At 37.5% G+C, this 130873-nt stretch overlaps 1 protein-coding gene and 1 pseudogene across 1 annotated transcript; both read left to right on the top strand.

Annotated features, from left to right (window-relative positions):
• Positions 1 to 3420: 3420 nt before the first annotated feature.
• LOC145089475 (phenylalanine ammonia-lyase-like) lies at positions 3421 to 74918 on the top strand. The gene is given in 5 exon segments (XM_079027910.1): positions 3421 to 3764; positions 21966 to 22127; positions 22704 to 22776; positions 22778 to 22933; positions 74721 to 74918. Coding segments are annotated over 5 exon segments (933 nt in total).
• A 1391-nt stretch (positions 74919 to 76309) lies between these two features.
• On the top strand, positions 76310 to 81156 carry LOC145089476 (putative aldo-keto reductase 5 pseudogene; annotated as a pseudogene).
• The last annotated feature ends 49717 nt before the right edge of the window (positions 81157 to 130873 follow it).

The raw sequence follows: 130873 nt of genomic DNA on the forward strand, positions 1-130873 counted from the left end.
CTCTCTAACGGGGGGATAATGTAACAACAGCAAAATTCAGGTCAAAATTTAAACTTTTATAAAACCGTAATTGAGTATACTAAGTGGTAAATATCGTAACAAGGTTTTCATACATATAAAGAACACAAAAATCCGAGTTATAACGAGGAAGTTATAACCATTCTAAAATTCCCGACAAAACCGACAACACCGATTAAACGAAAAACGCGAAGTTTCAATACAATATTTAAAAGCCTTAAGTATCTACATAAAAGTTATAGATAACATCAAACCGTGAGCGTAAATAAAAAGAACGTCCAAATCTGACTTCGTATGAGGAGGTTATGATTTTTCCAAGGTTCGGGTATAGCAGTAGACAGCTAAAAACTCGAAATAGAGCTCGAGATACTTTTGACCAAAACAACCTAAATGAGAATCGAAGGTCACAACATTAGTAGCGCAACGGCGAAAAGTCTGACGAAAACGAACATCGGATGAAGAAGTTATGAAATTTTAACGGACTTTTCGTGTCCCGACCCATTAAAAATAAATAATTAAAAATAAAGTCAAAATTTGCCGATGAAGTGTAAACGAGAGTTGTAGATCATATTTTTAGCTACGCGTGCATATAAAGAACGTCAAAAACGAAGCTCGTATGCGAAAGTTATGGATTTTACAAGTTCGGGGTCCAAAATCCGAGGCTGTCAGGCCCCACGACGTGGCACAAGCTTGCCGCGACCCGACAAGTGACTGAGGGCGTCCAATCAATGGAAGAGGATAGGTTTGACTCCCCACGACGTGCCCATCACTTGCCACGACGTGGCACACCCCAAAAATGCCCCTATAAATAGATTTCAAGGGCTCCGAGTTCCATTGCTCAGACCCTTTCTTTCTCGCGCCGAAACACTGCGTTTAAGCCCCCGAGACCCTCCCAAAGCCGCGGTTTTCACCTTCAAGTCCCGAAGGAAGGTTTTGTGTTCTCGAGATTCCCAAGATTCCCAAGAATCCCGATATTTTCCCGCGTTTTCAACTCTTCCTGTCGAAGTTCTGCTCGATTCTTCTCTCGACTACTTCAAATCAACCACTTCAATCAACTGAGTTCATACCCCTACAACCACACTTTAAATGCTTTTTAAATGCTTTTGAAACACTTTTAAGGGGGGGGGGATACAAGTAAACACACAACTAAAATCGTGTGAAACATCGATCTTTTTATATACTTTTCATACTGTTGTTTTAAACTATCTTATGAAGTTATTATCATGCAAAACACCTCACAACACAACTTCACCCTCTTGGGATACAATATGTTTTATAAATAGAAATAGGTTTTATTTATACGTTTGCATACTACATCATATCAAGAGTAACCATTTCAAATATAACATGATGCTTTTACAAGAAAACTCAACTCATCATCACGTTTTTGTAACACGGTAGAAAACGAAATCATTTCATACAAACGATTTTCATCATATTACTCGTGAACTTGTTGTTAGCAATCATGTGATGGCATATGGCTTTGTTTGTACCAAACAAAAGTCCTCACCTATAACCAGAGTCTCCTGGAGAAGAGCGTGACAAGTGTGTATAGATCTATACGGGGCTGACAACTCCGCACCCTGACTGTTAGCTACAGTCCGTCATTTGGGGTGACAAACGTCAACATTAGGTACTGCGTCTAGTATGGTTATGAGGAACTCACAACACGCGGAAACAATGACTCATGCACGTAGTAATACATAACTCAATCATGCTTGGGGGGTAATAACTATATTCTAGGGTATTAACAACATGATCAAAACTCAGGTTAAAACACTTCAACAACTAGTTTTACTTAACAATAAGACTGCACCTCACTTTTAGGAAAATAAGGGATTTTCCTGGTTCAAATACATTCATTTTGTACAATAACGATTTACAACATCATTCTTTTGAGCATGTCATAGTTTCTTATAGCTTACAGTCTTGGTCATTTGAGACTGCATTTCACATTTAGGAAAATAAGGGATTTTCCTGGTTCAAATACATTCATTTTGTACAATAACGATTTACAACATCATTCTTTTGAGCATGTCATAGTTTCTTATAGCTTACAGTCTTGGTCATTTGAGACTGCATTTCACTTTTAGGAAAATAAGGGATTTTCCTGGTTCAAATACATATAGTACATACAACAATCTTTCAAACTCATTTCATACATCTAATAGAAAATAAGGGATTTTCTGGAAAACATACAAGCACTTTCGAATGGCATACATTTTCTCAAAACACCATTTATGAACTCACCAACTTAATTGTTGACACTTTTTCTTTGAAATAACTTGTATTCTCAGGGAACCGCTAAGCAGGTTTGGAAATCAACTTTTGAGGATTAACGTGCTGACGTTAATTACTTCGTTTGAAAAATGTTTATGTATTTATCTTTTGAACATGTAACGAATACAATTATGTAAACATTTTGGAAAACTTAATTTGTATGGTGGTGTGTACTTTCCTTTCTATGAACTGTTATGATACTGAATATGACGTCCTCCGCCCCCGAACGTTTCCGCCGTTCTGGTTTGGGGGTGTGACAGATTGGTATCAGAGCATTGTTTATAGTGAACTAAGTATATCAAAACCATTTTTGATATACAACTATAAACACAACTGGGCAAAAACACTCTGAGTAAGAGTCATACTTTTAAAATTAAATTTATTTAGTTTTTGTAAAGTAGGCATGCATTCATTTCATATTAATAACAGGGTCAAAGTCATAATTTAATCAATATAGAAGTATTATAGATGAGTTGTGCAATATAGGAATGCCTTGGGATATGTAATCGGGACTGGGATAAATATAGCCTGATCAACTATATTTGTCCGAGAGCCAAACTGTGTATGCCAGGGGATAGCTACAATGGACAACGAGTCTAAAACTTACCAAACTTATAAACTTTAGAATCAAACATAACATTTAGAATACTATAGGAGTATTTTATGAATACGATAGTTTAACGTTGATGTCAACCTTATGTGCCTTAGTTCTAGACAATCCTTATCTCCCTATTCTCGTACAAACACAATGGCTGGATTTCCACCTAGCAGGAGACCCCTACTACCCAAACCATACAATCATTAAAAGACTTATTGTCTTCATTGTTATTTCTTTGGCAGCGATGCCGCCTCGTAGATCTGCGCGTCGCATCAACAACGCAACACCTACGCCGCCGCCACCACCCCCACAATATGATCCTGTCATGGTTCAGGCTGCTATCACTGCAGCTGTAGCAGCTGCTCTTACGCAGATAAAACACTAACGGAGCTGGTGGAACTGGAAGCAGTACAAACCACTTGAATCATGGCACTGGCCATGGTTATATCAGAGAATGCACATACAAGGAATTTTCTAATGCAAAGCCAAAAACTTTCAACGGGGAAGGAGGAGTCATTGCACTTATGCAATGGTTCAAGAAGACCAAAACAGTCTTCGAGATATGTGCATGCCCAGAGACCAGCAAAGTAAGGTTCGCCGCTTGCACTTTCTCTGATCGAGCCCTCACCTGGTGGAAGGGACATGTGGAAGCCCTATCTCTCCCAGTTGCTAATGCCATGAGCTGGGAAGATCTCAAAATCTTGATGCTGGAAGAATACTGCCCGAGGGGCGAAATCCAAAAATTAGAGCATGAGCTATGGAACCTAAGGATGACCGGATCGGACGTAATCGCTTACATGGCTAGGTTCAGTGATTTGTCAGCCTTGTGCCCAAGTATGGTAAACCCGGAATCGAAGAAGGTGGAGAGGTACATTTGCGGATTATCACCCCAGATCCAAGGGCATGTCCTGGCCTCTAACCCAATCACGTTTGACAGCGCGAAGCGCTTGGCTCAATGATTGATTGATCACGGTGTTAAACAGGGTACTATTACCGCTGTCTCGGAGCCACCGAAGGATATAGAGGACCGAAGGAAACCCTGGGATAAGAGGAAGGGGGAAACCATGCAAGAGAACCCCAAGAGGCAACAGTTAGTGACAGCTCATTCTGTTACTATCCCTACCACCCCTACACCCACAAGGTCGTACAACGGCAACCAGCCTAAGTGCAACCGATGCAACTTTCATCATCACGGACCCTGTCGTGAAATGCATTGCATTAGGTGCAATAGTAAGGGACACACCGTCCGCTACTGCAGGGAAATAGCCCAACCAACCGCTCCAGCCGCAAATGTGGGAGTAGACCGTACTTGTTATGAGTGCGGAGCAACGGGACACTTCCGACGGAACTGCCCGAAGGCAAACAACAAGAATGCTAATGGAGAAGGCCGAGTATTCGCAATGGTCCAAGAGGAGGCTATTGCAGACCCCACGGTTATTCTGGGTACATTTCTCCTCGATAACTTATTTACATACATTCCATTTGATAGTAGGGACACAAAGGAGTTCCGTGAGTCACAAGTTTAAAAATCTACTCGAATAAACACCCCAATCATTAAACAAAACATTCATAGTAGTACTAATAGAGATAGACTAAAAAGCACTGAGAACACATACGTAGAATGCACTATCCCACTAACGAACGTCTTACAATGAGAAGTACCGACGTCGGCATTCGACGTGGATTGGTGTGGCCCTACCCATACCAGTAGACCCTTTCACTTTAACCATCGACTAACGAAACTCGATCGATTTATCATGACAAACCCGACACTAACCCCAATTGGTTTCAAGTTTCAAAACCCCAAGGTACTCATGTGAGGAATACTACATCTTTACAACCTTCCCGTAGTATCCCCCAACAGATCATTTAGAAATACCACACATACAACGAGTCAAATCCAAGCTCAGAAACTAGGAGTGAATTCAACCATGAACTTCAAAACGTAGCTGCCCTAATGCATCGAGTGAATATTCTAACATTTAGAATAACATAAGTAAGTAAACCCAAAACCACACGATCCCGATCGGTTAAAGTGATAGGCGGAGTAATGAAGGTCCGCTGAAACACGCACATTAGGATCTAGATTCATAAAGGAACAAGAGGAACAAATCGACCAGAAGCACTCTCGCCTGCCCGCAAGAATTGGAGTCCCAGTCAAAATGCGAATTTCGGGACGAAATTCTCTCTAACGGGGGGATAATGTAACAACAGCAAAATTCAGGTCAAAATTTAAACTTTTATAAAACCGTAATTGAGTATACTAAGTGGTAAATATCGTAACAAGGTTTTCATACATATAAAGAACACAAAAATCCGAGTTATAACGAGGAAGTTATAACCATTCTAAAATTCCCGACAAAACCGGCAACACCGATTAAACGAAAAACGCGAAGTTTCAATACAATATTTAAAAGCCTTAAGTATCTACATAAAAGTTATAGATAACATCAAACCGTGAGCGTAAATAAAAAGAACGTCCAAATCTGACTTCGTATGAGGAGGTTATGATTTTTCCAAGGTTCGGGTATAGCAGTAGACAGCTAAAAACTCGAAATAGAGCTCGAGATACTTTTGACCAAAACAACCTAAATGAGAATCGAAGGTCACAACATTAGTAGCGCAACGGCGAAAAGTCTGACGAAAACGAACATCGGATGAAGAAGTTATGAAATTTTAACGGACTTTTCGTGTCCCGACCCATTAAAAATAAATAATTAAAAATAAAGTCAAAATTTGCCGATGAAGTGTAAACGAGAGTTGTAGATCATATTTTTAGCTACGCGTGCATATAAAGAACGTCAAAAACGAAGCTCGTATGCGAAAGTTATGGATTTTACAAGTTCGGGGTCCAAAATCCGAGGCTGTCAGGCCCCACGACGTGGCACAAGCTTGCCGCGACCCGGCAAGTGACTGAGGGCGTCCAATCAATGGAAGAGGATAGGTTTGACTCCCCACGATGTGCCCATCACTTGCCACGACGTGGCACACCCCAAAAATGCCCCTATAAATAGATTTCAAGGGCTCCGAGTTCCATTGCTCAGACCCTTTCTTTCTCGCGCCGAAACACTGCGTTTAAGCCCCCGAGACCCTCCCAAAGCCCCGGTTTTCACCTTCAAGTCCCGAAGGAAGGTTTTGTGTTCTCGAGATTCCCAAGATTCCCAAGAATCCCGATATTTTCCCGCGTTTTCAACTCTTCCTGTCGAAGTTCTGCTCGATTCTTCTCTCGACTACTTCAAATCAACCACTTCAATCAACTGAGTTCATACCCCTACAACCACACTTTAAATGCTTTTTAAATGCTTTTGAAACACTTTTAAGGGGGGGGGGATACAAGTAAACACACAACTAAAATCGTGTGAAACATCGATCTTTTTATATACTTTTCATACTGTTGTTTTAAACTATCTTATGAAGTTATTATCATGCAAAACACCTCACAACACAACTTCACCCTCTTGGGATACAATATGTTTTATAAATAGAAATAGGTTTTATTTATACGTTTTCATACTACATCATATCAAGAGTAACCATTTCAAATATAACATGATGCTTTTACAAGAAAACTCAACTCATCATCACGTTTTTGTAACACGGTAGAAAACGAAATCATTTCATACAAACGATTTTCATCATATTACTCGTGAACTTGTTGTTAGCAATCATGTGATGGCATATGGCTTTGTTTGTACCAAACAAAAGTCCTCACCTATAACCAGAGTCTCCTGGAGAAGAGCGTGACAAGTGTGTATAGATCTATACGGGGCTGACAACTCCGCACCATGACTGTTAGCTACAGTCCGTCATTTGGGGTGACAAACGTCAACATTAGGTACTGCGTCTAGTATGGTTATGAGGAACTCACAACACGCGGAAACAATGACTCATGCACGTAGTAATACATAACTCAATCATGCTTGGGGGGCAATAACTATATTCTAGGGTATTATCGACATGATCAAAACTCAGGTTAAAACACTTCAACAACTAGTTTTACTTAACAATAAGACTGCACCTCACTTTTAGGAAAATAAGGGATTTTCCTGGTTCAAATACATTCATTTTGTACAATAACGATTTACAACATCATTCTTTTGAGCATGTCATAGTTTCTTATAGCTTACAGTCTTGGTCATTTGAGACTGCATTTCACTTTTAGGAAAATAAGGGATTTTCCTGGTTCAAATACATTCATTTTGTACAATAACGATTTACAACATCACTCTTTTGAGCATGTCATAGTTTCTTATAGCTTACAGTCTTGGTCATTTGAGACTGCATTTCACTTTTAGGAAAATAAGGGATTTTCCTGGTTCAAATACATATAGTACATACAACAATCTTTCAAACTCATTTCATACATCTAATAGAAAATAAGGGATTTTCTGGAAAACATACAAGCACTTTCGAATGGCATACATTTTCTCAAAACACCATTTATGAACTCACCAACTTAATTGTTGACACTTTTTCTTTGAAATAACTTGTATTCTCAGGGAACCGCTAAGCAGGTTTGGAAATCAACTTTTGAGGATTAACGTGCTGACGTTAATTACTTCGTTTGAAAAATGTTTATGTATTTATCTTTTGAACATGTAACGAATACAATTATGTAAACATTTTAGAAAACTTAATTTGTATGGTGGTGTGTACTTTCCTTTCTATGAACTGTTATGATACTGAATATGACGTCCTCCGCCCCCGAACGTTTCCGCCGTTCTGGTTTGGGGGTGTGACACTTATCTATTCATAATAATGTCGATATGGTCCATCCAATACCATACTTCCAACTACTCACAAGCGACCAATCCTCAGCGAACTTCGAATCGTCCTTTGATAGTTGTTTAATTATTTTAGTCAAAACCAATTCTAGTCCTTTTCCCCCTTAATGCGCTAGACATTTGGAAAATTTTAGAATGGTAAAATATTATAGCATTTGCAATTGATCCTAAACCCGAAGCGTATGGGACACAATGCATAATGTCTTATATAAAGATATGATACTTTACCAATCTTTTGCCATAATATTTTATGTGTCATGATCTCATAATTCGAACTATGAAGAGGGATGCCGTAATCATAATCGAAATTTGAGAACACACAATGTATCCATTGACTGAAAATATTAAAATTTCTCAATCTAAGATTTAGATTTTGAAACGAAGTATAATATTCTCTCCCTTAATTATAGCAAAACAACTTTTCAACCCATGCAACTTTGCAAATGGAATCTTTGTTTTTCTATAATTAATATTGCTAACTTGCAATACTCGCCATAATAATCATACAAGCATAACACTTATGCTCCCACTATCATGATGATTATCATATAAGCATAACATTTATGCTCCCACTAGCTTTGACATGTATTCAGAAAACAATTGAACTTCCAGAAAACAATGCCTATTGAATTTCTGAAATTCATATTTCTAATACCAGACGCTTCGATAGGCCTTTATCTCAGCTTCTTAAACATATACACCTTTGCCTTAGATAGCTCATATGTGTGTTTAAGTAATCTAGAACTTATGTTACTAAGTTCCAAATATTCAAACTAATTGCCAAATCTCACAATTCGAACTATGGAAAGGGATGTCGTAACCATAATCGAATTTGAGAATACAATTTTCACAATTGCTATCTTCTTAAGATCTCTCTTAGTGAAAGCATTTCCTCACTGTCATTTTCATGAAGTAGGGAATCTTATGACACTTAGATTTTATGGTTTATGAGTTCCTATCCATGTGAATTTGCCAAAACCAAGGTTTGCGACAAATCCAAACTCATATGGACTGAACTTTCTTAATCTTGATTTCTTGCCCTATGGTAACACGAGTGCCCACCATGTCTTCCAAGTAGTTTAGTAACTTGTCCTTACATATCAATGTACTTTCCATCGACTAAGGCTTTAGTATGCATTCAAATGAGAACTCATAGAACTCGCATACACAGTTAATTCAATTGGAATGGAACAGAACCAAAATAATGTCAGCACGATAGGTTGTAAACCTCAAGTCATGAGCTAGTGATGATTGATAAGTTTTATTCTTGATTTGTTCTTGAAACCTTTCAAGACCATTAAGAATCCCACTGACTCCTTGACATATAAGATTCTCTTATCAAGAAACATTTCTTGACAAACAAATATTCAAGAGTTAGTGAAGAATTTATCAAGACAAAACACTTCACAAATTGGTCTTAGTTGTTCTTTGTCTTATCCAAGACATCACAACTTACCAATTTCAAATGTGTAAGAATAAGAAAACTTTTCCAAATTCCACATTTGATGAGCATTATAAACCTACTCAAAACTTTTCACTCAATGTCACAATCTTGACTCTAAGACTTGATATTGGAACGATGTATGATTGACTTATTGATTTAACCATTTCTACAACACTTGATTCCTCTTCTTAGACATGCAATTGCACTAAGACTCACTTAGAGGATCTATTGAGACATGGTTCTTAATCATTAAGACCTATCATAAACACAATAAAAGGTACTCTCCCTTCTTCTTAGAAATGAGAAACTTTTTATCTTTCTGCCTACTTGATTCTTCTTATTCGTTCTGCTATTCATTGAAACATTTTTCAATCAACTCAGAATTACACTTAATCTTATAAGTATAATCATATTTACTAAACTTTAGTAAATCATGACGAATATCTTTGTCACTCTTGTGGTGGACTTGATCAACTCATAACCTAGTGTACTTGATCTCCTAGTCCTTCAATTGACATTTTGTCAAAGAATTAGTCTAAGTTTCCCAAATGTGAAAGTTTTTCATTCATCATACAATACACATTGCATGATTCCAAGTTTTTGTCCAATTGAAACTTGGGCGATGAGAAACTCTCCCTATTTGGTACACTTTTGACATTTCCACAAATAACATAATTAAGAATCAAATCCATTTTGCTAATAATAGAAGTACACTAACATCAATTTTTCAGATATTTCATTGTAAGGATAAATAAATAAGACAAAATCAAATTTTATTTTATTGCGGAAAGAAACTTGTCCTTACAATGCAATTCAACTGAAAAACTATGTTATTACATATTTCTTAACAATTTATTCTGACTCCAAGTAGTAGCTCAAGAGTCTAATCTTCAAGCAATGCGATCGAAATCCATTTCTTTACGATTAGATTCAGCTCACTTTTTCCCTTAAGCTTCCTCTCTTTTCTTCGATCCTACAAAACATCAAAATGTAATATTATCACATGATGTATTAAGAATCTAGAATAGGAACTTAAAAGAGTTAGCTAATGGATTTTACCTGAAGTAGAGACATACGTCTTGACTCTCCCATCTCTTAGATCTTTCAGGTAGTTAGGGCAGCTTTGTCTCCAATGCCCCTTCTCTTGGCAATAAAAGCAAATGGACTCCTTTGGCACAATACATCGGACAATCACAGACTTAGTTCTTTCTGGACTTCTAATGTTGCCAGTGTCCATTGAAGTTTGGGAGTTTGATTCACTAGACAAATTTGCTTGACCATCACGCCAAATCATTGTTGATTCAGCAGCTATAAGCAAATAGGTGAGATCAATTAGGGTCGCGTCATGGTCCATCATATAGTACTCTCTTACGAACTCACTACATGATTCAGGAAGTGACTGAAGAACCCAGTCAACAGCCAACTCGCTTGAAATCTCGACACCCACCATGCTTAACCTATCAATGTGTGACTTCATCTCTAAGACGTGCGCACACACAGGTTTCCCATCTTCGTGATTACTATCCAAAAGGGCTTGAGTGAGCTTGAACTTTTCAAGCCTTTGAACTTGTGGGTCAGGGAGAATAACTGGAGGAGGTGGAGGAAGTGAAGCATGACTCTCATTTCCTTGATCGTATCTCGGAACGTTATCTTCATTTGGAAAGCTTGTTCCAAAGGATTTGGGAAGACCATTGTAAGATTCAGACATCTACAAAACGGGAGAAAATTCAAGTTAAGTTTATTAGAACTCTTGATGCAACACCCAAATGAAACATGAAGCTAGGATCCAACACAATACTCTACAACCTAGAAGAGGGATGCCGTAATCTAGTTGCAGAATATTTGAAGGTAGGTAAATGACGATTTACCAATTTCCACCATGAAAAACGAAAAAGAAGATTAGCTTTTAAATGAATTGAAATTCCTAGATCTTTTGAGATTCATTGAACTTTTCAATGGCATGTTTAATCTCGATTATGCCCTACCATTTGTGACTGGGATGCCGAGGATCACAAACAAGGTGTGAATAACCATACGAATCATGTGGTGCACTCAATGCTACTATCACCTAATCAATGTGCCGGTTAGCCACACACGCTCCATTGATCTATGATAAGCATCGAGCCACCCTTCGCCACCAATGTCATCCCCAAATTAGTGTGCCAGTTAACCACACACGCTCCACTAACATTTGACAAGGGTACGAAGTGTAATTCCATGGGTTAGCATACAATTTCACATTTTGCCTAAAGTAACTATGATTTGGGAATTTGAAAAACATTTAGTTACTTTGTACTTCATTATACTTATAATGGAAGGTCTCTGTCCTATCCTACCCGTTCGGCTAACGACCCTCCACTAGTCAAGAGTGCGGTGGGTAAGAGTGGATACCCATTCAATCGTCATTTTATAGGCAATTTCCTTAAACACCCCTTATAGACCAGCTTCGTGAATGGGGCCTACTAACGATAAGACTGACTGTTTACTCATACATATATAATATTAGACTTTTAATGTTATATATAGTATAGGGTGTATTTTACACTTTTAAAATACTAGGTGGTTCAATTTAGTAGATTATACTTTTAATTTAATTAAATGTAAACCAAAACTTTATGGGTTTATTAAATCTATTTTAATTATACACTTTAATTAAATAATAAAACCATAAGGGTGTGATTTGACCTTTTCAAATTACTAGGGTTTTAGAATTTAACATTTCAAAATTAAACTTTTAATCAACTTTTAAATTCCAAAACTTGAGGGCAAGTTTTGAAACATTTCAAAACATTAGGGATCAAACAACAAATAATTCAAATTAAACAATTAATTTCATAATTATCTATATTTGACCTAATCTTATTTTAGTCATTATATAATTACCAAATAACTTTAAATAATCCATATTTATCACATAAACATCCAATATTTAAAAGATTTGAAATTATCTATTGTTTTGGCAAGGATAAACATATAATTAAGATAAAATTCGGATTTTAACTTCATAAAACAATTTAAGCATCAAATCCAAGTCAAAACAGCAGCTAAATCCCGAAATACCCTTTGCCTGACGCACTGACTCACCAAGTCAGACCTGGACTAGCCGAGTAGGGCCAACTCGCCGAGTCCAGATACTGACTCGCCGAGTTGAGTCAGCCAGAGGCAAAAAAAAAACTCGTTTTTTCAGCAAACAAAATAGTTAAGCATCACATACAACTGAAACCAATCAAGGCTCTGATACCACTGATGGGTTTTAGGCATAAGAACAATCCTATGTGCTCATACAAACCCTAATGCTTGGATCTAGGTTTCTCTATTGTACATGCTTTGAATCCAAGACTAATATACTTAGATCTAACATATTATAAACTAAATTAGGGTTAATAGAATTACCTTTGATTTTTATATAGCAATAACAATCAATTCCTTGCTTGGATTGGCTTCAAAAGCTTAGTGCCTCAAATGTTGCACCTCTAATGGAGTCACAAACACCACTAAGCAACTTGGATGAAGAGGGAAGAGAGGGGAGGCACCAAAAACGGCTGGAAACCCTAATGGAAGTGTTGTCCATGTTTTTGGGGCTTAAGGGTCCTTTATATACATGTAGGCTATTAGGGTTTACAACTAGGAAACCCTAATCTGACTGCTTAGGCCCTAAGCAGCCCATGGACTCCTTAAACATATCCCTTGGACGATTTCTAATGGGCTTTCCATTGAATTCGTCCAACCTATATATTATTAGGTGATCCATAGACCAATTATAATTATCTTATAATTACAACTTCGGTCCCCTAAGTTTAATTAATCTCTTTTAGCCACAAAATTAATTCTTAATTAATTCTTAACCAATATTAATTAAACAATATGATTTCTCCATTAATATATTATTCTCATAATATATTAATAAATCATATTTAAACCTTTCTCTCCTTAAATCATCCTACATATTGCTATGGTGAAGGCAACCCAAAAGGACCATGCTCATAATCGGGTCAAGTACATACCAAAATAGTTATGGACTTAGACACTAATCCAACAGTGATGAGTTTTTAGATAGAATAGTGTAAATACTTGCATGGGTGGGTTTAACCTTCCCATCCTTAACATCTTGCAAGTACTTGGGGCAGTTTCGCTTCCAGTTCCCCTTTTCATGACAATAGAAGCACTCTACTTCCTTTGGGGTTTGGGGTTGTTAAGGGAGTAGCAGAACCACCTTTGGTTCCGCTTGAAGTGGATCCATCAAGAGACTTTCCTTTATGACCCTTCCATTTGCCATGCCCAATTGCCAGAACAGGGGCAGTAGTAGGAGTAGTAACAATTGATTTACCTTTGAGACTACTTCCAGCAGTCCTCAAAAGCCCTTGATGTTTTCTAAGAGTGACCTCCTCCTTGTTCATATTATAGATTATGCGGAACTTATCTTAAGATGGAGGTAAGGAGTGTAGAATGATATCTATAGCCAACTACGCATCGAATTTCACATTCAACTTTAGAAAAAGGTCCACAAACCTTTGCATATTCAGCAAGTGGGTTGTGATGGACTCTCCATCCTTAATCTTAGTTGTTATCATGGGAGAGATAATTTCTTACCTCTCTTGATGATCACTTTGATGGTATCTTTCCATCAAGTCTTAGTGCATCACAAGAGGGTAGAAGTCCTCATAGGAGTTTTAGAGTTCATCTGCCATAGTAGCCAACATGATATAAGACACCGTGGTGGCATCCTTCTCATGAGTCCTAAGCTCAGTGATCTCTTCAGGAGTAGCATAAGACTCATTGATTTCCTTAAGTTCCTTGTCTTGGACATATTCCTTGTCCTCATAGCGAGTGACCATCCTGATGTTCCTAATCCAGTCATTGAAGTTAGTGCCATCAAAGTTGAATCTCTGACACAAGTTCAGGAGAGAGAAGGAGCTAGTATGTTTTGAGCCAGAAGTAGTGTTGGAAGACATCTAAAAAAGAATGACAAAGTTTAGATTAGATAAGAATCCTTAATATAACACCCAAATGAAATACTAAGGCTAGGACCCAACACGATATGTTACAATTTGGAAGACGGATGTCATAATTCAACTTGCAAAATATTTGATGGTAGTTAAATGATGATTTACCAATTTCCACTATGAAAAACGAAATTGATTATTAAGTTTTAAATGAATTAAAATTCCTAGATTCTTTTGAGATTCATTGAACTTTTCAATAGCATGTTTGAATCTCGATTATACCCTTCAAGTTTGTGACTGGGATACCCAGGATCACAAACAATGTGTGAATAACCATGCAAATTTACTTGGTACACTTGATGTCATTTATCACCTAGTTGATGTGCCGGTTAACCATAAACGCTCCGCCGATCTATGAAAAACATCAAGCTACCGTTTGCCATCCTGACTAGTACAAGTTAATGTGTCGGTTAACCACACCTGCTCCATTAACAACTTGGCAAGGTGCATAGTGCAATTTCATGGATTAGCATTAAATTCACATTTTCCTAAAGTAACAAACATTGCAAATTTAATAAAACATTTAGTTACTTTATAATTATCATTATAATTTTAATCAGAATTAATGTCCTATGCTACCCGTTCAGCTAACGACCCTCCACCAGTCAAGGAAGCGGTGTGTGAGAGTGGACCCCCCATTAAACAACTATTTTATAGGCAGTAACCTTATACCCCCTATAAACCTACTTCGTGAGTGAGGCATACTAACAGTACGACTGACTTGTCTTATATATATATATATATATAATCATTAAACTTTTAATTTTATAATAGTATAAGGGTTGAATTTTAAACTTTTAAAATTCTAGGGTTTGGAATTAAAGTATTTATAAGTGTGATTTACAAAATCCAAAACTTGAGGACAAGTTTTGAAACTCTTCAAAACTTTTCGTTTCCATAACTTATGAGTTTATTGACCTTTTAAAGAAAAAAAATTTCATTTTCCATAACTTGAGGACAAGTTATGGAGTCCATTAAAGGCATTTAGATCATTATTTTAATTAACACAATGATCAAATAATTCATCCATGATCTAATTAAACTCATAAGAATAAGATAATTCATATCAACAATCTTGAATTTATGACAATTATCTTTTAATTGGATAGGCATGGTCATTACCATATCAAAAACATATTTTATGGTTCAAAAAACAGTTTGGGGGTAATGATCCAAATCCAATTCTGGCAAAAAAAACTTGAAATTCTGCACACAGGAGACCAACACGACAAGTATATGAACTGAACTCGTCGAGTTGGTTTGTTTCTGAGTGGACTCATCGAGTCAACCAGTGGACTCGGTGAGTTCACCAGTCAGAAGGCAGAAAATAGATTTTTTGAACATTGAAAACCAATAAGCATTAAGTATAATAGAAGACAATCATAGGCTCTAATATCACTGATGGGTTTTTAGCACTCTAACAACCTTAAGGTGCACATAAAACCCTAGATTCATTGGATCTAAATTTTCTCTAATTATACATGAATTTTTTTTCCAAAGCATTCATCCTAACTAGCATACAAAACATAGGTAATTGAACAAAACAACCTAGTTATATTTCTTACCTTTTGTTGTAACTTGATAACTTAAGCCTTTAAGAGCCTAGCACCCCAGATGTGATGCCTCATATGCTTCACAAAACACAACCAAAAATGGTGGACTTGAAAGAGAGCGACTTGCACACAAAATCGACTCTTATGATCTTCTTAAACAACTAGTGCATATTTTAGGAGCCAAGGGGCTTCTTTTATAGTGTGAAAAAAGCCTAATGTACCATGACCTTTCATATTACTTAGGATCCATGGGTTAGACCTCGATGGACTATCCATGGACTACCATTTTTGTTTCGCCCATCCTAAATAACCATAGGCCCACACTATAAGAATCATTGATTTACCAAATCAATCTCGTACATTTAATTAGTCTCTTTTGATCACTAAATTAATTCCAAATTAATTACTGATCAATACTAATTAAATAATATAATTTCATATTACTATATTAGAACTTATAATATATTAATAAATCATAAATAACCTCTTCTCAAAAGTCCATACTTTCAAATTGTTCCGGCAAAATGCAACCCAAATGGACCATGTTATATTCGGGTCAAGTGCATACCAATATAGCTATGGACTTAGACACCTTATCCCACACTAGGGTCCCACACTTCTCTGCCATCAACTGCTGAAGAACTCCTCACAATGTCAATTAGCCATTCCATGAATACAATCACATGTGATAAAGCTTAGATAATCCTTCGAGTAACAGACTCATCCCTACAACGGTTGGACTCATATAAGAGCTACGTAGTAGGGTCAAATCCATCACTCTGAGATTATCCAACCTTTTCCACATGTGACTTGACATATTCACATAATGGCTAACTCATACCCCTCATGAGTTCCAAAAATCACAAAGCAAGCAACATTCTTGCAAAGGAGCCGACTGGCATTAAATGTAATAAAATCTGACAGATTCTCCTATGGAACCCTCAAGTTCAAACTTCCAAAACCACGGATGCACCTTTGCCCTTCTTCAATCTCGCCGAGTGGCTAATCATTCTTTGCACTGACCCACTATGAACCGCGCCAAAACCAGGGAAACCACCGCTACCTCATCCAATAACATGACTGGCCAGCTAACCACTACACCCACTCATGAAACTTCCAACAACCCTGCATCACTCGTGTATGTTAGCCATACGTAAAATTGGACCCTATAAACAGTCGAATGTCTGATCCTACCCTAAGCGCTTCATCAAACAAGAACAGGAAATAAGGCCAAACCAAATATTCGCAGGCTATAGAATCTTAGTTATGTACAGCTATGATGCATACACTAAACAACTACAGTAATGATGTTAATTTCATATACAGAAGAACCCTAGGCTATCAGGCATCATATAATAAGGCAAATCTATCATGTAATTCTTGAGGATCGTTAGCCTATCACTAGCATGCTATTCTAACATATCACAATATCAAATAACAGTTTGGTATTTTCGGGTCTAGTTACTGGCTCTGGCTGATCACACACATCGCATCCTTCTTAAGTACTTTTGAAAACTATTTAAAAATTATTTGAAAATCTTTTTCCTTAGTTTAAGACCAGATTCACATGAGTGTTCCTCCAATTTACTCAAACCAAGGCTCTGATACCAACTTGTAACATCCAAAAAATTTCAATAAAATTTAAACTTTTCAAAAAAAAAACCCATTTATTAAAGAGGTGTTTACAAAACCGTTATTTCCAAAACCTTTATTTAAAACCGGAATCATTTACACATAGTTCCAAAAACACGAGCATATGTAAGGTCACGTCTTCACCTTGCCACGATCCACTGAAGTACCTGAAACCATAAATCAAAACTGTTAGCACGAAGCTTAGTGAGTTCCCCTAAAATACCAATACACAAACAATAGCACATATACCGAATAATAGTATGCAATGGGTCGATAGGTAATAGACCGGATTACCCCTGAGCTCACAACATAAGTCAGGCTTCCCCCTAGGCCCACAACTTATGTGTGGCTTGCTCCCCGACCCTCAATACGAGTCTGGAATGCCCTACTTGGACCTCAGCTCATAACTGGAATGCCCATGAGCCCTCAGTATGAGTCTAGCATGCCCTTCATGTCCCTTAGCTAATATCTAGATTGCTCCAACACCCTCAAGCCCTCAGTACAAGTCTGGCATACCAACTGGGTCCTCAGCTCATATCTGGAATGCTATTGAGCCCCCAGTATGAGTCTGACATGCCCTACCTAGCCCTCAGCTCATATCTGGATTGCTATTGAGCCCGCAGTATGAGTCCGCCATGCCCTACCTAGCCCTCAGCTCATATTTGTAATGCTCTAGGGTTTGTTGGCTACAGCATGAAGCAGTACAACCTCAAACCTACATACTATGCCGACAGATAACAACATATACAAATAATCATGTAGACAGGATTACAGGTAGTCCTGACGATCTACAAGACTAGCATACTAATACTAGCATGCACAACATTTATCATACTCATCATATCAGTAATATCATATTATCCAAGCAATGGGCCACCCTTGGTGACTTCGACCCTAAAGTATAAACGATGAAGACTCACCTCGCAAAGTCGAATCATACTGAAAACCTCCGATTGTTGGTTCACGAACAACCTGAAATATCACAACAAAACAAACATTCAACTAACAATTGTATTACCATTCTTGACTAATGATCCATATTTAGGGTAAATATCCATTTGACCCTTTTTTCATAACTGCGCCAAGGCCCAAGTCCCAATCTTTGATCCAAAGAGGCCCAAATTACCTCGAGGTCCATAATTGGCCCAATTTTCCAAATTGGGCCCAATCCCCTTATTGGGCCTTTTCCTATGGTCCAATCCTCCAATTAGTCCAGAACACACCACTCAAACAACCCATTAGGGCCCAAGAATCAAATCCTAAACAGATGGCCCAAACCCGATGTCCAAAGCCTAAAACCCAAACAGAGGCGTACGCGGGGCATACCCCTTCAATATGTTGGGCGTACCTCGCCTTGCATTGACCACCATCAGGGTGGTTGACTCAGTATGCGGGGCGTACATCAACTTACGCAAGGGCGGACCCTCACATGCCTTAAAATCCTTATAAGTTCTTTTTGGATTAAGGACCTAAGCTCAAACTCCAGATCAATGACTCAAAAGTACTCCCAAATCATAAAGTCTCAAACTTAAACACTTTAGACGTATAAAAAGGGCTTAATACAAGGTCTTAATCCATTAAGACCTCCTATTAGACACATGAAGCCAAACCAGCCAAAGGGGCCTCATTTTTATAACTTAGAACCCTTCCTAGGGTTTGAAGGGATAGCTCAAAACGTCCAAAACAAAGCATGCATAACAATGTGACTTTTGAGATAAGAAGAACACCAAAACGTTACCAACATAAGATCTAAACAATCCAAGAATATATAAATGTAGAAGCTTTACACCTCCTGAAGCTACCAAAGAATATGATAATCCTAGATCTACAAGCTTGCTTCTTTCCTTGACTCCTTTAATGAACTAACTTCTCATTCAACCATACAAGAAACTCACTCTTAACTCATACACACACACACACATTAGAGGAGTTAGGGTTTTCCAAAAACGATCCTAGAACATGGAGGCTAAAAAGATGGGGGGAGGGGGAGCATAATGATGCTTAAATACTCAACGAACCCAAAAAGTTAGGTTTTCACTCAGACACTAATACGTACTGCGTACATATGCATACGCAGAGTGTACTAGGCGCACCCTAGTACACTTAGTGTACTCACATGTACACCTAACGTACTACTCCTGCTCCAAAAATTATCATTTTGCCACTAGGAATTCCTGTGGCCACTCTTTTCCAATCCAAGGACTAAAATGACATAATTGCAACCCAAGGGATGAATTTAAAATTACTTGAAGATTGGTGTGTTACATTGTGAGTATGTAAACATTGACAATATTCACGATATAATATTAAACATAATAAGAGAAATAACATGCTAGTATAGATTAGTTTTAGTGACGTCTTAAAATTTTATTTGTTAGTGTATGTATCCAATACTAATAATAAACCAGGAAAGATAACTTATCCATACAAGTTAATTACATTTGTGTCTCAAAAAGTCAACAATGGTCACGTTATTATTTATAAACGGTCACCGTAAGTGAACATTAATAAGTCTATATGAAAAACCACATCACTATATGTATTTTATGCTCACCGTTTAATTGCTTGTGAGTGAGTACACTATCACAATATTCATGATATAATACGAAACATGTCACTAAAAATGATCAATAATCATAATAAGAGAAATAACATGTTAGTATAGATCATTTTGATGACCTAAAAACTTTTCTTTGTCTTTATATATAAAAACAGTAATGATAAACCATTAAACATTTTAGGAAAGATAACTTATCTTTACAACATAATTGCATTTTAGTCTCCAAAAGTTATGACAATTGGCGGGATAATAGTTTTAAACGGTCACCGTAAGTAACATTTATCACTCTATATGGAAAAACACATCGGTATTGGTGTATTAGTAATGAAGGTTCAAAATAAGATAAATATATCTAAAAAACACTCTTATCATATAATGAGAGGTTTGACCTATAATAACAAGTTTTCATAGGTTCTATTCACAATAATTGAACAACATAATGTATCTTCAATGGCGCGACATTTCCTCTCATGTTCTTCAAAAAAATATAAAAAATAAAATGAAATAAAATAAAAACGATACAAAATATCTATAATGACGGGTTTTTTACATGGATATAGCCGAGTTTCGTACTAGTTGAAGTGACATAAATCCATTAGTGGTGACACAAATGAATTAGCAGCGACGAGCTATGGAGGGATCAGCCTGCATACTTTTTTTTCAAGCATCAACGACAATAGCCGTCATCAATATTTTGATGTCTACGTGTATCGTCGGCAGTTAGATTAGGAACAATATCAACGATTGTGGTTTAATATAAGGATCGGGGTCAATGAGTATTAGCGGCGACAGCGACAGCCACCTTTAGCAGCGACATATAATGCAAAAGTTGTATGTCGTCGCTACATGCTATCGTCGCCAAAGGCGTCAGCATAATGATTATTATTCTTGTAGCCAAATCTAAGACATAAAAAAGACCCTTTTTATAAAAGACCCTTTTTATAAGGAAATTATTTTTTAGACTTTATCTAAGTAAATCTATAAATCACCGTGACCAGCTCTACTGCATTATCAATATATACAATCTTAATTCTAAAACGTCTATTTTAATACGTACATCTCAAAGTGCTAAATGTACCCCGTATGAGTGGAATAGTTTGTGTCGCACCTTATAAAAAAAACACATCAATATTTGTGTCTCCAAAAATATTCAACAATTGGCACGATAATATTTTTAAACGGTCACCATAAATAACATTTCTCACTCCATATGAAAAAACATCAGTATTGGTGTATTTGTAAGCACTTTGAGTGGAGTAGCTTGTGATACAACAATATTTTATTTTTGTTAAAGATAATATGCTTGGGATGTATTTATTTTTGATTTTATATATATTTGTCGTGTAGAAAAATATGGGTTTTATTTCATTACTTTTCATAATTACTTATAAGAAAACTTGAGTAATTTATGCAATAAATTTAAAGTATTAAATATAATACTAAATAATAAATAAATACAATAATCTATTAATTTATTTATATATTTTTCTATAAGTCCTCATTCGACCTTTTATATATATATATATATATATATATATATATATATATATATATATATATATATATATATATATATATATAAAAGTTTCTTTTATTATTATTATTTTTAGTTGTTTTCTTTAGAATTTATAACGTTTTAAACTTTTGCTTATTTTTTTATGTTTAACATATTTATTTACATGTTTACTTTATAATATATAACATTTTTAAATGTGTAAATTTAATAAAAACAATAATAAATACTAATATGATTTTAGATAATGAAATAATTGATTTTTAAAAAATTAAAATAGTTTTATAAATAATATATATTAGCTTTATTAAAATAAAGAAAAAAGATTAAATTACCCGAATTGTCCTTTAAGTTTGCAGTTTTTCCCTGAAGACCCTACGAAAGTTTTCACTCAGATTGTACCTACATACGTAAACTTGAACACAAATAGTCCATCGATTGAATGTCAGTCTAAAGCAACCTTAGCATGCCCCCATGTGCCTTGCACATCAGGGTATTTTTGTCATTTCACCTAAAGAAGGGCCCACCTCCCCCAATGTTCTTTTTTTGTTGACAGAAGTTATGTCCGTCATTTTTGCAGATGTTATGCAAGGGAAGTCGGAGTTCACAGACCACTTGAGACACAAATTGAAGTATCCCCCTGGCAAGTTAAATTTGCAGCGATAATGGAGTACATATTGGATGGATCTGATTATGTTAAAGTTGCACAGAAGGTCCATTTCATGGACTCTTTAAAAGAAACTTAAAAGCATCTCCAACCCACTCTCATTTTTCATTTTTCCCTCTTTTTTTCTCTCATTTCTCTCTAACCCTTCCCTATTCATTTCCCCCAAAATGAAGATAAACTTTGAATTGTCGGTTTTAGTCCCTAATTGTCGGTTTTTTTATCTAGTAATTATTATTTAAATGAAATATTTAATACATATAATATTATGTAATATATTAAATTATATTAATTAATTATAAATATAAAGTTTGTTTTTTTTTATCAAATTCATATTAAAATTTAAATACATATTGAAATTTTAAAACACAATAACGTATTTTACAAAAGCTTATATTTACGTATTATAAATATAATCTTATTTACTTAATATTATTGTAATGAAAAAAATATAAATTATATATTTCTTAAAAGCAAATTAATAGAAGGGGTGTGCTTGACAATTTATATAAATTATAAGAATGCAATATACTTTTTGGGGGTAAAAATGGGGTAAAAATTGGATTACGGTTGGAGATGAAACACTATTTACCGCATTTTTTACTCTATTTTTGGAGGAAAAAATGGGAGTGGGTTGGAGATGTTCTAAACAATGTCTGAAGGTCAATATGCTTTGAGAACATCGCCTCAATGGCTAGGCCCATAAATCAAGGTCATTTGATCATCAATTAAAAATGATCGAAAGAGAATTCAACTCCGTCAACGACAACCCTCTTATCGATATTTCCCAGAACAAGGTTTTACATGATGGTAACTTCCAAGGAACCCTAATCGGAGTTTCCATGGACAACACTCGTTTGGCCATTGTTGTTGTAGTGAAACTCATGTTTTCCATGTAAGGTCCTGAAACGGATCTTACCAATGATCAAACAGTAAACACAATCGATAACAATCAGGAACAAAGTAGAAACAAGAATATAAACAAGCTTGCACATGCTTCTATTAGCAAAAACGTCTCGTACAACTTGTGGAATAGCAATCGAGACTCTGAGGCATCAACAACCATTAAACGACCTAGCACACCCCTATTTATAACAGACCTGGGCCGGCCTTTGGGTTTACGGCCGTAAACAGGCTTACGACCATAAACTCTACTAGGGTCGTAAACTAATACATAAACAACCAAAAATGCATATTTAACCAAAAGACCCTATTACAGTGAAAGCCTAGACCAAACCATTGATTAGACCCTTCAATCTCCCCCTTGGTTTTGTGCTAGCTTGAAGTTAATCTTTGTCTACAATCATCACATCTTCTTGCCCCATCGCTCCATTCCACATTCTCTTGATTATAATCTCAGCAACCATAGCAGTGTATTCTTTTGCGGCTGACTCAAATATCTCCTCAGCAACTCTGATCTGAAAATAGCTTAGATGATGGATGTCCCATTTCCTAAACTGGAACAAATCCCTTCTGTCATACAAACGAATTCATCCCTCCTTTAGCTTGATGACAACAGATGTTGTGGTTTCATCAAATACCCAATTATAAAGCACAGAACTTAAGGATCCATCCGAGTAACTCTGAAGCATGGGAATTTGTTTGACCTGATTTGTAGCAGGCCACATCACCACCTGGAAGGGATGACCAGTTTTGGGATCAATGATGTCAGGATAGTGATTTATCATGGATTCAGTAGTCTTCATAGATGGAAAGCCCTTCTTCACTTGATATTCCAGGAAGTGTTTGAAATTAGTTGCTTGTTGATTATTTGTCGGGTTTGAGAAAGGAGATTGAGACAGCTCTGACAGATCCACCCTGGTCCAAGAGATAAACTCATGACAGTCTTTATAGAGCTTCGTATTACCGCTCTTTCTCCGTACAATCCACATATTCAAGGGATCATGATAACCACAAGATAAAATTCCCGACCTATCACCATATGTGTCTCTAAACCTTACGGCCTCGAGATCCGTAACAGTGATTGTGGATTTGTTCCCAGGTGCGTTTTTTGTCAGAACTCCTCTTGAATAAGAGTTGTCCCTTCTCAGTGGCTTTAGCTTGTCTGTCTCTGATAATCTCTGCAACATGTGGAGCATGGGCAAGCTCTTCTTCAAAGCGGTTCACGACCCGTGAGGTCTCAGCAATGGGCACAACAATAGGGTGAGCCTAAGAATGAAGATTAATTCTATACTCATCAGCAGATGTCTTATACTTAGCAACGAGATCTTCTTCAAGCCTCTTCTTGAGATCAAAATAGCTAGAGGTCAAAAGATTGAAATGAGCTTAGAGCTCAGAGATCTGTTAGGTCTTTGTCGCTCTATCTTCTTGGAGATCAGAAACTTGAAGCTGCAAATTAGTATTCTCAATCAAAAGATCTTCAACTCGAATGTTGAGCTCAATATTTTTCTGATCCAGCACATTTACTCTCTTCTGAAGTTCATCAATCATAGAATCTTCTTCTCTTGCTTGACCTTATTAAAGGCAATTCCTTTGGCCTTATAAGAAAGTGCAGCAGTTTGTTCTTGAGCCAGATGTTGGGCCAAATGCACGGAAGCCTCTTCGAGATCTGCCCTTGGGGGAGAAAACCCTGGTGGAATAGAGGAGCCACCGGTTTCAAAAATGGTACTAGGGCCTTCACTTAACAGTTCTGCAGTTACAATAGCAGGAGTGGTAGTTGGAGTAATAAGCATTCCTTGAGATAAGCTAGAATCTAGAAGCCCGAACCTAGGATCTCGCCGCCTTCTTTTGGATAGGGGTTGCATGGTCTGGTCTGTTGATTGATCATCCTGAAGTGGTTCAGATGTAGGCAAAGCACTGTCAAGGGGAGGAATCCCTGACACTGTCACCGTAGGATTCATAGAACCAACCCCTTGCTCTTTAGAAATGGGGGTTAAGTAAAAAACGTCTTCATTTTCCCTTGTCTCCGTTTCTGGGATAGCAGAATCACTGACATTATCCAGCAAAGTGTTGAGATTTATGTTTGTTAAGAAATAATCATTGCTTCCGAAATTTGTAGGAATGTCATCTTGATCAAAACCAGTTAGATCAAGGTCTTCAAATAGCTCAGCCTCAGTCGCATTAACAGAAGACCCCTCATTGTAGTCGCTTTCAATATGCACTGATCTTAGAACATGCTCCTCGGCTACAGCCACATTAGGAGCGACTGTCTCCTCCCCTTCTTGATCCGAGACAGTAATCATGTCTCCTTCCAAGATTATCTTTTCAGTCGAGGTGTATTCTGAAGATACTTTGTCAGAGGAATTATGAGACTCGGACGCCTCATTCGGTTCAGCGAAACGTCGAAATTTGACCAATGGGTAAAGTCCTTGAAAAGTGACCTTTCCTTTATGATTCTGCTTAATTAGCCCAATGGTGTGTGGGCCCAAGGACTTCATGTCGAGCGTATCACCCTCCTTAACCATGTTTAGGAACTGTTTGTTTATGAAGAGCTGAATGAACCTGGGATACATGAAGAAGGTATCCCAAGTAGTGGCATTGATGCTAACCACAAATTCATCCAATATAAACCTTGAGAAATTGAAACCGATTGCCGCAGCGAGAGAAACTATAGCACCGGTGTCTCTCAATGAGATTTCATCTGCACCAGATCTCCTACTGGAGATACAGCTCACAAACACACGAGTTAAAAATCTCCAGTAGGGCGGCAGAAGCTTCTTCATCGTAGGTGGGGAGACGCCCTCATACCCCATCTTCCTTAAAATCTTCTTAGCATATTGAATGCCGATCTCGGTAGGAAATCTTGGAAGGTCATTGTGATGGGTTTTTGGCCATAAGAACATCGTATGTGCTCAGGCAAACCCTAATGTTTGGATCTAGGTTTCTCTATTATACATGCAATTCATCCAAGACTTTAAACCGTAATTTAGCATGTGATAATCAATATTAACATAAGAATGGGGTTTAGATCTTACCTTTATTGTTATGTAGCGATAACAATCTCAAATCCTCCTTGTAATGGCTTTAGAAAGCTTAGAGTCACAAGTGTCACTCCTCTAATGGCTCACAAACACCAAGAGCAAGAGGATGAAGAATGAGAAGAGAGAAGGCACCCAAAAAGGTGTTGAAAACCCTAAAGAAACTCTTAGCCACGTTTTGGTGCCCTAGGGATCCTTAAATAGTGAGGCTATTAGGGTTATCTAACAAGGAAACCCTAATTTGACTACTTAGGCCCTAAGTAGCCCATGGACTCCCTCCTTAGAGGCCTTGGACGATTTCTAATGGGTTTCCCCAAAGAATTTGTCCATTCCATCCTCTATGGAGTCCATTAGCCCAATATTCAGCTATCACACAATTGACAGTTCTAGTCCCTTAAGTTTAATTAATATCTTTTAGCCACAAAATTAATTCTTAATTAATTATTGACTAATATTAATTAAACAATATGATTTCTCCTTTAATATATTATTCTCATAATATATTAATAAATCATAATTAATCCTCTCTCTCCATAATTCATCATATCAAGTTGCTTTAGTGAAGGCAACCCAAAAGGACCATGCACCATCGGGTCAAGTACATACCAAAATAGTTATGGACTTAGACCCTAATCCAACGGTCTCCCACTTGGATAAGTCTAATAACTATTATGCGTATGACTTTAGATCCTGATCCGCAATCGTAGCTTTCAAAATCCGCTGTCAACTCTGATCTTATCAGATACGCGTCCTTTAGATAAGGGATCATATATTCCTCCATTCTAGATATCGTATAGACTGAGACATGGATTTAAATCATTCTCTCTATCTGTGTGTTTTTTTTCCTGATTTCCAATTGATGACGACTGACAACAGACTACAATTGAATACACCAACTTAGTCTCGGCTTGGCCAAGCACTTAGGTGTCATCACTAAATCATCGAGGGGCCCACAGATATCATTTTTATCCAATTTGGATAAAAGTAACGGATAAACTACGATTCAGTGCTTGCTTGCACTCACTCACCGAATCACACACAATAATATGTTTTATAACACCAAGTTACTGGTATGTTTACATATTATCAATGTGTAACCGACTCGCAAGATACAACTCACACATCTCTGTTTCAAGAATATAAGATGTTATCGTCTCAACAATCACTCGTGATAAAATCAATGAAGTGATCCAAGTGAGCGTGGGTTTAATCCACTGCCCAAATCATATTCATAAGCACTCATAAACGTTGCAGCAAACATTTGCTTATGTCTAATACACTTTAGACAATCCACACACCAATTCACGACAATCTTCATTCATACCTACTTCCTACATATGAACGACTGTGGACCGTTCGAATAATTTGATTATTCTGAATAATTAAATTATTCAGGAAGTCAAAACATGCAAAGTGAAACACAAGAATAATACTAATCCCATATGGCCCCAAACTCCGGGTATAAATAAAACATTTTATTTAATCGCCATATTGATTACTCATTATTTGTTGTTTCGTGTAATCAACTTCTTACTTGAATTATAACAACAATTGTCCCATGCTCTTAGCATGCACACTATCTTTACCTATAGTCCTTACTTTGTGAAACAGTATAACTGAATAACATTTTCAATCACAATCATTTCACAATTCCTAATCCATTAGTGTAAGAATACAAAATTCTCGCCACTACTAGAATATGTTAGATTCTAACATTTTATGCAACGGTCATTTCGTAATGTCACGGCACAAAAGTCACCAAGACTCGGCCAACGAAGTTACAAAATGCTCTATTGGAGATTGTTACAAGACAATTTCATTGTCATGAAGTCTCGTATTCAAAGTACATTCCTTTGAATATCCTTCTTGCATATTTTCATTGTCATGAAGTCTCGTATTCAAAGTACAATTTCATTGTCATGAAGTTTCTAATGTAGACATTAATTCTCGATGTCCAACTCCCAATATGGAAACATTTCCATATTTTCCATATGATAACTCATTCTAAATAGAATCTTATCTATTCATAATAATGTCAATATGGTCCATCCATGGCTATACTTTCAACAGTCCACAAGCGACCAATCCTTGGCGAACCTTAGATTGTCCTTGGCAGTTGTTTAATTATTTTAGTCAAAACCGGTTCTATTTCCTTTTTCCCTCTAAATGCCCCAGACATTTGGAAAATTTTAGAACGGTCGAATATTATAGCATATGCAATTGATCCTATACCTGAAGCGTATGGGATGCAATTCATAATAAAAACTTGATACTTTACCAATTTTTTACTATAATATTGTCATAATATTTCTATTTTTCGTGTTCTCAAAAATTCGAACTATGAAGAGGGATGTCGCAATCATAATTGTATTTTGAGAATGCAAATAATAAATATACACTTGACTAAATACAATTAAATTTCTCGATCTAAGCTTCTAGATTGAAGACGAAGTATAAGATTTTCTCCCCTAACTATAGCAAAATCATCTCTTCAACCCTTGCAACCTTGCAAAGTGAAACTTTTGTTTTTCTATAATTAATATTGCCAACTTGCAATACTTAAATAATAATCATGCTCCCACTAACATGATGATTATATTCATTCCAGCATAACCCTTATGCTCCCACTAGCTTTGACACATATTTAGGAACCAGCTAAACTTCTAGGAATCAATACTTATTGACTTGCAAAGTTCATTGTTTCGAATACGATATGCTTCGATAAGCCTTTATCTAAGCTTATCAAAATCACAGACCTTTCCTTTGATAGCTCATATGTGTGTTTAAACTAATTCAGAACTTATCTTACTAATAACTAAATGTTCAGACTAATCGCCAAATCTCACAATTCGAACTATGTAAAGGGATGTCGTAATCATAATCGAATTTGAGAATGTAATTTACATAGTTGCTATCTCCTTAAAATCTCTCTTAGTGAAAGCGTTTCCTCAATATCATTTTCATGAATGAGAGAAACCTTATGACACTTAGATTTTATGGTGTATGTGTTCCTATCCATGTGAATTTTCCATAACCATAATCGAAAGATAATGTTTGTGACAAATTCAAACTCTTATGCATAGAACTTGTTCATTCTTAATTTCTTGCCATCAAGGGTCCCACCATTGCATCCAAGTTATCTAGCAGTCACCTGTACCAGTCAATGTACTATCATTGAATAAGGTGCTTTCCTTATGCATTCTATTGAGAACTCATAGCACTCATATGCATAATCACTTAACAGGATTGGCACAGAAATAGAATTTGGTCAACACGATAGGTTACAAACCTCAAGTCGTGTGCTAGTGTTTAATAGGTTTACTCTTGATTAGTTCTTGAATCTTTTTAAGATCTTCAGACTCCCACTGACCTCTTGACATATTAGATTCTCTTATAAAAAAACATTTCCTGATAAACAAATATCCAAGAGTTAGTGTGTGTCTATATCAAGAGAAAACATTACACATGTTTGGTCTTAGTTGGTCTTTGTCACAACTTACCAATTTCAAACGTGCAAGAGTAAGAAAAAAAATTTCTACTTCGCATATGATGAGTTGTGTCACTCAATTCACAATCTTGGAGTATGATTCTAAGACTTGATTTTGGAACGAAGTATGACTCATCCTTTTGATTTAACCATTTCAACAATTTCTTATTCCTCTTCTTAGCCATACTAGTGCACTATGATGTCCTTAGAGGATCAATTGTGATATGGTTCTAAATCATTAAGATGATCATAAAACCGATACAAAAGTACTATCCCTTCTTCTTAGATTAGAGAAACTTTTATCTTTCTTCCTTGTTGATTCTTCTTATTCATTCTGCCATTCATTGAAACCTTTTCAATGATTCAGAATTCTACTTAATCTTGTAAGCATAACCACATTTACTAGACTTTTAGTAAATTATGACGAACAGTTTTATTGTTATTTGTGGTGGACTTGACTAGTGCACAACATTGTTTTCTATTCCTTTAGTCCTTTACTTGACTCACATACTTGTTTGATCAAGGAATTAGTCTTAATTTCCTATGTACCAAGATTTCCATACATCACATGATTCAAATCATATGATTCCAAGTTTCTGTCCAATTGAAACTTGGGTGATGGGAATCTTTCCTTACTTAGAAAATTTTGACACTACCATAAATAACATAACTAAGAATCACATCCATTTATAGAAATACACAAACATCAATTTTTTCACAACGATTTCATTGCAAGGATATACATAAATAAGATAAATCAAAATTTATTTTATTCATAAAAGCAGCAGAAAACAAGTCCTTACAATGAAAATCAACTGAAAAACTATGTAATCAAATATTCCTAAAAACTCTATCATAACTTTCTAAGCTCAAAATCTGATCTTCGAATCCATGCGATCATGATCCATTTTTTCGTGATCAGACTCATCTTGCTCTTCCATCAAGCTTCGTCTTTTGTCTCTGATCTTGCAAAACATTCAAATGCAATCTTATCATATTATGTATTAAGAATTCATGAATAGGAACTCAATGGAGTTAGATAGTGGATTTTTACCTGAAGTAGAGCCATACGTCTTGACTCTCCCATGTCTTAGATCTCTCAGGTAGACAGTGCAACTTTGTCTCCAATGTCCCTTCTCTTGGCAATAAAAGCAAATTGACTCTTTTGGAACATCACAAGGATCTACTTCAGACTTTGCCTTTCTATTATGATCAAACATTTCGACCATGGCATGCCTTTTGTTGCCATTTCCTATGTCCATAGAGGTCTGGAAGGTAGATTCACCAATCAACTTTGCCTTTACAGTGCGCCAAATCATCGTTGATTTAGCAGCAACAAGCAAATAGGTGAGATCGATGAGGGTCACGTCGTGGTCTATCATATAGTACTCTCTTAAGAACTCACTATACGAGTCAGGAAGCGACTGAAGAACCCAGTCAACAGCCAGCTCCTCACAGACAACGACTCCCAACATTCGTAACCTATCAATGTGTGACATCATTGTTGGATTAATGTCTAAGTCCATAACTATAATTGGTAAGACTTGACCCGACCCGACATGGTCCATTTGGGTTGCATGGCATCATGCACTTGGATAGACTAAATGAGAGAAATAAGACACTTATGGTTATTAATATATTATAAGTTCTAGTATATTACTAATAGGAATAATAGTTTTTAATTAGTATTGATCAAGAATTAATCTAGGATTAATTAAGTGATCAAAAGAGGACTAATTAAATATATGGGTTGATGGTGCAAATCGTCCACAACTTATATAGTGGGCCAAAGCTCCATGGATAATCAAGTTGGGTTAAACCCATAGGATGCTCCATGGATGCTCCATGGAGGTTACATAACCCATGGGTCATGGAAATGAAAGGTAATGAAAAATAGGGTTTACATGGTGTAACCCTAATTTTAACACACTATATAAGCATCATATTATTCACCAAAATCGGCCACTAGTGTGTGTAAAAGAAGGGCTAGCCGATTTTCATGAAGTGTTGAATTCTCTGAAGTTATTCCAAGTGTATTTGGTGTTGTGTGAACCATTTGAGGTGTCACACTTGAGGCACTTGGCACTCAAGCTTCATGAAGATTTTCTACACCAAAGAGGTATGTATTCTATCTTGTTATATTCATTGTTTTGTATGCTAGATTAGGATAATACCTTGGATGTTCACATTTGTATGTATAATAGAGAAAACATAGATCCAAGGTATTTAGGGTTGCATGTACACTTAGGAGTGTTAGAATGCTCAAAACCCAATAGTGGTATCAGAGCATTGGCTTGTTTTCTTGTTATACTTGCAAAAGTAGCTAAAAAATCGAGTTTTGTTGCTGTCTGCCCAGCAGACTCGTCGAGTCCTCGAATGGACTCGCCGAGTCCAAGGCAAAATGCATCCAACTCGCCGAGTTGGTTCATGGACTCGACAAGTTGGACCCCCAGACAACATATATTCGACATTTTTGGCTGGAATTGGACTAGGAACATTGCCCTAAGATATTTTTGGACTTATAAACCTGTTTTTGATATAGTAATGTTCATGCTAATCCAATTTCAAAGATAATTGTCAATAGATTCATGTTTTTTATTAGTTTAAGGTTTAGACTAATTACATGGAAAAGTTTGATTTGAATTATCTTGTTCTTATGATTTGCTTAGATTAATAGAAAAGTTGAGTGAAATAGTTGTTTTCATTCCAAACTAATCTAAGAGTTGATTCTAAAATGTGTTTTTGTAACTTGTACTCAAGTTATATGAAAAGTCACATTTAAGTTTCATAAAACTCATAAAAGTTGGCAAAGGTTACAAAAATGAAGAGTCTAGTTCTAATTAAATAGTTTTATGACTCCATAACTTGTCCTCAAGTTATGGAGGACCAAGAGTCTCTTCATTAAATAAATAAATAAATAAAAAGTCTAACCTTAATTAATTCCATAAGTTATAAAATAAAGTAAAGTTAATTCTTTTATTAGTTTAAAGTCTTCCATAACTTGTCCTCAAGTTATGGAACTTGAAGAGTTTTTGGATTAAAACTACTTTAAACACATAAGTTACAGAATTAATTAGTTTTGAATAGTTTGAAAATTTTCTTCATGTTTTGGAATTTGAAAAGTTTTCACTTATGAATACTTTAATTCCAAGTTAGCCCTTAGAATTTTAAAAGTTAAAACTCAACCCTTACACTTTATAATATTATAAGTTAATAATATTTATATATATATGTATAGGAGTAAAGTCAGTCTTACCGTTAGTAGACCTCATTCACGAAGCCGGTCTATAAGGGGGGGTATAAGGTTACTGCTTATAAAATGGCAGTTTAATGGGTGTCCACTCTCACCCACCGCTTCCTTGACTAGTGGAGGGTCATTAGCCGAACGGGTTTGACAGGACTTAATTCTCCCTTCATTAAAAGTATTAATGATAAATACTAAGTAACTAAACTGTTAATAATACCCAATCTTAGTTACTTAGGAAAATGTGAATAAGGTGCTAATCCATGAAATTACACTTTGCACTTTGTTTAAGTCGGTTAGTGGAGCGTGTGTGGTTAATCGGCACACTAACTCGTATTTAACAAGGTAGGAAAATGGTAACTTAATGTTTATCATAGTATCGATGGAGCGTGTGTGGTTAACCGGCACATCGATTGAGGGGTAAACACTTAAGGGTACCAAGTAATTTGCATGGTTACTTCACACCTTGTTTTGTGATCCTCGGCATCCCAGTCACAAAACCTGAAGGGCACACTCGAGATTGAAACATGCCATTGGAAAGTTCAATGAATCTCAAAAGATCTAGGAGTTTCAAATCCAATTAAAACCTAATAATACATTTCGTTTATTTTGGTGGAAACTGGTGAATCGTCATTCACCTACCTTCAAATATTTTATAGCTTGGATTACGGCATCCCTCTTCTAAGTTATAAAATAGTTATTTGGGTCCTAGCCTTAATATTTCATATTGAGTGTTATATTAAGGACTTTAAATCAGCTATCTTGAATATCTCCCAAAAAGATGTCTGGTTTAGACATTTATGATCTTCCTAAATCTCTTGAAACAAGCTTTCCTAAATGAAGATGATGTCCCATGGAAATCATACTTCTTTCACCTACTCTAATTATTCTCCCTAACCCACAAGTTCTTGAAAATTTTAAGGTCACTTAAGCCATATTGGCAAGCAAAGGTCTATGTGTGATCACATCTTGGAGATGTAGTCACATATTGACAAGCCGGGAGAGTTGGGTGTCAAAGTGTTGAGAAAGTTGGTGTCTCAACTACTTTCTAAGTCACATAGTGAGTTCCTTTGGGACTCCTATGAAACAGACTATGACAAGACCCTTAATGATCTTATCTATTTGCTAAGATCAACTTCCTAAAACTTATGGACATTGACAATAATGACATTGGATATCCAGTAAAGCTCTCTCTTTCCAAAGGAAAGGGATCAGCCATAGTCAACTCAGTTGACCAAATGGTAAATAGAAAGGCTAAGTCTGAGATAGTCCCATTATCAAGGGTCCATAGGTAACTATTGCCAAAGGAAGGGGCATTGGTTGCAAAGCTGCCAAATTTACCTAAGGATGTTAAAGTCAATAAGTTTGGCTCTACTTCAGGTAAAGTCCATTGTCTAACTCTATTAAGTGCATGCTGATTCTGATCGCGAAGATGGATTTCAATAGCATTGTTCGGTGATCAGAATTTTGGGCTATTACTTAAGAGTTATGATATTTATATTGCTTAGGAATAGATAACAACAAGGTTTTCATATGGATTGTAAGGATAAGTTTTCCGCAAAGTTTTAAAATAAAAGAAAAAGGTTTTGATTTTATTTATTAAGAGTAACTACTTGTTCACATGGATGTGTGAGTCAAGTGAAGGACTAAGGGATCGAGTACACATTCTTGTGCACTGGTCAAGTCCACCACAAAAGATCGATAAGACTATTCGTCATGGTTTATTAAAGCTCAGTAAATATGATTATACTTACAAGCTTAAGTGTAACTCTTAGACATTGGAAAAGGTTCCAATGTATGGCAGAGCGAATAAGAAGAATCAAATTAGGCAGAAGGACAAAAGTTTCTCAAATATGAAAAGATGGGAGAGTACTTTAGTATTAGTTTTGTGATCATCTTAATGATTAAGAAACCATAGCACAATTAGTTCTCTAAGGAAATCTTAGTGCATTCTTATGACTAAGACGAGGAATCTTGAATTATTGAAATGGTTAAATCAAGAAGATGAGTCATACTTCGTTCCAATACAAGTCTTAGAGTCATACTCCAAGATTATAATTTGAGTGACATATCTTAAAGAAGGTTTAAAACACTTGTCAAATGTAAGAGTAAAAGTTTCCTACTCTTGTACATTTGAAATTGGTAAGTTGTGATGTTTTGGATAAAACAAAGACCAACTAAGGCCAATTATGTGAAGTGTTTGTCTTGATTAGAATCCGCACTATCTCTTGGATGTTTGACAAGGGAGTCTTATAGGTCAAGAGGACAGTGGGAGTCTTAAAGGTCTTGAAAGGCTCAAGAACTAATCAAGAATAAAACCTGAAGTTCTTCACTAGCACACGACTTGAGGTTTATAACCTATCATGTTGACATATTTTGTGCCCATTCCAGTTAAAGTTGTCTTTGCATATGAGTTTTTAGAGTTCTCAATTGGTTGCACAACAACTTGGAAGCAATGGCACGCCCTTGAGCTGCCAGGTGGAAGGAAATTAAGATTGAGTTCAATCCATATGAGTTTGGATTTGTCATTATCCTTGTCTTGTAATTATGGTTTTGACAAATTCATATGGGTAGGAACTCATACACCATAAAAATCTAAGTGTCATAAGGTTTCTCTCCGATTCATGAAAATGATGGCGAGGAAACACTTTCACTAAATAGATTTTAGCTAGATAGCAATTGCGATATTTGCATTCTCGAAGTCGTTAGTGGAGCGTGTGTGGTTAACTGACACACTAACCTGGACTTGTGAGAAGTGGAAAAAAGGTCTAACCATTATGATTACGGCATCCCTCTTCATAATTGTTTAGACACACCTATGAGCTATCTAAGGGAAGGTGTATGATTTTGATAAAGTTTTATCAAAACAATCTAGTATCAGAAATTTGAACTTTGGTAAGAAAGTCAGCTGAATTCTAAGTACATGTCAAAGCTAGTGGGAGCATAAGTGTCATGCTAATAATCATCATGTTAGTGGGAGCATGATAATTATGATAAGTGTTGCAAGTTAGCAATGTTAATTATAGAAAACAAAAGTTTCAATTGGGAAAGAGTTGTTTTGCTATAATTAAGGGAGAGGAAATTATACTTCATCTCAAATCTAAAAGCTTAGATTGAGGTTTTAATTGTATTTAGTCAAGGATATATATATATATATATATATATATATATATATATATATATATATATGAATTTCATGTTAGAATGGCTCAACATAAGAAAATTCTGTATATGAGTCCATTATTTGCGTTCTAAAATTCAATTATGATTACGGCATCCCTTTTCATAATCTGAATTATATGAACTTGGCAAATTGAAATGGAAATATTATAGCAAAAGACTGGTTTAGTCTTTATGTGAGACATCATGAATCGTGTCCCATATGCTTCGGATATAGGATCGATTACATGTGCTATGTATTCATACTTTCTAAAATTTTCCAAATGCCTGGGGTATTAAGAAGGGAAAAGGTCTAGAATTGGATATGACTAAAAGGATTAAACAAATGTTGAGGACAATCTAACATTTACCAAAGATTGGTTGCTCAAGGACAGTTGGAAGTATAGTGATAATTTTGGAAGGACCATATTGACATAATCTGTAAGGGGGCAACTCTTGTTCAGAAGTGATAGTCAAAATGGAATATGGAAATGTTTCAAAGTTAGAAATTATTCAATATGTGTAAGATTAGGAAACTTAATGCAAGAAGGATGTTTCCAAGGAGCTGATCTTCTTTGGAATACTTTGTAATGATTGTTGTCAAGTCTTTCTGACTTTGTGCATAATCATTACAAGAGGATCAATGCATGTAAGTTTAGAATCTAACTGATTTCAGTAAATGGCATGAATTTGGAATTCTTGCATTTGCAGTAAGGATTTGGGACTGTGAAAAGAGGATCATTGGAGCTATGGTCAATTGATCTATTTCACAAAGTAAAGATCATAGACAAACATAGTATGCATACTTGGTGTATGACATGACTAGTGTTTAGAAAACATAGTGTACATGCTTGGAGCATGGGACAACTATTGTTTTAAATTCAAGAATAAAGTTGATGCTTGAAACAGTATACAATGAATAATGTGTAATCATATGGTGATAAATAAAAGGTGTTTTATTTATATTCATAAGTTCTGAGACCATATTAGATTCCATTATTATTGTGTTTCATTTTGCATGTTTTGACTTCCAGAATAAACTAGGTCATTGTTCTGGATGACTAAGTTATTCAAACCATCCACAGTCGGTCATATGCTGGAAGTAGATATAAATTAAGATTGTCATGGGTTGGCTTGTAGAGGTCTAAGATGTTGCACAAAAGGCTACAACACTCATGAGTGCTCATAATTTCTGAGTATTGGATTCAACCCGGGCTCATTGGAATCACTTAATGGATTTTATCACGAGTGATCATGAGACGATAATATCTTATATTCTTCAAACCTAGAGATATGAGTTGTTACTATGAGTTGGTTGTACATTGATTGCACGAAAACGCATTCGGTAACTCGATGTTATAAAACATGCCTTTTTGTATGATTCAACAAGTAGTAGAACAAGCCATATGAGTCAAAGTTTATCCATTCCTTTTACCTTCGGGATAAAAGCGATATCTGTGGGCCCCTCGATGATTTGATGATGACAAATGGAAGTGCTCGGCCGGGCCAAGACTGATTTGATTTGTTCAATTAGTTAGTCGTCATAAATCGGAAATCGGGAAACAAAAAATGGACAGAGAGAATGATTATAATCCATGTCTCAGTCCATATGATATCTAGAATGGAGGAATATATGATCCCTTATCTAATGGACAAGTCATTGACAAAGGTCAGAGTTCATCTACAAGGTCAGAGTTCGACAGAAGCTTTTGAGAGCTACGATTGCCAGTCGGTTCTTGAAGTCATACGCAATAATAGTTTTACACTTATCCAAGTGGGAGACTATTGGATTAATGTCTAAGTCCATAACTATAATTGGTAAGACTTGACCCGACCCGGCATGGTCCATTTGGGTTGCATGGCATCGTGCACTTGGATAGACTAAATGAGAGAAATAAGACACTTATGGTTATTAATATATTATAAGTTCTAGTATATTAATAATGAGAATAATAGTATTTAATTAGTATTGATCAAGAATTAATTAAGTGATCAAAAAAGACAAATTAAATATATGGGTTGATTGTGCAAATCATCCATAAGTTATATAGTGGGCCAAAGCTCCATGGATAATCAAGTTGGGTTAAACCTATAGGATGCTCCATGGATGCTCCATGGAGGTTACATAACCCATGGGTCATGGAAAGGAAGGGTCATGACAATTAGGGTTTACATGGTGTAACCCTAATTGTAACACACTATATAAGCATCATATTATTCACCAAAATCGGCCACTAGTGTGTGTAAAAGAAGGGCTAGCCGATTTTCATGAAGTGTTGAATTCTCTCAAGTTATTCCAAGTGTATTTGGTGTTGTGTGAACCATATGAGGTGTCACACTTGAGGCACTTGGCACTCAAGCTTCATGAAGATTTTCTACATCAAGGAGGTATGTATTCTATCTTGTTATATTCATTGTTTTGTATGCTAGATTAGGATAACACCTTGGATGTTCACATTTGTATGTATAATAGAGAAAACATAGATCCAAGGTATTTAGGGTTGCATGTACACTTAGGAGTGTTAGAATGCTCAAAACCCAACATTCATCCCAAAGACGTGTGCACACACTGACTTTCCTTCTTCATGTTTACTTGCCGAAAGGGCTTGAGTGAGCTTGAACTTTTCAAGCCTTTGAACTTGTGGGTTAGGAAGAACAATAGGAGGAGATGGAGGAAGTGAAGCATGATCTCGTGTTCCTCAATCGAATCGTGGAATATCAACTTCATGTGCAAAGCTTGTTCAATGGGATTTGGGAAGACCATAGTTGTCATACTTTGACATCTACAAAATGGGAGAAAATGCAAGTTAGTGGATTGATTGAGTCCTTAATAAAACACCCAAATGAGATATTAGGGCTAGGATGCAACACAATATTCCACAACTTGGGAGAGGGATGCCGTAACCCAAATTATAGAATATTTGAAGGTAAGTGAATGACGATTCACTAATTTTCCACCATGAAAAACGAAACACATATTAGGTTTTAAATGTATTGAAAAACTCCTAGATCCTTTGAGATTCATTGAACTTCTCGATGGCATGTTTAAATCTCGATATTCCCCTCGATTTGTGACTAGGATGCCGAGGATCACAAAACAGGGTGTGAGTAACCATGCAAACTTACATGGTGCCCCCAATGTTACAGTCACCTATTCGATGTGTCGGTTAACCACACACGTTCCACCGAACTATGACAAACATTAAGTCACCCTTTGCTACCTTTGCTTAGAACCATTTAGTGTGTCGGTTAACGACACACGCTCCTCTAAGGTCTTCGCAAGGGTATAAAGTGTAATTTCACTGAATTGCATCAAATTCACTTTTGCCTAAAGTAACTAAGATTGGGAATTTTGTATAAAACATTTAGTTACTTTATACTTCATTATACTTTTAATGGAAAGGGTTTGCCCTATCATACCCGTTCGGCTAACGACCTTCCACCAATAAAGGAAGCGGTGGGTGAGAGTGGACACCCATTAAACGGCCATTTTATAGGCCATAACTTTATACCCCCCTTATAGATCGGCTTCGTGAATGAGGCCTACTAACGGTAAGACTAGCAGTTTAAGTTATACATATATAATATTAGACTTTTAATGTTATATATAGTATAAGGGTGTATTTTACACTTTTAAAATACTAGGTGGTCTAATTTAATAAATTATACCTTTAATTTAATTAAATGTAAACCATATCACTATGGATTTATTAACTCTCTTTTAATTATACACTTAATTAATTTAATAAAACCATAAGGGTACAATTTGAACTTTTTCAAAACTTAGGGTTTTAGAATTTAACATTTTAAAAATTGAACTTTCAAATTAAAGTTTAAATTCCAAAAATTGAGGACAAGTTTTGAAACATTTCAAATCATTAGGGTTTAGAATTTAAATATTTCAAAATCAAACCTTTTAATCAAAAATTTAAATTCAAAAACTTGAGGGCAAGTTTTGAAACTTTTCAAAACTATCTAGATAAAAAAAAAATAATAAGCCAATTAAACAATTAATTGGTGATTATCTAGTTTTGACCTAATCCAATTCCATACAAGATAATTGACCAAATAATTCAAATAGTTTAACATTTATCAAATAAGGTAACAATTATCTAATTAGATGACAAATTTTTTTATTTTGAGAAGGATAATCATAAGGAATCAATAAAAATCGTATTTTATTAATTTGAAACAATTATCGCAATTATCGTAAGTCGAAATATGCAGAAATCCCAAAAATTCGTCTGTCTGACAGCTAAACTCATCAAGTCCACTTTGGAACTCATCGAGTTCATCCAACTCGTCGAGTTCCTGATGGAACTCGTCAAGTTCAACAGGCAGAAAGCATAAAAATCGATTTTAAAGCTTGAACTAATAAACAAGGCATCAATACAATAGAAACCAGTCAAGGATCTGATACCACTGATGGGTTTTTGGCCATAAGAACATCCTATGTGCTCATGCAAACCCTAAAGCTTGTATCTAGGTTTCTCTATTGTATATGCAATTCATCCAAGACTTTAAACCATAATTTAAACCATAATGGCTTTAGAAAGCTTAGAGTCACAAGTGTCACTCCTCTAATGGCTCACAAACACCAAGAGCAAGATGATGAAGAATGACAAGAGAGTACGCACCCAAAAACGTGTTGAAAATCCTAAGGAAACTCTTAGCCACGTTTTTGGTGCCCTAGGGATCTTAAATAGTGAGGCTATTAGGGTTATCTGACAAGGAAACCCTAATTTGACTACTTAGGCCCTAAGCAGCCCATGGACTCCCTCCTTAGAGGCCTTGGATGATTTCTAATGGGTTTCCCAATAGAATTCGTCCACTCCATCCTCTATGGAGTCCATTAGCCCAATATTCAACTATCAAACAATTGACAGTTCTAGTCCCTTAAGTTTAATTAATATCTTTTAGCCACAAAATTAATTCTTAATTAATTATTGACTAATATTAATTAAACAATATGATTTCTACTTTTATATATTATTCTCATAATATATTAATAAATCATAATTAATCCTCTCTCTCCATAATTCATCCTATCATGTTGCTTTGGTAAAGGCAACCCAAAAGGACCATACACAATCGGGTCAAGTACATACCAAAATAGTTATGGACTTAGACACTAATCTAACACATTGATCTGTAATGTTTCTTTGATGAACTACTAATATAATTTTGCATCCTTGAGCGACAGCAGCCACAGTCACGGCACCATCATCATCTCTCGTCATCTTGGCAGTTTGTCAGAACTCGCGTATGATTTTCTGATAGACAACAGTGTTCATAGTAATGACAGAGACCAAGCAGCATTCTCGTAATCCGTGAATCACTGATTTGAAGTCTAGATGAGCCACTGGAGGATCAGCAAGAACCATCGCCATGTTGTGCATATCTGCAACTTTTAGTTCTGCCATTTTATCTACACTAAAACATACCAAGTAAGACAAGAGAGAAAAATGAGCAATTAATATTTTAAATGATTTAATTTTGAGCCCAAAAGTGAACTAATAATTTTTAAAATTAAATTTTACGTCAAAATGGGAGTTTGCGGTCAACGGGGGTTTACGACCTTAAACCCGTGACCGTAAGCTTATGGCCGCAAACAGAGTTTACGGTCGTAAACTCTTCACGGCCGTATGCTTGGGCCGTAAACTCCGACAATCTGTTTTTCATCAATTTCAGGCTCAAAAATCATCAAGTCACTGAAACAAGCCCATATTCCTGGGAAAAAACGTGATACCTTCAAAGCTATCGGAGTAATTTCACAAAAATCGAGAAAAAAAATTCCAAGGAGAGAGAGAGAGAGAGAAAGAGAGAGAGAGAGAGAGAGAGAGCGGAGGTGAGTTTGTGGCCGGAATCAGAGAAATAAGGAGGATTCCGGCTATAAACTCCTTAAAAACCTTGAATCCTTTTACCTGTTGACCACACAGTGCAAAACACAGTCAAATACAATCCAATATTTTCAAAAATTTCAAAAAACAAAACTTCTTGAGGATTAAAATTAAAAATAAAATAAAATAAAATAAAATAAAATAAACTTAATCTGCAAAATTTAAAAATAAAAAATAACCGTTAAATTTTAACACTTAATTAAATAAAAAAATAAAAAAAATTAAAACTAAAACTTAAAAATAAAATTAAATAAACTATACAACTTAAAAATTGAATTACTGGGAATAAATTTGTGACACTGGGATCAATGTTGTTGGACAGTCCTATTCCACTTGTCGGTACTCTTATTTTCACGTCTTCGTCTGATTGATCGCCAATATTGTGGTCCACTTAAGCACGAAACATTTGTGACAGAATTTGGACAATTTACCAATGACATGACATTTTTAGCCCTTATTCTTAAATAATTTCCTTGTGGCCATTTAACTGACAACAACTAGGGATATTGTTTGTCCACCTAAACTGAGCAGCGACATCTACAGACAATTTGTATGTGTTCATTTTTAATTGTACTAGAACGTGTTTCCCGCTACTTGATATTCCCCAACCATCAAGGACTTCCAAAATACTCCTTACACCGGGTGAGCAGACAATTATTATGAGAGAAGATAGATTTAGAATGCATATGTTGTACATCCAGGTCGGATCTCTTCCAATCACGCAAAGAATGAAACATATAACAAACTGAAGTTTTAGAGGGATTGAGAAGAGAACGTTGCATATACTGTGTACCAGGTCGGATTATGAGTCACGCAAAGGAGACAGATGTGGCTAACAGATAGAAAGAATTGCATAGAGAGAAGATGCAGAGAGATAAAATTGCATACGTTACAGTCCAGGTCGGATTTCTCGATTACGCAGAGGAGGCAACATATGACTAACAGACAGAAAGCAAGAAAATAACCTTCTACATACCTAGTTCATCGGAATACCCCAGTCACCCCATCAAAACCAGAATTAAGGACAGAATCCGAACATCGAGGAAAAGTTAATCCACAGTTCTAGATACAAGTTATTTTAATGTGACCGGTAGATTCTCATATATATCTCCCTGCTCAACCTATCTGAGCGTTGTAATGTCAGGCTAAACGGATCTAACTAGGTTAATGTTTGTCAAGTCCTTGAATTCCTTAAGTTCAACTCTCCCTAGTCAAGTCCATTTAAAATCTTTTGTGCCTACCAGCGCATTGAGCACAGAGCATAAGCGATTCAATTTAGGTACATTAGGCAGATTCAGATTGCCCATTATCACTTGCTAATATCATTTCTCGTCACAACACCTACAAGCAAAACTGTCAGCAATCATTTTTTTTTTGATTATTTTCTGGATTTTTATTGTTTTTGGATTTTTGGATTTTTTGTTGTTTTTTGATTTTTTTGATTATTTCTCCCCTTAAATTTGTGCATGGTTGAGAATGAAAAATAAAAGGAAATAAAATGCGCAAATTTAAACTAGCCTACCTACAAAAACAAGAATAAATTTTAAAATTTAAGAAGAATTAAGAAAAAAAAATATAATAGAAAACCTTAATCTTCAAAAGGAATCATTTTCAAAAATCCCACAAGCACATCGAAGCGAGCTTTGTTAAAGGGCTTAGTGAACAGATCCGCCACATTATTAGCAGTGGGAACCTGTTCCAGCCGGATAAGTGAACGTTCATAACAATCTCCGATGAAATGAATTTTAATGTCGATGTGCTTGGTTTTAGAATGTTGGACATGATTTTTGGCAATTTGAATTGCGGCCTCATTATCACAGTAGATGGGGTTTCTAAGTAATTCAAACCGTAGTCCAACAGCTGATGTTGGATCCAAATAACTTGAGAACAATAGGAAGATGCAACAACGTATTCCGCCTCCGCTGTTGAGGTTGAGATAGTGTGCTGCTTCTTGCACTGCCATGACACTAGCCTGTCACCAAGATATTGACACCCTCTTGAAGTAGATTTCCTGTCAAGCTCACAGCCTCCATAATTACTGTTAAGTAAAGCATATAAATCAAATTTAGAATTCTTCGGATACCAAAGACCCAATTTTGGGCTGCCTTTGATATACCGAAAAATTCTTTTGACAACAATAAGATGTGAAAGTTTAGGATTAGCCTTATAACGTGCGTAGTGACAAACTGCAAACATGATGTCTGGATGGCTTGTAGTAAGATACATCAACGATCCGACCATTGATCTGTAGAGAGTCTGATCTATGGAATCGCCATCAATATCTAGAGTCAAAAGAGGTCTTTCAGCCATTGGTGTCGATGCAGATTTAGCGTCGTGAAACCCGAACTTCTCAAGAATATCTTCCACATACTTGGCTTGATGTAGCAGGATTCCGTTTGAAGTTTGTTTGACCTGAAGCCCCAGAAACATGGTCATTTCCCCCAACAAGCTCATCTCGAACTGCTTTTTCATAACACCTTCGAATTCCTTGCAAAGCTGTGGACTGGTCGACACAATAATAATGTCGTTAACATAGATTTGAACCAGAATCTGATCATTACCGACATGCTTGATAAACAAAGTTTGATCGATAGTGCCACGAGAGTATCCATGCTCGAGAAAGTGCTTTGTTAGAGTCGCATACCACGCTCGAGGAGCTTGATGTAACCCATACAATGCCTTGTCCAACTTGTAGACATGATTAGGAAACATCGAGTCAACAAACCCAGGGGGCTGATCAACTTAGATTTCTTCCTTCACCTTGCCATACAAGAAGGCTGTCTTGACGTCCATTTGGTAAACAGTGAAGTTCATGTAAGAGGCATATGCAAGGAAGATACGAATAGCCTCCAAGCGAGCTACTAGAGCATAAACCTCAGTGTAATCAAGAACCTCGACTTGTCGAAACCCGCAATCCACCAATCTACCTTTATTTCTCATAATAACCCCTGAATTATCTTGCTTGTTGTGATAGACCCATCGTGTGTCAAGAGACTTTTTACCCTTTCGCAACTCGACCAACTTCCAAACCCTGAGTTTTTCAAATTAATGTAGTTCTTCATGCATTGCATCTACCCAGCTGGGCTCATTCAGAGCCATTTCAACATTCTTGGGCTCTATTTGAGAGATAAAGCAAGAGTAAAGATAAGTATTGACATCTCCACTCTGACTTCTGGTTTTAACACTATTGCCCAGCTGACTAATGATGTTTTCAATCGGATGATCGCGTTGAATCCTTGAAGGTATCTCTTGGCTGATATCATTAAGCGAGACAGGAAGATTTTGAATATTGACACCTCCTTCATTTGCTGATTAAGCCGCTCCACACGACTCTGCTACAAACTCATTTGAAATGTTTTCAGGAAAGAGTAGTTCCATAAAGGTTGAAGAGATAGCGGAAGCATCTTTAGACATGAACTCTCTTTCTATAGGAGTGAGTGGCGTAGTTTCAGCATTAAGAGTATCTTTTTGAGATGGAGATTTTGGACTATTAGGTTGTACAGATGACTCCCCCTCAGGCGTAGTAGAAGACTCCCCCTCAGATGGTGAAACGGATACCGTTGGAGGTCTGTAGACAACTTCTTCATCTTCGTCTTCAGAAACACTCTTCAAACCGGAGACAAATCCAGATGAGCTACCCGAAGACACATTTATTGATTTGAAAACCCGATGTGTAATCAAACAACCAATCTGGACCCACTCTAGCATCCGTCTCATTTTCTTCCAACCAAAGCACGTCATAAGATTCCACAATCTGCGTTGTCTTCTTATTGTAGATCCTATAAGCGGTGTGAGCAGCATACCCTACGAAGTAACAATCATCGACTTTGGCATTAAACTTCGGGTTGGTCTCTAGGTGGAGAAGGGTGCAAGGGCATCCAAATACATGGAAATGACTGACTGAAGGCTTGTGACCATATAAAATCTCATACGGGGTCTTCATCTGAGCTTTGTTGATCAACACGTGATTCAAAACATAGCAAGCAATGTTTATTGCCTCGGCCCAAAAGGAAACTGGTAGTTTGGAGTCACACAACATCGTCCATGTAGCGTATTTTAAAGTTCTATTTCTCCTCTCAGCAACACCATTTTGTTGAGGGGTGTGAGCGGAGCTATATTGACGCATAATACCCTTTTCTGCGCAAAAATGATCGAGAATAGAATTCTTGAACTATTTTCCGTTGTCGGTACGAAGCGCCTTCACCCGGTTGTTAGTTTGGTTCTCAATTAACACAATGAATTTCTTAATTAGATCAGCAACTCCAGCTTTGTTGGATAGAAAGAAAACCCACGTAAAACGAGAGAGAGATCATCAATCACAACCAGACAATATGAATTTTTGTTTATACTGAGAACGTTAACTGGTCCAAACAGATCCATGTGTAGCAATTGAAGCACTGACTGATTGAGTTGACCTGTTTTGGCAGGTGTGGTTTTCTGTGATGCTTACCTTGGGCACATGACACACACTTTTCAAAAGTTATAAAGTCTTTGACATGCAAACCATGGACCATCTCATTCTTTTCAAGACGATTCAAGTTCTTGGCGTTAACATGGCCGAGTCTTCAGTGCCACAGCATTGCATTTTGTTCTGAGATCTTTGAAAAGAGGCACATAACTTGTTCTGGAAGATTGCTATTCATATCAATGATGTAAGCATTCCCTGTTAGATATAGTATCTAAGTCCATAACTTTATTTGGTATGTACTTGACCCGACCTGGCATGGTCTATTTGGGTTACATGGCATTGCAATACTTGGATAAACTAAATGAGAGAAAGGACACTTGTGATTATTAATATATTATAAGTTCTAATATATTAATAATAGTGTGACACCCCAAAACCAAGGACGGCGGAAACGTTCTGGGGCGGAGGACGTCATGTAAAGTATCACAACACAGTGTAACAGTAAATAAGCAAACAACATCATCCATTGCATTAAATATATAATTTTAATAAAAGCGTGTTCTGTACAGTTATAGACACCAAAAAGTAAATCAAAATAATAATATGAGCCTTGGATGTGCTCCATCTTCTCAAAAGTTGGCCTCGGTACCTGTCTACTGTCGACCTAAGAATACAAGTTATTTTGAAAGAGTTTATCAGCATTAGGCTGGTGAGTTCATAAGTATTTTAGTGTCGGTGTTTGTATCAAAACGTTTGAACATGGTTTTAAGTATGAGTTTGTAATCATTGGTGATAAAAGTATGTGAATGTTTGTAAGTGTTTGTAAAAGTTTGAATCTATCAGAAAAACCTATATTTTCTATTAAAAGTAGCCTTCTACCAAGGCGTAACTGTTCTATATGTTAGTTTATTGTAAAAGTGTGTAATTTCCAAAGTGTAACTATCATTAAAAAAATATAGTTTGTACATAAATGGTTAAGTGAAATAATCACTAAATATATGTAAAGGGTAAATTATTATAGTACTTCAGTGTTGTATTATAGGAACTACTGCTATACTAACTACCTTAAACCGGATTTATTTTAAGGTATCATGTGATTAATTGTACCATACTATCGACTAGGTAACAACGACAAATGTAGGTCGTAAAAAGATATGACGTTTGGCACCCGCAGACCTGCAGGTCTAGCTGTAGCTAGCAGCAAGGTGTAGGATAGTCAATCCAGTATAGATCTATACACAAACTCACGCTCTCCCTCCAAGAGACTATGGCTACAACACGGGCCATGACATTGAAGGCATGCTCTGATACAGTGGATCACAATTTGTTAACGTATTCATGTATATGTAATGTATTGTTACTCGTTCTAGTATTGTTGTATATGTTCTCTTTCTAGTATATTTGTATATGTTCTTCTCCTAGTATAGTTGTATATGTTCTCCTTCTAGTATACTTGTATATGTTCTTCTTCTAGTATAGTTGTATATGTTCTTCTTCTAGTATAGTTGTATATGTTCTCATAGTAATAAGTATTGACTCATGAATGAACTGACTTGTTAATCTAGCAATAGTAAAAGTATGATCCTGTGTTACCCCGATGGTAACTTACTAATGATGTAACTAGTACGCATGAATATGGAGCAACTTTTATGACTATATATGTACACATGATATATAATTAATATTGAAACGACCTTCGGACGGCTACCCGATATCCCACCAGACCACATCCAAATCGAGGAAAAGGAAATAGGGCGGACGGCCTTCCTAAGCCTTTTAAACATTGCTTGTATACCTATACATATACGGGCATGCAATTTATAATGAGTATAACAAAGTTTAAGTAAAAGCATTTGATAAGTAAAAGAGTTTGTAAAGCAGTTTGATAAACAGTTTGAATAGTAATAAAATCATTGGTTTTGTAGTTATTAATCACATGTGATTGATGTAATAACTATAAGTATTCAACATGTATCCCCCCCCCCATTAAAGCATTTAAAACATTTAAAACTATTTCAAATGTTAATTAAAGGGGGTATGAACTCACTTGTGGTGAGTGGATTGGATTGAAGTGTCGGGTACAGTGCTAGGTGACAAATGAAGACTTGTACACACGCACGAGCCTAGTTATCATATAATGAGCATATATATAACTAATTAGCCAAATTACAACTAATGAATAAGTTGGGACACTCTAGAACATGAAAACACTTTGTTTCATGTGTTAAAAATCACAAGGATTGCATCCAAGTGTTGGTAGGGCAAAGCTAGGGTGTTTGGAGTCCAAGGGTAAACTCCCTTGGAGTTTACGGTTTTGATGGTCATCGCTTAGGGAGTTTACGGCAGTAAACTCTAGAGTTTACGGTCGTAAACTCTAGTCCTAATGACCATGTGTTGTTTTGTGGTTTAACAAGCCCATCAAAGCATTTCTACTAAGTGATTTGGCCTTTGGAAGGGACTAGGGCATCAAAAACACTCCTTGGAGGAGTTTACGGCCTCATGGACTTTTTCCCTTTGGATTTACTACCGTAAACCCTCATGGAGAAAGGTGTTGCTATGTTTTCAAGTCCTTAACACAATTAGGTAAGTGTATAAGCTAGTTTCTAAGCCTAAGGAAGGAAAATGACCAACTTAAACACACTTTAGGGTGTTTATGGTTTTGGGAGATCCCCAAACCATAAACACCTATAATTGTTGATCTATGATGTTTTTCAAGGCTTAAACACAATAAGGAAAGGTTTAAACATGTCAAGGATGGTTTATACATCAACTAGGACTTAGATTAGAGGCTTAGGCACACTTTGGTGCCATTTATGGTGTTTACGGTCCAAGAACATTCTTGGACCGTGAACACCTCTAATCTTGTGTTCTTGACATAATTTATTGATGTTAAAATGTAATACTAGCTTAAAATCACTCAAGGATGTAAGTACTTACTATTAGAAGGCTTGATTTGAGTTAAAAGGCCAAGAACACTTAGTGTGTGTTCTTGGTGTTCTTGGTGTTTTGGAAATCTAGATAAAATACACATATGAGTGGATGATTAGATGTATAAACACTAGATTTAGTGTTTTACTAACTAGGAATGGTTAGAACACTTACAAGATTGAAAATTGGAATCAAAACTCGGATGATACTTGAAAGAGTTTTTGGAGTTTACTCTTTTGTGAACTTGGGGAGTAAACACAAATGGCTAGACTTTTGGGGAGTAAACTCATACATAGGTATGAGTTTACGGTTTTTGGGTGATTTTTCACCCCAAACATAAAAGTTTGGTCGGGAATTTCTAAGACGCGAGGTGTTTCCGGTTTTTAAAATTCAAAACCCGAGACGACACTTTCTTTCACCCGTTCGTTTAAAAATAATATTAAAATAATCAAACGAACTTTATATTTCTTAAAACTAAGAAATAATGACATTGATTTATGATACAAAGTGGTTAACTTTTAAGGTTTGACCGAATGGAAATTTCAGGTTGTCACAAATAGTATTATTTAATTAGTGTTGATCAAGTATTAATTTAGAATTAATTTGGTGATCAAAATGAGACTAATTAAATATGTAGGGTTGATTATGAACATCATCTAATCTTTTATGGTGGATTTATGATCCATGGTTTATGCATTTGGGTTATAACCATTTGGAGCTCCATGGATAGTTCATGGGAGTTACAAACCCATGGATCATTAGAAATGAAGAGTCATGACAATTAAGGGCATTCATGTGTAAACCCTAATTGTGACAACACTATAAAAGGAGCCCTACAGCTAGCAAAATCAGACTACTAGTGAGTTCTAAGAGGGCATAACCGATTTTGAGTGCAAGTGTATTCTCTCAAGTTATTCCAAGTCTTGTGGTGTTGTGTGAAGCATTTGAGGCACAACATTTGGGGGGATAGGCTCACAAAGTCTTCAAGGAATCCAAGCAACAACAAAGGTATGTACTTCTACTAGTTTTATATTACATGTTCCCCATCCCATTCTAGTTAGGAAGTAACCCTTGGAAAAATCAAATTTGCATGTGTATTAGAGAAAACATTGATCCAAGGTTTCTAGGGTTTCATGTACACCATAGGAGTGTTACAATGCTCAAAACCCATCAGTGGTATCAGAGCCTAGGCTTGTTTTCTTGATACTTGATGAAAACTTGTTGGATAAGCTAAAAAAATTGCACTCTGACACAGGAACTCGCCGAGTCCATAGGGGAACTCGACAAGTCCATGACCAAACTCATCCTACTCGTCGAGTAGGTTCTTGCACTCGATGAGTAGGAGCCCCAGAATGCAGTTTTTCGACTTTTGCTACTGGAAATGGACTAGAAACATTACCCTAAACTGTTTTGGTGTTTTAAAACTTATTTTAGATGGTGTAATGTTTATGCTAATCCATTTACAATGGCTTATATCAAAATTCCATGATTTATATGTGTTAATGTGATTCTTGTAATTTTGATATGAATATTTGTTCTTATGAGTTTTAGAAGATCATAGGAATTATGTGTTATTTGCTTGTAGTGTAATTCTTGATCTTAATGGCTAATGATGGAATCCATAACTTGTCGTCAAGTTATGGATAACCAAAAGCCACTTCTTTAAAAGTTGTCATTAAAGAATAGGAGGTTTCATAAAATGAAGAGTTTTCAACTTTACGAACCATTAAAACTCAAAAGTTACAAATTTAAGAGTCTTGAAATAGTTTCAAAACTTGCCCTCAAGTTTTGGAATTTGTAAAGTCTCATACATGAATACTTTAATTCCAAATAGATCCTTGGAATTTTAAAAGGTTTAAAATTCAACCCTTATACTTCTATAATATTAAAAGTTTAATCTATATATATATATATATATATATATATATATATATATATATATGTATGTATAAGAATAAGTTAGTCTTACCGCAAGTAGGCCTCATTCATGAAGCCAGTTTATAAGGGGGGTATAAGGTTGTTGCTTATAAAATGGCAGCTTAATGGGTGTCCACTCTCACCCACCGCTTCCTTGACTGATGGAGGGTCGTTAGCCGAACAGGTAGGATAGGACCTTAATCCTCATTAAAAGTATAATGAGATTATAAAGTAACTAAACTTTTATTAATTCCCAATCTTAGTTACTTTAGGAAAATGTGAAATAGGTGCTAACCCATGAAATTACACTTTGCACCTTGCCAAGTCATTAGTGGAGCTTGTGTGGTTAACCGGCACACTAACAAGGACTAGTAAGAGTGGCAAAGGGTGACTTAAGTTTTATCATAGATCGCTGGAGCGCGTGTGGTTAACCAGCACATCGATTAGGTGTTAAGATTAAGGGTACCAAGTTAATTTGCATGGTTATTCACACCTTGTTTGTAATCCTCGGCATCCCAATCACAAACTTGAGAGGGCACACTCGAGATTCAAACATGCCATTGAAAGTTCAATGTATCTCAAAAGATCTAGGAGTTTCAAATCCAATTAAAACTTAATAATTTATTTCGTATATAATGGTGGAAATTGGTAAATCGTCATTTACCTACCTTCGAATATTTCATAGCTTGGATTATGGCATCCCTCTTCCAAGTTATGAAATAGTTTGTGAGGTCCTAGCCTTAATATTTCATTTGGGTGACTTATTAAGGACTCTTTATCTAATTAAACTTGTCCTTTCTTTCTTTCAGATGTCTTCCAACACTACTACTGGCTCAAACCCTACAGGCTCCTTTTCACTCATGAACTTGTGTGGGAAAGTTACTTTTGATGGGTCTAACTTCAATGAATGGATTAGAAACATCAGGATGATCACCCTCTATGAGAACAAGGAATATGTCCTTGATAAGGAGCTTAGGGTCATCAATGAGTCCACTTCTACTCCTGAGGAGGTTGCAGAGTACACTGCACATGAGAGGGATGCTACCAAAGTGTCTTGCATTATGTTGGCTACCATGACTACCGAACTCCAGAAATCCTATGAAGATTTCTACCCATTTGAGATGCACTTGGATCTGATGGATAGATACCATTAGAGCGCACGTCAAGAGAGTTATGAAATCATCTCCTCCATGATAACGGCCAGGATGAAGGATGGTGAACCTATCACCGTTCACTTGCAGAAAATGCAAAGGTTCGTGGACTGGTTGCTGAAGCTGAATGTGGACTTCCCTGAGGACTTGGCGATTGATATCATTCTGCATTCCTTACCTGCACGTTATGATCAGTATTGTATGACTTATCATATGAACAAGGAGGAAGTCACACTTAGCAAACTTCAAGGACTTTTAAGGACCGCTGAAAGTGGCCTTAAAGGTAAGTCGGCTGTTACTTCTAAGCATCCCCTGTTCTGGCAAGTGGGCATGGAAAGGGGAAGAAGACGAAAACACCTTCGAAGGGTACCAAGGGAAAGTCCCTTGATGGCTCCTCTTCAAGTGGGACCAAGAAATGTCTCATTCCTCCTTCTTCAAACCTAAAGGAAGCACAATGCTTCTACTGCCATGAAAAGCGGCCTTGGAAGCGAAGCTGCCCCAAGTACCTGCAAGATGTGAAGGATGGGAAAGTTAAACCCACCCATGCACGTATTTATACAATATTGTCTAATAAATCATCTAATGCTAATTCTTGGGTGCTTGATACAGGTTGTGGTATTCACATTTGTACTGATTTGCAGGGCCTAAGAAGAAGTGAGCAAGTGGAGCATCGGAAGATAAACTTAGTCATCGGCAACAAGAAAGCATCACCTGCCACCAAGATAGGAGTTTATTTTTTATTGCTTAATAATGGGTTAATGTTAGATTTGAATAAATGTTGTTACTCGCCTGAAATGGCGAGAAATATTATTTCCCTTCATAGTTTGTAAAAACAAGGTTTCACCTTTTCATTTGATAATAAAATTGGTGATATTGATGCTTTTTATAATGATGTGTTTTATTTTAAAGCATTACCTTGTGATGGTGTATATGAAACTGTGTCGATTGCAGACAACTTAGGAAATAATGTATATCATATTGATTCTTCGATGAGATTAGATAAAGCATCCTTGTGGCATTGTCGGCTTGGACATGTTAACAAGAAACGCATAGGCCAACTCCAGAATGCTGGAGTTTTGGAATCATTTGACCTAAAGTCGGATGATAGTTGCGAGTCTTGTTTACTTGGAAAAATGACAAAGTTACCCTTCACTGGTTCTTGTGAGAGGGGTAAGAGTTTGTTGGACCTCATACACACAGATGTTTGTGGACCCTTCAAATCAGCCACAAGGGATGCTAATCGGTACTATGTGGTTTTCACTGATGATTACAACAGATATGGATATATCTACTTAATCAAGTATCATTCAAAAACCATTGAAAAGTTTAAAGAGTTTAAACAGGAAGTAGAGAATCAATTAGGCAGGAACATTAAGATGCTTCGATCTGATCGTGGTGGTGAGTATCTTAGTACAGAGTTCCTCGACTCTCTCAAGGAATGTGGGATCATTTCACAATTGACACCTCCCAGGACACCACAGTTGAATGGTGTGGCTAAGAGGCGTAATCGAACCTTGTTAGACATGGTTCGTTCCATGATGAATCGAGCTTCGTTACTAATCTCATTCTGGGGGTATGCCTTAGAGACTGCTGCCCATATCCTTAATCTAGTCCCTACCAAAAAGGTTCCAAAAACACCTCACGAGATGTGGACTGGGAAGGTTCCCAATCTAGACCACATCAAGATTTGGGGTTGCGAAGCTTTTGTGAGGCGCGAGTCTCATGACAAGCTTGAACCTCGAGGGGAGAGATGTATTTTCATCGGCTACCCATAGAGATCCTTTGGTTACTACTTCTATAGACCCAGTGATAATGTGGTCTTTGTAGCAAGAAGAGGAGTCATTCGTGAGAGAGAATTTATAAGCCAAGGGGACAATGGTAGGCAAATTGACCTTGAAGAGCTGCAAGAGTCAAGTGGTGAAGGAACCTCAAACGCTATCAACAACCTGAGGAAGAAGCTCCTGTTGAGCCGGTAGATGATTCCGTACCTCCGAGGCGTTCCACTAGAGTTAGGAACACACTTGAATTTTATTATGGTTATCACAATACCACTGAAGGTGATACATTTATTAGTGATAGTACACTAATAGATTTGGATGAACCTAATAATTACACGGAAGCCATGGCAGGCCCCGAGTCTGCTAAATGGAAGGAGGCTATGGATAGCGAGATTCAATCCATGTATGACAATCAAGTGTGGAACTTGGTTGACAATGTACCAGGTCGTAAAACAGTTGGGTGAAAATGGATCTACAAAAAGAAGACCGACATGGATAGGAAGGTACACACCTACAAAGCAAGAGTGGTGGCAACGAGCTTTACTCAAACTCCAGGAGTTGACTATGATGAGACCTTTTCACCAGTAGCAAAGATTAAGTCTATTAAAGTTTTGCTGGCCAAAGCTGCATTTCATGATTATGAAATATGGCAAATGGATGTCAAAATCTCTTTCCTTAATGGAATGTTGGTTGAGGATGTTTGCATGGCTCATCTAGAGGTTTTTTCGATGCAATGTACCCCAATAGGGTGTGTAAGCTTGAGAAATCCATTTATGGATTGAAACAAGCATCTCGTAGATGGAATCTTTGCTTCGATGAGAAAGTCAAAGAGTTTGGCTTTTCGAAGAGTGAAGATGAGTCATGTGTATATGTTAGGGCTAGTGGGAGTACAGTCAGCTTTCTGGTGTTTTATGTGGATGACATACTGCTCATAGGAAATGACATCCCAACCTTGCAGGAGGTTAAGTCCTGGCTTGGGAAGTGTTTCGCTATGAAGGCTCTTGGAGAAGCTGCCTATATCCTAGGGATAAGGATAATGAGAGACAGGAGTAAGAGACTAATTAGACTTAGTCAAAGTACCTACTTGGATAAAGTGCTAAAGAGGTTCTACATGCAAGAATCCAAGATAGGGGAACTACCTATCCAGAGTAATGCCTAGCTGAGTAAGACTCAGAGTCCGAGTACAGAGGCTAAGATAGCAGAGATGAGTCATATACCATATGCTTCCGTTATGGGATCTATCATGTACGCTATGACTTGTACTCGCCCTGATGTGGCCTTTGCTTTAAGCATGGTCAGTAGATATCAAGGGAACTCTACCAAGGCTCACTGGACTGCGGTAAGGAATATTCTCTAGTATCTGCGGAGGACTAAGGACTGGGTCTTTACCCTCGGTGGCAGTGATGACTTGCGAGTGGAAGGATATAGTGATGCTAGCTTCAAGACTGACAAGGATAATTTCCGCTCTCAGTCAGGCTGGGCCTTTATCCTAAATGGAGGAGCAATTACTTGGAAATGTTCCAAGCAGGAGACAGTAGTTGATTCTACTTGTGAATCAGAGTACATAACAGCGAGTGAAGCAGAAAAGGAGGCAATATGGATAAAGAACTTCATCGAAGACCTTGGAGTTGTACCAGCTATAAATGAGCCAATGGAAATTTTCTGTCACAGCGAAAGTGCGGTTGCTTTAGCTAAGGAACCAAGAGATCACAGGAGATCTAGGCATATTGACAGAAAATACCATTTCATCAGACATCGAATAAAAGAAGGACTCCTCTTGGCAAAGAGGGTATCATTGGATGAGAACACAGCAGATCCCCTCACGAAGGGACTGAGTAGGGTTAAGCATTTACAGCATGCGAGGCGCATCGGGCTGAAGGATGATATTAGTTTCAATAATTAGATTTCTGAAACTTGTAAAATGTAATTAACATTTTGATGATTAAATAAAAGTTTTTATTTATTTATGAGTAAAGTGTTACTATCTTATGTTAATCGTTTACTATGGTTTCAATTTTGCATGTTTTGACTTCCAGAATAATTAATTTATTCAAACTCTCCACAGTCGGTCATATGTCGGAAGTATATATGAATCAAGACTGTCATGAATTTGGCTTGTAAGATTTGTCTAAGGTGCATTAGACATAGAAATGTTTGCTACAATATTCATGAGTGCTCATAAGTCCTGAGTATTGGATTTAACCCACGCTCACTTGCATCACTTTCATGGAATTTATCCCGAGTGATCGTGAGACGGTAATATCATATAATTCTTCAAATCTAGAGATATGAGTTGTTGACTATGAGTTGGTTATCCATTGATTGTATGAAAACGCATTGGTAACTCGATGTTATAAAACGTGATTTTGTGCATAATTCAACAAGTAGTCAGTACAAGCATATGAGTCGAATTTTATCTGTTCCTTCTAGAAATAGAAGCGATATTTGGGCCCCTCGATGATTTGGTTTTTACCTATTTCGAAACAAATCAGAGATCAAGAAAAAAAATGTTGGACAATAAGTAAGACCATGTTCCATGTGTTTGTCCGACTGATATCTTGAGAGCAGAGGATTATATGATCACTTATCTTAAATGGCGTATCATAATCATCTTCGTTCCAAGAGACTTTGAAAGAGCTACGATTGCTAGTCGGATCCTGAAGTCATATATGCAAATACAGTTATTAGACTTATCCAAGTGGGAGACTATTGGATATAGGGTTTAAGTCCATAACTTTATTTAGTATGTACTTGACCCGACCTGGCATGGTCCATTTGGGTTGCATGGCATTGCAATACTTGGATAAACTAAATGAGAGAAAGGACACTTGTGATTATTAATATATTACAAGTTCTAATATATTAATAATAGTATTATTTAATTAGTGTTGATCAAGTATTAATTTAGAATTAATTTGGTGATCAAAATGAGACTAATTAAATATATAGGGTTGATTATGACAATCATCTAATTTTTTATGGTGGATTTATGATCCATGGTTTATGGAGTTGGGTTATAACCATTTGGAGCTCCATGGATAGTTCATGGGAGTTACAAACCCATGGATTATTAGAAATGAAGAGTCATGACAATTAAGGGCATTCATGTGTAAACCCTAATTGTGACAACACTATAAAAGGAGCCCTATAGCTAGCAAAATCGGACTACTAGTGAGTTCTAAGAGGGCATAACCGATTTTTAGTCCAAGTGTATTCTCTCAAGTTATTCCAAGTCTTGTGGTGTTGTGTGAAGCATTTAAGGCACAACATTTTGGGTGTTAGGCTCACAAAGTCTTCAAGGAATCCAAGCAACAACAAAGGTATGTACTTCTACTAGTTTTATATTACATGTTCCCCATGCCATGCTAGTTAGGAAGTAAACCTTGGAAAAATGAAATTTGCATGGGCGTTAGAGAAAACATAGATCCAAGGTTTCTAGGGTTGCATGTAAACCATAGGAGTGCTAAAATACTCAAAACCCATCATTCCCACCCCTTTTAGATTTTACCAGAATCCACTCTTCTGGAATGACAAAGCCTGGCTTGAGAATCATGCATTCCTTATCAGTGAAATGCGTAGAATAGCCTTTATCACATATCTGAGATACACTCAACAAAGTATGCTTCAATTCGGGAGCAAAGTTGACATTTTCGAAACTTAACACCCCATTTGTGATGGTTCCTGTTTGAGTGATCTTGCCTCCTTTTCCGCCCGCAAAGGAAATATATCCCCTATTAAAAGATTGAATGTTGTTTAGTTGGGCTATATCTCCAGTCATATGCCGGGAGCAGCCGCTGTCGACGAACCAAGGTCTGACGACATTCCCCCACAAATGTCCCTGCAAAATGTGGGTTCATTTAGATTTTGGAACCCAGGTCATTACTTTCCTGGGTTGTCCCGATGCCTTTTCTAATTTATCATAATTTAATAACTTTTTAGAGGACACAGATGATGGATTGGAGGCTATTTTGGGCAACCATTGATAATTAGGTTTTCTAACAGTCTCGGGTGGTTTTGAAATAGGATTTTGATCAGTTTGCTTGGAGCACTTGGGTTTTCTACCAGAATTGGTTGAAGACCCATTGCTGCTTCTTGACGAAACCGATCTTGGCTTGGCCATGTTCGGTTTTGGCAAACTGTTTGGGACTTTGTTATGAAAGACCCTTTTATGCTTTTGAAAAACAACCCGTTTTCTACTACGATCATCCTTCCAATCATCATTCCGAGAATGAGTTCTAGAGGACTTTCTAGTTAATGACCTTCCTCTGGATTCGTTCTCTCCTCTTCGTGACACAAAATGTACAAACATTCTATTGGGACAATTCCTAGCTATATGACCACCAATACCACAATTGAAACATATATGTTTGTTGTTGTTAAAACTTGTACATCATTTCTCATATTTGTTTTGCATACCAACACCCTTGCTTTTCTCACATGAACATGAACAAGAATTAGATTGTGAGACAAGTGAGGGTGCATCAGATGGAGAAACTTGTGAGAATGGTGGTTTTTCATTATTATCATCACAAATAGTAAGATTTTCCAACCACATCATCAAACACTTTAAAACCATTCAAAAAAGTATCAAAAGGTGCATAATCATCACAAAAAACATTGTCACTAGCAACATCAGAATAATTAATGTCTTTATTTAAAACTAAAACTTCAGGTTCATACTCAGTTTTATTTTTAGAAACAGATCCTTCAACTTCATGGTTTGACTGATTTAAGGATTGATCTGCAGGAGAAGTAGAAATGTTAGTACTTTCAATATTTATAAATCCTCCCGAAACAAAACTAGATGGCTTGCCGTAAACCATGGATGGTTCATTGGGAATCTCCTATTTGGACAAAGGTTGAAACAGATATGAATGATTGAAAGGAGGAGGCACTTTATTATTGTTGGATTAATGTCTAAGTCCATAACTATAATTGGTGAGACTTGACCCGACCTGGCATGGTACATTTGGGTTGCATGGCATCATGCACTTGGATAGACTAAATGAGAGAAATAAGACACTTATGGTTATTAATATATTATAAGTTCTAGTATATTAATAATAAGAATAATAAGATTATTTAATTAGTATTGATCATGAATTAATATAGGATTAATTAATTGATCAAAAGAAGAATAATTAAATATATATGTTGATTGTGCAAATCATCCATACTTATATAGTGGGCTAATGCTCCATGGATTATCTAGTTGGGCTAAAACCCATATGATGCTCCATGGTGTTTTTGTACCCATGGATCATGGAAATGAAAGGCCATGTCAATTAGGGTTTACATGGTGTAACCCTAACTATATATGTATCTTATTCTTGACCAAAATCGGCCACTAGTGTGTGTAAAAGAAGGGCTAGCCAATTTCATGAAGTGTAGAATTCTCTCAAGTTATTCCAAGTGTATTTGGTGTTGTGTGAACCATTTGAGGTGTCACATTTGAGGCACTAGGCACTCAAGCTTCATGAAGACATTCTACATCAAAGAGGTATGTATTCTATCTTGTTATATTCATTGTTTTTGTATGCTAGATTAGGATAATACCTTGGATATTCATGTTTGCATGTATAATAGAGAAAACATAGATCCAAGGTATTTAGGGTTGCATGTACACTTAGGAGTGTTAGAATGCTCAAAACCCAACAGTGGTATCAGAGCTTAGGCTTGTTTTCTTGTTATACTTGCAAAAGTAGCTGAAAAATCGAGTTTTGATGCTGTTTGCCCAGCAGACTCGCCGGGTCCATGAATGGACTCGCCGAGTCCAAGGCAAAATGCATCCAACTCGCCGAGTTGGTTCGTGCACTCGACGAGTTGGACCCCAGACAGCATAAATTCGACTTTTTTGGCTGGAATTGGACTAGGAACATTACCCTAAGATGTTTTTGGACTTATAAACTTGTTTTTGATGTGGTAATGTTCATGCTAATCCAATTTCAAAAATAACTGTCAATAGTTTCATGTTTTGTATTAGTTTAAGGTTTAGACTAATTACATGAAAAAGTTTGATTTCAATTATATTGTTCTTATGAGTTGCTTAGATTAATACAAAAGTTGAGTGAAATAGTTGTTTTCAATACAAATTAATCTAAGAGTTGATTCTAAAATGTGTTTTTGTAACTTGTCCTCAAGTTATATGAAAAGTCACATTTAAGTTTCATAACACTCATAAAAGTTGGCAAAGGTTACAAAATGAAGAGTCTAGTTCTAATTAAATGGTTTGATGACTCCATAACTTGTCCTCAAGTTATGGAGGACCAAGAGTCTCTTCATTAAATAACAAATAAATAAAAAGTGTAACCTTAATTAATTCCATAAGTTATAAAATAAAGAAAAGTTAATTCTTTTATTAGTTTAAAGTCTTCAATAACTTGTCCTCAAGTTATGGAACTTAAAGAGTTTTTGGATTAAAACTACTTTAAACACATAAGTTATGGAATTAATTAGTTTTGAATAGTTTCAAAACTTGCCCTCAAGTTTTGGAATTTGTAAAGTTTTCTCTTATGAATACTTTAATTCCAAGTTAGCCCTTAGAATTTTAAAAGTTAAAATTCAACCCCTATACTTTATAATATTATAAGTTAATAATATTTATATATATATATATGTATAAGAGTAAAGTCAGTCTTACCGTTAGTAGGCCTCATTCACGAAGCCGGTCTATAAGGGGGGTATAAGGTTACTGCCTATAAAATGGCAGTTTAATGGGTGTCCACTCTCACCCACGGCTTCCTTGACCGGTGGAGGGTCGTTAGCCGAACGGGTAGGACAAGGACTAGAATTCTCCCTTCATTAAAAGTATTAATGATAAATACTAAGTAACTAAACCTTTTATACATACCCAATCTTAGTTACATAGGAAAATGTGAATAAGGTGCTAATCCATGAAATTACACTTTTCACTTTGTTTAAGTCGGTTAGAGGAGCGTGTGTGGTTAACCGGCACACTAACACGTATTTAACAAGCTGGGCAAAGGGTAACTTAATGTTTATCATAGTATCGATGGAGCGTGTGTGGTTAACCGGCACATCGATTGAGGGGTACACACTTAAGGGTACCAAGTAATTTGCATGGTTACTTCACACCTTGTTTTGTGATCCTCGGCATCCCAGTCACAAAACCTAAAGGGAACACTCGAGATTGAAACATGCCATTGAATAGTTCAATGAATCTAAAAGATCTAGGAGTTTCAAATCCAATTAAAACTTAATAATACATTTCGTTTATCTTGGTGGAAATTGGTGAATCGTCATTCACCTACCTTCAAATATTTTATAGCTTGGATTACGGCATCCCTCTTCTAAGTTATAAAATAGGTTGTTGGGTCCTAGCCTTAATATTTCATATTGGTTGTCATATTAAGTACTTTAGATCAAATATCTTGATTATCTCTCAAAAGATGTATGGTTTAGACATTTATGATCTTCCCAAATCTCTTGAAACAAGCTTTCCTAAATGAAGATGATGTCCCATGGAAATCATACTTCTTTCACCTCCTCCAATTATTCTCCCTAACCCATAAGTTCTTGAAAAGTTTAAGGTCACTCAAGCCCTATTGGCAAGGCAAGGTCTAGGTGTGATCACATCTTGGAGATGAAGTCACATATTGACAAGCCGGGAGAGTTGGGTGTCAAAGTCTTGAGAAAGTTGGTGGTACAATCACTTTCTAAGTCACATAGTGAGTTCCTTTGGGACTCCTATGAAACAGACTATGAAAAGACCCTTAATGATCTTATCTATTTGCTAAGATCAACTTCCTAGAACTTTTTGGACATTGACAATGGAAACTGGAAATCCAGAAAAAGCATTCTCTTCCCAATGAAAAGGGATCGACCATAGTCAACTCGGTTGACCAAATGGCAAAGAGAAAGGCTAAGTCTATGATAGCCCCATGTTTCATTACCAAAGCATCCATATGTTTATATTGCCAAAGGAAGGGTCATTAGTTGCGAAGCTACCAAATTTACCTAAGGATGTTAAAGTCAATAAGTTTGACTCTACTTCAGGTAAAGTCCACTATCTAACTCTGCTAAGTTTCTATTCTGAGATTCTTGATACATGATGTGACTGGGTCACATGGTGATGTTTTAAGAATCAAAGAAAAGTGAAGAAACTTAAAGAAAGAATATTCTGAATCAGATCGTGTAGATGGATTTCTATCGCGTAGTTTGAAGATCGGATTCTTGAGCTACTTCTTAGGAGTTATGAGATATTGCTTAGGAATAGATAACAACAAGTTTCCATATGGATTGTAAGGATAAGTTTTTCCACAAAGTTTTAAAATAAAAGGAAAAATTTTGATTTTATTTATTTTAGAATATCCTTACAATGGCATTTGAGGAAAATTGTTGCTTATATGATTCCATTAATAGCAAGAGTGGAAATATGAAATTGATTCTTTCATTTGTGGTAATGTCTAAATTTACCAAATAAGGAAAGATTCTCATCACCCAAGTTTCAATTGGACCGGAACTAGGAATCATTCAAGTTGTTAAAGTGGTTAAATCAAGAAGATGATTCACACTTCGTTCCAAAAACAATTTTCAGAGTTATACTCTAAGATTGTAACTTGAGTGACATGTCTTAAAGAAGGTTTAAAACACTTGTCAAATGTAAGAGTAAAAGTTTTCTACTCTTGTACATTTGAAATTGGTAAGTTGTGATGTTTTGGGTAAAACAAAGACCAACTAAGGCCAATTGTGTGAAGTGTTTGTCTTGATTAGATTCCACACTATCTCTTGGATGTTTGACAAGAAAGTCTTATATGTCAAGAGGATAGTGGGAGTCTTAAAAGTCTTGAAAGTCTCAAGAACTAATCAAGAATAAAACCTAAAGTTCTTCACTAGCACATGACTTAAGGTTCATAACCTATCGTGTTGACATATTCTGTGGCCATTCCAATTAAAGTTGGCTTTGCACATGAGTTCTTAGAGTTCTCAATTGGTTGCATAACAACTTGGAAGCAATGGCAGGCCCTTCAGCTGCTAGGTGGCAAGAAAATAAGATTGAGTTCAATCCATATGGTTGTGGATTTGTCATTATCCTTGTCTTATGATTATGGTTTTGAAAAATTCATATGGGTAGGAACTCATACACTATAAAAATCTAAGTGTCATAAGGTTTCTCTCCGATTCATGAAAATGATGGTGAGGAAACACTTTCACTAAGTAGATTTTAGCTAGATAGCAATTGTGAGATTTGCATTCTCAAAGTCGTTAGTGGAGCGTGTGTGGTTTACCGGCACACTAACTTGGACTTGTGAGAAGTAACAAAGGTCAAAACAATCAAGACTATGATTACGGCATTCCTTTTCATAGTTCTTGAAATTGTTTAGACACACCCATGAGCTATCTAAGAGAAGGTGTATGATTTTGATAAAGTTTTATCAAAACAATATAGTATCAGAAAACTGAACATTGGTAAGAAAGTCAGCTGATTTCTGAGTACATGTCAAAGCTAGTGGGAGCATAAGTGTTATGCTAATAATCATCACGTTAGTGGGAGCATCATAATTATGATAAGTGTTGCAAGTTAGCAATGTTAATTATAGAAAACAAAAGGTTTCAATTGGGAAAAGGTTGTTTTGCTATAATTAAGGGAGAGGAAATTGTACTTCATCTCAAATCTATAAGCTTAGATCGTGAGGTTTTAATCATTTAGTCAAGGATATATATATATATATATATATATATATATATATATATATATATATATGAATTTCATGTTGGAATGGCTCAACATAAGGAAATTATGTATATTTGTCCATTATTTGCGCTCTAAAATTCGATTATGATTACGGCATCCCTTTTCATAATCTGAATTATGAGAACTTGGCAAATAGAAATCGAACTAGTATAGCAAAAGAATGGTTTAGTCTTTATGTGAGACATCATGAATCGTGTCGCATATGCTTCGGATATAGGATCGATTACATGTGCTATATTCATCCATTCTAAAATCTTCCAAATGCCTGCGGTATTAAGAAGGGAAAAGGTCTAGAATTGGAAATGACTAAAAGGATTAATCAATTGTCGAGGACAATCTAAGGTTTACCAAAGATTGGGTGCTTAAGGACAGTTGGAAGTATAGTGATAATTCAGTAAGGACCATATTGACATAATCTGTAAGGGGGCAACTCTTGTTCAGAAGTGATAGTCAAAATGGAATATGGAAATGTTTCAAAGTTAGAAATTATTCAATCTATGTAAGATTAGGAAACTTAATGCAAGAAGGATGTTTCCAAGGAGCTTATCTTCTGTCAAGTCTTTCTGACTTTGTGCATAATCATTACAAGAGGATCAACGCATATAAGTTTAGAATCTAACTGATTTCAGTAAATGGCATGAATTTGGAATTCTTGCGTTTTCAGTAAGGATTTAGGACTGTGAAAAGAGGATCATTGGAGTTATGTTCAATTGATCTATTTCACAAAGTAAAGATCATAGACAAAAATAGTATGCATACTTGGTGTATGACATGACTAGTGTTTAGAAAACATAGTGTACATGCTTGGAGCATGGGACAACTATTGTTTTAAATTCAAGAATAAAGTTGATGGCTGAAAAAGTATACAATGAATAATGTGTAATCATATGGTGATAAATAAAAGGTGTTTTATTTATGTTCATAGGTTTTGATACCATATTGGATTCAATTATTCTTGTGTTTCATTTTGCATGTTTTGACTTCCAGAATAAACTAGGTTATTCTTCCAGAATGAATAAGTTATTCAAACCATCCACAGTCGTTCATATGTTGGAAGTAGATATGAATCAAGACTGTCATGGGTTGGCTTGTAGAGGTCTAAGATGTTGGACAAAGGGCTACAACACTCATGAGTGCTCATAAGTTCTGAGTATTCGATTCAACCTGCGCTCATTGGAATCACTTCATGGATTTTATCACGAGTGATCATGAGACGATAATATCTTATATTCTTCAAACCTAGAGATATGAGTTGTTACTATGAGTTGGTTGTACATTGATTGCACGAAAACGCAATTGGTAACTCGGTGTTATAAAACATGCCTTTTTGTATGATTCAACAAGTAGTAGAACAAGCCATATGAGTCAAAGTTTATCCATTCCTTTTACCTTCGGGATAAAAGCGATATATGTGGGCCCCTCGATGATTTGATGACGACAACTGGAAGTGCTCGGCCGGGCCAGGACTGATTTGATTTGTTCAATTAGTCAGTCGTCATAAATCGGAAATCGGGAAACAAAAAATGGACAGAGAGAATGATTATAATCCATGTCTCAGTCCATATGATATCTAGAATGGAGGAATATATGATCCCTTATCTAATGGACAAGTCATTGACAAAGGTCAGAGTTCATCTACAAGGTCAGAGTTCGACAGAAGCATTTGAGAGCTACGATTGCTGATCGATTCCTGAAGTCATACGCAATAATAGTTCTAGACTTATCCAATTGGGAGACTGTTGGATTAATGTCTAAGTCCATAACTATAATTAGTGAGACTTGACCCGACCCGGCATGGTCCATTTGGGTTGCATGGCATCATGCACTCGGATAGACTAAATGAGAGAAATAAGACACTTATGGTTATTAATATATTATAAGTTCTAGTATATTAATAATAAGAATAATAAGATTATTTAATTAGTATTTATCAAGAATTAATCTAGGATTAATTAAGTGATCAAAAGAAGACTAATTAAATATATGGGTTGATTGTGCAAATCATCCATACTTATATAGTGGGTTAATGCTCCATGGATTATCTAGTTGGGCTAAAACCCATATGATGCTTCATGGTGTTTTTGTACCCATGGATCATGGAAATGAAAGGCCATGTCAATTAGGGTTTACATGGTGTAACCCTAACTATATAGAATTCTCTCAAGTTATTCCATGTGTGTTTGGTGTTGTGTGAACCATTTGAGGTGTCACATTTGAGGCACTAGGCACTCAAGATTCATGAAGACATTCTACATCAAAGAGGTTTGTATTCTATCTTGTTATATTCATTGTTTTTGTATGCTAGATTAGGATAATACCTTGGATGTTCATATTTGCATGTATAATAGAGAAAACATAGATCCAAGGTATTTAGGGTTGCATGTACACTTAGGAGTGTTAGAATGCTCAAAACCCAACAATTATATCCTAGACCCTTTGACTGATTATGTTTAAATTGCATGCAGTGATCGATCATATTGGCAACTACCTGACTTGATACCTCAAATTTTCGAAAATCAAAATCAGCAATTTCAAATTTGCCCTTTAATGTTTCAATTTTAGTCAATAACTCAGTGTTCTGTCTCTTTATGTAGTCATAATTCTCAAATTTATTACTATAGTCCTCCTGAAGTCTTCTAAAGTCCTTTATTTTAGATTCTAATTGGGCCTTAAGAGGTTTTTATCCTTTTCTAAGTTGGTAACCCTCATACCTAAGGTCCTCTACTTCACTACGTAGTGTTTAAATTTCCTCACGGAGAATTTTAACATAATCAATACAAGCATGAGAGCATGAGGGTAGACTTACATTCCTTTTCTTCGGTTCAGGATAAGAGGATGCAATCAATGCAAACTGCAGCTCCATCATTTGATCTTCAGCTGCAACAATCTCAGCGGGAGCATCATCACTAATGTAACGCCCGTAGATCAGGGCTAGTTAATTTAGAGACGATAAGCGTCAAAAATGACTTTCTGGGAAAGATTATTTAGAAGGGGTAATCTTAACTAAGATGTAGTTTATGTTACGAGGTTTCCGGATACATAAAGAACGTCGAAAACCGGGTTATAACGAAGAAGTTATGACCTGTCGAAGTTTCGCGACAGAACCGACACGACACAGCGCGACGTAAATAGTGAATTTATGTTAGAGCGATATTTATCCAAAAAAATCTAAATGATAATTGAAGATCTCATCGATAGTAGTGCAACGACGGAAAGACGGACGAAAACGAACGTCAGACGAAGGAGTTATGAGTTTATGACAGAGTTTTCCTATCCCGGCCTACTAAAAATAATATATAAGTAAGATAATTATAATATATAAAAAATAAAGTCAAAATCATCCAATGGAGTCTAAACGAGAGTTGTAGAGCATAATCTCACCTTCGCGTCGATATAAAGAATGTCGAAAACGGAGTTCGTATTCGAAAGTTAAGAATTTCTAAAGTTCGGGGCGCGAAAACTCAAATCTATCAGATACCACGACGTGGCAAGCAGTGCCACGACGTAGCCAGTCTTCTGACACCTCTGGGAGTCCCCCAGATGCAACTTGCGATGACACATGCAGTGACGACGAATCCCACGACATGGAAAAAGGTGCCATGACGTGGCAAGGGCCAATTTTGCCCTATAAATAGATTTAAAAGGTCAGCCAAATTTGGTTGCTCATTCTCTCATCTCTCACCCATATTACCTTGATTTACATGCAAAGAAGTACCCTCGAAGCCTCAGTATCAACCCCGAGACCCGAAGCAAGTCCCGAAGCCTGAAGATCCCGAGAAGAAAAAGAGTTTCTGAGCCGAAGCTCTGCCCGCGAGAAACCCGCTGTGTGAAGATCTTCCAGATCTACCGAAGAATACTACTTCTGCAAGTCGTAGTGCTGTCCGATCATCTTCTGATCAAGTGAGTGTGTGGCCACTTTCATCTTACACATAAATATTAAGTATTTGCTATGAAATACGTGCTATGTGTATAATATAAAGTTGTTTATATGTGTGAGTGTATAGTCCCTCTCATAACACGATTTTAATACAAGTATTGTTTGAATGTATTAAGTATATGTTTTGGGTGAGTATGTGATCACTTTCTTCTAATACATAAATACGAAGTATTTGCTATGAAATACGTGCTATGTGTTTATATATTGTTTGTCTATTTGAGATGGGCATAGAATTGATGTTTTATACAGGTGTTAAATGATTTAAATTGTGTAAGTAATTGTATCTACGAAAATGTTGGGTAGAACATGGGTAGATGGGATAGTTGGTGACTATGGAGTTAGCGCCTAATGTATAAACCTTGGTGACTATGGAGTTAGCGCCTACTGTTAGATAAACCTTGGTGACTATGGAGTTAGCACCTATTGTATAAGCCTTGGCGACTATGGAGTTAGTGCCTATTGTATAAGCCTTGGCGACTATGGAGTTAGCGCCTATTGTATAAACCTTGGTAACTATGGAGTTAGTGCTTACTGTTAGATAAACCTTGGTGACTATGGAGTTAGCGCCTACTGTTAGATAAACCTTTGTGACTATGGAGTTAGCGCCTATTGTATAAACCTTGGTGACTATGGAGTTAGCGCCTATTGTGAAGTGAACCTTGGTGACTATGGAGTTAGCGCCTGATAGCTATGGATTTAGTACCTGATAGATAAATTTTGGCAGCAATGGAATTCGTGCTGATTCCTTAGGTAAATCCTTAGGAACAAATGGATAAAGGATAGTTGATTCTTAGGGTAAAACCTTAAGAAATAAAGAGGATAATGGGGATGAGTAATTGGGTTGATTGTTTGATAATTGAATATAATAAATGTATTATTGTGGGTTGAAAACCCTATATGCTCACCAGGCTCCCAAGCCTGACCCACTCAGTTTTCTTTGCATTACTGGTAATGGCACAAGGTTATAAGTTGATGGACTTGACGAGAGATTTTGGATTATAGATCAATAGTTATAAATAATTGTTGTAAGGTCTATTTTGTTCTGTTTATGCTTTTGGTCTGTATTGAACATGACATCCCGAGATTTTGTTATATAATGAAAATACATTTCTTTAAAGAAATGCTTTGATAAACCCTTATCATATTTTGTTTTTGGAACAAATTCCGCAACTATTTTCTTTAAACGATCACTCTGATTTATAAAACAATGCATAAACAAATCGGTCTTTTCTGGTCGATAAATTGAGGATGTCACAGTTGGTATCAGAGCATTAGTTTAAGCGAACTAGGAATTTGTAGGATTTCTGGACTTAAACTTAGAATGCTAAGTGATGATTGTGAGATGAGTTTCTACCATATTTTAAGACACGAGCACTAGTATATTTTAGGAATGATGCCTAAAATTCTTTTAGGTGCTAAATGTTATATGTTTTCCATATATGCTCTTATTTGTTCGGATCTATGGTCTGTTGCCGACTGGATCTGGAGACCTTATGTGTTTAGGATTCTAAGCGTTTGATACGATATTAGAACTAGCATGTAAACGTTTCAGAGTAATAAGGAGATTTATACGTCTATTGTAAATAAAGCTTTCTTATCTTAAATTCTTGCCCGGTGCACCGAACGTCTGCTTGGATGTACAAAACGTTATGGTGAAGACTCGTAGAGAATTGATTAAATGGAGGAAATGAAAGGCTTATGATAGTGAATGACACCTATCGGAAGATATCGTAAGAGTGGTGTCTTGCCTTTAGTATATGTTTGATCAAATAACGGAACGTTTAGAGGAGTACAGTACGTCTAAAGTACACCTTCGATTGGTAGGATGATGGAATGATTGGTGTAATTCTTGAAGTCGTCCCATAATCTGGAATTTCCATCACCAATCGAGTTGAAGCATGATTGATGATAGAAGATGCGCACGGAAGAAGTCCTAGTAGAGTCTAGGAAAATTTTTATGATTAATTGGACACGTTCGTATATGTTAAATTGTTTTGTGATTTTAGGACTTGGGGACTGCGAAACAATACTTGGGACGAGTATGAGTAGGTGTGAATAGTAGTAGAGATCTATACTACTAGAAGCACAGGGCTCACGCTTGGATCAGGGAAAGTCACAAGGTTACCAAGCAGCTTGTAATTGATTATGTTTTATTCGAGTATATCATTACCATTGTTTCGATAATGGCTGGTAAGATGGTTGTTATTCCGACCCTAGTGGTCATATCGAATTAAGTCCGACTACGATGAGTTTGTTACGTGGTTCCGAGAACCGAGTTCGATGTAGCATTTGACTTAAGTCAGAAGATTGAAATGCTACATGCTAAAATGTGATCATATCACATTAGAATATGCAGGAATGTATATTCCATTTTGGAATTTGACTCTAAGAGACTTGAGTCAAAACGTTGCATCATAAGATGAGAGGTCATTAGAACACGACCCATCGGTCTGTTACAATAGATAAGGGAATGTACTTATCCTAAGAAGAAGGAGTCCTCTAAAAGGATTTATTTTGTAACTCGAAGGTTATGATTGAAAGTCCAACATAGTACAAAGAGTAGATGCAGGATTGAGCATCAAGGTTATTACTTAGGATGGAGAGATACCTTATGGAGTCAGTATACGAATCCAATTTCGTTGATGACTCCGAGACGTAATCATCCTAAGGGGAGATAATTGTAACGCCCGTAGATCATGGCTAGTCAATTTAGAGAGAATAAGCGTCAAAAATGACTTTTTTGGGAAAGATTATTTAGAAGGAGTAATCTTAACTAAGATGTAGTTTATGTTACGAGGTTTCCGTATATATAAAGAACATCGAAATCTGAGTTATAGCGAAGAAGTTATGACCTGTCGAAGTTTCGCGACAGAACCGGCACGACACATCGTGACGTAAATAGCGAATTTACGTTAGAGCGACATTTATCCAAAACAATCTAAATGAGAATTGAAGATCTCATCGATAGTAGTACAACGACGGAAAGACGTACAAAAACGGACGTCAGACGAAGGAGTTATGAGTTTATAACAGAGTTTTCTTGTCCCGGCCTACTAAAAATAATATATAAGTAATATAATTATAATATATTAAAAATAAAGTAAAAATTAGCCAATGGAGTCGAAACGAGAGTTGTAGAGCATAATCTCACCTTCGCGTCGATATAAAGAATGTCGAAAACGGAGTTCGTATTCAAAAGTTAAGAATTTCTAAAGTTCGGGGCGCGAAAACCCAAATCTATCAGATACCACGACGTGGCAAGCAGTGCCACGACATGGCCAGTCTTCTGACACCTCCGGGAGTCCCCCAGATGCAACTTGCGATGACACATGCAGTGACGACGAAGCCCACGACGTGGAAAAAGGTGCCATGACGTGGCAAGGGCCAATTTTTGCCCTATAAATAGAATTAAAAGGTCAGCCAAGTTTGGTTGGTCATTCTCTCATCTCTCACCCATATTACCTCGATTTACGTGCAAAGAAGTACCCTCGAAGCCTCAGTATCAACCCCGAGACCCGAAGCAAGCCCCGAAGCCTGAAGATCCCGATAAGAAAAAGAGTTTCTGAGCCGAAGCTCTGCCCGCGAGAAACCCGCTGTGTGAAGATCTTCCAGATCTACCGAAGAATACTACTTCTGCAAGTCGTAGTGCTGTCCGATCATCTTCTGATCAAGTGAGTGTGTGGCCACTTTCAACTTACACATAAATATTAAGTATTTGCTATGAAATACGTGATATGTGTATAATATAAAGTTGTTTATATGTGTGAGTGTATAGTCCCTCTCATAACACGATTTTAATACAAGTATTGTTTAAATGTATTAAGTATATGTTTTGAGTGACTATGTGATCACTTTCTTCTAACACATAAATACGAAGTATTTGCTATGAAATACGTGCTATGTGTTTATATATTATTTGTCTATTTGAGATGGGCATAGAATTGATGTTTTATACAGGTGTTAAATGATTTAAACTGTGTAAGTAATTGTATCTACGAAAATGTTGGGTAGAACATGGGTAGATGAGATAGTTGGTGACTATGGAGTTAGCGCCTAATGTATAAACCTTGGTGACTATGGAGTTAGCGCCTACTGTTAGATAACCCTTGGTGACTATGGAGTTAGCGCCTACTGTTAGATAAACCTTGGTGACTATGGAGTTAGTACCTATTGTATAAGCCTTGGCGACTATGGAGTTAGCACCTATTGTATAAGCCTTGGCGACTATGGAGTTAGGGCCTATTGTATAAACCTTGGTGACTATGGAGTTAGTGCTTACTGTTAGATAAACCTTGGTGACTATGGAGTTAGCGCCTATTGTATAAACCTTGGTGACTATGGAGTTAGCGCCTGTTGTTAAGTGAACTTGGTGACTATGGAGTTAGCGCCTGATAGCTATGACTTTAGTACCTGATAGATAAATTTTGGCAGCAATGGAATTCGTGCCGATTCCTTAGGAAAATCCTTAGGAACGAATGGATAAAGGATAGTTGATTCTTAGGGTAAAACCTTAAGAAATAAAAAGGATAATGGGGATGAGTAATTGGGTTGATTGTTTGATAATTGAATATAATAAATGTATTATTGTGGGTTGAAAACCCTATATGCTCACCAGGCTCCCAATCCTTACCCACTCAGTTTTCTTTGCATTACAGGTAATGGCACCAGGGTATAAGTTGATGGACTTGACGAGAGATTTTGGATTATAGATCAGTAGTTATAAATAACTATTGTAAGCTCTATTTTGTTCTGTTTATGCTTTTGGTCTATAATGAACATGACATCCCGAGATTTTCTTATATAGTGAAAATACATTTCTTTAAAGAAATGCTTTGATAAACTCTTATCATATTTTGTTTTTGGAACAAATTCCGCAACCGTTTTTTCTTTAAACGATCACTCTGATTTATAAAACAAATCATAAACAAATCGGTCTTTTCTGGCCAAGAAATTGGGGATGTCACAACCAACCTGAGCCAAATGAGCATTTTCAGGTCCTGATATGTTCAGGGCCTGCATCTGATCCTCCCAGTCAAAGGATTGCGCAACCATCGCCTTCTCACTGTTGACTTGTGCACCACTCTGATTGTTTCTTATTGCAACTATTGTCCGATCATTGTTTAATCTTCTGTCTGGCTTCGGGCACTCATGAGCAAAGTGATCTGGCTCGTGGCAGTTGAAACATGGTAGCTTTCCCTTGCAGAACCCTACCTTCTTGTCAGCACTCATCCCCCAGTTGTTCTTCCCGGTCTTCTTTGCAAATTGTTTTGCGCTGAAAACTGCCATGGCAATTTGCCATGTGATATCCATTTCTTCTACGTCTTCAGGATGAATTTGATCGAGATCAGCAAATGACAATTGGGGTGGAAGATCTCCAGCTACAAGTGCATTGTAGCAGTTAACAAGCCTTGTAGTAAGAGCAAGATTTTCATCACCCTCCTTTTCGTTTGATGAGGAAGCCACATTATAGGAAGAAGCAGCTTGAGTAGCAACGAACGACTGATTCTATGAGAATGGCATGGCTGATGCAACAGGAAGTGAAGTAGCTGATGGAGTGGAAAAAGACTGAACTTGAGCTTGCTGAGCAGCAAAGGGTTGACCTGTAGAAGGAAAGGTGAAAGAGTAAAGAGCATTGTTAGAAGAGATCCCAAGGTTTGCAGCTGAGTATGAATTCACGTGATTTATCTCCTGCTGTTTGTCATCAATATCACAGGCCTTGATGACCGCCATCGTTTTAGCAAGAGAGAGCCGGCTGAGATCCTTAGTTTTCTTGATAACAACTACATTCATGTCCCATGACTTTGGGAGACCATTCAGTAGCTTCTTGTTTATTTCAGACTTGGTATAAAAGATCCTGACCACATTCATCTCACTGGTAAGAGTAGTAAATCGCTGCAGTTGTGCCTCAAGAGTTTCTCCAGGAATATAGTTGAACATGTTAAACCGTTGTCGCAACATATCTTGGCGACTCTCCTTCATGTCTTCATTCCCTTCATATACCTCAATGAGGGCTTCCCACAAAGCCTTAGCAGAAGTGTACTCCCTAAAACCTTGAGCAATATCAGGGGACAGGGCCATAGTCAGAGTGGCCCAAGCCCTTTCCTGCTCCTCCACCTTTTCAAAGTCCTCATCGGTGTAATTTTCAACCGTTTTATCAACCACTTGTCCTATAATAGTGGTGGTTATTCTGACAGGATTTTTTATGATACTTCTCCAGATTTTGAAGTCCTTCATTTTGATGTACTTCTCAATCCTATACTTCCATTCTGGAAATCCTTCAGCGGACAACAGTCTTGGAATTCGAGTAGTTGTGCCTATTACAGAATCCAACTCGTGGTGGTGAGTTTGACTTTGTGACTCCATTTAATATTAATTAGAAATTAGATTATTTATTAAAAAATATTAGTTATGGTCAATTAACAGTTTACGGTCAGGAATGGTTTACGACCGTAAACTCGGTTTACGGTCGGAGTTTACGGTCGTAAAAGAATTTACAGTTGATGAGTACGGTTGTTGAAGATGCTCTATTTATGAATTAAGAACCAAGCTTACAGTTCAAGAACAAATAAGAGTTTGCGGCCGTAATCACAATTTACGGCCGTAAGCTTGGGTCGTGAACTCCTAGAAGTTCGAGAAAACTGTGATTTCTGAATTAATATTGAAACCCTTTCGTAGTAGAAACCAATTTCAATTGTAAACAGTCAAAAACTCGATTGTATTCCGCTTTGACACCGGTTTTGCTCTGATAGCAATTGTAAGGTCCTGAAACGGATCTTACCAGTGATCAAATAGTAAACACAATCATTAACAATCAGAAACAAAGTAGAAACAAGAATATAAACAAGCTTGCACACGCTTCTATTAGCAAAAACGTCTGGTACAACTTGTGGAATAGCAGCCGAGACTCTGAGGCATCAACAACCATTAAACGACCTAGCACACCCCTATTTATAACAGACCTGGGCCGGCCTTTGGGTTTACTGGCGTAAACTGGCTTACGGTCGTAAACTCTATTAGGGTCGTAAACTAATACATAAACAACCAAAAATGGATATTTAACCAAAATATCCTATTATAGTGAAAGTCTAGACCAAACCATTGATTAGGACCTTCATTCCCAATTCTCAAAGCCTGTAAATGACTTCTATAACAATAGATTACCGACCAATCTCTCTGGTGGCCGGAATCCATGTTTGGATTACGTGTTCAAAGGTTTAGAAATTTCAATGTCTTTGTATTGCTCGATGCTCCAGTTTCTTGCCAACCCTATAGTTACGCATGTCCAAAGTGCTGAACAACACAACTAAGACGTAAACTCTCCATTTATGTATATGTGTAGAGAGAGAGAGAGAGAGAGAGAGAGAGAGAGAGAGAGAGAGAGAGAGAAAGATATTTTATATATTAAATAATTATATTTAGTTTTTTCTTTTTTAAAAAAATAACTGAAAAGATCATAAATGGTCCCTGTGGTGTGAAATGACGAAAATGCCTCTCACTTAACGGACAAAAGTTAACGGAATTATCAATAAGGACCATCTGTCAAAAGTTTTGAAAGTATAGGGACCATTTATGAGATTTTTAAACTACGGAACTAAACTTCAGAATCTGAAAAAACACAGAGACCATTTATAATGTTTTTTCGATATTAAATGGATAGGGGAGGGGCTGAATATTGGGAGCTTTTTTTTTATTTAAGAAACCCTTTTATTTTATAATATTAATACCAGGCATCTACTAAGTAGGTAACTGTCACGTCCATCATGGTTCGACCAGAGACTCTTCGTCGTGGGATTCTCACCATATCACTTCTCGGTCCCTATTTAAGAACAAACCCATGAGGCGTTTCCTTCATCTATATCGTATACGTAATAGAACAAAAAATATCAAGAATGACAGGAGTTCGAAGAATCAAACTAGGTTCACAGGGTTTAGAGGTATCTGCTCAGGGTTTGGGTTGTAATGGTATGTCGGCTTTCTATGGAGCCCCGAAACCAGAACCTGAAATGATCAAACTCATCCACCATGCCATTAAATCTGGGGTTACTTTTCTCGACACCTCAGACTTCTACGGCCCTAAAACCAACGAGATACTTCTCGGCAAGGTGGCATGGGATCTTTTCATCTTTGTAATTAATCAGTGAATTTATTTTGGTGCTTTTATTACTTACGTTTATTGATTATTAAACAATATATATACAGGCTTTGAAGGGAGGTGTGAGGGAGAATGTGGAGCTGGGTACCAAATTTGGAATTAAATACGAAGGTGATGCGATGGTGATACGTGGAGATCCCCTACGTAAGGGCTGCATGTGAAGCGAGCTTGCAGCGACTTGGTGTGGATTGCATTGATCTTTATTATCAGCACAGGATTGACAGTCGTTTGCCTATCGAAATCACGGTCTTTAATTCCTCCACTTTACACGATCCTTGTTTTAATATTTCATATATATTTCCGAAGTCTTGAAAGTTATCATGTATTCATCTTTTCCAGTTTTTGCATTAATTTTACATGTTTGAGCTTGCAATTTAGGTTAGAATATAAAATCGCAAACATATTGTAATAACTGGAGGAAACGTTAAACCGAAGGCAGATGTTTATATTCTGCAAAAAGATAAAAATATTCAAACAGCAATCTTCCGTTAAAAATCATAACTGGAATTCCTATTAATCTCCTCAAATATTTTATTTGGTTGTTAGATGGGAGAACTAAAGAAGCTAGTGGAAGAAGGAAAAATCAAATATATCGGATTATCGGAAGCATCAGCATCAACAATCAGAAGAGCTCATGTTGTGTACCCATTAACAGCCATACAACTAGAATGGTCGTTGTGGTCAAGAGATGTTGAAGAAGAAATCATTCCTACTTGCAGGTTCGCTATCCCATCTATTCTTTTCCGCATGCTTCGTTTTCCTTTTTCTTTTTGTAATTTTATCATTAATGAAGTATCCAAAAATCCAATGTTCGTAATTATGTATATCATACTCTACCAGAGAACTTGGGATCGGAATTGTTGCATACAGTCCCCTTGGACGGGGGTTCCTCTCATCTGGTCCGAAGTTGATGGAGAAGTTGGAAGATAGTGACATCCGTAAGGTTTGTTGGTATCTCTTTGTTTCCCCCAAAGTGGCATGATATAAAAACGGGCAAAAATGGTCTTTGTGTGGCATGCATTTTTTTCTTAGGTTTAGAGAAATGGCCCATTCCAAAACTAAAATGAGTATTATATCTTTTTATTTTTGTTTTTACATTTTTTTATATCTATTTTAATATTTTAACAAACTAAACACTAGAAAAGGATCCACACATATCTCTCTCTCTCTCTCTCTCTCTCTCTCTCTCTCTCTCTCTCTCTCTCTCTCTCTCTCTCTCTCTCTCTCTCTCTCTCTCTCTCTCTCTCTCTCTCTCTCTCTCTCTCTCTCTCTCTCTCTCTCTCTCTCTCTCTCTCTCTCTCTCTCTCTCTCTCTCACACAAAAATTAAAGGTTTAGTTTTAAAAGATACACACAAAACCAATCTCTCTTTGTTATGCCATTGATGTTCAAGCTTCTGAAGAACATAATTTTTAGGCTCTAGAACACTAATGAAAAGGTAGATCCCGAACATCAACGTGATGAAGATGATCAAAGTTTTTTGGTTTTCTGGATGTTTTTGTCTGAACATGAAAATGAAAAAAAAAAAAAAAAAACCTATTGGATAAACAAATCTTAAATCCATGTATGTTCTAAACAAATCAAGACTCAAAATTATGTGTGCTTTTTCATCTTCACCACATACACATACACATCTCCATTATGTATGTGTTCTGTCATCCTTCATCTTCTTTCTAATCTCATTCATATCCAAGGTTGTGTTCAAAGCTCAAAAGTTAAAAAAATACTTTGATCTAACATCTCCCTATCGAATCAGATAAAAGATGGAAAGGGATCAAAGCATATAGAATCCAATTTCGTTCATAACATTATCAAAACAAATCAGGAACGAAGCATCACAAAAATCGAAGTAGTATAACCAACCATTCATTGAAACATCAGTCGATCATCCTTCATCTTCTTTCTAGTCTCATTCAGCCAAACCGAACTTCAACTCCATTGAATCCAAACAAAATCAGAATTTCTATCATGCCATTGAACTGCATAACAAATAAAAAAATCATGCAGTCAAAAACTGCTTCGCATTAATCTGCATCGCCTACCCATTTCCAATCTTACAAAAAAATGAATGCAGTGAAAGATGATGGTTAAGAGGGTGTTTGGCATTGGTTTTTAAATAACTTTTAGACTTTTTACTTTTAGGAAAAATCAAAAAAATATAAAAGTTATTTGGAAAGTTATAAAAGATATTTTGAAGTAACTTTTGTCAAAGTCAAACGTGACTTTTTGTAACTTTTCAAACAAATGGAAAGTAAATTATATTAATACCCTTAAACTTACCAATCATTAAATACACTCCCTACTCAACAACATTAAATGTCATTTTTGCCCCTCAAAAGCTAATTCAAACAAAATTTAAAAAACTTCTTTTACAAAAATTCTTTTGTATAAAGAAATTTTGAAGCTAAAAACTAATCTCAAACGCCCTCTAATTTATGTTATTAAAAACTCCTTTCGCTTAGGGTCTATTTCTTACACCCAAACAACACCCAAGGAAACAAAAGGATTGGGGAAAGATTTCCAAATCATCACTGCCTACTACTAATGTCTTGGTGCTGATTTTCGATTAGTGGTGGCCGGTGGCGGCAGCCACCATCTCGGTGGTGGTGATTTCTAGACAAAAGAAGGACAACAAGAAAGCGATTAAGTTTCTTACCTTGAACAAGAAGCACCATTAGAAATCGCAGCCACCATCCTCTAGTAGCCGTCGTTTAAGGATGAACGAATTTGTTATGCCATATATTCTTGTTTGATTTTGGATTTTTTTTAGTTCTATCAATGAAGATTATGAAGATTAAAGAAAGCAGACGCTAGGTGTGTGTGAGGGAGAGAGGTCTCTTTATTTGTTTTTACTACTAAAATTTTCAATAAAAGAGAAATATGTTTAAGAAAATAGGAAAACAAATTAGAATGGTAGATTAGTCCTTTTAAGTTTATCATGGACTAACTCATAAACAAACTATTCCAAAAGACCTTCAAACTAAAAAAAGTGGATGTTTGGCCAACTCAAAAAAAATAAATACCACATAGACAGTTTTGCAAATTTATCTCAAAACTGAATCAATTATTTATTATATTATGTATAATAAAAGATGTCAACTTTATAGCATTATATTAAATGGAAACTTTGATTATTTTTAAATGTTTATAATAAAATCTCTAAATTATTTAATTAATGTGAATTAATACAAAAAAAAATCTTTTACCTATAAATAAAGTTATAAATTTTCAAATTAGTTTTAACAATAATAATTAATAATAGACGGTTTTATAATGAATTAAGATCTATGATCTTAAAACCTTTTATATGGATGGCCATCAACATTTTTTTTAGTAAATATATATATATATATATATATATATATATATATATATATATATATATATATATATATATATATATATATATATATATACAATAACGGATAGTACAATAAAATTGTAGATTATATTACATTACTAATGGTTGACATTTTAAAAAATCATCATGAATGAAATTAATAAATAGTCAAATAAGTATGTTTTATGTTATTTAATCATAATAAATGGTAAAAATAAATATTAAATCAAGAATTATATTTACTTTTATTCATACACAAGTCATATGTAAAAGTCTTGAAATAAAAAAATCAAATAAATATATTTTGAATTAATTAACAAAACAATAATTGAAAAGTTAATTTTAAATCAAGAATTATATTCAGTCCAACTGACGAGCGATAGAGGCCATTGTGTGATGTGATCCAAATATACATTATTTTTATCATTATAATAAAAAAAAAATTACAATTTTATTTACCATATTAATGAAATTTATTACTAAATAATTAATTTCGATGATAAAGTACGGAAATATGATAACCTATATTTATCAAATTTTAACCACATAATCTAAATACGTATAACATGTGGATATTTTCCTATTATTATAAAATGACTTGCATCATATTTACTAAACTTCTATAACTATTCAACTTTTAACTAATTAGAGACAACCACTAAAGATTTCTTTTTAACTTATATCTTAAATTATTTATCTTTACACTTTGATTTTTAATATATTAAACGCATTTATTATTTAAATTTAATACTAACTCTTATGTTTTCAATATAATATTTCACTTATTGATTTAAATATAACATTTAAGTACAAAACATATATCAATTTGTCAAATAAATATTAAAATTTTACCAACAATTTATTTATTAAGAAGTTAAAAAAAAATAAAAAATAATAACTCAAAAATTATTTAAAAGTTCTAAAAACAATAATTCAATTTTTAACTATTTAACAATAACCATATTTTTTTTAACTTATATCAAAATCCGTTCTTTATTAACCTCATTAATTTGATTTTTCAATGATTTAAACTAGTGTGTTATTTTAAATATATTACCAAGCTAAATATTAATTTAAATATGATGTTAAATATAAACATAAATCAAAATATCAAATAAATTTAAAAAATATCCAAATACTATTTCTTTATATAGTTGAAAAAAATTAAAAATAATATTAAACATAAAAGCTACATGGAAATGTCAATTTAACAAAACAAAAATAGAAACTAAAAAAATGTGAAATAATATCTTTTTAATTTAACTAAAAATAATAGTACCGAGAGATGTCCATATAAGTTAACTAAATATAATAAAAAAATTAAAAATAAATGTGCAACCTGTAGCTAAATGTCATTAAGACAATGTGGTTTTATTATATGATTATCTAATCAATATTTAAAATAAATAATATTTTATATCAATGAAAGGATTGTTATGGCGTAATTCATGACAATGAACTAATTATTTCTCTCTCTCTCTCTCTCTCTATATATATATATATATATATATATATATATATATATATATATATATATATATATATATATATATATATATATATATATATATATATTGTATTTGCATTATATGCAATATACGTGTATTCATGTCGCAGGATGTCATATACCATCTTTTTAAGAATTTGTTTGTATTTTTACTATACTCACTTTATTCTCATATAAAAAAATGGTAATTTTGTAGCGTATGCCAAGATTTCAACCTGACAATCTTGAGTATAACAAGATCTTGTATGAGAGGGTCAATGAGATGGCAAAAAAGAAAGGGTGTACTCCTGCCCAACTATCATTGGCTTGGATTCATCACCAGGGAAATGATGTGGTGCCAATTCCAGGAACCACCAAGATAGAAAACCTTGAAGAGAACATAGGTGCTTTATTTATCAAGCTAACACCAGAAGAAATGGATGAACTCGAATCTATTGCTTCATCTATTTCAATAAAAGGGGCCCGTAATATTGCAAGTATGCTAACATATCGGGACATCGAGACTCCTCTCTTGTCATCTTGGAGTGCTTAAGTGATGTTGTCTATAGTTTGGCAAGTTCTATATAGATATTAACTTTATTTTACAATAAGAATATCACAATATAATATCAACGAATAAATATGATTTCATGTTTAATTTCTAAGATGGTGTAGGCTGTTTAAAACTATTATGTCAAAATATAAGCGTTTTGTCGTTTGTTCACCTTTATAGGTATCTTTATCGATCATACAAATAAGGGATTCCAAAGTATCATTAGATCTTCTAACTAATCACTTATTTGGAAATATATATTGTAAAACTAGGTTATAAGAGGTGGGGAACCATGGTTATAAAAATAATTAAATTTTTATAATAAAATTCATAATCATTAATCAATTATTTTCAAAAAATTATTAATTAAACATGATTTAGTAGGATTTTCATTATGAAAATACAATTAATTATTAGTAATCATAACCGAAAATTATTGAAAATTAATTTAAATTTCTCCTATAAAATTAGAAATCAAATAAATAATTGCCTAAATTATTAATAATATCAATACTTTTCAAAAATAAAAAATGATGAAAAATATAAAGTGTCACTTTTATAAAGCATTTGAAAAGAAAATTTAAATTATGAGAAAATAATAAATGGCATTAATAACTATTCTTTTATTATTAGTATATGATTTCTTTTATTAATATAGAATATGATAGAATCCTAAACAATTTTCCTACTATACGCTAGTATAAAAATTAGTTCAAATATACGGTAACTTTCCTACTATACATTAGTTTAAAAATCAATTCAAATATATGGTTCATATCTAAATATCATCTACTATTCCTCAACTGTTTGAGCGAACACACAAACTCGTCTTGAAACACTGAAAGTGTCATCGTGGTAAACATTTGGTGAATATGTTTGTGTATTAATGATTAGTCTGCACGTGAATTATGCAAATTCTTCCGATCTTAACAAATTATTGAATAAATTTGAAATATCAATCTCGACATTTTTGAAATGTTGTTGTCAAACTAATTTATTAAAGAGATATTCGAAAAAAATATTCTTATAATAAATTATCATAATAATTGATACATAATCTTTGGGTACAAGATTTTGTAGCCAACTTGTTTTTGGATGGGAGTTTGTAATGTTATACATTTGGTTGTAATGATTAGGCATGAAATTCCGGGTTGCCACTTTGAGGATCATGATACAAGCTTATACCTAAGGAATACATAATGATTAGAATTTGAGTGTTGAGAGTCGTGAGACCCCCACTCTTCGTTCGTATAGTTACTGTCACACCCCAAAACCATGAATGGCGGAAACGTTCTGGGGCGGAGAACGTCATGTACAGTATCACAACAATGAAAAGTAGTAAACAAGCAACAACATCATCTATTGCATTAATAATATAATTTTAATACAAGTGTGTTCTGTCAAATTATAATAGACACTAAAGTATAAAACAAAATGAAAGATGAGTGTTGAACGAGCTCCATCTTCTCTAAACCTTGCATCTGTACCTGTCTATTGTTGACCTGAGGATACAAGTTATTTTGAAAGAGAGTATCAGCTTTAAAGCTGGTGAGATCATAAGTATTTTAGTGTCTTAATTTGTATGTAAGTATATGCATGTATATGAACTGTAAGTATGAAAATGTTTTGAACATCCTAGAAAACCATATGTTTTCCACTAAAAGTATCTTTCTACCAAGGCATCTAGTATCTGTGTGTGTGTCTCTTGTAAGGGTGTGTATTTTCCCAAATCTGACTATCATTAATAAAAAATATAGCTTCTACATTACCGTGCATCGTGTGAATGTTCACGAAGTGAATGTAATGGGAAAATAAAATAGTACTATGGTGTAGTATTAAATAACTACAACCGTACTAAGTACCTTAAGTCTATTGTAATCTTGTAAGTACTGTAGTATTTGTAATAAGTGATTACTTTTGTATTAATATTGTCTTATTTGAGGGTTAAGGCATAATGTGATGGCTAGATCCCAGGCTAGACGCTCCCCTGTCAAAGGGATTTTGGGAACCATACACGACCCTGGCATATTTGCAAGTCGTGAACATCCACATTACTATGATCATGTATACCCAATATAACTATCACAATGCGTTGTGATTCATTGGTATAGTTAGATCCTGAAATCGTTCCATGCTATAGCACCTAGTGATGTATGTCCTATTATCGTATATGTAACCGCACTCATGTAAACGTATTTATGTAAACGTACTCATGTAAGCGTATTTATGTAATAGTATAATAGTGTACTGTAATGTTCTGCGTGTGCTAGCTGTAACGTGTGTTCTCTCTCTATCCAGCATGTATAGACTCATGAATGAACTGACTCGTGGTATGATTCCACATTATAGTAAACGTATTAGTATCTTCCTAAACTACCCATATGGTAGCTTACTAGTAATATAACTGGTACGTATGAACATGGAAGTATACCCTTGCTACCCAATGGTATTGAATGGACTGGAAGAACCTTTATGACTATATATGTACACATGATATATATATATATATATATATATATATATATATATATATATATATATATAACTAATATTTAAACGACCTTCGGACGGATACCCGATACCCCACCAGACCACATCTCAACGGCGAAAAGGAAATAAGGCAGATAGCTTTCCTAAGTCCTTTAAACATTTCTTATATAACTATACATATATAGGCATGCAATTGACAACATAAAAGCATAAAATAAGATTTGTAACACCTTTGAACATGATTATTATCTAAGAAAAGGTCGACATGATGTCAGCCTATAAAACGGGTTTGAAGTAATTGTTTGATAAAACAGTTTAAGTATAAAGAAACATTTGTTGAAATACAATTGTAAATGAGTTTGAAATGAATCATACAGTGTAAAATGAACAGTTTAATAAGGAGTTTTAAACATATAAAACGTTTATGAAAATCATGTGAAGAAAACTGTTTGGTAAAACAGCTAATGAGTAGTAAATCATTTGAATGCTGCTTATTAATCACATGTGATTGATATAATAACTAGCATGATTCTACTTGTATCCCCCCCATAAAACATTTAAAAACATTTAAAACATTGATTAAGGGGTATGAACTCACCTGTAGTGAGTGGTACGGATGAACTAAAGATGTAGGATTGCTAGGTGTCAAGTGAAGTCTTGAACACACTCTATCATCCTAGTTAACATATAGTATCACATATATGTATCAAACTAGTCTTTAAACAACTAATAAACAAAGTCTAGACATCCTAGGACATGTTAAACACTTTTAACAAGTGTTATAAGCCTCAAGGATTGCATCTAAGTTGTTGTAGGTCAAGGCTAGGGGTTTAGGGTTCCAAAGAACCCCATTCTTGATTTTACTCTCCAAGAACCAACACACAAGGAGTTTACGGTCGTAAACCCTTGAGTTTACGGCCATAAGCTCCTAATCCTTAGGTTATTTGGTGCTTTGAAGCTTCACACGTTCCCTAGAAGCATTTCTACTTGATGGTTTAATCCTTGGAAGGGTTTAGGGAATTAATACACTCCTTTGAGGAGTTTACGGCCCCAAGGCCATTTCGTTTTGGGTTTACTGCCGTAAACCCATATGGGAAGGGGTATATTTATGTTTTCAAGTCCCATGCTCATCTAGGATACGTTTTAGACATTTATCTAAGGTTAATGAAGGCTTTAGGCACACTTTGGCACCCTTATTTGATGTTCACGGCCCAAGGACCAAAACCCTTAGAGATTACAGCCGTAATCTCTCACGGGGATGGGTTTTTGGTGATTTCAAGTCCCTAAATTAACTAAGAGTGAATATAGGCTAGTGTCCAAGGCTTTTGAAGGGTTTAAAGCACCATTTGGCCCTTGAGTTTGGAGTTCACGGTCCAAGAACTTCTTGGGCCATGAACACCTTACTCTTGGTGTTCTTGGGTGTTTTCTAGTCGTAAATACATTAGGATATGAGTCTAAGCTAGTTTCATTACAAGAGGAAGGGACTAGGGCATCATTTGTCCCTTAAAGAAGGGTTTACGGTCCAAAATGTTCTTGGGCTGTAAACTCTCCAATCTAGTTGTTTTCTTATGATTTCTAGTATATTAAACACATAACAAGCCTTATAACACACTTAGATAGAAGTACTCATGTTTTGGGACGAAAGTCCGAAGATCCGTGAGAGAGAATTTGGCTTTTCTCTAGTTGGAAATGTAACAAATGAATAAATATGGCTAAGAACCATATATATACTCCTAGGGTTTTTGCCAGAAAATATTTTTATTCAGGCATCGAATTCTAAGATCAACGAGTTTTGGAATAACAGAGTTGCACAATAACCTAGTGCATCCTCTCTCCTGATAACTCTTTAAGTGTAAATCCTGAAATACTCAAACTTATACCAAAAGTCTGGAAATTTACTGCAACTGTTCTAACTTCTATTGACTTGACATTGTTTGTACAGAATGGAAATTTCGGGTTGTCACATCATCCCTTTGTTAGAGGGAATTTCGTCCCGAAATTAGAATTTAGGTAAGGAGGTAGGTATAAATGATCGAGTTATGAGTTGGAAACTTTCTAATCGATTGGTTCTCGCGCTTATAAGTGAATTCGGGTCCTCGGTTGGTATCCCAAAGAACCTTCACTAATGGGAGGCGGTGCTGTTTCGTCCGCTTGACCTCTCGGGCGAGGGTCACTACGGTTCTTATACGAAGGCGAGGATCTCATGAATTTCGATCTCGTCGAATGGACTTACGAGAGTCCAAACAGAAAGGTACGGTTTCAAGATTGAGACGCGAAGGGTAAAATATACGTTACTGAGTTCACGGAGTAGGTCTAGTTTGTGAGATATAGGACCGATTCTGGTAAGAATCTCGGAGTTCCTTACTATCTTGGATTTAGCTTTCCACGCTTTACGAAGCATATTAAGCCATTCCCAGAGTGAGACTTCCTAAAGAATTTGGTCTCTCACTTGGAATTCCAAAGGTTCATTCTCTTGCTTAAATTCCCATTCAAGGGCCACCCCCTGCTGGGTCAAAGTCGAAAGGGTTTCTGTAATTTGCGAGGAGTTCTAAATGGACTACGATAGTAGGTCTGCAAGACCTAGAACTTGGTGAATTTCTGTCAGTGTCTCTGGTGTCGACAAATTCTCAACGGTTTTGATAAATCGAAAGAGTACTCAATAATTCCCACATCACTAATATTGTGTCTTAGGAATCAGACTCTTCAATTCCAAAACTCGTGTTTAGATAACTTCGAGAAAGTTTCTATGAGGGTAATGTTTCTGATAAATTATAGAACAAACGTGAAGATCGATTGGATCTTTGTAACAGGTATTGCGATGAACACAAAACAATAAATAAGACAAGAGTGGATCAAAATTTGTCGAATGATTAGATCAAACAATCCTCAGCAGAGCTCGACTAAGAACTTCCGCTGTAGAGGATTTAGGGTTACAAGAACGATAATAATAAACTTCTGAATAATCTTTGATCATTCTATTCTATCGTTTTTCTAAGATGCATGCAAGCACCTATATTTATATTAAACCCTACTAAACTCACGGATGGACAAGCCCATACCGGAGATACAAAAATGGACTAGCTAACGAGCCCAATAGACGTAACATATTATACAAAACACGACCCAACAATCTCCCCCTTTGCGTTAAATTGGAGCGAGACTACTTCTTCTTCTTGCTTGGGCCAGCAGCGGGAACTTTCTTCGTAGTATCAAACAGACGAGAGATTAGCGTGAGAATAGTCTGTCTGAACCGAATGTACCATTGAATCATGTCATCGAAGTACTTGACATCATCCGCTGAGTTCTGCTTGCATTTGTGGATGATCCCCAAAACATGCTCCAAACAAGCAGTGGTGTAGAGGTGTTTGTCAGCCAAGGCGAAAAGACATTTATGTCCTTCGTTCCTGGTGAACATGACCGAATTCCTTCTCGAGTCAATTTTACCCATCTGCATTTGGTTGAGATCACTGGTAGATCCAACATGAGATATTGTTGGTTTCTTCTTAAATACACTCGCAATCTCCTGATCCATCAGTGTAACTTCCATGATGTAGCACACGAGCATCCTCTTGAAATGGTCGATGATCGGACCGTATTCAGCTTTGTTGGTGAGTAGGATGTTGTGCAAGATAATCCAATCATGGGGATTAAGGTTGGGAAGATCTGCAAGGGAAATAGCATGTTCGGTTTTGGCAGATCCCCGAAGTACCTTGAATCGAATGTTGATGAAGTTCCCTTCACTATACAGCTTCAAGACCCGAACGTTGAAAATTTTCTAAGCGCTCCAAGTCTAATACTAAGGTTGAGCAGCCTTCAGATAAAAATTGATTAAGTCCCGATCAACCTGTGGATGAGGATGAGGGAACTCTGCAACGTTGGAGAAGGCATGAAAGATGAACGCCTTTTGGGTCTGTGGCATGTCGAGCTGTGAGTCGACAGTGTTGGAACAATCAAGAGAGATTACAGGTTCCAGCCACAAGATACTCGGTGTGTCAATGGCTTCTTTTATCATCCCCTCGAGTGTCTAGGCAGGAAAAAGAGTTTTCCTACTCTCAAGAAGGTCATGGGCTTCCTTCTGTTTTCTTTCTGCTTCTTCAGCCTCTCTCGCCACACGAGCACTGATATCAGCCTCATCGTTTCGACTTTTTCGCTTCAACAAATCAGCGATTGTCTCTTTATCTTCATCTTCATCCTCCTTAGCAATCTTTTTGCGTTTGTCTTTCACACCAGAACCGGAGGCTTGGCCTACTGGAGGAGGTTCGGTTGTGTGAGTTGCCTTTGAGGTAGGAGGTGGTTGAGACATTGATTCCTTCTCTCCCCCTTGTTTCGGAATGGACACGAAATCAAGTAGCCCTTCGATTTTGCTGAGCAGGGCAAGGGCGGGAGCGAGCTTCTCTGCAAGGTCACGCCTCACAGTATAGTTAAGAATAGGATCATGTGCTTCGAGGATGTTGGAGATGGCAGAGTGGACATCCGAAACACACGACTTTATCACCTCCCTTTCGGACCGAAGAGAGTCAATCTCCTTTTTAGAGTTGGAGAGTTGAATGCTCTTGACCTTCAGAGCGGTGGTCTTCCTGGCTACAACATCCATAAGAGAGTTCTCGGCAGCCAAATCTTCTTGTAGCTTCGAGAGACGCTCGTCAATGGTTGTGCGAAAGGCTGAGTTGTCGTCTGAAAGCGTTTGACGAAAAGAAGCGAAGGACTTCAACTCAGTGGAGACTGACGTTGCCAGCTGGTGAACAATAGGTTCCAACGTAGTCTTGGCAGCATTTGCACTCTCCTGTAAAGACTTTAACAGGGAAGAGGCATCTAAAAATAGTTTATCGACTTTTTCGGTCGCAGCCTGACAGGCTTTTGTTGAGGCATCGATGGCGGAGGTTGCAGAAGCAATGGAATCTTGCTGAGCTTTGGAGAAAGCGTTAACAATCTTCTAAACTGCATCTTCAGAAAGGGTTGATTCAGTAGTGGAAGAGGAGGTGATGAGTAAGTCAATCTTGTCATGGAGCTCCTTGAGATGTCTTTTTGTGACAGGAGCGTCGTCATCTTCATCACTCTATACTTGAAACGGACTATAGTAGACCGTGTCAAATGTCATATCCTCCCCGCCAAGGAATGGTTCTTCTCCCTCTGAAACATGACCAGGAGAAGGTGGTGGTGGTGAAGCTGGTGGTGCAGTAGTATGGGTAGGTTCGGGTAGGGTTGTTTCGTGTGTTGGTGTAGGTTCGGGTGCTGGAGTGGTTTCGGGTGCATCAGTATGAACCCCCGTATCAGATACATTGGCTCTAACATCTGCAGTGGATGTTGTGGTTGCTTCGGTGAATATTGTTGTTGGTATTGGGATGGAAGTGGGTGGTATTGAAGTAGTGGAAGTTATAGGGGGAATAGAAATAAGAATGGTTTTAGGTGGAGAAGAAATTGGAGAAGTAGATGCATGAACTTCTGGGGTAGGAGATCTGGGTGGAGTGTTGCCACGTGGAGAGTCATCAGAATCTGAACTCTCACCCTCAGACTCGCTTGAGGACGAAGCGATAATCAGATTTCGCTTCGGCTGAGTTTTTCTTCTCTTCTGCTGTGGAGATAGAGCAGGCTTGGTGGGTTTCCTCTTCTTTGGAGATGGGCCTTTTGCTCCTTTTGCCACTTGTTTCCCCTTATCAGCCTTTTTGCCTCTTGGAGCAGGCCTGTCAGCGTCATGTATTGACTTCAACGTCTCCGGAGTAAGATCCCTCGGACCAGAACGCTTGAACCCTTTGTACGTCTTGATAATCCGGCTGTCAGCAGGAACATCCCCATACATGCTTTCCGGAATAGAACCGTTGAACGGAAACTTTGAAGAGTCCGACACAATGATCTTCGTGGTATGGAAGGTACCAATGGAAGACATTGGAGCACCAGCGACAATGGGGACGTGGTACTTGTCCATCACCCATTTCGTGATAAGAGTCCAGAACCTAGCATACGAAATCTTTGAATGTCTGGAGGTAGAGGAGAGACTCTGGATGAGTTGTTGCCATAGAACAGACCCATAATCCATGTTGATGCCATTGTAGATACCATACATTATGGAGAGAAATAAACGGCTGGCACCATCAGATCCAGCACTTCTTTCGGATAACCCCTTGAATAGAATAGTGAACATCCCATTCCACCGTGGAGGTAGGCACGACTTCTTGAACTTCGTGACCGCAGTAAGCACCTTCGTATAACCCATGTTATAGAACATGTTGAACAAGTGACCCATTGGAATCGTTTCAGGGTTGACCCTCGAAGAATCAGGTTCAAACCCTAACAGCGAGCAAAACCTTTGCTTTGAAATTGACGCCTTGTGCTCAAAGACATCAAAAAAGATTCTGTCAACGACCTTGTCGTAGTGAGCGGTCGCAAAGATCTGTGACAAGAACTCCATCGGAACAGTTTTAGCCCTGGTAAGTGCAGGAGCGATCGGAGAAAACTTCAGACACTCGATGATGGGGAACATGAAGGCGTCGTAAGCATGAGGGGTTAAATCGATGATTAGGCTTTGTTGTGGGCGAATGGGCAAAATGTGGGATGTTGCGTGAACGGAAGATGAATCTGCCATTGCTTGAAGAAAGTGGAGAAGATGATGAACATGGAAGGATTAAGGAATTGTTGCTCTCTGGGAATTTTAATTGCAGTAAAGAGGTAAACAAAGGATTATGTTGCGTTTTATACTGGGGGTTACGGAGAGAGAAAGATCTTCCCAAATCTTCGATTGAAAATCGAAAGGTTTTTCGGAGTTGACTGATGCGTGACAGTTGGGGTTGCCGATGATCACGCATGAGAGAGAATGGCAGGCCCCTAATAACACGCCTTCCCATCAGGCGCCATTTGGAGACGAGACGGTTCAGATTCACACGCGCCCCTCTTGCGCCGTTTGGAGATGAAACGGTTCTGAGTCGCACGCTTTCCCTTTTAGCGCCGTTTGAAATCAAATCGATTAGACTCCCGCCTGAGTCAGCATGTCGTCATCTTATCCCTTTAAATTGTAACGGCATCTTTTGAAAAATACTCCCACGTGGATTAAAATCAACCACAGCCTTTAATCAACCGCCAATCCAAGTAAAATGCCTTGTAATTAATAGAACTTGAATTTAGGAAAATCAAAGATTTTCGTCCTTAGAGTGTAAAAGAAAAGAAATAAAGCAATATTTTTGGGAAAATATGTTATGTCAATAAAGACACGAAACAAATGATCCCGGGCACGAATCTCTTCCTTCAAAGTCAAGAGAGACCTTAAAGTGTTTGTGTGGTTTCCCGTTGAATAACGATCAAACACTTACTAAGAAGTGTTGAAAGGATTCTTTTAACTAGGCCTATAAGGGTGGCTTTCGCTTCGATTTAAAATTCCTAATCTTGATATAAGATAGAAAGCGAACGAAGTACTTGTGAGACCTATGTAGTCTATTGAACAAGTAGGTTGGAGATGATTTAATTTGGCTAGGAAATTTATATATAAAATCTCAACAAAAATTTAAAACTGGATCCCAAGGGAAGAAATGTTATTGGTTTTAATAATGAGTAAATTACACGAATGATCCCTATGGTTTAGGGTAATTTGCGCGTTTGGTCCCTAACTTATTTTTTTAACTCGGAAGGTCCCTATTGTTTGTTTTTGTTACGCGCTTGGTCCCTATCTTATCTAAAAACACTATTTTGCCCTTGATTTTTTTTAATTTATTTAAATAAACACACTCCCAACTCCACCCCTTCACATTACCTTACCTACCATAACATTTTTTCATATTTAAATAATAGTCTTTTTAGCTAAGATAGGGACCAAACACGTAATAAAAACAAACAGTAGGGACCAAACGCATAACAAAAATAAACAACAGGGACCTTCCGAGTTAAAAAAATAAGTTAGGGACCAAACACGTAAATTACCCTAAACCATAGGGACCATTCGTGTAATTTACTCTTTAATAATTTCATAGGAATCACACAAAAGAAAATTTTGAGATTTCATGGAGGTACGTCCGTCAATTCATTAGTGAAAACTAGAGCAAATTAATTGTTCACCGTCAATTCGTATTGGGTATTGAATTTGGGGTTTCACTTAGCTCGGAGTGGCATGAAACTAAGATCATGAACACAGAATTTGTGTAACCATAAACCTCAGTGGTAATTTTTGAGAGTCTCAAGGGTTACGTTTGTGAAACGAATGTGATGGAGAAATGCAATTTAGATGGTGTAAGAAATCAAAGTACCTCTGCTGTGAAAAATAGGACCAAGCAGAAAACTCTTATCTCATGTGAGAAGAGAGTTAGGTAGCTCATGATTAGAATAAATATGATAGCCTAATTGGGAAGACAAGGTTTGTGTATACCAAGTCATTAAGGCTATTATTCAGAATCAGGTGAGGCTTTGGACACATACAGTAGCATGCTTCTAGGGACACTTAGCTAATTCAACAATTTCCCCATAAACGAACACACAAATAAAATTAAAGCCAAAAAGAAAATAAAGAACAAAATATTTTTGGAGTTTTTGAATATATAAAAAAATATTTTTGGAATTTTTGATAATAAAAAAAATAAATAAAAAAATAAAATGACATAAAAAAAATACAGAGAAAAAAAAATTGGAACCGAACCCGAGCGTTCGGTTTATTTCGGTTGTGAAAAACTTTGGAACCGAACCCGAGCGTTCAGTCTATTTCGGGTGAGAAAAATTTTGGAACCGAACCTGAACGTTCGGTATATTTCGGTTGCCAAAGAAAATAGGTTTTAAAAATAAAATAACTTTGACAATAAGATAAATGCATTTGGAATAATTATACATAAGATCTACAACCAAGAAAACTACCTTTGATTGATGAGCGAAAAGCAGATTATTCAACCGAACCCGAGCGTTCGGTTCATTTCGGTACATTAGTACAAGACCCGAACCCGAACGTTCGGTCTATTTCGCTTCTTACTTTTGAGTTTGAGAGGTAATTTTTGGTACTGACTCCGATTCCATCATACCTAGCCCTTGTAGAATTTTGTTGAACGACGCTTTAGGAAGAGCTTTGGTGAAGATGTCAGTCAGTTGATCAGTGGTTCGAACAAAATGAATTTCGACGTTCCCATCTTCCACATGATCCTTAATGAAGTGATACCTCAGTGCTATGTGCTTAGTCTTGGAGTGTTGCACTGGGTTATGACAGATCCTAAATGCACTTTCAGAGTCACAATATAGTGGGATCTTTTTCATATTGAGTCCATAGTCCCGAAGTTGACTTTGGATCTAAATCACTTGAGAAGTACAATAGGCACCTGCAATGTATTCTGCTTCAGCTGTAGACAGAGACACACAAGTCTGTTTCTTTGATTGCCAGCTAACTAACTTCCCGTCAAGGAATTGGCAGCCTCCCGTGGTGCTTTTCCTGTCTAGTCCACAACCTCCAAGGTCTGCATCTGAGTAGGCTTGAACGAAGAAGCCTGAGTTGGATGGATACCATAGGCCTAAAGAGGTAGTTTGCTTGAGATAACGGAGTATGTTCTTCACTGCAAGCATATGAGGTTCACGTGGATTCGCCTGAAATCTAGCATAGTAACAAACAGAGAACATTATATCAGGCCTGCTAGCAGTAAGATACATCAGAGAACCGATCATCTGGCGATATAGCGTAATATCAACTGCTGGCTTATCCAAGGATGGAGTGAGCTTGGTGCCGAACGCCATTGGAACTTTAACCTTTGAATCTCCCATCATGCCACATTTTGCAAGGAGAGTCTTCGTGTAAGCTTCCTGATTATTAAAGATGCCTTTGGGTCCCTGTCTAATATTTAAACCAAGGAAAATGTTAATTGGACCCATTGAGCTCATTTCAAATTTAGTCTCCATCAGCTTTCTGAATTCAGCCGTTAAGCTAGGATTCGTTGAGCCAAAGATGATATCATCGACATAAATTTGAACAATCATAAGGTGGTTACCTTCCTTCTTACGAAAGAAGGTTTGGTCAACCGAACCTTGTTTGAATTTGGACATCTTTAAAAACTTGGTTAGCGTTTCATACCAGGCCCTCGGAGCTTGTTTCAGTCCATATACGGCTTTGTCCAAAATGTAATAGTGATTGGGGTACCTTTCATTGAAAAATCCAGGAGGTTGCTCCACGTACATCGTTTCTTCAAGTTCTCCATTTAGAAATGTGCACTTGACATCCATTTGGTAGACCTTAAAGTTTTTGTGTGCAGCATAGGCAAGAAATATTCTAACGGATTCCAGCCTAGCTACAGGAGCAAAAGTTTCTTCATAGTCGATTCCTTCCTCCTGACAGTATCCTTTCACCACCAGACGGGCTTTGTTTCGTATCACGTTGCCTTCCTTGTCCATCTTATTTCTGAAGACCCATTTGAGACCAACAACTGAGGCATCTTGAGGAGTTGGAATGAGGCGCCAAACTTTATTCCTTTCGAATTCATTCAGTTCATCTTGCATAGCTTGAACCCAATCAGAGTGATCAAGAGCAGTGTTAACTGTCTTTAGTTCAACTTTTGAGACGAAGGAGTTAAACATACAAAATTCTACTTTTGAAAATAAGGAAGTTTGTTTTTCCATTAGTTGTGATTGGGTTAGGACCTTTTCAGAGACATTACCGACAACCTGGGAAACAGGATGATCTCTGGTCCATTTGACAAGAGGAGGGTAATTTGGATCATAAGATGGATCCAATTTAGCGTTTACCATCTCTTCTGGTTCAGATTGACTGTCATCGTCATAAAGCGTATCGGCATTCTCCCCCTCGACAGATAAGTTTTCAGGTGTGTCTTGAGTTTCCGGAGCTACAAGGGTTTCGGGTGGTGTCGAGCTTTCGGGTGTTGACGCACCTTCGGGTGTTGTTGTGCGTTCGGAAGCAGCTTGAGAACTGTTATCCCCCTCAACATATGAGCTCGGCTGTGATGAAGAAGATGGGTCCTCCCCCTCAACTGAAGCATCATGCTGTGGAGGTTCGTTGGAACTTGATTCTCCTTCATTCATTTGCTTGGCAGCATCTTCAATGAGTTGCTTCAGATGATCTACTTTGTTGTCTACTGCACTGGCTTCCGAGAGAGTAGCCTTCTCTGGTTCATCGAATAACTCGACAAACTTCTCAAATAGGTTTGCGATCGAGGCTGTGACTTGGCCTGTTTGAGAAAATATTTCTCCAACTGTGTCTTCGTTGGCCTTTAGCTTTTTGACATAGCTATCATCAAAAGTCACATAATAAGTTTCTTCTATTTTCCTCGAGCGCTTGTTTAATACCCTGTAGGCTTTCGAAGTGAGAGAATAGCCCAGAAATATCCCTTCATCGGCTTTGACATCGAACTTGTTACGATGTTCTTTAGAATTGAAGATGAAGCACTGTGAGCCGAATACATGGAAAAATCTGACATTTGGCTTCCTGTTGTTGATGATCTCATAAGGAGTGAGAGTGAATCGCTTATTGAGATATGACCTGTTCTGCGTAAAACATGCTGCAGCAATAGCATCAACCCAAAAATATAAAGGTAAAGAAGCAAAACTTAGCATGGTTCGTGCCGCGTCACACAAAGATCGGTTTCGTCTTTCGACAATCCCGTTTTGTTGAGGGGTGTAGGGAGATGAGAAGTTGTGACTAGTTCCTTTTTCGGCCAAGAATTCTTCGAATTCTTTATTTTTGAACTCCAGCCCATTGTCGCTCCTGATGTTGCCAACGAATTTCTTCAGCTGTACTTCAACCTGCTTGATAAACATCTTTAGCTTGAGAGTCGCTTCAGATTTGTGCTTCAGAAAGAACACCCATGTAAAACACGAAAAGTCATCAACAATGACAAGAATATACTTGCTACTGCCGATGCTTTCGATAGATGATGGACCACACAAATCAACGTGAATTAACTCTAGTGGTTCAACAACTTTAGTGTTTACAATTGATGGATGACATTGACGACTCTGCTTCCCCATTTCACATGCAACACATAAATGTTCTCGATTGTACTTGAGCAATGGAAGACCTCAAACATGACCTCCAGTGACAAGTTTGTTGATATCCTTAAAGTTGAGATGAGAGAGCCTTCGGTGCCACAGCCAGCTTTCGTCAGATTGTACTTTGGATAACAGGCAGATAGCTGGATTCCCTTTGATGGGTTTGAGGTTCAGGGGAAACATTTCGCATTTGCGCTTCGATTTGAGAATTACTCTTTTCGTTTTCTTTTCAATTATTTCCGAACCCTCATCATCGAATGAGACCTTGAGACCGGTACCTCCAACAAGCTGAGATACACTGATGAGGTTGTGTTGTAGTCCTTCAGCATATGCGACCTTCCTAATCGTAAAATCACCATTTGTTATCATTCCATAGCCTTTTATTGTGCCGAATGAGTTGTTCCCGAACTTGACATTTCCACCGTTTGAAACATACCGAAATTCCCTCAGCTCTTCCTTCCTTCCTGTCATGTGACGTGAGCAGCCACTGTCAATGTACCATTCTTCGTCAAACTGCTCGTCACTAATAACCTGCAAAAATTATGCAGATTTAGGAACCCAAAGTTTCTTGGGTCCACGTGAGCCTTTCACAGGAACAGGAATAGTAAGAGAGATGTCAACAAGATATGTTCTTTTTATTAACGTTGTTTCATCTTTCTTTTTAATGGTGAAAACCTTAATTTTATTGGGATTTGTTGCTTTCGGTTTGGATTCTGGTTTAGGTATTTGGACTTTGGGATGATTTTGATTTGTTTCGACTGATGAAACCTTCGATTTTCCTTTCAGATCTGTTGAAGATTTAGGTTTTTGAGTGCGAACAGAATTGAATTTAGAATGTGTTTGAGAGGAATTAGAAGAATTAGAAGAGGTAGAACGAGAGAATTTAGACTGAGATGTTTTCTTGACTTGAGGTTCTAAGTGACCCTTTTGTTTTTGATCATTAGTGGAACCGAACCTAGAACTTTGGATGCTTTTGCTCTCAGAACCGAACTTATGCTTTCGGTATCTTGTGTTTTCTGAACCGAACCTTTGCCTTCGGTTGTCATAATTTTGAGAACCGAACGTATTCTTTTGGTTTTTATGACCCTCAGAACCGAACCTCTCCCTTCGGTTGTTATTACTTTCTTGCGATCTAACAATACTTTTCTCTGACTTTGAATTTCTGTCATGATAAGAGAAATGGGCGTTTTGAGATTGCCAGAACTGTTTTCTTTCAGAGAGATTCTTCTTGTATCTCTGATTCCTTTGTTTTTTTGATTTTTCACCTGCTTCGGCTGACGATGGATATTCGCTTTTTCTTTTTCCTTTCTGTCAGCTGGTTCACTTTGAATTGATGATGTTTCGCTTGAAGGAGTGACCTCTTTTGCAGAAACTGCTTTTTCTTCAGGAACATCTTTTGTACCACTAGTACTTGGCATGTCGAAGCTATCAGGCTTGTTCAAAGGCTCTGGCACATATCTGCCTTTGGTTTTCCATGACGTCCTTTCTGATAGACCAATGGTTTCGTCAGCATTGTCGATAGGGGCGGACCAGAAGAACTCATCACAACCATCAGCATTATCTTCGTTTACAATGGTTGTGAGTTCGGCTGTCTGATGTTCGGTTACACCTGTGACCTTATACACCTGATTTGGAGTCGTTCTTACCTTTTGGTATACGACAACCTTTTCTTCAAGGATCGGGGACTTTTGTTGGGACAGACGAGCAAAATCCACAGAATTTTCTGAAATAAGATTTTTGTGGTTTTCGGGTTTGCTCTTGACAAACTCAGAATAGTCAACTTCATCCTCTACGGAAATTTCACTCATATCATCGTCCTCATTAAGCTCAGATGCATTTTCAACATCAATTTTATTTTCTGAGCTCAAGTAAGCACTCAATGAGTCAAACTTTTGTATGGTTTCGGTCCTTAGTTTTAGTTTATCATTTTCATCCAAAAGATTTTTCAGCATGTCCTTATGGTCCTTGGACTTTATGAAAGATTCGATTTTGTCTAGGCCATACATATATGTCGGATTTACATCTACAGACGAAACTACACTTTCACAATTATATGCTTCAGCGTCGATTTCATCCTCCTTAAACTCAAGGAAGGGCAAAATCATGCGATGAATTTTCTGCCCTATTTCACAGTTCAAATGAAGTTGAGTGATATTAGTGTAAAGACGCTTAGCAATTAAACAAAAGACATTTCTCTGTTTTAAAAGTTTCAAATTGTCTCTTTGTAAATAAATGTTTTCGTCCTTGGATTTGATTAACTCTGACTCCTTCAGCTCGATCCACATCCTCCGTTCCTCACTCTTTGAAGACACCCTGCTTATTTGGTCAGTTAGGTTAGAATTGGTAACCCGTGTTTGAGTTAAACTGCTGTCTAGATGAGAGATTCTTGAATTTAAATTTTTTAATTCTTTTTCATATGAACTTTGTGGGACTTTGAATGAAACAAAAATGGATTGTACCTTCTTGATTAATTCATCAAGCTCGTTAAACTGCACGCTGAGAGGTTTTGCTGTGAAGCACAAGTCCTCTCGCTCCTTTGTGTCTTCATTCCCACCGTCTGTGTTGTATCCCCTCATTTGAGATACATCCGACACCATCAAGCACTTTCCACCGCTTCCTTCATCTTTTGCAACATAAGCTTTCCATGAGATGGATTCCTTACTTCTTCATCCTCAGAGTCGGTTGACCAGACCTCCACGCCACCGAACTCATCATCTGCTACCGAGCCCTGCACAATTAAAGCATTCATTGAAGGGTTAGTGACAGCTTTCTTTTTCTTGATCTCTTCCAGCATTTTCATTAACATAGCTTCTTCATCTTTCTACTCATCCTTTTCTGCCATTTTCTTGAGGACACAATCTTTGGCATAGTGATTCTTTCCTCCAAAATAGTAGCAGTTCACACCCGAATCTCCTTCAGCTTTCGGTTCCTTCTTTGGTTCTTCTGCCTTCGGTTCTTCCCTGACCTTTTCAGAACTATAACTTCCCTGCCAATTTCGGTTCTTATTGGTAGGAAACCTTTTCTTGATGAACCTCTTCGGGTTTGACACCATCATTGCATAGTCTTCTGAGGTAAGGTCATAGTCCTCTAAGTTAAGGTCTTCATCTTCCATCACACCTTTGCTTTTGGACAGAAGGGCCAATGATCCCAAGCTTGAAACCACATTTTTCTCCTGCAAGACAATCTTTTCTTGGGATTTCAAAATCCCTAACAGCTTTGCCAATGAGTAAGATTTGAATTGCTCATGTGCTTTAATAGTGGACACAACCGCTCTCCACTCAGATCTAAGACCATTTAAAAACGTAACCTTTTGTTCAATCAACTTCCTTTCAATATCATGTTTAATCATCTTACTAAGAAGATGATTAAAGCGATCGAACGTCTGAGTTACAGTTTCTTCAGGACTCTGCTTGAATTCACCAAACTCGGACAAAAGTAAGGTTTGAATGGAATGCTCGAGATCTTCGTCTGTGGAATATAACTCTCGCAACCTATCCCATATTTCTTTAGCAGTGCTGCACGAACTCACTAGCCTGAAAGTATCAGATTAAAGAGCGAATCTGATTAGTCTCAATGCTTTAATATTGCACTGAAATTTATCTTTTTCGTCTTGGGCAATATCTTTTACGTCTTTCAACAGATCATTATACTCTTTCTGAGTTTTAATGATTCTTGATGTCGCTAAATGAGCGAATGGTCCAGACACAATTGCTTCCCAAATAAGATATCCGTTGTCCTCAGATCCAATGACATAATCTTCAAAGTAATGTGCCCAGACTTCGTAATCCTGGGTGTAAAGGATGGGAATCTTCGTCATTGATCCAATGCTGTTTGAGATGTTAATGGGATTTGATTGTGACTCGTCCATGCTTGATCAAATAACCTGTTTAAAAGATCAGACTTGTAATATATTAAATTAGGGAAAAACGAATAAATGCTGAGTTACGTCAATTATGGGATGACGACTCAATAAATATTAGTTAATGCGGAATAACCCTAATCGCAACCTTTTTCACAAAAAAGATGTGTATGAATTACACAGCCTCCTGCTCTGATACCAATTGATAAATTATAGAACAAACGTGAAGATCAATTAGATCTTTGTAATAGGTATTGCGATGAACACAAAATAATAAATAAGACAAGAGTGGATCAAAATATGTCGAATGATTAGATGAAACAATCCTCAGCAGAGCTCGACTAAGAACTTCCGTTGTAGAGGATTTAGGGTTACAAGAACGATAATAATAAACTTCTGAATAATCTCTAATCGTTCTATTCTATCGTTTTTCTAAGATGCATGCAAGCACCTATATTTATATTAAACCCTACTAAACTCATGGATGGACAAGCCCATACCGGAGATACAAAAATGGACTAGCTAACGAGCCCAATAGACGCAACATATTATACAAAACACGACCCAACAGTTTCCATGGGTTCCTTCTTACTACGAGGGTTGATAAGTAAGTCATTACAAGGAGAATGACGAGCTGATCTAAGTAAGAACGGAATACCCTACTCATTAAGCTCATGAATATTATGGGCGTATTGATCCTATCCGAGGGGTATCACTACAGACTCGAAGTGTCCACATCGAGTTCGGAGGGTAGTCTTCAGGACATCCTTCCCTAACACTCGAAACTTCTGATATTCGGATCTCGGTCCATTACTAAAAGGTAACTCGTTCCTTGTGTTTTCTCAACCGATTCATCTATGCGAGACAGAGGTAACGATTTCTAATGGAAATCTTGACGGAGTCCTCGATAGCTGAGGTACATATGATGCAATCCGAAGACTCCTGGAAGGATACGACTGAAGCTCTCTAGGGTGAGAAGCCTGGTCTTCCAATTCTATTGCTGAGTAGTTCGCTAAGTTGTCCAGACTGTTCTTGTATCTCCGTAGGTGTTTAGACTGTAGGGAGATCTGGTTACAGGAGTCATACTGGGTTCTAAGTTTGTTCACATGACGATGCGATTACTCATAGCATTGGGTAGTTCTCCGTCCTAAAGTTCATATTAGAATTCATACATGGTTCAACGATCACAATCTTGTGTATACGAGTCGTATATAATTAAGAATGAAAAGATACTCGAATAACTGATTTTTCTTTAAGCTCACATCCCATCGCGGAAAAAGAAGTTAAAGTGGAATCATCAATTGTAAACCTGTAGAACCTTGATTATATATCACCCCGATGTATACATTCTTCCACGACAGATCAACCGTATGGATCTTTGGATTGAACTTGACGTACTGTACAAGTGGTACTTTGGGGATTTCTTCAGGAAGGAAAAGAACTATGAGGTACTCCATGCATGAGTACTTCGGTGTTCTGATATGACGGCTTCGCTGGAAAGGCGATTTCGAAGAAAGAGGTGTACGTATGAAGCTGGTTTTGTGCGGATTAAATTGAATCTAGTTGTATGATAATGTCGAATTCATAAGGAAAATTAAAGACATTAGATTTGAACATAAGGCATTACAGACAAAACACAACCGTGCAACCATCAACAGAGTTACAGTACTTTAGACTTACTACAAGACTATTGTTGCAAATAAGGTATACTACAAAAGACAAGTATACGCAACATGAGCATCCCTATACCGACGGGATCTCGCAAAAGCTAAGAGTCTAGTTGCACTAGTTTTGGATGGTTTGTAAGTCTGTTACAACGAAACGCCTTAATTACATTAATGTGGGTCCGGAGTAGGTTCTCCTGCAACTGTGATCTTGAGAATCTTCCCGTCTACGCCAGAGTTCTTCGCTATCGGGCAATCCTTATTGAGGTGTCCAATTTCACCGCATTGGTGACATATCTGGTCAGCACCAACATTGGTGGTGGAAGTGAAGTGTCGAGTAGGAGTTATGGGGACACGGTTGCTTTCGTTGATCTTCTGTTTTGGATAATTTTTGTAATAGTGCCCTGCCTCACCACAACTATAGCAAACTAGGCTTGCTCCAGTGGTGGAGGTAGTTCTACAGAAACGTGCAATGTGCCCCATCTTGTTGCAATTGTTGCATTGCCGTACTCGGCAAATTCCCTATGATAGTAGTCAACGAGACCTAGAAATTGGCGAATTCTCATAGGCGTCTTTGGTGCTGACCAACTCTCAATGGTTTTGATTTTGGAAGGTTCCTCATGAATTCCCACTTCACTAATAGTGTGCCTCAGGAATTTGAATCTTCAATATCTAAAACTCGTATTTAGAGAAATTCGCGTAGAGCTTCTCTGATTGTAATGTTTCCACGGTTTGTTGTAGATGCTTTTTATGATTTCCTTCTTACTATGAGAGTAGATAAGTAAGTTATTTACAAGGAAAATGATGAACTGATCCAAGTAAGGATGGAATACCTTATTCATTAAGTCAATGAATATTACGGGTGCATTGGTCTTATCCGAGAGGTATCACTACAGGCTCGTAGAGTCCGTATCAAGTTCGGAAGGCTGTCCTTGGGACATCTTCCTCTGACACTTGTAACTGGCGATACTCGGATCTCAGATCCATTTTCGAAAGGTAGTTCGTTCCTTGCGGTTGGTCACACAATCCATCTATTCGTGGCAGAGGGTAACGATCCCTAATAGAAATCTTGTCGAGGTCTCCATTATTTGATGCACATACGAAACAATCGGTATTTCTTCTTGAAGAACAAGACCAGAGCTCCCCAGGATGAGGAGCTTGGTCCTACAGACCTCTTGCTAAGCAGTTCGCTATGTTGACCGGACAGTTCTTGCATCTCTGTAAGTGCTAGACTATAGGGCGGTTTGGTTACAAGGGTAGCATTAGAGTGGATTCTAAGTTTATTTGCATGGCAACATGATCACTCGTAGTCTCGAGCAGTCTCTGTAGAACCTTGATTATATAACACCCTTGTGTATACATTCTTCAACGATATATCAATCGTAAAGGTCTTTGGATTGAACTTGACGTACTGTACGAGTGGTATTTCGGGGAGTTTTGCTGAGGTTTCTTCGGGATGGATACGAAACATAAGGTACTCTATGCATGAGTACCTCGGAGTTCCAGAATAACGGCTTCGCTAGAAAGGCGATTACAAAGAAAGAAATTTATACACGAAACTGGTATTGTGAGGATTGAATTGACTCAAGTTGTATGATAATATCGGACTATTCGGAATAAGAGGCATTAGACTTAGATCATAAACGATGTTACAAACAACACAACAGTGCAACTTGTAATAGAGTTTCAGTACTTTAGATTAACTACAAGACTACTACTGCGAACAAGGTATACTACAAAAGCAAGTATACGCGGCACGATGACTCCTTGACTGGCGGAATCTCACAAAAGATAAGACTCTAGTTGCACTAGTGTTTAACAGTTTATAAGTCCATTAAAATGAAACGCCCTAGTATTTCAATGTGGGTTCGGAGTAGTCTCTCCTGCAGTTGTGATCCTTGGTATCTTCCCGTCTGCGCCGGAGTTCTTTGTTATTGGACAATGCTTTTTGAGGTGTCCTATGTCGCCGCATTGGTGACATATCTGGCTAGAACTAGCATTGGTGGTGGATGTGATGTGTAGAGTCAGAGTTATGTGGACATGAGTGTTTTCTTTGTTCTTCCCCTTTGGACAATTCCTTTTATAGTGTCCGGTTTCACCACCACCATAGTATGCAAGGCTGAACCCGATGTCAGGGACTTGAGTGATGGGTCGTGCCAGTGCTCTATAGCTACGGGCATGGTTCCCTATTTTGTGGCAATTTCAGGATTGCATTTCATGGCAAGCCCCATTATGATGAAAGCTACGCTTGTTACACTTCGAAAGTTTTCCCTCGTATGGTCTGATTGATGCTGAAATGGCAGGGGTTGCCACTTGTTGTTGTTGTATTGCACATCTTTGGGATCGCTTGCGCTCCTTTTGGGCTTGGCACTTTCGTTTCTTCTTCTCGGTTTTACGGCTTTGCAAGTCTGTGACTGTTGTCATTTGTTGGCTTCCCGGATCGATACAACCATTGAAATTGTCAACCCCTTTGCTAGTCTTGTTTGCGTTGCTAGAGTTGAGGTTTGCAAGGACAGTTGTCACAGCAACTGTTACCGCGGCTTGGAATGTAGCGGCGTCGATACGAAGGATTGGGGTTTCATTGTTCGGCTAACTATTTTTGGATGATGACATGATTCTGTTATATGAAAGAAGAGGAGTTCGTGAGTGATTATGTTTGAACCTAGATGTATTTCGATCGTTGATGTAACGAGTAGAAGTATGTTCTCAAGGGTTTGACCTACATCCCCATGATGCAGTCCTAGTAAAGAGTAGAAGTAAGTTCATAGAATGGTCACTAGACATTTGTCGTTCAAACTATGGTATTGGAACTAATCCAACCTTTGAAAGAGAATTGGAACTGATCCCGGAGCTAAATTACCATAGTCCAATAAGTTGAGTTAGAGTGAGTTTTAGTAGATTCCAACGATAGTATGATGAAAGTGTTTGAACACAGAGTGACACAGAAATTAGCCGAATGTCAATATCATTGATATTCATGATGTAATAAGTTCGGGAAAATTGACCTTGTAGTAGGTCTTACATCATATCCGTAGTAGAAAAGTTTTTGAAAGCATAAAGGCCTAACTAAAAGTACGTATAGTACAAGATAGTTACATAGAAAAGTGCTACATAGGACATAGACAGGAAAACGATTCGTTAAAACAAGGAAGGAAAGTAAAGCATCTCCTACTGGTTACGGTCATCCCTCTGGTGTACCCTTAGTTCAGCCAGCCGACGCTCCATATCAAGCATGTGTCTTTCGTACACCCTTTGGCGTACCCGGAGCTCTATGACTTCGGCTCGTGTTTCGGCTAGTGCTTGTAGCAAAGCCTCATGGTCTCTCCCATACCTCTCACGAGCATCTTCAAGATGGGTGGTACGGATGGTGTACATTCTTGCATTGGCATCAACCTCTGTGAGACGATGGAGAGCCGTCCTACCCTGAATTTCATTTCAGGCAACTCTACGGACCAGGATTAGCAGAAGTCTATCTGCTGAGCCGCCTTCGCTTAAGTTGTAGAAGCTTCGGTCTCCATTAAATGACATAGGTTGATCTTGCTCTTCGCTCCATGTTTCCAAGCATTCTACCCAAGGAGGCGTCGGGCCTTGAAAAGCCGGACGAGGGTTAGGATTTGGAGTGGGAGCTACTGGGGGTAGGTTCTCAACCTCTAGCTCGGAGTTAGCACCATCTGAAAAGCCTTCAGCATGGTGATCGTCCAAAGGGATTGGATGATCATCTTCTAGCTCTTTTCCAAACCATCCAGCATTGCCTTCGTTTGGGACGTACAGTTCGTCGTGGGGATGGGGTCCAACCATGTTATCTACGCGAGAATTGGGGTAATGAAATAATTATTAGACGTACTAACTAGATAATTATAAGATAATATTCATCAGTTACTTCAATATTTGTAAAGTGCATACCAGTTATATGTAATCAAAATAGGATAGGCCGTCGAATAAGTGACCTTAACTCCAAATTCACAAGGAACAGGGGTAAAGCAAAAATTCACAGATTCTAAGTCTATGTCATCCTAGTTACATATAACCTTAGTGTATCCACTTAGCAACTTTTGACCTCCTAATGAAGATCTTTTTAGTTCTCAACTAAGTAATTATAGTAACACAGGATACTCCTAATGTCTTCATTGTAGTCGTGTTGGGAGGTTTTTAGACTTGTTGCCATATCACAACCATTCTTGGGTATATGCTAATCACTCCTCGGACCAATATAGTTGATCAGGCTATGCCACTCCCAGGACTGACCATACATCCCCGAGCTTACTTGTGATATTCAACAATCGTAATACTTTTGTTTTTGTCATTGTGACACTGATTTTAGTATGAATGCAGGCATGTATACTTAGTTAAATATTTTATTATTTCAAAGTATCAACTCTTGGTCAGAGTAATTTAATCCCATTGTATTTATAGTTTGTATATCTTTTATGGGTTGATATACTCAATACACTATAAAGAAAGCTCTCATACCAATCTGTCACACCCCAAAACCAAGAACGGCGGAAACGTTCTGGGGCGGAGGACGTCATGTAACATATCACAACAATGCAAAGTAGTAAACAAGCAACAACATCATCCATTGTATTAATAGTATAATTTTAAATACAAGTGTGTTCTTTCATAGAATAAAACAACATAATGAATAATCAAAATAAAAGACGATTCTTGACTGCTCCGTCTTCACAAAACCTGGTCATCGTACCTGTCTATTGGTGACCTAAGAATAAAAGTTATTTTGAAAGCGAGTATCAACATAAAGCTGGGGAATTCATAAGTATTTTAGTGTTATTGCTTTATAGAACTATAAAGAAAAGACTAGTAAATGTTTAGTGAAAGAGTTTGTATAAGTATGAAAACGCTAGAAAATCCTATATTTCCTATTAGTATAAAAAGTAGTCTTCTACCAAGACCCGACTGTTTTGATGGTTTACCTCTCTATAAGAATGAAGGTTTTTTCCACGTATAACTATTATTATCAAAGTATAGCCTTATATTACCCTTTATGTGAGAAGATCAAAATTTGAAAATAATGGGAAAATGTATATGTGTACTACATTATTATTTTGTATTAATCACTGAAGCAATAATTACCTTAAAACCAATGGCTTAATTAAGGAAAAATGTGATATGATTGTTACCATACTAATCTGAATATAACACGAAGATGAAAGACGTCGGAAGAAATGACATTTGGCACCCGTAGACTTGCAAGTCCCACTGTAGCGAACAGAAAAGGTGTAGGATAGTCAATCCAGTATAGATCTATACGCAAACTCACGCTTTCCCTCCAGGAGATTATGGTTACAAAACGAGACATAACGAAATGGTCGATGTGTCACGGCATAGTATCTCACCTTATGTTATCTCTGAATTTTGTTATAGTAATAGTATTCTATGTATAGTATTCTCTGTATAGTATCCTTTGTATAGTATCCATTGTATAGTATTCTTTGTGTAGTATTCTCTGTCTAGTATTCTCTGTCTAGTCTGTAGTATATTTGTATAGACTCATGAATGAACTGGCTCTTGTGTGATTCCTTGTACTAGGAATAGTAAGTAGTCTACCTCTAAACTATACCTATTATAGTTTACTATTAATGTATGTATATGAATGAACGAAAGTATGCCTTTGCTACCCAAAGGTACTGAAATGACAGATAGAACTTCTATGTCTACATATGTGTACATAATATGTAACTAATATTTAGACGACATTCAGACAAATAACCGATACCCTAAGGCCACATCCAAACAAGGAAAAGGAATTAAAGCGAGTTAGCAGTTCTAAGTCCTTTAAACATTACTTACATAACTATACATCTATTGGCATGCATTTGACAATATAAAAGTTTAAAAGAAGTTTTCTAAAACATTTGAAGAATTTAAATAATAAGAATTGATGACTTGATGTCAATTTATAAAACGGTTTAAAAGCAGTTTGTTTGATATAAACAGTTTAGAGCATAAGAAATCCTTTGTCCGAAAGGTTGTTTGAAGTACATGAAATCCTTTGTTTGAAACACAATTGTAACAGAGTTTGAAAGGAAAGATACAGTATGTAAGACAATTTGATAAAGATTTTAACATGTAAAAATGTTTTGAGAAGTCATTTTGAAGTAGTGTACTAAGTAAAACAGCTAAAAGTGTAGTAAATCCATTTGTATGCTAGTTATTAATCACATGTGATTGATATAATAACTAGTAAGATTCAACTTGTATTCCCCCCATAAAAGTATTTAAAAACATTTAAAAGGTTAATTACGGGTATGAACTCACCTGTAGTGAGAGGATTTGATGGAAGTGTCGGGCAAGGTGCTAGGTGTCAAGTGAAGACTTGAACACACACAATGATCCTAGTTAACATATAATAAAACATATATGTATCCAATTAGTCATTTAACAACTAATTAACTAAGTTAAGACAGCCTAGGACATGGAAACACTTTGATTCAAGTGCTAGGAGGCCATTGGGTTATAACAAAGGAGAGTAAGGCATTCCTATTGAGTTTATGGCCCAAGGACCACACTCAATGGAGTTTACGGCCCAGGGCAGTTTACTCCTAGTTGTAAAATCTCTAAAGAGTCATATTTTGAGGCTTAAAGGTATGGAGTCTCAAGTGTTTAAGTGTTCCAAGGCTAAACTAGGGTTTATATGAGTTTAAGGTCCAAGAATTGACCTTAACATGAGTTTGCGGCCTAGGGACCATTCCCTCATGAGTTTACGGCCGTAAACTCATGGGATTGTGTACCAACTCGAAGTTTAATGTCCCTAGTTCATTGGTGGAGGGTTCTAATCCAAGTTCTAAGCATAAGGAAGGAATTTAGGGCAACTTTGCACCATAAAAGGGAGTTTATGGCCTTGGGAGATCCTTGACCGTAAACCCTCATCCAACCCTCAAATTTTGATGTTTCTAAGACCTAAACATGTTTAACCTAGTAAATAACAAGTTAGAAAAAGAGTACTTATGATATAGGAGCTTGAAATGGTCGGTTTTGACCAAGAACGCTAGTGTTTGTTCTTGGTGAAACTTGAAGATCTATGAAAACATGATTTTCATGGATGAAATCATGAGAGGATGCTAGATTAAGAGGTGTATGAACAAGTCAAGGAAGAACAATTACTAGTTTTGAGGATCTAAGGCGAAGATCGGGATGATAGTTGAGTGGATTTGAAGGAAAATCTGCCAAGCAATGGAAAAATGAGAAAAATGGCCAAGGGCCATATATATACTCTTGAGTTTACGGCCACATGAATTTACGGCCGTAAACTCATGGTCTTGTGGCCATGAACTCATTTTGAGTGGGTTATGGTCTGATTTGCTACACTATGGTTCTAGCAGGTACTTTCTAACACTTATTCCTTAAGTGTATTAGGCTCAAAACGCTCAAACAGACTCTAAATTATGCTAAATGATAGCAGGAATGAGTTTGACACTAAATTGAGTTGACTGATTGAGCTTTCAAAGTAATAGAAAATTTTGGGTTGTCACACCAAAAAACAAGATCTTCAAGTGTTCTTCACCATTACTGGGCAGTGAACCCTCCCAAGGCCGTGAACCATCCTTCCTTTGGGTCGTGAACCACTCATCATTTTTCCGTGAACACCTCAACCCCAGCCGAGATCATCTTTCAGTCTCCTAACTTGCTTCTAGCACTCTTTTGTTGAGTTATTCTCGGATCCTAGGTTGTTTCCCAATCAACGTTGTAGTTAGATTCACTAATTACATGCCAATATGTATCTTTATATGTCATTTAGGACCCGTTTGTGCCTCAGGACTTCGTTCGTAGAACTTATCATCCTTACTCGAATATTCAATTGAATTACCCACATAAGGTGAGTTCATACCCCTATAATCTATCTTTTTAAATGCTTTTAAGGGGTGGGCGGGCCGAGGGGGGGGGAGGGGGAGATACAAGTTATACATAATAAAATTGTGTTAATGTTTACATGTGACAACCATCACATTAAAGGATTTCTTATGCTTTTGTAAGTGATCAAATCAATTCAAAAACTCTTTTAAAAAGATGTCAGTTTGTTGTTTATAAAACTCCATTTTTAAAATACATGTTTAATTCAGTAGCTAATTGAGTCTTTTCTACAAATCAAGAATAGTTCAAGCAAACATACTAGTAAACTATAATAGTTATAGTTTAGGGAATCAATACATACTATATTCTAGAACAGAGGAACAATACATGATTCATGTACTTATACTTTACACTCCCAGTAACCTAGGAGGGGAATGTATCATTAACTCATTGTTTAAAACAAAATATGATAATACACATGGTATAAGGATATATATGGTGTACATCTACAAAGTATCAGGTTATACATGGGGTACATCTACAAAATACTGAGTTATATATGGGGTACATCTACAAAGTACCGGATTTTATTTAAAAAGGGTACATCTACAATGTACCGGGCAATAATAAATAAAACATTGCAATATATAAAACTCACAACAGTATCGACTGAGTCGTTTAAAGTACAAGATTTCATTACTTCTAGTAGTCTTCCTATCTAATAGAACAACGCAATATAACTTCCTAGTAACATGAACATTCAGTCAGAGGGGGCCTATAATGCTAACTTTATGATTCCTTAGTGGATACATTAAGGATATATATTAATAGGATCCGACAGACAGTAGGATGTGTGTTTTCCGCTTCATTTCATATTCCTTGTTTGGTTTTGGGCTTCGAGCATATTCACACAATCTACTATCTACTAGATCTTAGCTATATGTGTGTGTGTGTGTGTATATATATATATATATATATATATATATATATATATATCATGTATACACTAAGTAATCATAGGGAGTAACAGGTATGGGTCAGGTCATAACATACTAATTCATGATACCATTTTCTAATTCAAAAACATACTTTTCGGATAGATCATTAAGTAAGAGAAACTAGAAACTTATCTATAAAAGGTTTGATTTGCATGATTAAACCAACATAACTTAAAGGACCTTTAGTGGTTAATTCTATAATACCGTAGTTTATACATCAGGCTTATATATAATTAATATCCGAAAGGCAGTTGGATGTGTGTTTTCCGCCTTACCTCTTGTTCCCTGTTTGGTTGTGTACTTAGGGAAGATTCATACATTTAACTATCTGTTGGGGGTCAGAAATGGCATCGACCAAGTCCTCGCACGATGGCCTGGAGTGCCGCAATAGAATGCCTGGTCCTGGAGGGCTGAATGCGCTATATGGGTAAGGTTGCGCCCTTTCTAACACCAATTGGTTTTAGATCAACCGGTAGCGCTGATGCTCAACAAGTGGTATCAGAGCCAGTGGCGAGGGTTCTATTCTCTTAGGGAGCAATTTCTGAGGGGGGGATTGTTGGGGGTCAGAAATGGCATTGACCAAGTCCTCGCACGATGGCCTGGAGTGCTGCAATAGAATGCCTGGTCCTGGAGGGCTGAATGCGCTATATGGGTAAGGCTGCGCCCTTTCTAACACCAATTGGTTTTAGATCAACCGGTAGCGCTGATGCTCAACACTATCCATTCGATATTAGATTATATATAACTAGTAAAACTAAGTGATTATAGAAGGAACTATTATGGTTACCATTTTACTATAGGAAGTATATGATTTTCTGAAGTAATGTTTTCTTAAAATATAAAAGAACTATTACAGTTAACTCCGTAAGTACCAGATGAATACGCCAGGGTTGTATACATGAAGTTCTAACAAACAATGGGATGTGTGAATTTCGCCTCATTTCATGTTCCTTGTTTGGTTGTGGGCTTGGGGCAGATTCATAATCTATTATCTGTTTATTCTAAATTGTATATAACTTGTATCCATTTTGTACTCATAAAAGGAATTGTTGAGTTTTTTTACTTATCATTCATCACATCAGAAAATATAGGATTTTCTGGAGGAACAGACGAACTTTTCTAAAAAGAACTTATAGTATACTTTTCATAACTAAAATACTTATGAACTCACCAACTTAAATGCTGATCTACTCTTTCAAAATAACTTGTATTCTCAGGAAACTAGTAGACAAGTACGTGCTCAGGGATTCTGAAGATGGAGCATAGTAGCTTCATGTCTTGTTTTTTTATTTGCATTTGGAGTCAATCTTTTGTGAATCACATACTGTGTAAATACTTTAATATTAATGCAATGGTTGTTTGTTACTTTGATTACTATGATGCATGGGTTGTGATACTAAGCATGACGTCCTCCACCCCCGAATGTTTTCGTCGTTCCAGTTTGGGGGCGTGATACTTTGTCCGTCGATTTGCGGATGGTAGGCTGTACTAATGTCCAACTTAGTTCCCAAGGACTTTTGTAGCGACTGCCAGATCTTGAAGTGAATCTACTGTCTCTATCAGAGATGGTAGATATGGGACCACCATGCATTCGTACAATTTCCTTAATGTATGTTGTTGTCAGTTTCTCCATCATGTCGGTCTCTTTGATCGATAGGAAGTGTGCGGACTTGGTTCACCGGTCAACGATCACCCAAATGGTATCGAGACCACCCGTTGTCTTAGGAAAATTGATTATGAAGTCCATTATAATCCGCTCCTCCAATTGTTGTAGTAAACCTGAGGGTTTTTGGTATTCGAGCTTAACCTTGGCGCAAGTAAGGCACTTGCCCAAGAAAGTAGCAATTTATGCTTTCATGTTAGGCCACCAGTATATCGTTTTGAGATCCAAATACATCTTATCTGAACCCAGGTGAACAGAATATCGAGTATTGTGCGCTTCATTCATGACCATGTCTCTGAAACCACATAGTTTCGGTGTCCAGATCCGATCCATGAGGTACAAGGTTCTGTCACCCTTGACTTCTAAGTTCTTAACCATTCCTCAAAGGGATTCATCTGCCACATTTTCAGGTTCTAAGGCTTCTAGCCGAGCCTCCTTAATTTGTGTGGACAGATGTGAATGGATTGTCATAGTCAATGCCTTGACTCTACGACCTGAGTATTCTTTCGAACTTAGGGCGTTAGCTACTACGTTGGCTTTGCCAGCATGATAACGAATTTCGCATTTGTAGTCATTGAGTAGCTCGACCCACCGTCGTTGCCTTATGTTGAGCTCCTTCTAGTCGAATATATGTTGAAGGATTTTGTAGTCTGTAAATACATTGCTTTTTGTACCGTACAAGTAGTGTCTCCAGATCTTCAGAGCAAATACCATTGCTCGTAACTCAAGATCGTGTGTAGTGTGGTTGACTTCGTGCTTCTTAAGCTGTCTTGAGGCATATGCGATGAACTTTCCTCGTTGCATAAGAACACAGCCAAGCCCTTGGTTGGATGCATCGCAATAAACCACAAAATCTGTTATCAATCCTGGGAGGGATAATATCAATGCGCTGCATAAGGCTCGTGTCAGTGTTTGGAACGCCTTTTCTTGTTTCTCTTCCCAGTCAAAGGCTGCACCTTTCTGGGTCAATGTAATAAGTGGTTTTGCAATCCTAAAGAAGTTCTGAATAAACCTGCGATAATAGCCAACGAGGTCTAGAAATTGACGAATTTATGTAGGCGTCTTTGGTGCTGACTAGTTCTCAATGGCCTTTATTTTGGAAGGTTCCACATGAATTCTCTCTTCGCTAACCACGTGACCCAATAATTCGACTCTTCGAATCCAAAGTTTGCACTTAGAAAACTTCTTATAGAGTTTCTCCGCTCGTAGTGTTTCGAAGGACTATCGTAGATGTTGACTATGGTCCTCCTTACTATGAGAGTAGATAAGTATGTCATCGATGAATACAATGACGAACTGATCTAAGTGAGGACGTCACACCCGGTTCATTAAGTCCATGAACACTGCGGGTGCATTAGTTAATCCGAATGGCATCACTACAGACTCGTATTGTCCATAACGAGTTCAGAAGGCTGTTTTGGGAACATCTTGCTCTAAGACTCGTAACTGGTGATACCCAGATCTCAGACCAATCTTTGAAAAGTAGTTTTCCCCTTGCAGTTGGTCGAACAGGTCGACTATACGTGGTAGAGGGTATCAGTTCTTAACGGTTAGTTTGTTTAGCTCTCGGTAGTCGATGCACATAAGGAACGATCTGTCTTTCTTCTTTACGAACAAGACTGATGCTCCCCAAGGTGAGAAGCATGGTCTGATAAATTGTTTGTTGAGCAGTTCGTTCATTTGACCGAATAGTTCCTGCATCTCAGCTAGTGCTATTCGATGAGGCGATTTGGCTATATGTGTAGTTCCTGGAACTAAGTCGATTCTGAACTCGACTTGACGTTGTGGTGGTAATACTGGTAGTTCTTCGGGAATGATGTCAGGAAAGTCGCGTACTTCTGGGATGTTCTTTATGTCTTTTGCCTCTTGGCTCATATCAACTACATGAACAAAGAACGCATGATATTTCTTTCGTAAGTACTTCTGGGCTTGTATACTTGAGATAATCCGAAGGTTCATGCCTAGTTTGTCGCCATAGATAACTAGGGTTTCGCTATTCGGTAGATTCAGTCAAACGACCTTCTCAAAACACATGATGTCAGCACGATGTAGACTCAACCAATCCATGCCGATAATGACGTCGAAACTTTTAATTGAGACAGGCATGAGGTCAATTGGAAATGAACGATTATCTAGAGATAGGGTATTGTTGGGTTATGAGCATTCTAACACTCCTAAGTGTACATGCAACCCTAAATACCTTGGATCTATGTTTTCCCTATTATACATGCAAATATGAATATTCCAAGGTATTACCCTAACTAGCATACAATCATTTGATACTTGAATAATAAACTAGATAGAAATACATACCTTGTTAATGTAGCTTAACTCCATGAAGCTCGAGAGCCTAGTGCCCCAAGTGTGACACCTCAAATCATTCACACAACATCAAATGCACTTGGAATAACTTATAGAGAAATGATACACTTCATGAATTCAGCTAGCCCTCACCATTCCTTCATAGTCTCTCATGGCGGCTGTAACGCCCGTGTTTCTAGGCTTGCCATTTTTAGCAATGTAATAGTCTAGGTTAGCCATTGTAACCCCAATTTGAAATAATAAAAATGAATTATTTGTGAATTATGTGAATTATGTGTTTATTTTCTTAATTATTATAAATTAATGAATTAAGAATAAAATAAGCGTCAAAATTAAAGTATGAGATAAGCCCGATATCTTTGCATAAAGTTGTAGTGGTTGAAACAAGGATTCCGGAGATATAAGGAATGCCAAAATCCGAGTTATAACGAAGAAGTTATGACCTGTCGAAGTTTCGCGACAGAACCGGCACGACGTCGAGTGACGTAAAATATGAATTTAAGATAGAGCGATATTTAGCCTTAGCGATCTAAACGAAAGTCGTAGATTTCGTTAAACCGAGAGCGTGCATAAAAGGAACGCCCAAATCTGACTTTGTATGAGGAAGTTATGATTTTTCTAAGTTTTGACTTAGTAGTATGCAGCCCAAATACTCGATTTGAGATCGAGCGGTTTTTAGCTGAAACAAGCTAAATGAGAATCGAAGATCTCGTTGTTAGTAGCGAAACGATGAAAAGTTAGGCGAGAACGGACGTCAGACGAAGAAGTTATGAATTTATAACGAAGTTTTTCTGTCCCGGCCTTCTAAAAATAAATAATAAAAATAAAAGTCAAAATTAGCCGACGGAGTGTAAATGAAAGTTGTAGAGTATGGTCTGATCTTCGCGTAGATATAAAGAACATCGAAAACGGAGCTCGTATGCGAAAGTTACGCAATTTAGAAGTTCGACGAGTCAATTACGCCCCGCGTACTCAGTCGGATGCAACTTGTCTGACCAATACTCGAGTGCCACCAGTCGACGCACGCAATGACGTCAAAGTACGCCCCGCGTACTGAGTACGCCCTGCGTAATTTGAGATTACGCCCCGCGTAATCCCAGACCCTCAGCCTATAAATAGAACTCGAAATCAGCCATTTTCTCTTATTCAAACTCTTCCCTCTCTCTCTAAGTTTTGCCTCGATTTGCATGCCAATCATATCCCGAAGCCCCGGTATTATTCCCGAGCCCCGAAGCGAGATCCGAAGCCCCAAGAATCCCGAAGAGCGTTATTCCCGAGCCGAAGCCCTGCCCGGGAGGAGCCGGTTTTTGTGAAGGTCTTCCAGATCTACGGAGAGACGCTACTTCTATAAGCCGTAGTACTGTCGGATCATCTTCTGATCAAGTGAGTGTGTAGTTATTTTCTCTCCAACGCAATATTATGAAGTATTTAATATAAAATACGTGCTACGTGTATATATTTTGTGGTTATATGTGTGAATGTATATTCTCTATGAAATACGTGTTATGTGTGTATGCCTCATCTGTTATGTGGAATATGTATTGATTAAAGCATGCTATACAGGTTTTTAAACAGTGTATAAAAATGTATATTTTTATCTACTAATATGTTGGGTAGAACATGGGTAAATAATTGGTGTGTAATAAACAGATGAGAGGCCTCGGTGTTATTGGTGTTATTCTAGTCATTCAGCAGAGTATGGATGACGACCACAGACTATTCTAGACTGTCCTGTGGAACACTAGCAGGCTCATTACCTGTAGGTGTTGTGAACGACGTGTTCACCGGTGTACTCTATCCCCCACATGGTTGCCTTTAGGACACTTATTGTTAAGGAAGCCCCTCTGCAGTAATGTCCGTCCCGATGAAAATCCTGAAATAAGTTCCTTATAATAGACGTTATTTTTAGGAACGTAAGGTGAGGATAACGGGAATGGGTAATCGGGTTTATTGTTGATTGATGAAATTAAATATAATTATTGTGGGTTTGAAAACCCTATATGCTCACCAGGCTCCCAAGCCTGACCCACTCAGTTTAATTGTATTACAGGAAGTGGCGCAAGAGCTTAAGATGGGCGAATCATCAAGTCATTTTTGTTTACAAGTCTGCATATGTATATAGTTGTTGAATGACTTGTAATGTAATCGTTTATGCTTTGTGATCTGTATCGGAACATGACATCCCGACTTTTGATTATGAAATGAAATCATATTTCTATATGAAATGTTTTGATAAATATCTATCTTATCATGTTTTGTTTTTGGGAACAAATTCCGCATCTCTTTTAAAACTAAAAGGATTTACTCTGAAAATGTTTAAAAAGCATAAATGAAATCGGTCTTTTCTGGCCGAGATTTTGGGGATGTCACAGTTGGTATCAGAGCATTAGTTTAAGCGAACTAGGAAATTGTAGGATTTCTAGACTTAAACTTAGTATGCTAAGTGGAGATTGTGAGATGTGTGTCTGATAAATTTTAGACACGAGCACTAGTTTATTTTAGGAAGGTTGCCTAAAATGCTTTTATGTGCTAAATGTTATATGTTGCCATATATGATATTGTTTGTTCGGATCTACGGTTAGGGTTACAATTAGGGTTACAACATGTAAACCCAAATTTTCATGGCCTTTCGTTTCCACGATCCATGGGTGCAAAAACACCATGGAACATCCTATGGGTTTTAGCCCAACTTGATAATCAATGGGGCATTAGCCCACTATACAAGTATGGATGATTTACACAATCAACCCATATATTTAATTAGTCTCCTTTTGATCACTTAATTCATTCTTGATCAATACTAATTAAATTATCTTATTAATATATTAGAACTTATAATATATTACCAAACCTTAAGTTTTATTTCTCTCATTTTAGTCTATCCAAATGCATGACGCCATGCACCCCAAATGGACCATGTTGAGTCGGGTCAAGTACATACCAAATATAGTTATAGACTTAGACACTAATCCAACAGGTACATCCTATGTATATATTGCTAGTTCTCTCAGTCTTTCCGATAGCCATTTCTACGGTGAACATTTCTTTTAATGCTCGTGGTTGTTGTTTAAGTAAGTGTGCAAATTTTTGGTTCACGAAACTCCTCTCCGCTCCACTATCAAATAGTATGCATGCATGAGAGTTATTGAGGAGAATGTACTAGTGACCACTGTAGGGTCTGCTACCGCTTCCTCATGGCCTATCGCTAAGACGCTACCCACTCCACCAACATTCCCTGCTTTTGGGCAGTTCCTCTTGTAGTGACCAACCTCACCACACCCATAGCATGCCTGGTCCACTCCAACGTAAGGGACCTGGGTGATTAGTATAGCCGGAGCTTTCCAGAAATGAGAGGTATGCCCTTTCCTATTGCAGTTCGCACACTTCATTTCCCGCTAGGGTCCGTTGTGGTGGAAGTTGCACTTGTTGCATTTTGGCAAACTCTAAGCATATTGTTTTACTGGTGCAGTGGCAGCAGGTGCTGTTACGGCATGAATAGCCACGATTTGCTGTTTCTTAGCAGAGTTATGTGTCGTGTTGTTCTTCTTCATGTCCCAAAACTTCCATTTTGTGTCGGCTGTTTTGGCTGGTTTTGAGACAACAGGGGTTGTTGTTGGCGTGCGGACTCCATGATCGATGAGTTGTTGTGCCAATCGTTTGGCACTGTTGAAGGTAGTGGGGTTCGATGTAACATCCCAAAAATCATGACCAAAAATTTCATTTTTAAAACCATTAAGCAAACCATGGTTATTAAGTCATACATAAAACATTTTAATAATTAAAATTATCCTTTCCAAAACATATTTATTTTAACAGAGTAAAACATCCCAGGCTAAATAAACAATGGTATGTGCCATGCGATAACCCCGAGCTCTTCCCTTCGCTAACGGAAGTACCTGAAACCAAAACTGAAACCCATTATCACGAAGCTTAGTAAGTCCCCCAACCTACTACATACCATACATAATCACATACTGCAAGAATAGGGCCTCGAACGCTACATCAGGCCCCGCCCGCCTCCGGATGAATCCAACATCAATTCCCGCCTGGCTTCGAGCCCCGCTCGGTATACAGATCTGTTTCTCTAAGGCGCCGCCTATCTCTTGGCCTCGCCCGCTAAACATTTACAAACATATAACCATAACTCCTAACACATAAACTAAACATACCCTATGTATTCCTGTTCTAAGGCCTCGCCTGTCTTGGACCCCGCCCCAGTCCTGCTACCGCTGAGCCATGGAACCCCGTACAAACTCTTGTTGTTAGTGAGATACAGGCCCCTGCCCACACTCACCTTCCCCCTTCTCCAGCCTCGCCCCTGCTCTGGTACTAATGAGATATGGAACCCCGTCGATACTCTGCTAGTGATGAGATATGAGACCTCGTCCACACTCACCTTCCTACCAGGCACATACAAGTATCACACAAACAACAAGTGTAATCTAACATGCAAACATCCCTTAGGCACCTGCCCGACATCTGACCTTGGTCTGAAATATCATACTAGGATACAGTGCCTAGGGCTAACCCCGGGTCTTCCTACTCATAACTACATGGGCCAACATTATGGCCTTAGACCCATTCACACAGTGAGGACACTCACATCGCACTACTGAAACCCTGTTGATATCCTTCTAGCTGCTATCTGGCAATTCCTGAAATGTTGCTCCCCTATCTCCCCGAGCTACCAATACCAGCATATCACTTAGTCCCAAAATGCCCTCCAGAAGCCAAAATTAGTCAATTCTGGTCAAAGTTCAAAGTCAAAAGTCAATGGTTAAAGTCAACAATTTGAGTTGACTCACCTCGCCGAGTTCCTCCTTCAACTCGCCGACTCCTAAAACACAGATCATAGAAATCCTGAACCAACTCGCCGAGTCAGCCCTTGACTCGCCAAGTTCCCTGACCAACCAGACTTGTGATAAACTGATTCAACTCGTCGAGTCATTCCTCTGAATCACTGATTTCTAACGCGAACCAACTTGGGACAACCCACTCCAACTCATCGAGTCCCTCCCTAGACTCGCCGAGTCCTTCAGTCAGATGGACTAACTTAATATATTAAGCCTCTATAATTCATATCCAAGCTTCATAGTTCACATAAACCCTGAAAATGTCCATTCAAGGGTAAAGTTTCCAACTTTAACCGCTAACACCCTCATAAGATGGTATTAACTCAAACCCTAACTTCTTAGGACCTAGATCTTGGTCCACAAGCCACCAATACTTCAATCTAAGGCATACAAGTTCAGATCTAGACCTTATATGCTTCATGAACACACAAGGATTCCACCTTTCCTTCCATGCATGGTCTTTAGGTGCTTAAGAGACCACAATAACATTCCCTAGGGTTGCATGGGACTTTAATGGCATAAATTTCTCACCTTTATGCCTTCACAACCATTAAGGACTCCAGATTTGAAGAGATCCAAGCTTAGGACATCCAAATCCTAAGGATCAAGTTTCTTGGAAAAACCCCCCAGAAAAGTGACCATAAGGAGATCTAAGAAACTACAAGGCAAGATAGAAGCTTGATTACCATAGAGTGATGAGAATGAAACAAAATCCCTGGATCTATAACTTTCTCCATGAATCTTCTATCTCCTTCTTCTTCTTCTAGGCTTCAAGAGCTTCCAAAATCACTCATAAATTGCTCACAAACTCAAGAGGGATACTAAGGTTTCGTGGGTGAGGGTTTGCACACTAGAGGCTGTAAATAAGGCTGAGGGGAGGGGAATAAGTTGCTTAAATAAGGAACCAAGTCCAAATTTTAGGGTTTTCCAACCCAGACCAGACTCGCCGAGTCGGTCCCTTGACATGCCGAGTCGGCCACTTAGCCCCCGACACGGAACTCGCTCCGACTTGTCGAGTGCTTCCTTGGACTCGGCGAGTTGAATCATTGACTTAGGTTTTTTTTTCCTTTCTTGGTGCTGCTAGATTAGGGGTGTTACAACTCTCCCCCACTTATACTAGACTTCGTCCTCGAAGTCCGCTACAACCAACTATCCTGCAATCTCCTCAGAATATTCCTGCCCGGTGAATACATCTCGTATTGGGTCCGATCCTCGCGGAATCACTTCCATTGACCTTCTGTCCGATCATTCAGCTAAAACTAGTCCTTGAAGATAAAAACGTCGAGAGCACTCTAATCACCAACAATCCTGAGAACACGGCTCTTACCCAACCGACAATCCTTTCGGTACTCCCTGACTACTTATGCTGGTCATCCTAGGAGTTCACCCCATTTTTCTTGCGCGTTCACTGGCCATCCCAAGGCAACTTTCCATAACCAAAAACCTCCTCTATCTCTATGAAGGATATACCCTTTGATTTATCTAAACCTACAGCCACTCCCACTGTTGGTTACTTCACAAATACCCACTGAATGCTTCCTGTTACTATATCCAGGTACTGAAAACATGTCCCAGCGAATAGATCAGATAATCATTCGAGTAAAAGATTCATCCCTGAAATGGATAGACTCATACGAGAGCTACGAAAAAGGGTCAAACCCTTCCCTCTGAGATTATTTAACCCTGCTGTGAGAGGCATAGCACTTCTCGGTCAACTAGCTGTCCCACACCAAACATCTCTTATCAATACCACCCTCGACTGAAAGTTCTGCGGTCTCTTATCCACCTTCTAGATAAAGCGATACCACCTTGGTACCATCTAATATGCCAATAACCGGGTTACCGAAATCCCACTGGTTACTGAACCCATGCTCAACCACTCAGTCGCTCCCAACGACTCCCGAAGGAAACTTCGGCTGTCTAAAGTTGTTCTATCTACCTTGCCACTCTGACTCTATAAGCTCTAGGATCCTCGATCCCTAACCTAACCTTAAGGTCTCTACCAAGTCCCACCTGCACTGTTACCAACATACGAGCCTCGCCCACGGGTCTCACCCAACTATATCTTGGAGTAACCTCTCCCAGTGTATCACCCCTCTAGGACTACCCAGCCCAACGCCATACTAGAATCTCAACTAACTATCCTTTCCTGATTTCTATCATGCTAATTAGGAGATACGGGCCTTGCCTAAACTCCGCTAACTAGGAGATACGATCCCTCTCCCATACTCCTCTGACTGGCTACTAACGAATGTTGCGGCTATCCTACAGTGTTACCACACTCTCTATGTTGTCTTTACCACTGACTACTACTCCGAAAGCATCCCATGTTGGACGTTCACATAATCTTCATCCTAAATCACTCGAGTCCTGCTGGCGATCCTCCGACCTGGTTTCCCAAACCAGCCATCAACTAATCATGAATATAGGAACTCAACATTGGGAAGTTTACCAAAAGCTCACGTGCGCCTCAATCCAACCAGCCACTTGGACTACTTTCCTTCTCATCAAGGATGCGCACTCATCCCAATTTTGTACTTACTCCTGCTCTTGACTACTCAGAAGGTTCTTCCCTACTTCGATTCAACTAGCTCCTTACAGATCACTGCTTGGAAAGGATTCCCAATCCTTCCTACCATCCTATAACCAATCTGCTGACAAATACAATGCCCGTCACTGCTAGGGATCCAAAACAACAATACACAAACGGAACCACTCTTGAAGACTAATAGAACACCTCCCGAGCCCCAGCCACAATTGCTACAATGACTGCATCTTGAAAACCTGCTCTAAAGGGAAACATCTTCGAACTACTACTCTAGCATCCATGACATGTAGATGGCATATAACTCAATCACAAGCAAGACACTAAATTTTGAAATAACCTTATCCATACCGATGCAGTACTATAACAATAAAGTTATGAATAAAAACAGACAAGAGATCAAAAGATACTCACCTACAACGTCCGGTGCTACATGTGTCTCCACTGTAGACAATTGGAACCCCCCTGCTCCGTGCTGTAGGCTCCTTTTCCCGGCCCTGATGACCGGCGGTGATTCTCAAATCATAGGAGCATGAGCCCTCACCTGTTCTACTGGAAGCAAACTCGGATATTGGACCTTCTTGTGGCCCTGCTGACCGCAATGGAAGCATACTATGTCTGATCCCTAGGAGATGGTAACAGTACAATATCTGCTAAAATGATCGATACGCTCGTACTTGAAGCAACCCAAATTACCCTCGTGTGTCCTGTCGTGCTTGCCTTCGCGACTGTGGCTCTGAAAGTCTCTCGATCTTGAATCCGACCTTTTGGGTGTCTTACCTGAACTTGTGGACAACTGAAACCCATCCGGTTTCCTCTTCCTCTTTGACTCCAGGTCAATATCTTGCTCCTAAGTTATCCCGTCTGTCCCATCAACCGTCTAAACAATCATTGTCTGACCCTGAAACCTAGTGGATACTCTTCCAATAACACGCTCAATAATGTCGGGAAACTCCTCGTGTACGGCTCGTGAAACCTCCATAGCGATCCAAACATGTAGTGGTCTCTCCTAGAGACAAGTTCTGTAACCCACCTCGGATCCCTGATGACAAGAGCTAATAACAGAATCCTCCCTTTCGAGAGATCGCAAAGAACCATAAGCATTGGGCCCCAGATGGGCCCCGAGGTGGCTACCCAAAAGCTCCAAAATCCCTTTCTTGACCGTACCGAAGATCAAACGAGTATGGTCCAAGATATTATGTGTAACCTCAACCGATATAAACTGTCTCATCTGCTCCTCGAGCTGTCTGGCTCCAGAACCCGAGCCTGATCCCTCCCTGATGCCTGCACCACCCACCGATTTATCTCATAGCGTCACCATGTTGCAAACATATCATAACACCCATCTGAATATTCCTCACTGACGAGGGATCACACACGCACTACGAGTTTCCTGGTCTCATCTTGTCCCTTCTTGAATCGAGTACGGATCCTCTACTTTCAGTAGTACAGGCCCATACTACCTTCCACGTATATCCGTACTTTCCTCAAGAATTGCCTTAACTCCACCAAGTCCCTTCTACTAACACTGCTCTCAGCACTAATCTCATCATAGGCTTGCCTAGGGTATCCTCCAACTCACTCTCTCCTCAGCCGCTGAAGAACTTCCCAGTAATGTCAACTAGCTACCTTATAAACATAGCCACATGCAACAGAGATTAGATAATTCTTCGAGTAAAAGACTCGTCCCAAGAACAGTTAGACTCATACGAGAGCTGCGTAATAGGGTAAAATCTATCACTCTGAGATTATCCAACCTGCGCCACATGTCACTTAGCATATTCACTTAATAGCTAACTCACATTACTAAGAGTCCCACCAAGCACAAAGTAAACATCATTCAGACAATGGGAAACAACTAACCACATAATCCAATCAAATGTTCTATTTCCTACTCATGAATCTGTACAAGCATGCAATTCATAAAACTCATACACATATAACATGCACATAACGCATCCTTCATAGATCCTTAGTCCTAATCTAGCATGCAAGTCTCATAAGTATATCATAACATAACATAACTTATATGGGTAATTTGGGGTACTTACTTGATCTCAGCTGATTGCATGCACCACATCCCTTTCTCTTTTCAAAGTACTTTTTCTTTCAAATTCTTTTATCTTTTTTCCAAGTTATTTTCTATTTTCAAAATTTATCTCCATTTCTCAAGTTCTTTTATAAAAATTATTTCCTTTTTTAAAACTTTCATACCAAGTCCTCAGTTTGAGTTCAAACACACCCAAGAGTGTGCCTGAATCCCTCAAACCAAGGCTCTGAAACCAACTTGTAACGTACCAAAAATCATAACCAAACATTTCATTTTTAAAACCATTAAGCAAACCATGGTTATTAAGTCATACATAAAACATATTAATAATTCAATGTATCCTTTACGGAACCCCAGGCCCCGTCTGACCCCAGGTCCCGTCTGGCTTCGAGCCCCACTCGGTATACAGATCAATTTCTCTTAGGCCCTACCTGTCTCTGGACCCCGCCCGCTACACATTTACAAACATATAACCATAGCACATAACACACAAAATAAACATACCCTATGTATTCCTGTTCTAAGGCCTCGGCTATCTTGGGCCCCGCCCCTGTCCTGCAACGGATAAGACATGGAACCCCGTCCAAGCTCCTACTATTAGTAAGATACGGGCCCCTGCCCACACTCACCATCCCCGATCTCGGGCCTCGCCCCTGCTCTGCTAATAAAGAGATACGAAACCCCGTCCATACTCTGCTAGTGATGAGATACAGGACCTCGCTCGTACTCACCTCCCTACCAGGCACAAACAAGTATCACATGGACAACAAGTATAATCTAACATGCAAACATTCCTTGGGCACTCGCCCGACATCGGACCTTGGTCCGGAATATCATACTAGCATACAGTGCCTAGGGCTAACCCCTGGGTCTTCCTACTCATAACTACATGGGCCGACATTGTGGCCTTAGACCCATTCACACAGTGAGGAGACTCACGTCGCGCTTTTTAAACCGTGCTGATATACTTCTAACTGCTATTTGGCAATTCCCGAAATGCTGCTCCCCTAGCTCCCCGAGCTACCAATACCAACATAATACATAGTCCCAAAATGCCTTCCAGAAGTCAAACTAAGTCAACTCTGGTCAAAGTTCAAAGTCAACATTCTGAGTTGACTCAACTGGCTGAGTTCCTCCTTCAACTCATCGAGTCCTAAAACACATATCATAGAAATCCAAAACCAACTCGTTGAGTCAGCCCCTAACTCGCCAAGTTCCCTGACTCGCTGAGTCAACTCATCGAGTCATTCCTCTGACCCGCCGATCTTCTAACGCAAACCAGCTTGGGACAACCCACTCCAACTCGTCGAGTCCCTCCCTCGACTTGCCGAGTCCTTCATTCTGATGGACTAACTTAATGTATTAAGCCTCTATAATTCAAATCCAGGCTTCATACTTCATATAAACCAAGAAAATGTCCATTCAAGGGTAAAGTTTCCAACTTTACCTGCTAACACCCTCATAAGATGGTATTGACTCAAACCCTAACTTCTTAAGACCTAGATCTTGGTCCACAAGGCACCAATACTTCAATCTAATGCGTACAAGTTCAGATCTAGACCCTAGATGCTTCATGAACACACAAAGATTCCACCTTTCCTTCCATGCATGGCCTTTTGGAGCTTAAGAGACTATAATAACCTTCTCCAGGGTTGTATGGGACTTTAATGGCATAAAGTTTGCACCTTTATGCTTGCATAACCATTAAGGACTCCAGATCTGTAGAGATCCAAGCTTGGAACGTCCAAATCCAAAGGATCAAGTTTCTTGGACAAAAATCCCACAAAAGTGACCATAAGGAGATCGGAGAAACTACAAGGCAAGATAGAAGCTTGATTACCACAAAGTGATGAGAATGAAACGAAATCATTGGATCTATAACCTTCTCCTTGAACCTTCAATCTCCTTCTTCTTCTTCTTCTTCTTCTAGGCTTCAAGAGCTTCCAAAATCACTCATAAATGGCTCAGAAACTCAAGAGGGACACTAGGGTTTCGTGGGTGAGGGTGCACACTGGATGCTGTAAATGAGGTTGAGGGGAGGGGAATAAGATGCTGAAATAGGGCATCAAGTCTGGATTTTAGGGTTTTCCAACTTAGACCAGACTCGCCAATTCGGTCCCCCGACTCGTCGAGTCGGCCATTTAGACCCCTAACACGGAACTCACTCCGACTCGTCGAATGCTTCCTTAGACTCGACGAGTTGACTCATTCACTTAGGATTTTCCTTTCCTTTCTTGGTGTTGCAGGATCAGGGGTGTTACATTCGAAGCTAATACATGCCCCTGAAATGGAGGTAATATCCCCTAAATGTACCTCTCGATCTTCATCCCCTTAGTGGGGACCATCGGCGGACATAGAACTACCAGATCACTGAACCTGGTAGTGTAGGCTACTATGTCGGATCCCTTCATGGTTAGGCTCCAGAGTTCTTGTTCAAGTTTCTGAACTTCACCTCTCAGGGAGTAATCCTCAATCATCAGCTCCTTTAGAGCTTCCCAGCCCATCGCATTAGCCACTATAAGAGTAAGTGACTTGAAATGGCTATTCACCCATGTGATGGCTATGTCGGAGAAGGTGCAGGTATCAAATTTTACTTTCCTTCCTTCTGGGTAGGAGCATATCTCAAAGATCGACTCAACTTTCTTGAACCATCGCGATAGGGAAATGATTCCCCCAGTCATGTTAAAGGTTCTGGGTTTAGAATTGGTGAAGTCTTTGTACGAACACTCCCTAGGGCGTCCATGACTGTCACCTTGGTTCGAGTTCACACCCATCCCACCTCTGCTAGTACTGCTAGCTTTTAGTTAAGTTAGGACTGTCGTAATAGTCGCAACTACTGCAGCGTGAAGGACTACAGGAACATATTGAGGTGGAGGTGGTGGTTGAGTTGGAGTTACCGGAGGATTGTGTCTTGTTATTCTACATGGAGGCATCTTTCAACTATAAGTTTACAAAGATGTAGATAATAGTAAGAGTTCAATAGTGAGAATAATGAGAGTGATCCATGAACTAAATCGCCATAGTTCAACAATAGATGTGAATGTACTTATACTAGAGATCCAAAAAATAGAAGATGAAAGCATTTGGACAAAGATTTCCCCATGGGATTAGATGACTGTCAATATCATTAGTATTACAGATGAAATAAGTTCGGGAAAATTGACCTTAGAGTAGGTCTTATGTGACAACCCGATATTTCAAGACGATATGATGGAACGCAAGTCAAATTTAGGTCAAAATTTAACTTTCGTAAAATCTTATTTGGGTTAAATAAAGTAGAAGGAATCGTATCAAGGTTTCCAAGCATATAAAGAACACTAAAATCCGAGTTATAACGAAGAAGTTATGACCATTCTAAGTTTTTCCAACAGAAAAACGACAATACGAAGTTATGTAAAAACTCGAATCGGAGATCGAGCGACTTTTGGCCGGAATGACCTAAACGAGAATTGAAGGTCTCGTCAATGGTATTTCAGCGGTAAAAAGTCTGGCAAAAACCGACGTCAGATAAAGATGTTATGATTTTTTAAAGAAATTCCTTAATCACGTCATTTTAATAAATAAATAATAAAAATTATTTCATAATTTGCCATCGGAATCTAAACGAAAGTTGTAGATCTTAGTCTCACCTTCGCGTGGATATAAAGAACGTCGAAAACGGAGTTCGTATGAAGGAGATATGAATTTTTGAAGTTTATTTAAAATATTTATAAATTTAAATAAAAACTCCCGGTATTATCCGAAGGGGAGTCATCGGATAGGACCGGAGTACGCCCTGCGTACCCTCGTACGCCCCGCGTACTCAGATCGAAGGCCTCGGATCGTCCACGTCGCCCTATGCGAAGCTACCGACCCGCCCGTCCGACCCGCCCTATCCGACCCGCTCCATCCGAAATACGTAGGCGATGACGTCTCGTACGCGCTGCGTACCCTCGTACGCCCAGTGTACCGAGGCGGCTCAGCACCCCTATAAAAGGTATGCGAGGCTTTTCGAAAAACTTGCTCATTTCTCTCCTTTCTCTCGCGATCTTGCCTCGTTTTCCGTGCCCGTTCAGACCCGAAGCCCTGGTCATTTTGCTCAAGTTCCGAGGGTCGATTTTACTCCCGAGATTCCCGAGAATCCCGAGAAAAATCCGTTTCCCGAGACGAAACTCTGCCCGGTTTTCCATCTCGCTGTCTTCAAACTTTCAGGTGAGTTCATACCCCTATAATCCACACTTTTAAATGTTTTATAAATGTTTTTATATGCTTTTAAGGGGGGAATACAAGTAAAACACGCGATGATTATCGTATGTTATATAAAGTTTCATTATACACTTTTTATCAACGGAATCACATGTGATTTATAATTATTATAAAGAAACTATCGTATGCAAAATGTATCACGATAACATCATATCTTTTGGAAATGAAAAGTGTTGTTATTTATATATAAATCAAACACTCCTCTTATACTGTATGTATATGTGTCCACCTATCATACTACAAACATACGATTATTTTGGCACGAAAACCATCAATATTTTGGGATACTTCTTGTTAATAAATCAATCTTATGTGATTTATAACTAGTATACAAATGGATTTACTGCAAGTTTAACAGTTTCACTAAACATATTACTTCAAATGACTTTCTTAAACGTTTTTACATAATTAAAGCTCGTTATCAAACTGTCTTACATACTGTAAGCTTCCTTTCAAACTCAGTTATAAAGGTGTTTTCAAAACAGTGGTTTTCCGTGTACTTAAACTGTCTTATCAAACAAAATACTTTCAATCATTTTATAAACTGACATCAAGTCACAAATTCTTTATTAGACTTTTCAACGGATTTACAAAACTTCCTTATGCTTTTATATTATAAATTGCATGCCTCTATATGTATAGTTATATAAGAAATGTTTAAAAGACTTAGAAAGGCTATCCACCCTATTTCCTTTTCGCGCCTTGAGATGTGGTCTGGTGGGATATTGGGTATTCGTCCGAAAGTCGTTTAAATATTAGTTATATATCATGTATACATATATGGTCATAAATGTTCCATCAGTTAATTTAGCTCCGATACTCTTAGATAGCAATGGTGTATAAACCTACTTGGTCACTCATCAATTACATTCTAATAAACTATTATAGGAATAGTTTAGAGTAAACAAAACATTTTCCCTACTACAAGAAATTACACCGGAGTCAGTTCATTCATGAGTCTAGACTACATGTTATATGAAAGAATACTCTTACATGAATACTATACATGAATACTTTTACATAGACATTATATGGCAAATTACTACTACATGTTATATGAAAGAATACTCTTACCTGAATACTATACATGAATACTTTTACATAGACATTATATGGCAAATTACTACTACATGTTATATGAAAGAATACTCTTACATGAATACTATACATGAATACTTTTACATAGACATTATATGGCAAATTACTATTACATGTTATATGTCTAAGATACGGTTATATCGTTCGCCTTTCTATCTTTACCTTGTGATTCAATCACATCATCGACGAGATAGATTGGGACTTTATCTCCTAGTACCACATGATACTTTGAGGGACTAACCATTCCGACAACCACTGTTAGCTACAGAGGTAAATGAACAATCTACAGATGTTTTAGGTTGATACCAACGCGGGTATACATAAGGGACTAACTATTCCTAAACCCGACTGTTAGCAACAGAGGTAAATGAACAGTCTACGGATGTTTTAGGTTGATACCATTTCAGGTATACTTAAGGGACTAACTAATAAGAGTTAAACCGGGAAAAACCATCACATTTTCAAGAGATGCGTACTTTCAAAACAGTCAGGTCTAGGTAAAAGACTACTTTCAAAACATTCGGGTCTTGGTAGAAGACTACTTTTATACTAGTAGGAAATATGGGATTTTCTAGAGTTTTCATACTTATACTAAATGTTTCATCATTCATTCACCAGTCTTTTATATCAACTAATCAAAGCAATGACATTAAATACTTATGAACTCACCACCTTAAATGCTGATCTACTCTTTCAAAATAACTTGTATTCTTAGGTTACAAATAGACAGGTGTCGATGCAAGGTTTAGAGAAGACGGAGCAGTCAAGACTCGTCTTTTATTTTGATAAGTTATCATCATGTCTTGTACTATGAAAGAAAACACTTGTAACTAAAATTATACTATTAATGCAATGGATGATGTTGTTGCTTGTTTACTACTTTACATTTGTTGTGATGCATACATGACGTCCTCCGCCCAGAACGTTTCCGCCGTTCTCGGTTTTGGGGTGTGACATCTTACATCATACCAGAAATGATTTAACAGCACAAAGACCTAACAGACTGAAATTTCAAGGTCTTAACATAAGCAAGAAGTTAATACCAGATTCTATACATAGACCTACTCTATATCCAAAAGAGAGAGTACAATAGGCTCTACTCGGGAGGAGGGTTGTTCTGGTTGGTACTTGATTCATCCTGAGATCCGGCCAACTGTTGTTCTGTTTCCCACACACGCCTTTGCAGTGCCACCTGGTTCTGACGAAGATCCCTTACTTCAGACTGGCAGACATCCATATCTGCCTGTAGGGCGTCTGTCGCACCCCAAAACCGAGAACGGCAGAAACGTTCTGGGGCAGAGGACGTCATGTATGCATCACAACAAATGTAAAGTAGTAAACAAGCAACAACATCATCCATTGCATTAATAGTATAATTTTAGTTACAAGTGTTTTCTTTCATAGTACAAGACAACATGATAACTGATCAAAATAAAAGACGAGTCTTGACTGCTCCGTCTTCTCTAAACCTTGCATCAGCACCTGTCTATTTGTAACCTGAGAATACAAGTTATTTTGAAAGTGTAGGTCAACATTTAAGCTGGTGAGTTCATAAGTATTTAATGTCATTGCTTTGATTAGTTGTTATGAAAGACTGGTGAATGATTGATGAAACATTGTATAAGTATGAAAACTCTAGAAAATCCCATATTTCCTACTAGTATAAAAGTAGTCTTCTACCAAGACCCGAATGTTTTGAAAGTAGTCTTTTACTAAGACCTGACGGTTTTGAAAGTACGCATCACTTGAAAATGTAACGGTTTTTCCCTGTTTAACTATTATTATAAAACTCTAAAAGTAATAATAAATTATGTTGTATCCTTTGGTACTAAGATACACACGGCGTGGAAACTTGCCATAAACTGATCAACTGTAGACATCCGTAGATGTGCATTTACCTCTGTTGCTAACAGCTGGGTTTAGGAATAGTTAGTCCCTTAAGTAAAGATACACATGGCGTGGAAACTCGCCATAAACTGATCAACCGTAGACATCCGTAGATATGTCATCATCCTCTGTAGCTAACAGTGGCTATAGGAATGGTTAGTCCCTCAAGGTATCCTTTGGTACTAGGATATAGAGTCCAATTCATCTCGTCGATTATGTGATTGCATCACAAGGTAAAGATAAGAAGGTGATCTATATAACAGTATCTACACATATCATATGTAGTAGTAACTCGTCATAT

This window comes from Lactuca serriola, chromosome 2, assembly GCF_051521515.1.
Source record: "Lactuca serriola cultivar US96UC23 chromosome 2, Lser_US96UC23_V15, whole genome shotgun sequence".
In the NCBI taxonomy this organism is placed as follows: Eukaryota; Viridiplantae; Streptophyta; class Magnoliopsida; order Asterales; family Asteraceae; genus Lactuca; species Lactuca serriola.